Here is a 144,179-nt window from a genome sequence, read left to right on the forward strand (position 1 = left end):
CACTAGTGATGTATCGCAAACGGGACTGCGGCCTCCTGGAAGGCGCTTGTTGTCCGCAGCGCTGGGCCCAGCTGTCAGCCAGCGCCCTCCTGTGGAGGCACCAACCGCCACCGCCGGGCGCCTGGCGCGCGTGGAGCAGCCGGGCCCAAGGGCCCTGAACTGGGGCTTGGGGGGCAAGGAGGTCCTCGGAAACGGATCTTTTTTGGCTGCCAAATCTCCCGGACTTACCTTTAGCCAAGACATGAGGATAGGGTAGTACATTCACTTAAAATCTCCTATTTGTGGGAAGAAAAACAGTTTGACAAACAACAATTTACATCAAGGTGATTGACAATAAAAAATCTTCTTTAGTTATTAAGATCTGTTCATAGCTGCCTCATTTTCCTTTTGGGCTCTTCTACAATGTGCTCAGCCCAAGAGGGTGCTTCACCTGCTCCAAGAGCTGCGAGGGGATCATCCCCTAGAGCCCAAGGTAGGATGTTTTTCAGTTGCTTTCTGTAAGGAAGTCAGCGACAAATCATGTTATTTCTTAATAGAAAAGATAATGCCATGCCACAAAAACAAATCACAACTCTATGCTGCTTTCTGCAGATGTGGGCCTCTCCAAAAGGGTGGATTTAACAAGGTGGCTGCTCAAAACACGAAGTGGTGAAGACAGCAGCAAACTGCTAAGCACCGCTCTGTTGTTGTCCCACTCCCGGCTTTGCCTGAATTAGCTAGAGCTGGTAACTCACAACAAGAGCATCTATAAAGATGCAAGCTGAGTGACTTTCCTTCCCAGCAGAGAAATGAATAGATCAGCTGTTTTTTGTTTGTTTGCTTTTTCATCCAGAAATGCAAAGGCTAAAGATTACTTCCTAAAAAAAAAAAAAAAAAAAAAAAAAAAAAAAAAAAAAAACTTTGTCATGTGAGGGAGTGTGAGGGGTGATGAGTTTTTTTAAAACTCTCAGACTGAGTTAGAGGGAATGCTGAGCTTGTTGTGGTCACCGGGCAAGGATTTCAGCTGGTGAGTGTCCCAGAGTATGCCCAAAGACAGATTCATGTGAAGAAATAGAAGGAAACAAGTCAGTTTTTGCTTAGATCCAGATTGTCAGAAGCTGCATGTTTCCTAAGCACCCTACACCAACAAAAGAATAAATTGGGATGGTCAAGTGCTGGTCAGGTCAGAAAACAGAGGCAAGAGTTGAATCTCCTATTAGTCAGTATCAGAGACGCTGCTAAGGATGAACCTTTCCCAGCCCATATGCTTCCTGGCAGAGACCTTACACACTTGGCGTGTACATAAGCAAGGAATTCTTTTAGGGAGGTCAAAATGACCTTCAAATAAGCAAGCCATCAGTGTTTCTTTAAACTGGATCCAAGATGGCTTTCTGTGTCAGAATGCGTTACTGAGACCAGCACAGCACCCACCCCCATTCAAGCTGGCAGCTGGTGGTCTGCCTCATCACTGGGGATCAATCTGAAGATATAAACCAAGGAAAATTAATGATTATGTTTCATAAAGCGTCAAAGAAAGGTCTGAAGGCCCACAAAGGAACCCAAATTTGCAACATGACTTTGGCAGGATTTCGTTTAGTTAACCAGAGAATGAACTGGGATTAAAGAATTTATATTAAAAAAATAATAAAATCCTAAATGTTTTCTGCTTTCCAGGGACACTCCAACATGCTGCCTCTGAGCACAATATGCACTGGGATGAGGAGAAGTAATTCCCAATTCATCTTCTCTTTCCACAAACATGAAAGCATTAACAATCTCTCTCTCATGTCAGGTGTAATTGCAGGCCCAGGTTATCATCCCATTTAGCAAGGAGCCAGCCCTGTGTGACACTTTCAGCATAAGTCATTTTTGCAGTGCCCAAACACATTTGTGATGCCTTGTGTTAGGCTGGTTTAACAGAAAAACAGCAAATTCTTGGAGCCAGTGGACTCTGTTACATTTTAACATTTCCTATAAAGTACTAATAGCCTTGGAGACGAAAATCAGAGACAAGACATGAAAAGAAGAATGGGTTCATATGCCTTTATACATATATGTATATATATTTGTATAATATTATAAAATACATTAAATATTTAAACTGTAATTAATCTTTCTGTGTGCCAGTTCAATGAAGAGGAAACAGTCCTCTGAGGGCCCTCCTCCATCAGGGGACCCCAACCATCGTGTCAAGCACTTGCCCTTCTCCTTAAACCTTTTTCACTCTCACCCCCAGGTCTCGTTCACATTTCTTCCTCCCACCCAAAACTCTGCATCGAGTCACCAATCTCAGTCTGCTTGCCTACATTTTAGTATCAGACCTGTATTTATCCCAATTTTCTTTATTCTATACTCTGTTTTATTTGTTAATACCACTGCTATCGTGTTGATGCTGGTCTTTTGGTGCTGCCACCTCATGTATATGGATATGTTTCCTAGAACATTTATTTTAGCAATTTTTCACTTGGCCGGAACAAAACTTTCCTCTGCCTATTGAGGAAGCAGCCAACAGATGAAGAAAATTCCACGTGACTGAAGTTCAGGGAAGTGGGATTGCTGAAAGTGAAGAGCTGGACTTGCTGCACTGGCCTCTGCCATAACACAAGAGCAGCGTTTCCTTCTGAAATTCATCCCATAAAATTCCCTTGGAAGCAGCAATTGCTTCTGTGCCTGATCCCCAGGCAACAAGGTCTCCTTCTAGGCCACCAGTCAATCTCCATCCACAGTCCAAACTCTGTTTTCCCCAAGGGAAAAACCAGGAATGACCCCACACAGCCTTTACCTCAGCACATTCCTTTCCATTGAGTTTTGCAGCAAGCGCAGCGAAACCTGAAGACCAGGGTTAATTCCTGCTGCTGGGGATGGGGTCTGAGCCGCCCTGGGAGAGCACAGACGTGGTCCCATAGACATCAGCTGAGCGTCTTCTGGAAGTGCATGTGCCCCATCCGTGTAAAAGGGGAGGCAGAGGGAGGGAGTTGGCAGAAGACCAGATGGCAGCACAGGAGTGTAGCCTTTGAGGAGCAATTTTTTTCTTGCATTTAGATGTTTTCTGACTTTCTTGCCAAACAACTAAGAAAATGAATGAATGCATCTGTCTTTCGGGAATATAGGGGTAAAAACCAGAATCTCAGGTGTGGGTAGGAGGTGAATTATAGTAGGAGGTAAAAATGGCAAGAAACCAGGAGGCATTTGTTTTCAGAAATAAACAAAAAAAGAGAGAAATAAGTGGCTCTGCAGACACAAGCAGACTGCCTGGGAAATAGCACAAGAATAGGCCAGCACACAGTGATGCTTCCCTTGCTAAGGCCTCCCAATTTCTAGCAGATGTACGTTAGAGATATGGTTGTATTTGCTTCTTTGTGCAGATACGCTTCTTTATTTTCTCCTTCTCTATTTTCCTCTTTCAGAATCCATTTATACTTTTGGGTTTACCATCATCTACAAAGTTGGTATGTACTGCAGTGATGCATTTTTGCAACACATCAATGCAATCACCACAAACCCCAAGACTGATATTTTACTTTAATCCAAAAACATTTCTAGAATAACAGCTTTCCTTAAACTAGGTAGTTTTCCATTCTGTTCAGTTCAAACATACGTAAGACCTACCACATTCTGCAGCTCTTATCTCAGCTTAAGCACAAAGATTTATTCTCTAAAGCTAAGGGAACACAAACCAACAAAACAAAGTAAACACCAGTGAAATGCTTGAGGGGAAATCTCTCTTCCATCAGCTCTTAAAAGTTTCCACGCTAAAAAGAGAAGGCAGCAAAATGGTAAGTTCAGAATAAATACCAGGCTATAAAAGGAACACTTTACAGTAAGGGGATTTCACATCCAATCTGTCTTTAATCAACGAGGATAGAGAATAAATGAGCTGACTTTCCCTTTTAATCACTTCCTTTGCCTGATTAACTTAAAATCCATCCCAGTGCCTCTGCGCAGAGCCTGCACATTTCATCTGGACTGAAATGAGGTGATGGAAGGGAGCAAGTCCTGCCACCACTAGCATGGAGCTGCTTTCTACTCTCATTACACCTCAGTTTCACCAAAGAGGGCAAATGTGCAACAGATGTTTCTATGAGGTTAAATAGATACTTTTACCTTGAAGAAAATGCTGTAAGGCAGCTTAGTTTTACAGGCACATATATACCCATATACTCCCATGCTATTAATCATTGGTCCCACGTGGCACCTATCCGCCTACTTTGAGTGTTTAATACCTAAAACATATGTTCTCTTAGAAAATTCCTTCTGCCAAAAATGGCATGGAGTTCAGCTTTTGCAAGTTAAGTGATATGCAAGCAGGAGAAAGGGACTGGGGCTGGGAAGGGACTATCCCGGGGTGTGAGCAGCTCCTTGGCTCTCGGCCTGGCCAGGCAGTGGGACTGGGTGCTCTGTCTCTCTTCCCTGAAGAGGAACCACGACAGGTCACCCTGTGGACGCTCACCAAGGGAAGAGGAGCTGCTTCGCTTCGGGAGGTTGGTGACGTCCCTCTGTTAAAGGGCAGAGATTGGATGCAAAAGAGGCCTCTTGTGAACGGCTTTAGTGGTGAGACTGAGTTTGTTAAATTGCCCTTCATTCAAACATTTTCTTCTTAATCACACTGGTAAATCTTTCCATTTTTCAAATCAGAGCCAGACCACTGACACAACTTACCAAATAAACAGAGGCCAGTGCTAGCTCACTAAGCCAAAATGCCTCCTCTCAAGATGCAAGAGATGCTTAGGATGGTGGCGGCCACTCAGGCCTTGGCAATACCTTCTCTGTTCCTCTCAATCAAGTTCACAATCAATTACCAGCACCGAGGAAACGCAACTATTTGATACATGCGAAGTGCAGCAGATAAGAAGCTTGTCTGCAGACGTGTTTGTTCTTGATTAACTCCATGTGTGGCCTTACACAAAATGGGAACATGACAGCTTCCCGAAACAGGAGCAGGCATAGAAGAGGACTACTCAGAAATAACTACTGAGTTTCCAATTCATATCCTTCTCTAAACCACATTAGCATTCAGTTGCCGACAAGGCATTTTCCAGGAAACAAAGAAGGAGGCACCTATCAGCCATCACCAGGAAAAGACACTTTAAAACAGAAATGCACTTCAACTAAAGCATTACACATTTTCACACATCGCATATTATAGCATACTCTAAGGTTATATTAAAAAAAAAAAAAAAAAAAAAACACCTCTGAACTGTCTCAGAGCAAATCTAGAACAAAATAATGGCTGAAATCAGCAGGACAATTCTCAGTGGTATCAGAGCATTCCCAGCCATGACCTGTTGGCAGAAGAAGTGCATTCATATCATCCCAGGAACATTAATGGTGGGGGATTTTGTACCACTACTCTTATCTTCCTGTTAAAACTGCAGTGTATCAAAGTGAACGAACTGCAGCTAAATATTGCTGCTGATGATTTTAAGGTGACCTTTCCACTTGTGTATCTTTTTGGCCCACCAAAGCAAGCATCTAAATCAAGAAATAAGGATTTATCCATATGCTCAGACTGAACCACTCCCTGGAGAAGCAAAACCTAGATTCTCGCTTCAGATTGCTCTCTGAAGCCTCTTACTATCCAATATAGTGGGGTCTGATCTGCCAGGCTGGGCAAAGGGCTGCCTCAAGTTGAGTCATGCAGATAAACCCCTCAAACACAGAGCACAAAGCAAAACTGCTCTCCGGACCGGATCCTTCCCCACTGCACCTCCCACCACATGCTCTCCACTAAAAAAATAAAATCAGCAGATTGAGTGAAACATCAGCTAAATAGGAATTTGCAGCCTATTTGCCTTGAATTAAAAAAAAAATCTGCTGTGCTCAATCACTTATGGTCTGCATTCATGCTCTTTCTGCATACTTGAGGGAGAACCTATTTAAAAAAATTAAAAGTACATCTTTAGAGATATCCTGTCACTTTAAGGATTATTTCCTCCTAATCTTGTGAAGTACAGATCATTCCTAGACTGAATTTAGAGACTTTTTTTTTCTTTCCACTACTTTGGAGGTTAGCACTGAACTGTGGTTTATATAAAAAGGATGCCCTGTGCATTAGAGCACAGTTCTGCAGGCTGCAAAGCCACCATGTAACTTGAGACACAGTACTGATTCAACAACAAAACAAAACCAAGACATAACTCTTCCTCCTACCTACACTCTTTTTTTTAATTAAAAAACTTACCATATTGATTTAGGAAAAAAGAAAAATCAGGTGGTGGGTTATTGTTATGATAACTAAAATAGATAGAAATAATTTGGCGCAAAAGATGTCTACATAAAAACCTGAATCTCTCTGCCCTGGAAATGCTCAAATTTTATCTTGCAATATTTCACTTGACAGGTTTGAGGCCCAGGAGCCCATCACCAGCAGGAAATGAGTATACACGGTAAAAATGTTCTGAAAATGAGGTTTTGAAATGCAAGGCACTTTGACTAGATCCTGGCACGGAGCCGTGGGGACAGCAGTGCCCTCCCCTGCCCGCAGACCCGGCGGCACGTCCAGCTCTTCCCGTCCTCCGACCAGCGGCAGCTCCTTGCTGTGCTTGAAGTCCTCTTCAAGAGGGGACGGAAAACACCACACGGAGGGGAAAAGCAACACCAGGAAGGCCTGACGTGCTACGCGTGTACCTGTGGCCCCAGAGCAGCCCCGTTAATGTGCGATGCAGGGGCGGGAAGGGCAAGCGGCACCTCCACGGACACGGAGGACGACAGCACGATCCTTCAGCAAAGGCAGGACGAACCAGAAAGGTCCTGACAGCATCCGGGGAGAGGATGGAGGCTCTATGGCAGCAGTGGGACTTCCCCGAGATGGACATAGGCCTCGAACGCTAAACCAAGAAAATTAACAGAATTGGAGGAGAAGCAAAGGAGCGCCAGTGCAGCAGAGGAGGCTGAGAAGAAATGAATAAAGAGCTGGCCCAGGAGGGCTGGTTTGTGTTAACAAACCAGAAGCAAAGCAACTGCTTTTTTCCTGTGTTCTGCTCTTTGTTAAAGATGTTTGCAGGTATGAACTATTTAAAACTATCTCCAACGCAAAGAATAACAAGTACCCTGGTAAAAATTAGAACCAAAAACAAGAAACAAAACAAAACAAAAAACCCACACAGCCCCCTCCTAAGCCCCAGTACTCCCCCCTCAGAAAGAACAAACAAACAAACAAAATGAATAAACAAAAAAGCAGATAACCAACAAGGCCACCAGGGCTTCGTTTCATCACTGTGTAACAAGCATTGAGGGTCAAGCAGCATGTCCCGACGGCATGCATACATATCACACACCTCAGCATTTCTTCTCACATTTTCATCATCGGGGCTTGTCAAACACAACCCACATCCATCCCAAAGGGCTGCCCTGGCACCAGCAGCGCAGGGCAAGTGGCGGAGCCAGCGCAGGCCCATGCAGCTGCATCGCCGCGAGCTGCAGGGGGAACGACTGCACACCAATGCCTGGGCAGCTGCAACTGCCCTTTATTCAGGTATTTCTGCAAGCAACTGTCACTTTTATGCCAGTATCTTAGTTAGCGTGTGCAAAACCATATGGTGCTTGTGACTGTTTTCAAGGGACTGCAGTTTCCGGAGGATTATGTTTTCCGTCTGTCTGAGCATTTTCCCTACAACATCAACTGCATTGACGAGTAGAATACACAATTACATTTCTTTACCAACAAATTCCTCTCCTCACTACACAGGAATAAGTAAACAAAAAGATACAAATTGAAACCGTTATTGTCACTGTTCCTTTTGCACCAACTCGCTAACAACTTGCCAGAATTTCCACTGCAAGTCACCGTTCCGGAGTAGTTGCTGTGGATACCTTCAAAAACAACAGGAATAGCCTTTTTTAAAAAAAAAAAAAAAAAAAAAAAACGGACTTAAAAGCGAGCTTAGAGGCGCTGGGGCGCTGCGCAGCCCGCAGGGTGCTGTGCTGGCAGGGCAGGATGTTCTGCTCAGCTTCACCCTGCACCGCGCGCCGACAGCGGCTGCACAGACCAGCTCTCACAGAGCAGAGTTTACCCAGCCCCTCACAGCAGCTGAGTTCAGTTAGCACCTCCATGGAAGGGGGTTTAATCGCAGCCAGGGAGTAGCCAGGCTCATTTCGGAGGCCACAAAATACTGGGCACCATAACAAGCCTTTTCTGTTCCCCAAACTATGAGGAGTTTGCAAGCTTGGGTTTATGTGGGTTTCATTCAGCTTTTGTAACTGTGGATTCAAACCCAGCATGTTTTGGTTTTGCCCGAAGTCAAAAGTCAGAACAAACTGAAAAGAAAAGCATTTCATTCTGTTCAGTGAATTACATGGAAGCAATAGTTTGGTTTTATCCAGTTTTGCAGAACTTCGGAAGTATCTCGAGGCCTACTGTTGTTAAAAGCTTCATTAGGGCACCAAACCAAAACCATCAGAACGCGGGTGCACCTCCCCAGCCTGCACGCACTGCTGCGCTTCCACCTGCGTGAGTAAACCAGCACTCAATCACACCAGCAAAAATACACAGTCTCACTAAAACCAGCCATGCTCTCATTCAGCAACCTGGGAGAGAGAGAAGGGCTTATGCATCAAGAAAACAGAACACATTCTAGGTAATACAAACATGCTGTAGTGAGTGGTAGCTAAAATTAGCAAGAGAAATTAAGAAGACAACTCAAAGGCATAACAGAAGTCTTTCGTGGGCAAAATGACGTATTTGGCCCCCGTTTTGCCCTTTTACACCAACAGGAATCTTCCTACCGAGAGGGTGAGTGCTGCTATTTTGCCCCCTCTGCCCAGGGCTCCTTGCGCTCGCACAAGCATCGCGGAGGCTTTGCCAGCACCGCAGGCATCGCCCAGGAGCTCGTCTTTAATCTGTCGCATGTGTCAACCCAATATGCACATTTTATGCCAATAGACGCCTTTTACCACTCCCCACGCAGTACTAGTTTTCCAAAAATACGGAAAGAAGCAAAATCCCTAGCGCGGCCCTTTCCAGACGCTGCTCCTCTCACCCTGACCGCGTCGCGGTGCACGTCACCCTTTTCCCTCTGCAGATACGGAGCGCTACGAGTTCCAGCGCACGGCAAACAGGGCCATACCAATGCTTAGCCCACAACACTTACTACTGTACAAGCATTTGGATGTCCATTTCTATAAAGAGAGCGCGCTCCAAAAACTAGGTGTCAGTGCAGTTATTTCCTTAGCAGTAGTTTGCATTACACTGAAATCGATTATTCTCCTGTCCTGAGGATACCCAACAGCTCTCCGTACGATACTGGAGAAAAAAAATAAATCAGCGTTTCCCACTGCAGTTAAACACCATCCCCATCCCTTTGCCATTCCAGGCACTGGGACATGTCTGTCCCAGATTGATTGACTTTTTGTCCTGGTGAGAAAACGCTCTGAACCAGCTGTACTTACCCATCTGTAGCACACAAGAGGTGCAACATCTACTCATTTTGTACGGAACTGAAAGGAAAAATTCACACTAGCTTCCTTTTAGATGAGGAAAGTGCTTTCCCCTCATGAGGGAACAGCCCTACAGAAACCAGAGTAGAATTGATTCAGCTGCACCATGTAAGGCACTAACTTATGGATACCCAAAGTAAGCTCTATTTATTTATTGTTTTAAGAGAAAACTTTAACCTCATAGGACAATTTTGGACAGAAATCAAGGGAAGCTTGAGAAAACAGGTTGATTCAATGGCTCAATACATTATTTACAAAGTCAGTGCATTAGTTAATTTTAAAAGTGGCTTTTTCAAACACATTGTGTTTTTCTGATCGACCAGAAATAGATTTAAAGTTTGAGAGTCTTCATGCATCGCTATTAGCACCAGATTAAAAGAAAAAGATACACTGGCTCCTATCATGGAGTCTACTTTTCCAGTTCTATAGAAAACACGATTTTGTCCAAAACCACACATTTTTGCTATTTAACAGAAGTCTATAGCTACACTTGTAAAATACCAAGATAGTTGGAAATCACTTTCTCAAAGGAAGCATATCCCTACATTTGCCTGTAACCATTTTTAAGCCACATTTACTTTGATTCAAGTTTATAAAAACAATAATAAGATCACTACATCAGTTCAGAAGCAGCAGCTGAGGGTTATTGGATCTGCCATTCCTCTGCAGCACCATGTACTCCCAATTTAATCACCATGTTGTATTCTGGCTGCTTTACAAACTAGCTGAAGTATCTGAAGCTCTAACAGAATTCTGCACAATGGGAAAAATTAGTATTTTTTCCTTTTCAGAACTATAGCTTTATACACCACTAATTTTATGCAAATAGTTTTTTCCTTAATTATAACTGTGGATGGGACAAAGCCATGAAGTTGAGGCCTAAGTGGCTCCATGATTCAGCATGTTAAAATGTGTTTTTGATACATTGCAGATCTTGCTGTTGAAGTTAAGATCCACATTAGAAAACTAAGTTTGAAGGTATATTATAACATTTTTCAACTCTTAGCAACTTTTAATGGTTCTCATTTTGCTATTCATTATGATATCTGTTACCAGTAAGAAGAGAAGAGCAGCTTTTTAAGATTTGCTTAGTCAAATGTAGGAGGGAAATGTAATCAGAAACAGCTCAAGAGTTTTGGCTTTCCCAAGGAAATTTGCCTAGGGATAAAAATCTGATTTTCCATTTACAAACTCTACATCATACTTACTACTATGAAAAAAAATTGTTTTATCTGAATAAATTTTATTAAAATTTATCAAAATTCCACACTTCTCAGGTTTATACTGAGAAACGTAGCCTAGGCTGTATGCAAAGGTAAACCCCAAGGGCAGGTGGGAAGCTTCATCAAACACACGTTCAATGACAGTCTCTAGGGGAAGATTCACATGTACATATGAGTCAAAACTAGCCAGCTAGCAAGGAGATACATAAATTATTTTTAGAAGCTTTTGAAAACTATCCCATGTTCCTGTGAGCTTTTGTACTTTTTATGCCTTGCATTTATTTACTGCTTTGAATAGGTTTTTAAATTTATTTATCTATTTTTACAGTTTTGCCGCAGTACCTTCTTTCCTGTCTCAACTTTTGCCTGCTCCTAGTTAAGTAACTCTTGGTTTTTTGTTTTTTCATTCTTTCACACTTCATTTTTTTTTTTGCTCTCTTCTGCTCTTGGTCATTACGTCATCAAATCGAGAGGAGAGGAAAAAGATAACTGACATTGGACTGTGTTTCCATGAGGCTTTTGTTAGACCCTTGGAAAGGGTATTTTGGGAAGTACACAGAGCAGTCCGAAACTGCCTTCTCCTCAAGGCCTGAAGGTGATTTGTTCTGTATTTTGTATCAAGCTACCCCTCCAAAATGAGTTACATTTGCCGCGTTAGCAGGCCCTACACACCCGTCCTCCCTCCACAGACGTTTCTGAAGTCTTTCACGGCAAACCTTGAGGCCGCAAGATGTTACAGATAGCGTTGCCGAGCAGGCGGGCAGCTTTGCAGCCACCGTTCGCACGCAGCAGCGCGGTTCTGACCGCCGCTGTGCGCAGCGCGCTGCGGTCCGGCCGCGGCAGCCACCTGCGGCTCCGCGGGGCTGCGGCAGAGCGGAGCAGCGTGTGGGGCGGCCCCACAGCGCCTGCGCCGCTGCCCCACAGCGCCCGCGCAGCGGGAACCTCCACCAAGGGGCCCGGGGCGTCTCCAGCCCTTACAGCTCCCTGCAACGCCACTTTCTGAATAAGGTTACAGTGCTTTGACCCAACAGGCGTGCCGAAGTAACTACTGGATTTTTTTTTTTTAAATTCCAGAAGAGAGTTTTGTTTTTTTAAAGAGCAGTTTTTGCACACCTAGTTTTCTAGACTTTTCTACTGACAAACGCTGTCACACCCTCCTCCAACACCCTCATTTGTGGCACTGTATCTGAAATTCGTGCATGTAATCTTGCAGAGGGAGGGCACACCAGCATGTTTGCTCTGGAAACCACTTAACACACATTAAGGAGTAGCACAGAGCAAGTATTTGCTCTTGGCTGCTGCAGCTTCAGTGAAATCTATCACACTGCACCGGGGCTGAGTCTGCCCCAGCATGTGTTCATACTGCATGCCTCATTTCTAGTCTTGGGCAGTCTTCTGAGACATGTATATTCCTGGGATTGGTCTGGATAACAAGCTAAAGGTGGGAATGAAGCCCAAGCGGCCCTACTTGTGCCACCTGTGCCCCAGCACAGTTAGTAAGCGGTAGAAGTGGTGCCAGGGGGTTTACCCCAATGAGCAGCCAGCCCAATCTCCCCAGGCCCTAGCTATGGCCCTGCATTTTCCTTTCTGCTGCCACCTGTAGTAACAAGAGGAAAGGCTGAGATGGAAGTCTCACGTATCGGTCTTGTAGCCCCGTGAACATGGTGCTTCACAAATAAACCTTAAGTGATAAGGATTAGTTGCTCTTCTTGAGGCTCGTACTATGAAGATAGGTATCTCTTGGGTTTTTTTTTTTTCCCCAAAGCTTTTAGCTTGGATCTCTGTCAGGTATCCGTTATGCAGGCTACAGGTATCCCAGCTATCCCCAACAGAACAGGATATCCTGGTTCAGCACATAAGATTATACAGAAAATAACTGACAGACATTGTTGTTTTAACATGATGTTTGCTAAAACAGCTATTTTTTTCACTTTAAAAATATTAGCTAGCCTGAAAAAAAAGAAATAAAGGAAGAGTATTTTTAGTTTCTTTCCGATCCACTAGAATCTCACTTGCAGAAAGAAACTGGAAAACTTGCACACTTAGAGCTGGCTTCACACACACACAGACTTCCAAATTCTTCAGCACACTTGCCAAAAAGAACTACCTTCCATTTCCGTAGAGGAATTCATTAAGCCCATAAACTGTATTTTTCAGCTTCAGAAAGAAATATCCAGCATTTATCCTATCCAAGAAATCCTTACAAATACCGTTTTTTTCCCAAGATCATTGGCCCTTCTCTTACTAGCACGCACAATTCAAGCTGAATTTAGTACAGCCCTGCTAATGGATATTTTCCACAGCAGCTACCAATATGCTGCCATTTTACAACTCACAAACTGCCTAAAGAGTCACCACCTTAACGTGTACAAAGACCCAAGTGCTTGGCATGATGAGAGCTGCATAGAGACACTGCAAAAACTGCAAGCGTCACTGCTCGACACAATACCAGGCAGCTCCAAAATTCATGGGCAATCCCTGGCATTTTTTTTTTTTTTTTTTTTTTTTTTTTAAGATATAGGCCCAATTTAAAGGTCAGGACTTGCATTTAAAAGTCTGCTGCAAGTTAACCCAAGATGGAAGCATGTGGATTTATTTAAATAAAGTCTCTTTGGAACAGTAATGTATTAGACTTGAGCGTATGCTAAAACGCATCCAGGACACCAAAGTTTTTTTAAACAGCTTTTAAAATGCTTTTGTTTTTTTAAACTTCTGCAAGGTCCTGAGGCTCTAGTGCCACCAGTGGTTGCACTGCAGCCCCACGGTGGCCCACACACCACAGGCTGCTATCGACGAGGCTACAGGACCACGGTAAAGGTGTGCAGCAGGAGCGCCCCGCGCGCAGCCCCAGAGCAGAGCACGCGGTTCAGCCCCACGCTGCCTTACCTGCAGGCGCAGAGCGTCGCTCCCAGCCCGGCCGTGCTCTCCACGCAGCCTGCGGTGCCCTAACGCCGGGCGCGGGACGGCAGGAGCTACAACAGAAGCAGGTCATGCCGAACTTTGTGCATTTTACAGTGCTATCTATCACCATGTATTTCCTGCTGACACAACAGTGTCAGGCAAGTATTTTGAGGCAAGTATCTCCAAAACATCGTGCAAGTATTGCCTTCTGAAAAAGAAATCATAGTCATGAAAATATGTCATCAGCTCTGCCCCAAATGTCTTCTGACATCTGCTTTTCTAAGCTGATTTCAGACTGAATTTAACGGTGATGTCAGTATCCTCTCTGTTGAGCCTTCCCTACCATCCTGTTCACAACACCACCCAGCTGATGGCTCAAAAGCTGCATATAACTAACTCACTCCATAATGCACTTGCATCAATGTGGCCCAGACTCTGGAAAGGGCTTTCACTCAGATGGGAAGTAACATAAGAGTTTAATCAGCTTTGCAGAGCATGCTGCAAGCACTTCTGCTTTCCTTGGCCTTTAAGGAAGAAGCTGAACTGCTGGCACTCACAGGGGAACTTTATGGATACATGAACAAACAATGTTAAGCAAAAGGAGGGAACTTATCAAAAATTATCAAATCAAGACTTTCCAATTCTCTGCTGGTGACTCAGAACCACAGCTGAAGCCCTTCGTTCAGCCACAGCTCTCGAAAACAGAAAGACCTTGGGCCAGTGCCTGACCATCTCATACCCCAGCACCCAACTCCGAGGAGAAAAGGCACAGAGCGGGGCAGTCTCACATTTCAGATGAAAGAAAGCTCATAGATGAGGCACAACTAGAGCCCTAAAAATTCTCCAGCCCGGTTGAGGACAGCGTGGAGATGTCCCCTTAGCAGCCTCGCAAGAGAGCTGGAAGGCTGGTTCACTGCAGCGATACTGGCTGTTCTAGAAGCTGTAAAATCACAAAGTCTCTTCTGCCTCCAGCCATCACCTGCGAAAAACAACAAAGCCAAGCCCAGACAAGGAGGAAGGGAAGAGAGAAATGCCTCTTCAATTTTAATTGTAACACATGCCAGCACTCAAAACTACTGACTAGTTCATTTCTTCTTCCATTACACCATGAAAGAAGCTGCAGTAGGGAAAAGTGGAGAAAACAGTCAAAAAAAAAAAAAAAGGATTTCACACTATACACTGCAAACTGAAATTACAATAAAACAAGTACACGCAGCTACTGACAAACATAAATCTCTTATCACCCTTTTACTTTATGATACAAAGAACAGGGGAGCTCCTAAAGAGAGACCTCAAGACTGAAAGAATAAGGTTCAGGTTTTGTGATTTTTTTTCCTTTTTTTTCTTTTTTTTTTTTTCCCAGACAAGACAGATGTGAGAGTATGTGCCAAACAGCAACAAGGTTACTGCAGTTCTGCTAAACGCTGCCTACCAGTTATGCTGAAAGATAAATCTTTAAAACAGGCACAATCATCTAGGAAAAACATTTATTCCACTAATTTACAGAGGAAGCCAATTAAGGCAAAATATATTACTTGGAGATAGACAGACTTTCACTAAATACAAATACAGGCTGGCTTACAGTATATCGTATACAAAAGGATCCTTTGAAAGCATGTAAGAAAGGTAAAGGCAGAACAATATAAGCGGAAAAGTTTTCATTTTCTAAGGCAAAAAGATTATTTGCTCTTTGTTTTTAAAAAAGTATTTTTAACAAAATATTTTCTCAGAATTACTTCTGTATTTCTCAATAAAGATTTAAGATTGTGTGAGCACAGATAAAGGACATTCATAGCTATGAAAAACAGACACCAATCAAGACTTACATGAAAAACAATTCAGCAATGACATCAAGACACACATTTAAGATTTATAAATGTTTTAGAAAATTTAGGATAGCAAAGCAAGTGGTATAAATGTCAACACTTTCCACATTAACTTGCTGATATCCCCAACTTGATAAAAGAAATTACATAATTCTATATAAAATATAAAGTTTGGAAATACAGGAGTAAATTATGTTGCTGGAACTGCAAAGCTGAGATAACTTCTTGTGTATGTGGTATCTGTTCTAAAACTCACTGAAACAACTTGAAATTTTTCTAGTGTTTTAAAATGAGATGAATTTCATCTCTGCTCCAGGAGAGCTATATATATATACACACACTAGAAAGATGCAATGTGGAAAAACACACACACATGCAGCATGGAAATTAAAAATTCAGAATTATTTGCCCAGACTTTAACCATCTGAGCATGGATTTGTGCTCCTCCTAAGCAGCTCACCATTAGATGTTTTAAAATATCCCCAGCATCAGTCCTGAGAACTTAAATACAGACACCAAACCTGTCAGGTGTGAAGTACCACCTAAACACACACCAAAAGAAAATACCTAACACACAAGGTAGTCTCTCTGCATTCAAACACATATAGAAGATATGTTATGCCACCAACGTGTTTATATTACTAATATAATAGTAAAAGCTAAACAAGAGACTTCCCCTTTAAAAGCATAATGAGTAAATAAAACATTTAATATCTCAGCAAATGCTTATTAAGGTGTCAAACAATAGCACATCCCATTTTACGAATTGTAGTGCTATTTGTCCCAGTTATAAATACATCTGTTCCAATTTCCTCTTTTCTGAATCATATCGGAAATCACCTGGTTATTAAAAAAACGGAATTGTTCATTCCCACTACTGTAAAGTACCTTGAATTCTTAAAAAGTAAAATGCAGTTACAGGCAGATTACAAATCTGTGTTATACCCACTGAGGATTAGAACATGCAGCTTTGATTTCGACTCCAGAAACAAAACCAGGGTTCCTCAAGTGTGACAGCGCAAGCTTCTTTCAAACGGTCCTGGGTGGCAAGCGTTGCTTGTACATCCCTGCCAGCGCCTTGGCCGCACTGTAGATCATCTGTCGGCGGGACATGCCAGTGAACACCAGGTGCCAATCAGTCCTGTTGACGTTGGGTAGATTCTTCTCAAGCACTTCGCCCACCGTCACCAACAGGCCTGACCACCTGAGGTTGTAGTCCTGAGGAGTGAGACTCTGAGCCTGGGTAACATTTTGAGAAGAGATTGTTAAGTGGCAAATAAACAAACAGGTTTGTTTCTAAGCTCATCGCTAATGAGTTTCATCTGTAATCATACTTGTATCAGTGGTACGACATAAATTAAGAGGGTACTGGAATGCAAATGATTTTAGCCCCATAACTTGGGTAGCCAACACAGCTTTTTGGATTTACATGTAATAAAATTCAAATGACATCTGAACAGTTTAAAACTGAAATGCAATACTTGAAGTAAAGCCATTCTGTCTTTATCAGAACATAGTCTTCAATCTTAAAGCGCCCAACAGCTGGAATTGATATTGATACATATTTGTACAATGACTCTCACCTTCCAAAGGCTTTAAAAAACAGTTAAAATGTCCCTGAGAAGACAAATAACCAATGGCAACAAGAAACCTGAATTTGGTAGGGGAGGAGACCAAGCTATTTGCATGAGATCACAGAGGAAACACAGACTGAAGTGGTTCATAATTCGACAGAGGACTGGAGTTGGAAGGGGGACAGTGGGGAAGTATCATGGCATTTGTCTGTTCTCATGCTCATCCGAGCCATCCATCTCCGATCACACTGTGTACAGGAAAGGGCTTGATGACTTTCAGCCTCGGAATCATGGCTCTTAGTACTGCGCAGGTTTTCACAGCAGTTCAGAAAAGATGAAATTCAAACGGATTTCATTTTGACAAAAATCTTAGTCTCTTTCTAGCGTGCATGCAGCAGGCCAAGGTTCAATAGTGTGTTCCAGCCTCGCTAAAGGCTACTGTTTCGTAGCAATGACAGCACATAGCATGCACACATCCTATGCCAATGCTGGAGTTCTTTTGTTATCAACAGGATGTGCATAAGGGGCTGACTTCCTAAGCAAGAGGAGGGGAAGTTTCTCACTACTCAGAATGTACCAGCAGTAAGATGCAGATGATAGAGTGCAACTAACTGCACTCTAGGAAGAAACTGATAATATTTATAAGTCCCCATTATGATCCACAATTGCAAAAAACTTCATAGATGAGATTTCTTTTACTGCTAAAAATCAAATAAACTTCACATAGAAGAATACTGTAGCAGTTTCTCATCATAGTTGCAACCTCTGGATCAGCAAAGATGATACCAGATCTCTTAACGTAAAAGAGTTCTCAACATAAGCCCTGAAATATACCTTTGAAAGCAAATCTTTGAATATCTGATGTTCAAATACCTGTACTACCCTGAAGAGCATGTAGCAAAAGCTATATTGTTGTATTAACCCACTTACAAAAATATTAACTATTCTATTCTACACAGGTACTTTTGCCATTATTTCCAATGCATAAAGCAGCAAAACATGTAGCTAGCAGGAATTTCTACAAAAATAATGGATTCTTGTTTGCATTATAGAAGACTTAATATAGGCAACATAACAAAACATTGGATGCCCAATACAAATTTACTCTGTTCTTTGTCCAACATGTGAGAAACTGTCCAATTATTGGCAATTCACCTGTAGCAATCTGAATTTTGCTTAAAGACACTGAACGAGATTTAAGGAAATTAATATTTCTTGCACATTCTTAAGAGTCTATAAGGATTCTAGAAGGGACAGAGCAGTAACAAAGGTAACAGAGGACTTGATGACTGTATGATTCACCACTAGATTATGCACAGATCCACTGACACATAACATCGAGACTAGAATACTTAACTCTGAAAGACAAAACAAAGCTAATTTTCACTTGACAAAACAGTGATACTTGCAGCTATTAATTGAATCAATTCCTGCAGCTTATCTTTTCTACACTTTCTGCAAATATTTTGGATGACAAAGCAGTATTTTCTCTTTTTGCCACTCAACAGTTTTCAAAGTAGTAAGAGTTCTGAAAAATAACTAATAGCAATCCCTCAAATATTCACTCTATTAGAATTGATATTAAAAAATACTACTTGTTTTGTCAAAACCAGCCCCTGAGGAAGAAACCCTAAGCAGTTTTTGTTCTGAAATTCTTAAAAAAAAAACCCCACACATTTTAAAAGAGATTTTAATCCAGAGTTAATTAGCGTATGACTCATATCTGCTGTCAGACAACATGCAGCAGCTGGACTTGGGAGCCATTTGCAGCACATGTCCAATAAATCTCAACCATCTTAAGAGAAAAAAATTCTACTGGCTGTATTTAAGAAGTGCTCAGTACTGAGCAATTTTCAATGGGATGAACTATGACCAAAATCAAGATTTAATCAATTTCAGAAACTCTAAGTCTTTGTCAGAATAGCAGAATCAGAGGAGGAAACATGTTTTGTCTTTTACGTCAGAGGCCATGTGTTTGTGCTGAATAAAGTGCACAGAGTTTTTGAGAAAAGGTAGCTGCTCTTTGTGAGGAATGAGTTTTAGTTACAGTAACAAATACAGCATGCTATCTGCTTGCTTGTAAGTAACAACACAAACACCTAGGTTTTATAAGCATTATTAAAAACTCAGTGTCGAGACCTCAATTTGTAAGCTTGTGCCTAAACAAAACATAAGCTACTTCCCAGAATGATTACTACATTCATGCTCACACACACACACACCACTAGTATGGAGTTTTGTTGACCTCAGCTGACACTCAGTGCACATGAGAAGTCAGCCAAGGAAAGGCAAAGAAGCCTCCACTCACATGTGAGCACCTTCTGCACTTAGTTCATACTCTGCTAAGATTTCTTCACCTGAAAATGAGCATTCATAATTTTTAAGAATGGTATTTACATCCTTTATGAAGGATATAAATAGTTTTCCAACTACCACACACCTACAACTCCTCAGGATACTTTACATATTTTAAATTAGAAAATTTAAAAGAATACTATAATAACTGTTTTCTTGAGAAATTGGTTAATAGGAGTTAAAAGCAGTTAATAACTACTTTTCATAGTTACTGTCAGGTAACTGAAGTATCCCCATTTTTCCCCCATTTCATAAGTTTAAAAAATTCAGGTTGGATCAAAAGCATTACCAACAAGAACTGACATCATAAACAACATTAAAATCTACACATTAGGCCTCAACCAGTAACCTTATACTGGGAAGAAATAAGGAAACTCACCTGCTGAACATATTGCAAAGGCACTGGCGTTGCTTGGGTAAAAGCTTCCAGATGAATTCCATGAACTGGATCCTCAATAATCAGACAACCTATGTCAAACCACCTGCAAGGACATGCAAGTTACTTCTGAAACATACTGAGTCTTGCCTGATTGAAGAAGGGCACATTACAGGTTGAATTCTGACTTGTCCATTTTATCAAATTTCAATGGGAAATCCAAATAAATGTAGCTATATGGAACAATGAGCTTCATAAACGTGTTCTGATACTTTTTCAGCTAGTATAAAAGAATATTGCAACATACATATGGTTTATTTAGAACTCATATGGATTAAAAGGAAGCCAGGGGATGCTGGTGCGAGTAGGTGCAGATACATTCTTTCATTCTACATTCATTCTACATTCTTTCATTCTATGGTTAAAGATAACTTGTTTTGAATTAATAAAGGAATTAGAGTCTAAAAGGAAGCATGCACACAAAAGACTTTGCAACCTTCTCCGCAAATAGTACTTGGGATATGAAATTGAAAGGGGAAGCAACATCTTTCAGATAGCTGACTAAGTTCAGCTGCGAGCAGTGACTGATGTGCCAAGTGTCAGGCAAGGAGGCTCGTGGGAGTGCAATGGTTACCCAGAAATTGCTCTTTCCACCAAGCACGCCCAAGTATAGCCAGGACCATCGAAAAACCTAGACTGGATCCCCACTGTTAAAACTCTAACACCACAACACTCATTTCAGAACCTCTATAAATCATCTACTAGCACCATGACCTATCATTTCATTGCAGAAGCAAAGGGTGGGAAACACTTCAACCGTTTTTCATAACGCCATGCAAGGAAATTTTCAGTATCTCCTATTGTATGAAAATTAAAGCATGCATTGAGCTATTCTTTGTTTCTGCTCTAATTACTATCAAAGTTTAGAGCATTCCTGGGGGACTGTTATCTGTGGACAGAAGAGCTAGCATTCCTTCCAAAAAGAAGGAAGTCCAGGGTCAGCTCCTCCATTTTGAATACTTTTAAATTTTCTTTTTAAATCTGAAAATGTTGTCAAAGGAAACATTGAAACATTTGAAACAGAGCTCTTGTTGTCATAGTTACTCCTTTGTGGAAATGGGACAAATCATCTAAATCAGAATGGAACATGGGGATACTAAATGTACCTTTAAAAAAGGAGCAGAGTAAGGGCTAACAAAGACATCGACAAAGATGCAGAGATGAATAATAACTTCAAAGTTTGTCTTTTAAAGAAATGGTATTAAGATAAACATGACATCGTCCTTAATGTGTTGGTAATTGGTTACAAAACTTAAAAAACTGTTTGTCAAAAAACATGTTAAGAAATCAGGTTGTATTATGATATCTGACGAAACAATTATGTTTGCAGAAAAATGAAAAAGCACATACTTGGTGAAAGGAAAATGGCTCATACATTATCTCATTAAACCATATCACTACAAATGCCAGAACAACTCCCAATATACTTCTTGAATTGAATACATTTTGACAGTGTGTGAAAGAGTGAGCTGCTAACCAATTTTTAATTTTTGCATAGAATCATAATGGTTGGAAAAGCCTTCAAGAGCATAAAGTCCAATCATAAGCCCTTTAACACCATGCCTGCTAAACCATGTCCTTAAGCGCCTCAATATTCTTACCTTTGTCAGTTACAAATAACTTCACCATATTTTCTTACTGTGGATCTTGATAGACCTGACAGAATTTTGTCTATTACACTGTAAAGACTCTCTGGACAAATAGCTGAACAGCACTACCAAAATCAAGTCTGACAAAGCAATAGTGTAGACACACTGTTTCTCTCCTTCTGCCCAAAGTGATACTTCTAACAGACCTCTTCATAGGTGCCCTTTAGTCAAAAAAAAAAATTCCTTTTTCTTCCCACCCAAGAAAATATTCAAGGTTCTTACTTGTCAGGAAGCAATTCCTCAATGAAGTTTTCTACAGATACTGCAGGCTGTTTTTCATGTATTACTCCAGTCCGACGCAAGCTGTCTATCCTTTCTTGGGCTCCCTAAACGATAATGTAAGCTTTTAGACAACATTCTCCTTTAAATCCAATGCAGTACAACAAAGAAAAATAAACACAACTTTAGAGCAATGTACTTTTCACACTAAGCAGAATATACATATATATATATACACACACAGACGCACGTAAAAATCAGAGATTTGAAAAAATGACTCTTATTTTGAAGTAAAACAAACAAAAACCAACCCAAGCTCATTCTGGAATGATACATACAAAAAATACAATAAAATGAAAAAAGAAAACTAATTAAGTGTTTGTATCTATTTGTAGCTTGTTATTTTTTCCATGACAGAGACTTAGATTAGCATGCAAAAAAATTCCAACATGTTCCAAGTTTCACTATCAGTTGAAGTGCCAGGATACGTTTCTGTTAGAAATCTTGCCTGTTTTAAGTCCTTTATGATGCCCAGGCTTTAGATCAACTTTGTAGCCTCACAGGACAGAATCTCCCTGTCTGTCCAAGTAAATTTAGGAATCATTTAGCCCAGCTTGCTATCAACTGGTAACAGCAATACAACTACGGCAAAGAAGTGGCCAAACTGGTCTGGAAATGTATACATTATTCTACTTTACCTGATCATAAATTTGTTGTCAGCTAATGCATCAGCTGGTATAGGCTTACCTCTGTGAACACTGCCCCAGCTATCAGGGGAGCTATCATGAGTATATGCAATTTGCTTGCATTTAAGAATCAGGATACTAAGTAGCTTTTGCAGGTTTTTTTCTAGCTATTTACCAGGAGGCCGTTGCACCTAATCACACCCAAGGAACATTAACTGCAGAAGGCAACAAAAAGTAGGAAAAAGCAGTCAAAAAAACGTAAAAAGCTTCAGCTTTGTCACTAAAAGACATTGTTCGAGTCACTGTTGGACATGCTTGTTGCTGGATTAAGATCTTGCTCAGAGGAAGCAAAACTCAGGACATGGACCAGATCTACTACAAAAACGGTGTATGCATTGCAACAGCTTTTTTTCTTCCTTCCTCTGTATATCTATTTTTGAACCTAATAATTTTGAAAAACTTGTGCTATATTTACATTACATTAGATTTCACCTGCACCCTAACACATGTGTAAAGATTAAAAGGAAATCAGGGTGACCAGCAGAACACAAGTATTCAACCCTCATTAATCATTCTATAAAACATGGACTTCCAAAACATCAGGGTCACCACTCTGATACGTTGACTAAACTGTGTCAGGTCTGCAGAATTAGCATGGAGAAAGCCTCCTTAGGGTCTCCTCACATTTCTAGTATTCACAACATGTTGTGCTGGCAATAGAGTGGAAAAAGTCTAATGCACTATGAAACTACAGTATTATTAAAAAAGCATGCTACATGGAGCGGCAATTGATTACAGTATTAACAAAAAAAAAAAAAAAAAAGGACATATTTCTACACTTCATTTGCTGTGAATGAGTTTGCACAAATAAATAAACCATTCCCCAAAGGCAGCTTCAAAGAGTTGCAGTGATTCAGATGGCACAAAAAGGAAAGATTTACTACTCCTCTAAACTGATCTTTCTTTTATGGAAAATATGATTCCTCAGGGTAAACACTTCCTTGCTCTTTGCATTGGAAACAATCTCTTTTCAATGCCTTTAGAGTCACTATATATCTACTTACTTTTAATCCAGCAGCATAGCCCACAGGCTGTGGTGCAATGTTAGACTGTGCAGCCTCTCCAGTAACAACAGCCATTCCAAAGACTTCTTGAAAGGCATCTCTAACTGCTGCTACTTTTACTTCTTTATTAGAAGTAACGACTATGTCTAGTTCTCCCCCAGTTCCTGTAAAAAGAAAGTAAAAAAATCACTTACTAGAACTGAATTTTCAAGCAAAGCATTTCATTAAGGACTTCCCGCTTTAGATAATGCTATTCAAACTGATGAATATTGTGTCAAACTACCCAAAGATCCCTCATCGCATCGTGAAAAATCTTACTTCAAAAAAACACTGTTAAGGCAAAAGTTAACTACAGTTCCCTGAGCTGTGCATATTCAACATTTACTGTAGCTTTACATTGTTCCCAGCTCCCTCTGCCTGCAAATCTTTCTCAGTGATTTCACATCTGTCTCTCCATTAGTGGGCTGCTGGGATGTTTTCACTTAAATTTAAGAGAATTAATTACTATTCAGTAATTAGGTCACCTTCCCCTTTTATTCTACGTTGTGTGCTGTATTAGTACAACAATGCAGCCACATGGTTAGCTGGATCACAGAATAGATCCAACTGAAGAACTGCCCAGAAAAACAAACAAAAAATAAAAAATGCTATAGTTACTTCTCAGCCAGATGAGTTTCCTGATCTGCTTCACTTACATCCGGACAAGAAGCTGTACTGGCACACAAAGAAGGAGGGCTCCTTGTGCCAGTACTACAGGCTAGAGACTATAGGTTTGGTCAAATTATGTCTTTACTTACTTCCATGTATTAAGGATCTCAGATCACTTCTAAAGGGACATGTTGCACATGCACACACACCCAAAACAACCAAACAAAACAACCAAACTTATATCACACAAGATTCTCCCTCTCGGAAATTTTCAAGCTGCAATGGAAATGCAGTGTTTTTCCCCCCTAGATTCTATGCTCAGCAATCCTCCAAACTTCCCTACACTATTTTAAAATTTAAACTATCCAGCTAACTGAATCAGGAACTATTTCAGACTTGCCAAGTTTCCTATTATTATTAATACTATTAGACTAAAAAATGTGGAGCAGCTGCAGGACAGATGCAAGCCTCAAAAGCAAGATAAATACCCTGGCTCTATGCCTCTCTGAGCTCACCTACTGCCTTCTGAATTCTTCTAATCTGAATGTGGTGACCTACACAATAATATTCATGCATGTCATTCATCTGACAAGATTGGCAGAAATGGTGTATTTTAAAACCCTGCATGTGCAGGGGGTTGGACTAGATGATCCCTAGAGGTCCCGTCCAACCTTAAGGATTCTATGATTCTATGATGACAGCAAACTCAAATAGGGAAGCTGAGAAACTGTGGAAAAAAGGTAAGATTTGCATTTGACACTCAATCATCTTTCACAAATACATACTGATATATGGAGCCATGCCAGGATCCAGCGTTGTGATCATGGTCTCTACTGAATGCTTGGTTTTATCAAGAACAGACTTCACCATGGGATTTCCAGCTACACCCTAAATTTAACAAACGAATTTGCATATTTAATCTTCTGTCTTTTTCCCCAGAAGCCCAAAGATATTACCACCAAAAACACCCACCCCCACTTCTCAAACATCAAATTTCTTTGGCTTTTCCTCACATGTGCACTCAGCAGCACCTACTGCACAGCACTCCTCAACACATGTTCCAGAAGGGGGCTATCACTCTGCATGACTCTTAAATTACAACTTATAGTTCAAACACCACCTTTATCATTACCGCGTGTATTAACACATTAGTTAAGGGATTAAGAACATCCCTGTTAATGCCATACCACAATATATCCAATCACATTCTGGGACCAAAAGCCTTGAGCACATAATTGTAGGTTCCTGAAACTAACTATAGATTTGGATCGTGCTAACTTAAGTTGAAGAATCTTTTTTCTAACCTTTTTAAAGACAATAGGATCTATTTTTGAATGGCCCATTACTAACAAATACTTCTGGAGCAACAGAGCTGAAAGTTCTCAATTTATAAATAGATTCTAAACAATACTGGAAACACGTTCTACACTCTCCAGCCAAATCATAGGTGGAGCTGCTGACAGACTTAAAAGTTCATTAAATACGAATACAAACACTGTCCTGTCTCTTGCAAATAATCCAGATAAATACCTGCATCTCTTCACAACAGTTTACAGAAACTCAGATAAGATCACTGGGTGAAAGAAAAAAAGACACTAACAGTGAATCACTGAGAGATAAGGCTGTTTTGCAGAAAACTTCATATAATTTCTTTAACAATATTAAAGCGGTCTATTTGCAACTGCACACACTCATGTTTGCTTCAGCAGAGGGCAGATATTACACAGGAGAGCACCATACACATCCATTTTCCTGCAGTGTACTTGGTTAGTATACCTACACAATATTTCAGAGAAATGCAGAATTAGAAAAGCTATTTTGAGATAACCAAAACTGATGCTCGGCAAAGCTTTTCCGCTGTAACTATGAATGTTTTCTATTTCTTTGTTGCAAGTTTAGTCAACACCAAATTACACATTCACTAGAGCAATGAGACACTGTAAAGCTGGTAATAAGTATTATTATATCTCACACCTCATACTCAAATATTTTGCTACTGGGTCTAGGTATCCTCAGTGTTGTGTAAAGCACTAACCTTGAGGACATAATCTGGTAGAGAAAACTAAACAATTACTGCTTAGCCATCTTTGACAGATACAAGGAACTAGGTCTGCCCCATTCAATTCTAGTCCATTAATTGTCAATTTGTGCCTTTCACAGCCTTGGATATTACCTAGGTTAAAGGAAATCTGTAAGAAAGATTTATAATTTCCTAAGATGATGAGGGGAGGAGCTGTTCAGACTATGTCAGGACTAGAAACAAGGCTAACTATGCTAAAAACTTAAATATGCAAGTTAATGAGGAGTTCAGGATGAATTCTACACTGAATGCCAGCTGTTTCCTAGATTGTGGCAGATCTTTGGAAGAGTGCACAGTGATAGGTACTGATTACAGACATCAAGAACCTAACGCTTTCAGCATAGCTAGCAATTCCTCATTCTCTCAACTTGGAAATTCTCAAAAAGAGATAAGAGCACTCCAAAAGTACAATGCTTAATAATTAACCCTAAATCCAGTTTTTAGTATTCATGTTCAAGATAAGCACTTTCTTCGAGAGTAAAGACAAGATACCTTTTGAATTACAAACCACAACTCCATGGATGGAATTGACTTGTCAACTAATTTTCAATTGTTAAGACTAGTATTTCAACAGAGCAACAGAATCACATCACACAAACTGTGCTCCCTGGGGAATGTCAACATTTGCTGTAAGCATCAAGGACATGATGATGAAGAAAAATCTTTTCTATTAGCACTAACTATAAATTTCAATTATTATTTGAAAGGAAGAACACATATTTCAATATCATGAGAAGACATCTTTCCCTGAAAAGTGCAGTGTAACAACTGTGCTCTCAATGCCTTGATGAAAGACTGATTTATCTCTTAAGACTGCTTTACTATCAAGTGAAACTGTTGAAGTCAGGGCTAGCAGTTTGCCATATGAAAAAAACATTTTTACTCTCAGTTTTGAATGTACTAAAGGTCTAGAAAGTTTCCCCAAGACTTTCACTCCTGTAGAGACACCAATCTTTATGCTCCCTTCACATTTAATTTCAGTTAGTACAGAAAATGCTGTTGCTCTTGAACACAAGTCAGTGTTCTTTTGCCCCACTCTTCATGATGCGGTTTATAGGTGACATTTGTCACAGCTCCAAATAGGTAAGGCTGCTAGAACTCTACTAGAAAATGTTGCTGCTTGTTTCCTTGTGATGACTGCACTGCTCAGATATATCTACTTTGTACTATATAACTCACACTTGCTAGTAGAAATACAAAGTATCTTAAGGCACTTTTCAGGTAAACTTTCCTTTGATAGATTTTTTTTTTTGTCTCATTTAAGAGATTGATCTGTTACAGAATAGGAAGGACTTGCATTCCATGGAAATAAACCTGGTAAGTATGCATATCCTCCCATCACAAGCACTAAAATGAACCTGGAACATCTATTCGTGCTGCCTGCCTTCTTTCATATAAAGGAAAGTCAAAAGCACAGCAAAGTAGCAAACACTATTTTTAAAAAACAGCCACTTTGCCTACAGGGCACAAGAAAAAATAGGATATTATGAACAGTTACATTTAAAAACTACCTTTATAAATCCCCACAGTCCTCCACCAGGAGCTCCACTCTGGGCTGTAGATATTCTGGGGTCTTCATGCTCCTCAGGAAAAGTGATTGCAGAGCCACCTGCAGTTCCAGGAACCAAAGGTGATGAGAAAGTTGCTTGTTGAGTAACAGGATCTGCCAAAACACCTAGTAAGAGAGGAAAAAAGAAAAAAAATAGTGTTCATTTATTTTACTGAATTTAATTTCTTAAGAAAATGAGCAGGAAGAACAAAAGAATACTGGGTTGACTCATTTTCATTTCTTGAAGGACTCAGAACAATTAAGCATGTTAAAGATTAGCAGATTTAACTACTATAAATAAGCTAGACAATATCTACTAATAGAACTGAAACTGCCCTGCCTGCACATTATGTATAAATTTAAATATTGATTTCCTTAGCAGGTTAGTTTAACAGTAGTGCTTCTTACTGTATTCATATTTAAGGAAAAGTACAGAAAGGTTCTCATGTACAACAAGAAAAAAATACAAATAGGAAATCTGTTAAAGCTGAGTGCTGGAAATCAGGAAAGAAAAAGAAAAAAGGAGCAAATAAAAATATTTAATTGTTTAAAAGGAAACAAAAGAAACTCAAACATATGAGCCTTTACCCCATTACTCAGCCCTATTTGAATAACTTCCCAATACTAGCCTTAAGTGGCAGTTATTTTTATTTTACACTGAACAACCAATAGGTCTTTTCAAACACCTTCCTAACAGACCACTTCAAAAAAGGATCATTAACAACTGAATCCCAATCACAATTGAATGGCAAAGTTTCCATCCCATTAGCAAAAACAGCATCAAATCAGCAAGTACAGCACCTGCTTGCATGGAAGGCATGCAGCCTTTTAGCAGTCTAAAAGCAATTTAGTGGCTGAAACAAAATAAAAAGGAAATAAAAGCTTGTGTCATGTGACAAGCATTGGCTATAAACACAAAAAAGTGAAAATTATGAGATTATGACAATTTCAAATTACAGAAATACAATGGCTGAACTCTACTCTCTGGTCTAAATGAATGACATATACATACGTACAGTTGGGCTTTCCTGGTTAAGGTAATCAAAAATACAGGCACAGGGATACTTCTGCAAGCCCTGACACTGAGAGAACTCTCTTAAAGGAGAACCTCTGTCCTACATCATGACTATACTTTAAAGACTAGTCTCACCTAGCCTGTGTGCAGTTACCTTAACCAGATGTACCTGGAAAGCAGTTGAACATGCAGGAGCGTAGTAGAGCTGCAGAATTGGCTGCCCAGAATATCCATTATCCTCACACAAACATGAAGAAGCACGAACAAAAGATTACCTGTGACTGGAGGTGCTGAAAACGATGGCATCAGTGGGCTCTGTGGTGCCCGACCAGCATGACCTCTGGTAATGTCATAGGTTGAAGTCATGGAAAATCCTGAAATGGGGGGACCAGTGGGTGGTGCAGGAAGACCAGGGCCAGGAGTAGAGCTTGATGGAGGAGGTGTAGAGAACTGAGGCATGGAGGTACTGAAAGGTGAAGATGCAGCAGGAGCTGGGGCAGGAGTCAGAGAGGAAGCAATAGTAGAAACATTTGCAGAAGGCACAAATGGAAGAGGAGCTGAAGTCATCACAGGAGGAACTGAAGACACTGCAGCCGGTAAGGGTGGAGAATATGCAGAAGACGATGACATGCTTGGTGTAGTAGCAAGGGGACTGGACAAAGCTGGCAAAAAGAAAAAAAAAACTTTAGAAAGACAGAGCTTTCATCTCAGAAACCCATGTATTTCTAAAATATCTCAATAAATATGACTGCTTTGCTCTGTCTGCTTCTCCCCACTCCTCAAAATGAATTTCAGTTCTGCTTAGCTGCACACAACATTGATACCGTTCAATTTTTGGTGACAGTATCTTGTAAACCATATGCCTCTTTCTTGCTTATTTATTATAATCTAAAAAAGAACAATGAATCAACATTTATCTACTGAATTCATGGCATCTGAAATCTGCCTAGAACTTTCTGGTTAGTCACTGATGAATAAATAGGCATTAGGATGAAGGAGGAAGTAGCCATCCATCATAAGAATGTTACAACTTACTTTTGCAATAGCGCTGATGTGGAGTAGTCAAGAAATCTGACTTAAAGAGAAGCTACCTGAATTTCATTTAAGCTTACAAGTATAATACATACTGCTGTATGTTCTGTCCTGGACTTCTAGAGTATTGCCATAAAGTTAATTGCTACCACGTAAGTGACTGTTTTATTTCCATTCTGCAGAATAACTCCCTTCATACGAATGCCATAAGAATATACAGAATAATAAAAAGAGTAAAAAAAAAAAGTCACTGAATCTCCTACAGTTTAAAAATAGTTGGAACAATTGCTGTTGAGATAACAGAAGATTTAATTGGCAAAAGGTAGTGTTGTGCAAGAGCTCATAATTCTGCCCAGTATCATGAACTCTGCCTCTATACTCAACTACAGTTTCTACGCTTTTTTCAGATATAATTTCACTTTCCCCTCCACAAGTAAAGATATGTGAAGAAAATCTAGTACTTTAATGAGACTGAATGATGGAGGAGTGTTATAATTTGAACACTTCCACAATTAATAAACAATTTAAATTTTCAATTAGCCTGGAGAACGGCACTATGATTGTACCAACTGAAACATTTTGGGGATGAATTGCTGCACTTCCGTACACATGAACAAATGCAACCAAGCTGATGTGCAAGTTCCTGTACCTGGTGATACAGGTGTAGCAGAGGCAGCAGCCCCTCCTGTGCTTGGCGGGGGTGTGCCAGGTGGAGTTGTCTCTATTCCACTTTCTTCCATCATTTTCCTTCAGCTACAAAAAACTGCAAGAAAAAAAAAAGAAAAAAGCCTATTTTGAGAAACAAAATATTGTTAACTAAAACATGAAGGTTACATGGTACGATGATCCTTATTGTCTCCTGGTCACACAAGTCACCAGGACTAGTGATTCAAATACCAACCATATGAGGTTTAAAAGAGAGAGATCTGAGTGGCCTGAAGCATGATATGTCTCAGTTCCACTGTATCTTCCCTCTTTCCTTCACTTTTAGCACTACGATAATATTTCAAATTCCAAGCCTCCTTTTAAAAATTCTACTGCACACACTCAGTTACTAATATATTTTGATACTTAGATGAGCACACTAGAGAAGTAAATAAAACTTATTAAATCCATTGCACTTTAAGGAAAAAAAATCTAATAACCAGGTAGTATTTTGTTGCAGTAGTGAACTATAGCAACGTGATTGCTGATTATATTTTTGGAGCCAAGGTGTGAAAGCATACAAGTGTGACAACAGGCAAGAAGGACCAGAGCCGCCCCCTCCTGGCATCAGGGAGCCACAGCATCAGCTCTGCTATCCAGGAAGCCGCAGACTTCTAAGGCTCTACCGTTTCACCAGACGCGCCGGGATATCGCACCTTCGACCTGAGCACCTCACCCAGTATCACAAATAGTCCCAGCAGCACAGCTGGGAACCACTCCAGGCATCCCGACTCTGACCTCACCTTTAACTATGACCTTGCCTATCCAAAAGAAGCAGCACTTTTAGGCCTACTATAGCAATTCCCAGAAATGTCACAATAAAAACAACTGAAATTAAAGTTGCACTGAAACTTGTTTAACATAAAGGACTAAGAATATCACATGGAGCGAATTAAGCTTGTTCAAATCTTCCATAAAGACAAAACCTATAAAACCCAAATAGCTTCCTAGCCTGGTGACAGTCTAAGTATTAAACCAAATTAAAAATTCAGGTTTTATCTTGCAGGCCACATTACAGTAGCAGTATCCTAACATCTAAGAGAAAACCTTAAAAACCTACCGGTTCTAAATACGTAAGGGTATATGATCATTAAATAAATGTATATATTTATAAAGATGTGGGTGAAAAAAAAGGGGGGGAAAAATGAAGTATTTCTCTCATGAACACCTGGAGATTTTTATTCTTAAATGTAGAGGCAGCAAACAAAAAACATCCTGCCTTCTCCCAAAACTCATAAACAGGACAGCAGTGAGGTAGACTCTGCTCTGAAGTAACAATTCTTCATGGCATTCTAGTAAAACACAACATAAAATAATTACATGTACAAAAAACAGAAAGGCTCAATAAACATTTCCCACAATATCCATTATGTCAGCTTATTCCTTTAACAATTCAAAGAGGAAAAGGCTTATCTAATGTTCTGGGTAAAAATACCCATGTGCATATAAAAAAATCCACCACTTACAAAATTACAGTGTTTTTCCTTTCTGATAAAAATAATCATGACCAAGGCTTCTGTTGTTGCTGTTGTTCTAATGCATTTAGAACGTGCATTAGAACAAACACACGTACAATTTAAGTTTAATCTGGTGGGGAGGGAAGGGAGAATTCATACTGTTGTTACTACACGGAAAGAGGCAAACAGTAGGATGTCACTATTAATTACATTTAGTAAATTGTTTAGTTACAAAACTTCTCAGCAAAACCACATAGAATGAAATTCTAATCCCTATGGCAAGCATAATTTGTAGAAATGATTCAAAATAAAGTGTTTGAGTCCAGCCCCATGAAGATGCAGTTTATGTGCTGTACCTTTCCTGGAAGCTCTACAACAGCTCTATGACAGATTTTAGGTTGCGAGAACCTCTTAAATTCAATTTAAGTTTCCCTTCAAACAGGATGGAAGGAAGGGTCAGTAATTACCTCAGAGGGAATGGATTGTCCTTTCAGGGTTTGCACATCAGTCTTATTTTCCGCTAGAAATGAACTGCACTTAGTTTTCTGTTAAACTTTACTAAGCGGAAGAATTTGTAATGATAAGATTGTCTTTTTAAATTAAATTAAATTACATGAGTTTACATTCCCCTATAAAAGCATTTCTAAAGTCATTTTTCTTCAAACTGTACACTGCAAAGCAGGAAAGAATTTTCCATTGTGCAACTGAAGTCATCAGCGACCAAAAACCGCTAGGAACATTTTATTTTATTGAGGCTCTGTAATCTGTTGCTTGACTTCAGCTAATGCGATGATTAAAAGCTGCTGATGGGTGCTTGCTTGTTAAAATAAATACTGCGTCCACGTGGAATGGCCAAAAAGGCTCCGAGGAACTGCTTTCCAAAAATTCCATAGAGTTTTTTTTTCAAAGTTTCCTAAAGCAATTAGAAGTTGTGGCCTGCTTCTACACCAAGCATGCTGTCCTCCCCACTCCCACAATACATCTGGAAAAGCATGGGCAAGTAGAAGTGCTGCTAGACTTTGCAGTTCCTTTTCTCATTTGCCTTTAACAGAAGAATATTAAGTAGATACAGCACCACCAAACCAACTTTGCAAAACTCTGAGATCCTAAAATGCCCTCTCATTTGCAAGCTTCTATGGGAAAGCAACCATCTCCACCATCTGCGAGTGCAGACCGCCCAGGATGTGGCAGTTCGAGAGGGGAATCCCGGCCACTGCAGCGCCTATTTCCGTTCTCTTGGACTCGCAGCTCTGGGTACGTGGCAGTGCTGCCCAGGAAGCTGGGAACATTCAGAATGGTGCCCAGTCCAAAGGGCATGTGGTCTTGCTGCTGTCTTTCATTTAGCCATTTAACCCTAACACACCACTTTCCCTTTCACAAACTGTCCAACATTTGCTTTTCCCCACAAGCTAGGGAAAGGAAGACCTCTTCCTACCCTTCACGTAGAACTGCTCACAGATTCCTTTTCTCTCTAAATACGAACATATGATGACACAAGTCTGTGATATTTTCCTCCCTTTCTCAGCCTTCTTCCATCCCCAAAGAGGGTGTTCTCACATTTTTGATGAGCTCCTATTCCTGCATTCCCTCCTACCCCAGGATGCTCTTTTGCACCTCTTTAAGCAGTTTTGATAAAACAAACAAACAATACACTAGGCATAGCAAATTACAGATACAGAAAAAAAAAATTTGAGAAACTTCAGACACCAAACACCCTGGAAAGTTATGAGATGGCAGGAACCAGCATTGACCCCATGGTAATAACAGGTTTCTAAATACAGAATTCTCTAAACAAGAAATCTGCAGTTTGCATGTTCTGCATGATCAGAAAAGCATGTCTAAAAACTTAAGGAGAAAGACAAGGCATGGGAGAGGGAAACACAGGCAAGTAAAGCCAAGAGTACAATTAATTTGGTTGAAAGCTAAGAGCCTTACCATATCAAAATAAGTCAACATTATATACCATTAAAGCTAGTTCTGCAGCTACATGGGTTAGCACTTAAACCTGAGTGAGCTACCCAACTCCAGTTATATGTGAGATATTGGGGAGCATAAATGTGGGAAAAACCAGGATGAGAGCAAGCAAACCTTAGAACTACCCTGCCCACAACAAAGTTTCCAATGAGGATCCTTAGAGAAGGACTTATTGCAGGGGAGGAATATCTCAATTAAAATCACCCTCCAAATCCTTACTGCATGCTTGAAGTTGGCCTGTCTTTTTAATGACTGCATCCTACAGAGTTTATTGTTCTTACTACGGGAGCCACAAACACATAATTAGTAGCCACTAGACACTGAAAATTAAACTTCACTCTTAAATCCTGGAATTCCTTAAGTTCTTATAGAAAGGTAAAATAAGAGTTTCTGCTTTTATATAAAACAGGGGTTTTGTTGCTTCTAACTTACTGCAAAACACTGTTCAGTACTGCAAGCCATGCTACAAATCTGCTACATAAAAAAAAAAAATCTTGTTAATGTGAAACATTCCAAATCCTTAGTTATTTCCTCCCCTTTTCATCTAATTATGCATGTGACTTCATGTTCACAAGATTTTCAAACAAATACTGCCATTTAATGTAATAGATTCAGCTGTAAAACTGACTTACACACAGACACACACAAAACAAACAAACAAAAAACAAGAAAACCACAGTCTCTCGTCACCACCTAGAAAAACCTCAACTAAATAAACTTAAAAGGACTGAAAATGTGAGGTAAAAACAAGCATGTACAATTAGATGAAAAATAGAGCAGTACTGCCATCTTCTGATTTGTGATCAGAAATTCACTTCATGGGTTTTAAAGAAATCTCACAGAAAATCTTATTTTATGCTTAGATTAAGGGGTATGGTATACAGAATAAAAGAAAAAGCACATTCCAAACAATTTTTCACCTTTAAAATAATCCTTTAAGGATGAGAAAAATGAATTCTGCCAGCCTCCCATAAGTTAGCTGGCAAAAAATCTACATCAGTACTAACGCAGATGCACTAGGAATCATGTTTTACCCTCCGATTAACTAAGAAATATGCCCTATGCACAAAGCTGCACTGGTAACTATGTTTTAACAATTCTCATCAGTCAAATTTCGCTCACAATTCTACCTCCCAAAAGTGGAACCTGTGTATGCCCAAAGAGAAAAACAGGCTAACGCTCAAACTGGAAAATTTTAAACAGAGAGTGCGGAAAAAGCAAAAAAAGATAATTTGATTTAGAGACTAAATGGCTGAACTGGCAATTCTTCATCTTTTCAGCTTAATGTGATTAAAATTGCTCTAATAGTTTGCAATAATCTCAATGCTATAACCATACTTTAAAAGCATTCTTCAGGTTATTACTCTAAAATATAGAAATTGACAGTTAACAAGAAGCTTACAAATGAAGAACAGCAAATTTCAAAGTAATTCCTCTTAATAAAAACTCATGATAAACTTAGGAGCCCTGAAGAGCAGCAAAGATGATTAAGGGGGTGGAGCACCTATCATATGAGGAAAGACTAAGTGAACTGGGCCTGTTTAGCCTAGAGAAGGCTGAGAGGATCTGATTAATACACGTAAATACCCGAGCGGAGAATGCAAAGAAGATGGGGACAAACTCTTCTTGGTGGTGGCCAGTGACAAGAGGTCACAGGTATAAACTGAAACACAGGAAGTTCCATTTCCATTTGAGGAATAATTTATCTCCTCTGTGGGTGACAGAGCCCTGGAACAGGCTGCCCAGAGAGGCTGTGGAGTCTCCTTCTCTGGAGATGTGACCCTGTGCCACGTGCTCTAGGTGTCCCTGCTGGAAAAGTGGGGCTGGACCTCTAGAGGTCCCTTCCAACCTCCACCGTTTTGTGATTCTGTGAAAGAGGAAAAATTGTTGTTCGAACAGAAAGAGAAGGAAATGGACAGGACAGAGTGAAAATAAAAATAAATAAAGTGCTGTTAAACTTCTTATTTTTCATCATAACAGGCATAACTAAATTAAACAGAAGCACAAAAGAAAGCACTGCTTACACACTCTGGTAATGACTAAACACAAGCTGGGAGCTTGCCAGACCAAACAGCAATCATGTATTTATTTACCAGAACAAACCAACTGTCAGGAACCATTCCCAAAGTGGCACCCACTCCAAATGAAACGTAGTATCCTAGGTCACAGTAACTCTGAGATAGATCCATAGTCACAAACTTCTTGGAAGTGACCAGGAGATAAGTCAGAGAGAAAATGAATGCCCAGTAATAAGAGGCCCTTAGGAGAGGCTTAAAAGACAAGTTTCAACTGAAAAAATCCCCAAGTGGGTTTGCTCCACTTTAGAACAACAGAGAGCAAAATGGAGGATAAAAGTTTTTTCAGTTTGTTGACTGTTAAATGTAGAGACATCCCACACAGCCTCACTGAAGCCAAAGAACATACACACATCACTGGTTTCATCACCTGGCGACTTGTTCCGAAGTCCAAAGCCTTAAAGAGGAGTAAAATAAAGTGAGAGCTCTATTTTCATAGCACAACTGATGTTAGTTGAAGTTGACAACACAACTTTTTAAAGGTATTTCTACCAGCTTGGCCTCAGATCAATGACAGTACCAGGAAAGGCCAAAAAACAGTCTTATCAGCAAGAGGTACTCTTTTCTCGAAGGAGGGCAATCAGAGATATTATAGCTTAGAGATAACACGCACAGAGAGAAATTAGTATTTTAAGGGATATACAAATTAGTCACTTTCACATTTCTAAAAGCTTCCTAGTCTGGGAAGTATTTTGTTTCCAATATTTTTTTTTCCTGGTACCACAGCCAAGCCTCGGGACTTGCTCAGCTGTTCCCAACCCTTTACTGGGCAGCACCAGAAAGGTGAGCGGGCTCCATGGACCTCTTTGTCCCAGTCGCCTCACGACCACAGTGAAGGGACCACTGCTTCAGCGCACAGCTAACACCACCTATGAAGCAGCACCGCACACACCCTACAGGCAGCAACAGCTAAACCACTGCAAGTGACGAAACGGCCAACAGCTTCGGCACCTCCAGGTTTTCTTCCTCCTCTCCTCCTCTTCCCTGCCCTTCCCCCCCTCCCGAAAAAAATCAGTTGGAATAATTTGGTTAAATTTCTATAAATCAAGGGCCAACCACTCCCGTAACGCCCCGATGGTCCGTAAGGACCCGGGGAGGCCTCGCGCCCGCAGGCCCCGGGTGCCGCCGCGGCCAGGCCGGCGCCACGCGGGACCCACGAGCGCGGCGGGGTCCCGGCCAGGCGCCGCGTGCGAGGGGCGCCCGCGCGGGGCCCACGAGCCGGCGCCGCGGCCCCACTGCCGCTCTGGGCTCCGCTGTCCCCCCGGACACAACGCAGCCCGGCCTCAACGGCCAACAACGCTCAAGCAACGGCCCCGCCGGCGCCCGGCGCGGCCCCCAACCGCCGCCTCCCGCCGAGCCCCGTCCCCCCGCCGGCCGCGCTCGCCTGGCCGCGGAGCCGCTCCCGGCGCTCCGCCGCGATGAATGAGGCGCCGGGCGGACTACGGCTCCCAGCGGCCGCAGCGGCGCCGCGCGCTGCCACGTCTGCCGCCCGCCCCACCGCGCCGCGCCGCGCACCTGCGGCCGCGGGGCCCCGGGGCGGCGCGGGAAGGGGCGGGAGGCGCCGCGTGGCGCCTCGCTGCCTGCCCCCAAGATGGCGGCGGCGCGCGGGGCGCCCCCAGTGCCACGTTCGCGGGCGGCCCCGGCGGGCGGGGCGGCCCCGGCGGGCGGGGCGGCGGGTTCCGCCCCGTTCCCGCCCCCTGCCCGTCCCGCGTCCCGGGGCTTTGGGAACGCCTCGACATGGCGGCCGGGGCGCTGGGCCTGCCGCGGCCCCGAGCTGCGCATGAGCGGGCCCCGGCAGCGGTGCCGGGGTGGGTGCTGTAGCGTTCGCTTGTACACAGCGCAGAAAAACGTCGGTTTTAGTCAGCTTTTAGTGCAATAGGGAGGTTCCTCAATGAATAATAATAATAAAAAAATTACTGAACTGCCAGCGGCAAAAACTCCGAGGAACCCGGAACCCCTGAACCAAATGAAACTCTCGTCTTGCGATGCTTTTTGTTTCTGTAGCAGTCACTGTTACTTGCTCCATCTTGGTTCAGTAATGAAAAACTAGCAACTTCCATCAGTGGAACTAAGTTTTACTTACTTCTTTAATAATTACCCTCCCCCTCCCGCCCCCCCTTTTTTTTGGTGTGAGTGGCTGTCAAGCGGAGCAGAGGATGCAGCAAAGAGGTCTTTGTTACGCATTCTACACGGAAATTCCTGTAGCAAACGCAGAGATCCAAGAGTCACTTTTCTGCCCCTCAGTTCAAAGCCTGACCTCACGTTTCACTCTGCTCCTGAGAACTGGCTCTCCTTTTTGATCTGAGGAATTAACTATTGGCACTTTTGTTACCACCTCATGTGTCCAAGCTGCTTTTCTTGTTGTCTCCCTTGCCCCCGCACTCCCTTGGCAGAAGGCCAGTCCATCAAGAGCCACGGAGTTGAATTCGCCCTTGTCTTTGGCTGAAACTTGCCAGTATTTTAGCTAATCGCTAAATAAAAGACCATTTAATTATTCCCTCCTTTAGCCTAAATGGAAGAGATGCCCATCATTTTTCAACATGTTTTGTGATTGCTCTAAGGTTAGGTATAAACTGACCAAAAACTTGCCTGAATTCATCATGCCACCAATGAGATGAATGAAGAAAATGATTTTGTAAATCAAGACTTTGCACAGTACGTTCTTCACAAAACATTCCTATTTTTTTATTGCCCTAAATGTGTTGTTGTGCCAGCTCTTCGGTGACCAGCTTCATTAACAGCATGTCCTTGAAGCAATTTCTGGCATTTAAGAATATAACTCTCAAATTCGCTTCATTCATTTTTTTTTTTGGGGGGGGGGGGGTTTACTCCCATGCTTGGGAACTTATCTTCATAAGTCTTGTCATTTCCATTATAAAATTATGTCATGAACACAAGAAAAAATGGTTTTGATTAACTCTATAAAGCATGTAACACAAACCCTACCCAAGGACAACTACCAATTAAATGGTTCAGGAAACATCTTTTCCCCTCCACCTCTTCAATAAATCATTCTTTTTCTTTGATTTGCTCCAAAGGCAATGCTTTGGTATGGTCCAGGTATTTTATGGGAAACAGAAAATTCAAAAGGTAAGTGCCACTCTGGATGAAGTGCTCAGAGAGATAACGGTGCTGGTCAGAAAAGCAGATACACCGCTGAAGGAATGACCGAAGCACTACCACGCTCCGTCCCGCGTGGCCTCCCATTTCTCCATGTAGGATGCCAGGGTTTCCTGCTGTCCTCCCAGTGAGCAGGCAGGGTGTGCCTGGTCCCGTCCCCATATCCAGAGCAGGAGGAGGAGAGGAGCTGGGATACCTTTGACAACCCACCTCCCAGCACATCTGGGAGAGACTGAGGCATCGCCTTACCTCCCAAAGCAAGAAGATGAAGGGAGCCAGAAGAGCACTTGACTGATGGTTGTGTTGTCTGCCTTGGTTTTGTGCGGTAGACTGTCACTGCAGACTGCTGGGGGGTTGACATTATTTCCTTCACTCCCGGTGTCAAATGGCTCCCATCCTCATTGGCTTGGAACAGTGATGCTCCTTGTGGAGTTCCCACTGGACTGATCAGTGTATTTTATAAAGTTTGGTTAACAAGTCTTTCGTTGGAGGTCAGATCATCAAGGATCAGCCAAGAGTAGCCTGACAGACCTGGGTCATCACTTAAGATGCATATCATACTATTCTTAGAGCATTTGTGGTAGTGGAGACTTGTAATCAAAAAATAATGATGTTCTAGATTTCTTTAAGAGTGCCTTATTAAAATAAAGCACAAAGGCCAAAGAAACTGACGATTTCTACAACAAGCAACTGGAAAGATAGTGTAAATAAAATATCTATAAGTTTGTAACATCAAAATATATGAAATAAGGCAATGAGGTTTGTTGAAACCTAAACTATCCTGCTAACCTCCCTCAGTAGCTCCCTCAGTTTGTTCATTTCCCTTCATAGGCAGACTGTAATGTAAGCTGTACGTAATTACTCACACCCCTAGGACATGCTTCTTAGACTGTATGTCATGCTAACTAGGCTACTACTTCTGTGCTTAAGGGCATAAAGTAATTAATTAAGTCCCAAGGAATCCTTTGTGGGATGTAGCAGACTTTGTTAGTACTTTATGCCAAATCTCTCACTCCTCAGCAAATTGCAATAGTAAAGAATGGTTTCCCACACCATTTATCTATAGCAAGTGCTTCAGGTCCGTATGAGATGTGTCAAACTGACAGAACAGAAATGACTATATATTATCTGCTTTTTCCTCCATGTTTGTACTTTTTTTTTCTTTTTTTTTTTTTTTTAAACTAGCTTTTTAATGGTCAGTCCAATGCTGCTGTTATCCCACAAAAAAAAAAAAAAAAAAAAAAAGAGAGAAATGCCTTGCTTTTGAAAACTCAGCTCCCCATCTTTCTCAGGAGTGCAGCCATGAACTCTCAAAAATTCTTTTTCACTATTTTCTGACAGGAATTTCCCAGACTAAGGAACTAAATGCTGCTGGACCTGACAGTAGTCAAAAGCTCAGCAGATGCCAATCCAAAATGAGCTTTAATTTTTCAGAGGTTACCTCAAAGTTCTTACTTTTTAGAAAAAGGAAAGTAACATACATTACTTCCTAGTACAGTGTTTGTGCAAAGAAAACACTCTTTATATTTCCAATGCATCCTGAGAGAATGGAGGAAAAAAAAAAAAAAGAAAAGCATCTTCCATCTTTCATTAGAAAGTTTATTACATTAACCTACAAGTATGTGAAGTGAAATAAATGGTAGTGAAGGTCAAGATGATGTACATCAGTCATCTTTGGAAAACAAAAATATTTTAACAACAAAACACTTCTTTGTTACAACTAAGAAAAAAAAGTCAGACATACCTGGTAGGTTTCCTTTTAAAAATATATTACAATTCAATCATATCAAAGTGAGGTTTCGTGGGCTAGAAAACTGAAAATATAAGAGTTAGGTCCAGTGCTCTAGCACTAGTGTAAATGTACCAAACATGGCAAGATTCCCTGTAATTAATAAACACACACCCATTCACTTTCAATCATTTAAACTACTATATATATACGTACATTCTTTAATATAAAGCATTTTTGTCAAAATTAGCTCTGTATTCTTCAGTCAGGATTTTACCACTGCAGTGTTGGGATTGTTTTCTGGAAACGTATCTAATCAAGAATCCAATTTTAGTCACAGTCCTTTGAAAATCCAAGCATTTTAAGTAACACATTCCCCAATTTTGATTTTTTTTTAAATTCTAACGTTACTTCGGTATTAACTTGACTTTGCAGATTGTCTCAGCAGAAAACTCGAGCAAGAGCACAACAAAATCTGCTTCCCTCCTGTAGCCTGCAGGCACATCTACAATTCAGATTAATGGCACATAAAGATGTGGACAAATTTTAGGTGTAGCAGTGTCTTGTGATTAAAACCAAATCTTTGATAAAGAGCCTTGAGGTTCATTATGCTTCTAAGCGATGAGAATTAATATGCCTATGTTATTTATAAGTTCAAACATTTAAAAGTTCAGGGTTTATGCTCCCTACATAAAGTCAGCGATTGACTTTATGCTGATTTTTTCCTTGCATTTTACTAAACTGTTATTTTGTTAGGGGATAGCTATCTCAGTTTTAAATGCTGTATTCCTCACTATTGTTAATTGAACATAAAGAGACATAAGGAGTCTCTTTCCAATCATAGCAGTGATAAAAACAATTCTCTGTGTAGGTGATGATTACTGAATTACTACATTGGTTATTTATTAAGTTGGTACCAGAAAGTACTGTGCATGTTGGGAAGTGCCTTAGTTCTTTGAAGAGCCTGCTAGGGTTTGCAAAAAGGACTACGTGATGGTCATGAGGTCTGAGTTGTGAGTCTCTGCTGAGGTGACAGCGGAGTTTATTCCAAAAGAAGCCACCCTACGGCCCCCACAGGATAGAGGAATGTCTAACTCAAGGCCCATGTGCTTTCTTCCTCTCTCAAATGATGCAAAGACACCATTCAACAAGACTCTACTATCCCGGCAGGGAATTATTTTCTGTGAGCATCTATCAGTGATCATCCACAAAGTAAATTCACACATCTTTTACTGTACCTAGATGTCCTGCAAATACAGCACTGATATATGCTGACATTCCTTATGCTGACTACACAGCAGGAGTTGTACCCATGTATAGAGGGCAGAATTTGGTTGTGTATTTATTCAAATGTATGTACTAGGTGAAATTATGAGAAACTTACTTGTTCTCATAAATATATCACTTGAGGATGTGACCTACTGGAAATTTTCAAACAAATTAAAGATCATTTATTCAGCTCTTCACTGATGTGTATACATATTAAAACAAAAGAAAGCAAAAAAATGTTTATTATGTAGAATACTTGACCTAGTCATCTCCAAATTATTGGAAATTTTTTCTGGAGAGCAAGATTTTTAGATTTTTTTTTTTTTTTTTTGGTGAGTCCACAATTGCTAAGTAGAGAAGTAGAGCATTTTCTCTTCACGGCATCAGAGAAGAAAGGTTTTATTTCAAAGTCCATCTCACACAGTACAAACACATGTATATATCAGTAGCACTACATGTACCTATGTGCACACAAACCCAGTCCATACTTTGTCTTAAGGAGGGATTAAATGGCGGTTGCTTTTTGAAAACTTAGGTAATTTCTGTAATTGCAAGTCCAAAGCTGATCAAACAGCTACCTATGGATGTGCAAGGATTGCCCAAGGAATTGTAAAGCATTCACTGCTCATGTTCTTCAGGAACAAAAAACATTAAGGGGCACTTCATACAGCCACATATGTTTTCAGCCTTGAGCATACCCACAACAACGTCTTCAGATGCAGCACTCTCATTTCTAACCACTTTAATGACATAAAATGAATGCAAAGTACACTGTATTTCCATTTCAGCCCTGTGATCCTTTTTCAAATGAGAAGGGTTTGGGTTTTAAGGTTTTCTCATAGTTGATTCTCTGTGCTGCAGTTAGTATGCCAAAGGTTGAACTGGGTCTCATCTTCCCAGGAATATATCAATACCATCACAACAACAGCGATAATCCTTTGTCTCAGACTGTACTGCAATCCAGACTTTCAGATAAAAGAACTGTTGTGGAACTCCCTGTACTGAGCTGGAGAGCTCGTGCACCAGATGTTGACATATGGCCTGCCCTTTGCATTATACAGTACCTCCCAGTTTTGATATGCAACCCCAGGGCACACTGAGAGAAGGACTAACAGGGCTTTATGCTTCCCGCTATATCCCATACAATGCAATTTCCCACATCCTTTCCCCATCAGTCAGGGATGCACCAGGCCTTGGGATAACCTCCTATGGCAAGCAGCAGGGTTGCTCCTGGGCAAGGTGGAAAAGGCTGCGGAGTTGTGCGACAAGTGTGGTGGCAGACAGGATCATGTCCTTACAGCTGTGGAACCCACGCTGCCACAGCTTAGGCTATCCTTCTTAAGTTTCTAAAGGTAATCTCCCACTGAAAGAGAACGGCCATTATTCAGGGGCTGCTATTTTTTGGTGCACAATTTTGTGTCAAGAGATGAATTCCTTGGCAAATTTCATTTCCTCTGAATTGCACAGGTCTCAACTGACTCCATAGGAAATAAAGGAGCCTCTTGGAAGGATCAGCTCCATCAACAGAATGAGCTAAACTTTAAAGAGGGAGTCTGCTCTTTCCTTTCCTTTTGCTCCTCAGTTGTTATCCTCAACAAAAGCACCTTGCATTTTTTTTCCCAATTAATTCACTAATATAAGCTATTATGTATTAGCTAACCACCTCTGACAGACGTTAGTATTACATTATGCCTTACTTAAATCTTCCCCCTCTCTTGTCAGAGGGCTCCTTAACCAGACAAAATAAAGCCCAGCTGGCAAAATAAGAAAACAAACAAACAAGAAAAGGTAAAAAAAAAAAAAAAAAGACACATAGTAAAATATTTTGCTGTTATAAGCTAGATCACTAGAAACATAGATGCACAGTTTAAAAATGGAGATACAAGTTAATGAAGAATGGGGTACATGTGTCACATTATTAGCAATGCAAAAGACCAGCTTAAGCATACTTTTTCCCTACATTAACTATAAAAAAAATAAAAGGTGCAATTTTAGCAAATATGCACAGAGATTGCTTAGTTGTTTCTAAGGAAGAAAAAAAAGACATTTTACTACTTTTACCCTATGTTACAGTCTGTACTACTACCTGTTTCTAAAATTTAAATCTTTCCTTGCACTTCAGATTTACAGTATTCATCATCTTTGTCTTTCACACTCAGTCCATGTTGACAAAAATAAACAGATTTATTTTACATATTTTATGAAGTAGTTACTGATATGTTACGGATTATTAGTTGTGTATGGCAGAAGTAGTGGTCAGAACTGCAACATATGAGTTGAAATGTAGCAAATGATTTGCTGAGGACTGGTGCTGAGCCTGGAGTACCCAGTCTGGAAGCATCATGTAATTCTGAAGTATACGATGCTTTCAGCATCTTCGAATCTACCTAAGAAAGGTATCCCCATAACTAGTGACAGACAAAAATCTGATGATGGATTTCCCAAACAGCAGCAGTGCTGGGCTTTGCTATGCTCCATCAGATCTTTTTGCTTAATGTCTCAGCTAAAGATAAGAATAGAAGGTAATGTTTGACAATAGTTTTTCTTCTACATATCAGTAAGTCATATCCCCTTTATGAAGTGGCATTTGGTAAACTGCACTGTCCTGGGACTTCTACCCTAACAAAGTAAAATACAAACATGGAGTCCATATTTAAAGTAGCTGAAATGGGAGTTTCTATTGCCAGAACTGATCTACAAACTAATATTTTTAAGCCAACATATTACAGTGTAAATGTGTTGCATACCTGTCTCTATAAAATTAAGTGCCACAAAAAAAAGCTAATCAGAATATCCCCAATGTGACGTCTGTCCATCTGTCACTTGTTTATACAATACAAACCTCATCTTGAGATTCCTGGTTAATGTACAGCAATTTTTTACTGGACAGACTAGGAGCCAAATAAGAAGGTACATTAGAGGAAGGGGCATGAACCACGCCGCTGTCCTCCTCGAGAGTCCCGCTGCTGGAGTCATTCGCTGCCGACCTCCTTCGTAGAGGACGTAGGGCTATCTCGAACCGGTAGCAAGTCATAGTGACACGGAATGTGGCTGTTTTTTGGAAGATCGTAAGGGTCCTGGCCGAAATGTCCGCTGTTTCCGAAGGCTCCTGGGACAACGCTCACCGTAGGTTCTGCGGCAAAAGAGAAAACATGCACTGAGCACAAGAAAAGGCAAACAGAACGGAAGCAGAGCATTTCGGGTCAGTTTGTGTTGCAAAATAATTCTCTCCCTGCTGCTTAAAAATATTAAGACTCTTTGCCATGCTGAGTCCTGAAATGGAACAAAAGTTCATCTTCAAGTATCTTGGCTTTATTCCAAATAACACCTGTGAGCTTGCATCAAGGCACTGCCTCGAGTGTATTTAATGACAGAACCAAGCAGAGTAGCATCTGTTCTTGTGTGCAAACAAACTAAAAAGGCCATAATTTTGCCTACACTGCCCAAATTTTGGGCTTTTAATCAAGATCTTACAAAAAAAATCCACAACAGCACAATGGGGATCATCAGGGATTCCAGAGGCATCTCTTCACTGAGAATAGAAACAGGAAATGATACACCATAACATATGTGACAGGCACATTATTTGAGTCTAGAGATCATTAGATTCATTACCATCCAATAGAAATCCCAAAGGTTTCTCAAAAATGCAGTGCTACACAGCATCCACATCAGTAAAATCACCTTTGCGGATGATGATATTCTTTTATTTTCTGATCAAGGAGAGTAAACAGAGCTCTTCTATCCGTTGTGTACACCTACTTCAGATGTATTCCCTATGTCACAGCCTAATCCGGAGATGAATTATATTGCACTTTTATCCTGAGTGTATCTTCTGCTCTTGTTTAGAGAAAGGCTTTCAAACCAGGAAAATTTAGAGGTGCCCTTTGGTTACAGAACAGAACTGAAAGCATTTCAAGCTATCTTGTGAATTACACCACTTTATCTCAAAAGAATGGGTTGAGCTGCTCTGAGCAGGAGACAGAGTCTGAAAGCAACAGCATTTTTTTCAGTGATTTTCGATGTGTTTTGACTAAACTACTTCAGAAGAAAGATCTTGTACTCTTTGTCCTCAAACTTCACAATCTACAAATGCAGTTTGTACTTACCAACTTCATAAACATTTTTATTGGCTGAAGCAGAGTTGGCAATTTCAGCATATGGGGAGTCCCTGCGTGCCGGTGACTTCATTTCAACATATCCACATTCAGAATTTTTTGGTAAAAGAGCTGGCGGGTCTTTTATAGTGGCATACGGGTTTTCAGAACTACTTAATGAGCAATTACTTAAATTGTATTCTGAGTTCTTCACTAGATCTGAAAGAGGAAAAACACACTACTCATTCAAATGTGCTATGCAAATATGAACGTTACTACTGAACAGAACAAAATGCATTTTAATTTCTGAAAAACTCTGCAGTTATACAGTCCTCCTGTTATTTGGAGTTCTACAAAGTCGCTCATAAGTGAGTACTTAAAAAAAAACTACTCACAACACTTCAAAAATTGTCTTACACAGCAATTAACAAAGGCACCTCTACCTCTCTGCGCTTTTATGAGCCTGATCTTGCCATAGGCAAATTCTTGTTGCAAAGTATGAGCACCTTCAATTTCCATTAAATACAGGTTATTTGCAGAGTGAGGTTTTAATGGATGGCACTTCAAAATATTTTTTTGCAAGTGCTAGGGGCAGGACACTATTAAAATATTCTCATTTTGGGATTTGACTGAAAAACAGAGATAACTGTGGTTTGAGAGATACTTTTTCATGCTAGGAAGAGATTTTAGAGTATCCTATGTTGTTTTGTATTCTATGTTGCAGTATACTATGTTATTTCGGTTTTATGGCTGGGACTTTCTCAGCTAGTTCCTGCTTCTGAATATCCAGTTCAAGACTTGACTTTGAGGAACTGGTCAGTAAATGTTTGCTTATAACTTTTTGACACCTTTAAGGTATTTGAAATTAAGCTTTCCCTAATCCCCCTAAACCAGGGAATGTCAGGTAGCAGATGCTACATATTTAACTGGTTATTCTTTTTGATTTAGCTGCACTTTTTCTCCCACTGTTTGGATATCTAGACATTCTAGTCACCTTGGCTTATCACCTTGGCATACCTAAGTTATGTAACAAGAACAGGTACACACACCAGTACACCCCAGTATGAAGTCTCATGAGAAATCATATAATGAGAAAGGTAAAAATATCATTGCTTTCCTGAATTTCCCAAGCCTTTCACTCCTCTCCATACATTCGTGCTTTGGTAAACCTTCCCAAAGCCCACAGTGAGCTCCACAAAGCTCTGGGTGCTCATGGTGGCCCAGTCAGCTGCAAGAGGAATCGCTCGCCCCTAAAGCCCCTCATCAGAGGCTGCCTGAATGCCCACCCAGCTGGTCAAAATACAGTTATTTGATGATTCAGGTAGTACATGAATGGTTTGCATATGGAGAATGAAGGGCTTAGAAAATCACGTTTTTTTAAAGGAAAAAAAAAAAAAAACACCACCAAGAAAAAAGCCTCTCCACTCAAAACAAAGCAAACTTCCCCCTCAGATAATCCTTTATGTTTTGACTCACTAAGTACAATTTACTCCAAAATTATTGTAAATTCTTTCACACAGAAATGAAATATGATTGAAACTAAATAACTGTTTAATTTCACTTATATGCATCAGGAAATGCACTCACCTTTCAGAGATTTCCCCAAATATCCTCTATCAAGTCCAAAGGCACCTGGAAAAATATCAAAATGAGCAATTTTAAAATTGAAAATGTAAAATGAGTAGATAAGAGCTTTGAACACTTTAAAAATTGCTTTGTCGTTCATTTCTACCCAGAGAGATGCTCTAAGCACCATGCTACCCTATATAGGGTTACAAAATTATTGGTACTTTGAGCTTGCATGCTTTCAGTTGGTAGCTCCCTGTGCAAGGAAGGTGGTTAAGGTCGTAAGGGACTATTAAATTATCTACTTTGACCTCACATATGTCACAGGCCATTACATTTCACCCAGTTACTCTTGAATGAGCCCAATAACTGCTTTTTGATTACAGCATATTTTTTGTCTGAATAAACTATCTACTAGAAAGAGCTCCATCTCGACCTGAAAATCTCAGCGTATGGCAAATTCACTGCAATTCTTGCTCCCAAGGTTAATTACTCTTGCTGTATTTTTCAGGGTCACTTCTTTTCAGCCCTTTGGCTTAAAGAAATGGCCTAAAACTCTTTATGCCAAAGTCTACTGCTTTGCAATTGTCTGTTATTAACAGATTTCTCTCAGTGCAAACCCCAGTATAAGCATAGAATAAGCAGTGACTGAAAAGCAGTGAATGTAAAGCAGTGAATGTATTGTGATACTATGTTAGAACCCTTACAAAAGCTTAAGATTATTGTTGATCTAGTATTTAATACAACTTTTTTTTTCATCAAAACTCATAGTGACCCAAAACAAAATTATTTGAGAACACCTATTTTCAATTAAACAACAGACATGAATTGTATTCCAGTCCCATACAACTTTATGAATTAGATGCCGGGTCAACTGTTCTGTTTTTGCCTGGACCAATGCCATGGTCACCCCGTCAGAGCTACCCAAATCATCCCATATGCTCTTTTAGAAAACCAGCACGTCATCAGCATTCATCCACTCCCCTGGAATCTGCCTGTTTGATTTATTGCAAGGGGTTAAAAGCAGCCAATATCTCTTAGGAGTTCTGAGTACTGGGATAAATAGTCTAAGGAAATGCAGAGCTGACTCTCATTACCACAACTTTGGGAAATTTCTCATTGTAAGAAAAGTGTTCTGTCTTTTGGCAAACAGAGGCTTGAAAGAGGTTTTTAAAACTTATACCTAAAGCAGATGAGAAGCTATTTTTTAATGATGAGAAGCTATTTTTTTAAAGCATCAGTTCTATATGGTAGACACTAAAACCAGAAAAAAAAAGGAAAAAGCCCATAAAGCTTTGTAATCTCACATTGATTTCATAAGAATCTTTCCAAATTTGCTAAAGTAGATCCTTCTTGCAAAATACCCATGATCTTATAAAACTACTTAACAAGCAAAATAATCTCTTCCTTTCCCTTTTCTCTTTTTTCTTTTCTTTTCTTTTCTTTTCTTTTCTTTTCTTTTCTTTTCTTTTCTTTTCTTTTCTTTTCTTTTCTTTTCTTTTCTTTTCTTTTCTTTTCTTTTCTTTTCTTTTTCATATTGCATCTGCACTGGGCATCAGGCTGGATCACTGGTCCTCTCAGGCAGTCACATTTTGTGTTTGAGGCTACTGCCCTGCAGGAAGGTTGAACCTATAACCCTAGTCCTTACTGCCTGGCAAACTAGTTATTGCATTCTGTGACACAGTGTCACAGAATAACCACTTTGATACCACCTCGCTGGAAAACTAACTCTATACTGGAAAATAAACCTCTGCTTTCCAGTCCATCACAACCACCGTGAATAACATCCGCTTTTTCCTGCTTTTTTTCTTCTCTCTTACCAAGCTCATTGAGGTAACCACCGTGCTTCCAGTCTGCAGGCAGCGTTCCTGTGTAGTCCATGACAGTGCCTCGCTTTCCAGGTTCCACATTTTTAAGATTCACAAACAGCTGGTTGTTTTTTGACTATTTCAGAGAAAAATAGATAACAGAAATCGAAAACATTAAGTGGCTGCTGAATTTCTACAAGGTGATAATCAGTGAAAGTAAAAAATAAATTCAAGATGAGGCATTAGAGAAGAAAGTAAAAGAAATCTGATGCTCATTTGCACAGAAACATTTAGATTTTTAAGTTTTACCTTTGCCAGGGTCAGCCTGTCCATGTTGTTCACATGTGGTGGGGTGGTACACTGTGTTAGAGTATGATAACTAGGGTTGGAGAAGTAGTGACTGTTAGCATTTCCACCGTTACCATGAGGGATGGTTTCTGAAAAGAAAAAGATGGGAAAATGAACCACTAGAAATAATGTGCTGTGTCCTTTTTTAAGATATTTCTTGATAGTGTTGCATTAATTTCAGCATTTGCTCCAGAACTTCTTGAAAACTAAAATAGCATTCTCAAGCACTACTGGCTTGCCATCATTTCTGCTGTGACCCATTGCTCTCTTTTGCCACCAGTGTCTGTAGCTGTGGTGTTATCCTAATTGTAGAAACTTCTATCTGCAAGGCTACACAACACTTGCTGGCGCTCCTACTGCACCACCTCTGCTGCTGTTTTCAAAAGATGTCTTTCCCTGTTCCGACAACAGCTTCTGCTGGCTTCTTTACCTGCCCTCTTCCTTGATAGCTGGCTGCAATTGACAGCACTGCCTGAAGGTTCAACTAACTCTCTCATCCCAATTCATATGCACCTTCATAGGCTGAAAAATTCTGTCCTGTTTCAGCAGTGTAGCTCCTTATCTTCACAGGTTTCAAACTCTCTTCTACAGAATCTTAACATAGTTAATGTGAAACTTTCATTTTCTATAGCTATAGCAGTCTTGCTGTACTCAAGTTATTAGCACTGAATTTAAAATTTCATTAGAAAGCATGTTTTGACACACTTTCCAGTTCTGTTTTAAAACAGGCCTGGAGAAATAGAAAGATACACAATTCCACTGCTTAATGCAGTGAAACAATTGGGGGTGCAAAACATTACACAGTAGAGCATGGTGTATATAAGGTTGTCTTATTCCTTTACTCAGCAGGGAATATATTTTACCTGTCTAAGCTAGCTTTATAACATTAAATGCGGAGATTAGAAGACTGATGGAGAACCCCCCTAAATGGCTGTAGGTGCTGGGCCAGCCTTGTTCTGCAGCCGGTGAGCCAGCCCTGCCGTCTGGGAGGCAGGCACACAGGCCTGCTGGGCCAGCAGGGATCAGGCAGTGGCTGCTCTCCTGGAAAGGGGCTCCGGCAGGGCCACTGAACGTGTCTCAGCCTTCCTCTCTTCTTCAGGAGGAAAGTCTTCTCTGCCTCTCTTTCCAGGGAGGCTTTCAGATGCTTTCTCTGGAATCAAATATGCTCCTGCTCACAGCAGCTCTCGCTAACGCAAAGAGGTTCAGTGTGCACACTTAGGGCTGGATGTGAATCTCCATCACATGCACGAAGTCAGGAAGGAGAGGAAAAAGAAACCCTCTAAAATCCTGCGCAGATTGGCGCTTACCTGCAATGTTGTAATCTGCATTAATGACCCTCATAGCAGGGGTATAGGTCACTGCAGGCATGTGCGTTTCTTTCCCTTTCTGTTTGTGTCTGTAAATGATGAACAGCACTAGCAGGAAAAGCACAACGAGGACAAGAATGATGATGCCTGCTATAGCCCCTATCTGGTAAGAATCAGCAGGCATGGCAGTGCTGGTACGGCTTAAACTGTTCAAGTTTCCCACTATAATCACACCAGCTGAAATACAAAAAGAAATAAAATATACAGATTAAACACATGTAAGGTTCCTGTGTCAGGAGTACAGGATACTATTTCACCTCTAAATCTTTCTGCTAGTTCTAACTGTATTTAATAATGCAGAAACAGAAGCATGTCAGAAACCACTGGCCTTAAGGAAGAGCATTTGTCTTCTTTATAGAAAGAAGTATTTCATGGATTTGAAAAAAGTAAGACCATTCCGTAAGCAAAAAATACAGATCAGATGCAGCACATGCTCTACCAACAGCTTTAGATAGCACTGCGCTCTAAAAGATTTCATGCAATCCTGAGTGTTAACTCCAATAAACTATCACCAAGGCAACTAATATTTAAAAACCTACAGAGCTCATATAACTTGATAAAATAGACTACTTAAGCACACATAACTTATTGATGGATACAGACACGACATCTAATAGATGGGTGCTGTTTTAGAGAACCCAATCACAGTAATTTTTTTGTGCCTAGGCTTTTACCTTGATCACACCTGGCTCCCTTCCAGCCTGGGCTGCAGTAACACGTCCCCGTGATGTGGTCACACGTTGAGTTGTTCAGACAGTCACATAACTGCCGGCATCCATATCCATAGGTACCGTGGGGGCATTCTGCACAAAATAAGATGAAGATGTAAGTTAGTGTTTCTGAAAAGTTTTGGTATTACAGAACTATAGCATCTTATATGCCAGCACTTGACCTTGTCAACCTAGGTATGTTTTTGTAAGTGGCCACCAGATGGCATTATGTTATTACTAGTAGATCTCTATTTTCATAAAGTAAGGCAGGGGGTGTGTGTGTGCATGCACACATATGAAGAGGAAAAGGGGCAATGATATTCAGAATTGATTTTCCATCATCCATATTCTTGGTGCCCCCAAAGTTGTGAATATGGAATCAGAAAGGCGCAGATTAACATGGGAGAAGACACTGGGAAAAACGGACAAAATTGGACTAAAGGGGTAGTTTTACAACATGATGTCAGGTTTCCCAAGTCACTCAAACCCAGTGCTCTAAACATCATGTAATGATATAAGTGGTGCCAGATACATAGCTAGTGTCATTGCATATGACAGATGTGCTAATGTAGTAAGAGTAGGAGATAAGAACCAGAAGAATGAGTTTAACATGCACCATGTATTTATAAAAAAAAGAAAATGATGCATTAACATATTTTGACACCTTAAGGAGAAACTATTACAGAGGAAAATATGAAAAACTTATGAGAAATAAGCCTAACTAACTGAAGAGTTTTTACAGAAACATGTCTCTTCCAAAATGATTTGCATTAGAATAATCAATTACTGATCAAAGCATCTGCTTCACTGTGCAACTAGTATAGCAGAGAATTATCCTACACTGATAACAACGACTCCTTTGTATCACCACCTCTGTTAACATGTGGCATGTTGCATTGCTCTACTACAGATGGGTTGAAGAAGTGTAGTGTTTCTTCTCCTGAGACTCAATCTTCTCAGTCTCTTTGTGGTTTTGTAATTTGATTGCTTTTCTTTTTTTTAAAAAAGAAACAATCTAACTCCTCTTTTATGTTTTCCTACATTAGAATGATTTACAAGATAATGCGACACAATAGTTGCTAGAGAAACTTTTTTGCAGCCTCGATAAAATGAAATACAGTGCAATTTCATGCTTATCCTTCTCTTAGTTTCATTCAGTAAAAGATTAGCACTACTGAATGGCTAGCATGACTAGCCAAAGAACACTGTTCCATGGCATACTTTTGCATTTTGAAACCTGAATTGGAATGAAAAGACTTTTTAAGCTGAAATTCCAATTCAGAAATATCAGAACATTTTAATACAGTTGAATCTTTCTCAGATCATAGGATAAAATACCAAACATGTGAAATATAATAATGAATGTAGCTTTGCCAAAATAGTCAAATAAATACTTAGATTTGACAACATCAAAAAAGATATTGCAAAAAAGTTCACCTAAATATTATTGCTCTTTGAAAGTTAAACATTTTGAAATATGAGTGGAATAAGAAACTGCAACATGTTAATAACTTTTATTTAATTGAAATGAATATATTCCTCTAAAATGTTCTAATTTTGTTGTAATTGTATTTTTAAGGGGAAAAAAACACTTTTTTTTTAGAATTTCTAACATAGATGCTTGTTAGTCTTAGAAAATCAGTATGTGTTGCAGCTGGGTCTAGACTCACTGCAGAGGGAATAAAACACGCCTACAGGACAGAAGTTTAGTATATGGTAATACTGTTTAGTATATGGCAGGGCCCCCAGCTCCTTCTATTCCAGGGCTGCCAAACGTGGTGCCTGCTGCCCCCATCACTATGCAGCCCTTCGGACCAGACACGGCTGTATCAGCCCTGCCTGTAGGTGATGGGGACTGAGCTCCACTCTGCCCCGTGCAGACTGCTCATACCAAAGACCCATTTAAGCCTCCAAAATCATAATTAAGTACATTTATCTGGGGCACGTTTGCCTTGTGTTGAACAGATTGCTTTGCAGTGCAATGTAATGCACGAAGCATGGGAGTATCAGCCTGTAACCTTAAGAAAAGCAGGACGCTCTGGATTCTCTGCCTAGGATCCTTTTATAGTGTTTTACAACATTATGCCATCATTGATTTCAGTGGCGTTACTCTTGATTTACTGGTATAAAACTGTTAAAAGAATCACCCATGTAGAAAAAAAATTCTATTTACTGCCCTGTTATAATCCAATTGTATTGTAAAACACATCGCAAAAAATATTATCCACTAGGACTGATGTGATACATCTAATCTTCAGTTTTCTATTAATGTTCATTGTGGTTTATGCTAATGGCAATTACTTGGATTCATTTGTTACTTTTACACGTCTGGGTTGCTTAAGCTTTTTCAGCATTATGCCCATAGAAGATAGAATGTAGTGCAAATGTCTTTCAATTTATAGCTACATTTAAAAAGAACAGCTGTCACAATCATAATCTGTCTCAATAATTAATTCTCTGGGTTTTTATGTTCGGGGAAAAATGCAGACCAATTCCTGAAACTCTTGCTCAGCCAAAATTCCCACTCAAGCCAAGAGGCTGTACGAGAATGCAGACCAAAGCAGCAGAGGCTCGGCTCAAGGGTTTAGTGTTTGTTATGGAGCACGACCAGCTCCTGCTCGTACTTACTCTGCTCGCAGTGTTTCCCCATGAAGCCCGTGCGGCAGGTGCACTGCCCCGTTATGTGGTCGCAGTCAGCTCCGTTCTGACACTGGCAGATCAAGGCACAATCCTTCCCGTAAAACCCCAGGGGACATCCTGCAGCGCAAGGAGCGGGAGGGAAAACAGAGTGAAAAAATGCTCTAGAAACAACACCCAAATATTACTACTCATTACGTTACTGCAATGTCACTTCTGTAGCCCCGCTACACAACATGGCATTTTACAACCACAACAGACCGAGGCCTGACCTGTTGTAAGGGGGTTAAAGTATACATCAGCCAAACAACTATAAGCAGGAATTTATGGGGACAGCAAATGAAGGCACCAAGAAGGGCTGCTTGAAGAAACAAATTTTATGGAGATATCTGAAAGGAGTAGAAAGAGGGCACTTTGCAAACCAGTACAGGGAATCTGTCTAGTGATAAATAGACCTTTGAACATATTTTCAGTGCAGTTGATGCTGAAGTATAAAGAGTAAAAATATTATCTTATTGTATCTCCATTCCTCACAGAGATGCCATTTCAGTATGAAGAAGACGTATCACTGCACAGAGATCATTATTCACCAGCAGAAAGCAAAATAATCACAATAGCTGACAGCTAACCACTATAGTGAATGTCTTCCAGAGCTGCATCCACATGGCCCTGTAATATATGTGTTATTTCCTGCCACTGTGACATCGTTCAGTTGAAAAAGGAGAGTTGCAACTTGGTGAAAACTTTATTTAAACAGTGAATGCAAAGCAGTTAGCTATTTTTTGAGTTCAAAGATAATACTTGTGCCTGGATTGCAAACAGTGGGGATGAAGATAAGCCAAATAGCAGCCATAAATATAACTATGATAAAGATAATAAGAAAACAACTTTTTCTCTATCCATATCTATCTCTAACACATATTTCTCTCTGAAACTTTGTATGAACTGTTACCCAGCATAAAATGAATGCCATATACCTATTCCCAGTCACTGCATACCAGCAAAATACCAGCATAAAATGGGTGCCATATATCTATTCCCAGTCACTGCACTGTTGATCATATTATAAAGAAAAGGTTTTAGAAATGTCCATGATCTAATGCATTAATTACACAAAGCAAATTCCAAAAGAAATGATGAAATAAGATCCTCAGGAAGTTTGGCTTCTAAATTGCAGATGAAGTAGCTTCTATATCAGTATTTGAATTCTATGTGTTGACCGAGAGCTGTTGCTGCAGTCGTTTCTGGGATGTAACAATTATAGATAAGGGATGGACAATAAGATCACTTTGCAGCACTGGCAGGGATTCTGCCACAGGAGATCACAACCCCAGCTTAGGCGCAAGTTATTCTCACAGCCTCAGTGAGCTGTGTGTCATGATGTTATAAACTTGGTTACTGCATCCCAGTGCTGCAGTATTTCAGAGAGGGAAGGAACTGCACCACAGCAGCACGCTGGTGTCTGTGCTGTACCTGGGGCTACAACCGCACACACGTAGTGGTGACACCTGCCAACACCCGGACAAAAGCTGCCTTCCTCTGCAGGAAGGCCAGCGAGGAGCCTGAACACGTACGGGCGAAGCTTGGCTGCTTACAGGGGTAGCACCCCAGGGACCACAGAGGCAACACAGTACCCGCCTCAGTGTGAAAGGGGCAAGAAATCAGTCAATAAAGTAGTTAAAATACCAAAGGAAAATTCTGCCACTGACTTGCAGACGAGCATGAGTGGAGGACAAGGATCACTTACGTTGAGTACAGTAAAGGCCAGTCCACCCGGGGGTACACTTGCACTCCCCATCGTAGGCACTGCAGTAAGCTCCGTTGTGACAGTTGCACGTGTGGATGCAGTTGGGTCCCCAGTGAGAAGGTGGGCAAGCTGAAATAAGAAATCAACTACTTAATCTCAAATGGCAAGGACCCTTACTGCTCATTAACAAAACACACCTAATGAGTCATTTTACTACAGATAAATAGTTCTGAAAAAGATTTAACATCTGAAATAAACCCATTGCACATGTTTGATAGGAGGTAACTAGGACACCCTTATCTTATACCAGCTTTCTCCCAGATCAGATGAGGGAGAAACAATTTTTAATTTGAAGTCCATTTGACAGCACACCACCAAGGGCTTAAGCATTTTAAGCTTCAGATGTGAAGCAGAACAGACAGAGAAGGCTGAAACTTATCTTGTAGCTTGACACTGTGTTTTCACTGTTAGAGTCTGTATTATTGCCCAAGTGTGGCACATATAACTTGATTAAGGCAGCTTCTTGACCTAATAAGGCTTCTGATTTACTCTTTTGTTTCCATAGGTCTGCCAATCAATGTATTTCTAAGAAGCAACCAATCATAAATGCAGAAGGAGATTTTTTTTTTCCACTCATAATCGCATCCAAAAATGTTATAAGGTACAATTTTAGTGATTAGTTTGAAAATGTCATGGTGAACAAATCTGACACTGAATGCTAACACTTAAATAGTGAAGCAAATCCCCAAATGGCAATTATTATTCAGAGACAGCAACAGAAAATTCTATGTCAGAATATCCTTAAGTGTATACAGTACTCGAAGAATAGTTCCTTTATTTGAAAATTTAGGAGTTACATATTAAGTTTTTTTGTTTCTTTAGTACACACTTGTGTACTGAAAAAACTATTTTTTTTAAGCACAAAGAAAGTATTTTATTGGAGAGGAGAAAGAGGCTAGGTGATAAAGTCTGATCTTTACTTCTGTATTAATATCAAAAGACTGGTATCTCCTCAAAACTGCAGCCTGGTTGTCCAGGGACCTGTCTGGGGAACAAGAGAAAGTTTTTGATCCTTTAAATGTTTGCATAAGCAAAATGATTCATATATGTGTGATCTGCACTTTTGCGAAATGGTATTCTTGCCTAAAATTCACTCCATCAAGAAGAATATTGCATTTTATTGACTAATTTAATATTGACATTTTTAATTGACATTTTTAATTGACATTAATATTGACATTTTTAATAAGTTTATTGTTGTTTCAATTCCCATTGTGATTTACAAATATTTTTATTACTGTTATTTGTTGTATGATATTAGTGGTTAGTCAAGAAAGTCACAAGTTAGGTGTTTTAAAAAGGTCAGTCAAAACAAATTAATGGAATCATTATTTCCCGTGGGATCAAAAGCCTGTTATATAAAGCAGACAAACGTCCTCTCCTATGGTCCATGAACACAGCTCCAGAAGAACCCTCCATTCATGCTTCTGGCACCATTTTCTTGTATTGATTCAGTGGTTAAATCCCTCCTCTTCCCAAATACTCCTATACTCTTCCAACAACCTAATTTCACCATAAAAGTACGGACCCAGCACCTACATTGCTACTGGCTTCCACAGGCACAGACCCCAAGTTTATTTTGATCTCATACAGAGTTGTGGATGCTGATCACTTCTTAAAATTTAGCCAGCCAAGAAGGTTTTCTTTTCTAAATTGATCAGATGTTACATTGCTCTGCTACAGAGCTAGTTAACCCAGTCCAGCCAAACAATGAATAACAGAAACCAATGAGGCATGTTATTAGGAAATGCACCTCCATGGAAACCCTGACACACTGATGGATCAAAATTCAAAAGATATTGTACTAGGGTCTCCTATAGCCACATTTATTCATAAAAACAGGTTGACTAAAGTTTTTGCACACACTGCAGGACTCTGAGCATTTTAGTACTTTATAAAATTGGTTATGCTTCCTTTGAGAATTTTCTTTCAGGTGTTTATTTCATGTTGTGATTAATTTGGATTGATCTAGCAATGTATCAGGAGAACATCTGATTATTTAATAAAATAACTCTGTGAAACAGAAGAAAATTAGGGCTAAGCTCTTCACCTTTTCAAATCAGGAACAGACTTCACATGTTTTAGCATAGCAAGACCATATGTAAATCAAGTGGATTACAATAACACTAAAAATGTGCATCTCTGAAAATTATTTTAAAATGAAGGAGAAAATCTTCTAAAAAGTGGTAAGTAATGATAAAATGTCATAATGTAATGAATTCTTAACAAAAACCCTCAAATGTTTAACAAGAAAAAATACGGTCCTGCACCTTGGGTCTTAGAAAATCCTGGCTCTGTGTGGTATGTGACTGCAGTGAAAACAACCCAATATTTCAGTGCCTCAGGAAGTCATTTGTAAAATATGTCTGTCATTCATAAGCTCTGTCATACTTGTGAATACAAGCCATGCCATGTTCATAACATTGTTGTTATGGGACTAGCAACTAGTCTCAAGCCACTATGCAAAGAAAGACTGACAGCATCATGGGAAGTGACTTCTGGTGTCCAGCAACCAGTCTAGTGTCCTGTCCAAAGGATGAAGATTCTTCAGTTTCTCCAAGGACAGAGATTTCAACCTCTCTAAGTGGCCTGTTCCAGTGCTTGACCACTCTCAGAATAAAACTATTTTTTTTCTTTTGTCTAATTAGAGTTGCCCTTGTTGCAACCTGTGAGCATCATCTCTTGGCCTTTCACTGTGCAATTCTGAGAAATGTCTGGATCCATCTTGTCGTAATTCTTCTTTGGCTACGGGAAGACTGCAAATAGATCCCCTCTTAGTCCCCTTTTGAGAGTCCTATGCTTCAGACCCCTAACCTTCTTAGAAAATTCACATGTTAATGAGTGTGTAATAGTGCAAATGAAACACAAAAAAAAAGGTGAATCTCTCTTCATTATACACAATTAAACCACCACTTCTCACTTAGAAAGTATTTTTTCACTAATACACAGAGAAAACAATTAGTCAGGGTTCAGCTATTGAAAAACAATGGAAAAAATGTGTTGACACTTACGCTGGGAGCAGTCACTGCCAATCCAGCCAGGGTAGCACTGACAAGACCGGTCGATAGGATTACATGTGCCGTTGTTGGTGCATGTGCAGATTCCAATGCAGTTCTTGCCAAATCTGCCACTGGGACACACTGAGAACAGGATAGCAGTATTAGATTTTATTTTTTTAGCACATGGATCATGTTTTCTTTATTTTAAGAAAAAAGAAACATAAATATTTTTGGTCTTATAGGCTTACAATAGATAAAATGAAAATTATTGGTGTCTACCAAGCATCACAGTAATTAGAGGAGTATTAATTAGAGCTTGTACCTTCATTACAAAGGGCTCCTGTAAATCCAGGTAAGCAGTCACATAATCCAGTAATGTGATGGCAGGGACCACTGCTGTGCACGCACTGGGGGCATGTCTGGCTGCAACGGTGTCCATAAAACCCAGGGGAACAAACTGGAAGTGGAAAGAACAAACTGTCACCATCGCTTGCACAGTCTATACAGTCATGAACTACTATTTAGTGGATTCACTGTTAACTTTGATTAGCTCTACTTCCTATATGCACAAGGACCATAATGTGGTGGTGACTAGTCATAAAGTTCCAATAAACATAGAATACTTTAAACATGTATAAAGTAGATTTGTATCTCTTCCTTGAGGGTTATCTATACTCTATTTAGTAACTGGTTAGTTCACATTCTATTATTCATCAAGCCAAATACAGTGTTACTTAAAACAAGGAACACAGAAACATTGTACTTGTTTTATTTTTGAAATATATAGACACTCTACCTATTTACATACTATACTTATTTGCTTATATACTGCACATCTTCTACCTCATAAACATCTTTTAAAAGATCTCATATTTGAAGAAAATTACTTGAAAAAAACACAGTGATAATTTTATCTGTTGCTGAGTAGAGTTACCGTAGACTTCAGCTTTGTAATGTCTCTTGTAACTCAGAATAAAAATCTAGACCATTTTAGCCATTACTTCACTGAAAAATGATGTATTAATGTTTTCAAGCCATCCTTTCAGCTAAGTATTCACTGTACTTATTACATGAGACAGTTAATTACACATCACCTCCCTATTTTTTCAGAACTTGAGATCAGAAAAATAGTCCTCCACTTAATGACTGTGCCAAAGGCACTAGTCCCTTTTATGCAGAACACCACAATCAGGCAAATAGACAGGAGAAGAAAAAAAGTAAAAAAGGTTGTTGCATGAAATCTCTTTGTTTCTCTAATCCCTCTGGGCACTCTTTATTTTTTCCTGATAAATTGGCATATTAGGCAATGCTTCAAGTGAAATATCTGTTGCAAAGCAAAGCAGCTATTAGCACTTAGAAAAACTAACTTGTTATCTTTTTAATATTTTAAATTTCATTTAAGTTTCAGCTTTTCAGTTATATGCTGTCAGATCTCCCTCGATATCTTACCTTACCCAAATGAAACAGTGCCTTAAGATCTTCCTGTTTACTGGAAAGGAATTTTCTGATTGGGATCCAAATTATTTGCATGACCTCCTGGCCTCAGGACCATGCATGAGAGACTGGCTCTGAGAGACATCGGAGGGGAAGCCACTTGTGTTCGTCACACACATTAGTTCCAAGGCACAAGGATGTTTTACATTTAGTCTACCTTTGGATTAACTGATTAACTGTAAAGCCTTCTGAGATTAGGTAGTGAGAATAATTACTGTACTTAGAAATGCTTAAGTGAAACTAATGCTACAGTAATGTATTTAGCAGTACCAAAGGCAACCACACTCTTCACCCCGAAACGCTGCTGTGCCTGGCTTCCTCTGGTTCTCCTTCATCTTCTCGGCAACCCTTTGCTGGGTCCTTCTTTCTTCCTGCCTCTTTTGGAGGGCAGTAGCCTCCTGTAGCCTCTCTGCTTGGCCTATTCCACCTGCTTCTTGATTCTGTTTCTGCGAGATCTCTGAAAACAGGGCCAGTCTCCCAGTGTGAAGAAGTCGGCATTGCTCTGTTCTGACCACCTTTCCCTCTCCCAGTGTGAACCAAGGACAACCAGGCAAGCTGTGACAAATCCCCTTGGATGGGTGGACATTTTGCACATCATCTTATTTTTGCCTCGCTGCTTCTGACACAATTTGCCTCAGTTCATGACTCTTCTCCTGCTAATGTTACACTTTACAGAGAAGAATTTTTAAAACAAAAGTATGTGTACCTATGATGCCTTTTACTTGCAGGGAGGCCTGATCCGATTGGCCATTCTTCACTGTTTCAGAAGAAATGTTAAATAAAAGCAATAATAAAGCTAATGATGGCTTCCAAACTCAAGGGGAAGCGAAGGATTTTAACTTTTGAAACTCAGGCACACATTATTTAGCTACCAGAATATGCCTTAAAAAAAATCAGTGTTGGTTAACCACTTTTGGAAATGTTAGCCTTAGAATGGACTCCCCTACCGTATTTATTTCTTATAAAGTCATATGCACAACAGAGTCACTGTACAAATAGTATATAAAAGTAAGGTTATACAGCAGCTAGAGGAAGACAGTTGAAAATACTGTTAACTTAAGTAGCATCCGTTTATCTACACTCACACCTTCTGTCAATTAAAATGTCCAAAAGAGGACTGTTTCACCAGTTTACACAGCAGTACAGAATTATATCAAACACATTCCAAGCAGGAGAGAAAGAAATGAGAGATTTCAAGGCATTTATTCCGTGCTTACTTCTCTGACACGTGGTGCCTCTGTAGCCTGGCGCACACTCGCAGATGCCATCATCGGGAGAGCACGAGGCTCCGTTTTTGCAGTAACAAGACAAGGAGCAGTTAGGGCCCCACTGTCCCTCCGCACACACACTGTCGCAGTGTATACCTGCAAATGCAGAGAGGGAGAATGGTCATCACTGGTACATTGAGAGCTCTTAGCCAGTCACAACTCGTACAATTAGTTTAAACTTTTGCTTTGTACAAGGACTGACACTTAAAACTCTGCTAACAAAAACTATTTATTAATACGCCACTAACAGCAGGAGAATAAAATAAGCTAAACCTGTATCTCTGCTCCTGCCTTCCCTGCATCCCCAAGCAGTGGATTTTTTAGATTCCTGTTTTGAGGAGAGGTGCATAAGGACTGATCCTAAGCTCTGCAACAGGAAAGTATTTCTGTAGCCAATTCACTTGAAAAATAAGAGCTCCATGGGATGCTACCTCCAGGCTTCTTGCCTGCTGATGCTTTAAGATCTACAAAGATGAATGCAAAACTCTCTATTACAAATATCTCCATCATTTTCCAAGACTTATATATATATATATGCATAAATATATATCTCCTTTTATTCATCTCACTTTCACTATTGACATATGCTATTTAACAACTAAAAACAGAAATGAAAAGCAGAAAGTAATTCAAACACAGCAAAAGAATGGCTTTCGCTTCCTCCACAGAGGCTGCTTCGAAACAGCAAAAGCGTATTCTCAACTTTGCTGTGTGGGAAATACATGACAAAAGGTACTGCAGAAACTTTTCTTTTTGAATGTAAGAATTCTTGAGGTCTGAGATAATTTAACGTAATAATGGGGAGCAGAATGCAGAATGACTTCTAATTAGCAGTGAGCTGATTACCGCTAAGCCTCATACCAAATGGAAAAATGTGGAAGGCACAAAAGGCTTCAGACCCGCCATGTGAGCATTCCAAAAGGCTGAGCCGCCACGGCGTTAGCGATGCTGGTCAGCCACTGTTTTGTCTAACCGCTTTTGGCACAAAATTGATTATCAGATCCCCATGACCTCAACCCCTATACATCAATCATAATGCAAACAGTGGATTGGAAACATGCAATTGTGGACTGTTTTATCTTTTTTTTTCTTTGCAAGACAGCAGCAGTAAACATACCCTTCTCGTTTGCTTTTTTTCCAATAGCCACATCTTTAAAAGTCCGGTGCATGTTCAGTGCCAGCAGGCACCACTGCAGCTCTCAGACTGTATTGTGTCTACACTACTTTGCATTAAAAATTAAGCATTATCGTGGTGCCTCTACTGAATGAAGAACTTCGCTAAGGGAAAAGTGGACTGAATCCAACCACAAGTATTTCTTGTTTTGTAAGTATTTGCAGCAAAATATGCCACAGGTTCACTGGCTGCCAGAGTCTTAAAAAAGCAACAGTTTCACATGTGACAAGAAAAAAAAACCTTTCAGCTTTGAAGAGCAAAACTCAGTGTTCGTACGCAACACTGAAAAATAAATCATCCCCATTTATTCATAGAGCCCACTCAGAGATAATTCCCCAGCCTCCAGGGCCTTATAAAGCAGTCTATAGCCAAGATCGAGTCTTTAATTAGAGAAAAGGTGAAATTCTGGACTCAAAATTGTGTGTTTCTTTGCAAGACAATCAACAGCTTGAATCACTGAACAAATACTTGATTCAACAGACTGCACCAAATAATCCTAGCGACAGAGAAAACATTTGGTTTTCAGAAGCCACATATTGAGTGGCAGACGACAATACATAGGTCAACCAGCAGCCCTGGGGTGACATTGATTATTTGATTAATATTGACCTGAAATTAATTTATTGCCAAAAACTGAGAATCGTAGGTATTTAAGTAAGTCCCTATTTGTGCATAAATAAATAAATAAATAAATAAATGGTGGTCTGAGAGATGCTGGTGAAGCACATGAACAAGATGAGCTCATTGCATTTTTTAAAACTTATTTCAGATGCTTAAAATTGCTCTGCTTGAGGTTCCCAAGTTTGGAAACTTGTGTTTTTAAATCGGTGAAGAAAACAAGCTCACACATTCAAGGGATGTCAGAACTAAACCTGACACTCCATTCGCCTGAGTATTATTTGTTATATCATACCCAGTGTCACTCAGTGAACCCTGCTAGAGAAAAGCCATTCTTTGCCGGGTTTTAATGGGTTTCTGTGGCGCTTGATACACAATGGTCACTATTAACAAGTCAGCAGTTGCCAAGAGTTACCATAGTGCATTATCTGAGATTATGTAGAGCAGTGACATACAATAACACCAGGCTCAATTATATCGTCTTGATCTGTGCACAGAGGATGCTTTATGACAGTGCCGTGTCAAAGGGTGATACTGGGTGCACTGGCATAGAAAAGACAACGAGCCCCATGCAACTTAGGACCACGATGCTTGAAAGAGCCAATCACACCATTAAACCCTCCCCCCCCCCCAAAAAAAAAGGAGCAAGCCCCTCCGGTAACCATCAGGGAAAATTCTCCATAGAGGAAAATGAAAAAAAAAAAAAAAGAGATAATCTTTTCTTTACTTCCACACCTCATGAGGTAGTCAGGTGAAGAATGGTATTTCCCCATTTACAGAAAAGAAAGTGCATCCTAAATACCACTGCATAATTATTATGACGATCTAATGTACTCAAGCTGTGCTGAATATTACATCATTTTCACTGTAGGACGTTTTTTATTAAATCTGCTATTGATCACTACCAGTTTGAACCTGTGTGCATGAGTGTGACAAAGAACAACTGCAATAAAGCTGGAAGACAAGACTGGTTCAGTGGCACTGAGTATCTTTATACAAATAGTTCTAAATTTTGTTTACCCACTTTTATTTAGATAAGCCCAAAATCACTTATAAAGAGAAAACTCACATTTTATAGCTGTAAAAAAATAAATATGTATGCCAGATACATAAGTATGATGTAAAGTCAGATGCTTTATATGAAATTTCAGCAGGGAAAGCTATGCTTTTATAAAATAGTCAGAAATCATAAAAATATATTTTTTATGTATATACATATATATCTTTTTACAGAAACCTGGAAGGGAAGATTTGACTTGGCTTTACCATAATGTCACCAATGGCGCACTGCCATATCATTGCCACCATTTAAAGACAGCACTAATTTCTTATGTGATAAAACTGCTTTTGGAAAGTTTGCGTGTTGATTTTGATACTGATAAGGGGATGGTGAGGAAGTGTTTTTGCCAGAGCCAGGGACAAAGAGCTCTTTGACGGCCTTGGAGTTGCTAGGCAATCGCTGAATGGGCATGATAAACTTCAGCTAAGCTGCTCTGGAGAAACGCTCATGCATTTAATGCCCAGTGCTTTATGCCAAGGGCCTTGCATCTAAATCAGCATTCCCCCAGCATCCGTAATTGCATGAATGAAGCAAAATAATTCTTGAGGGATACCAGTGTTTCTACCCACGCTTGGAGAGTGTTTACGTACTTCCTACGCTGTATATTTAATATGTTGTGACTCAAAGATCTGTCCAAGTCACTTCAACAGAGAGCTGATTTGCTCTACCACTTAAAAGGGGGAAAATCTACAAATTATTTCTTATGATCTTAAAAGACAAATTTATTATTGGATTAAGCACCATTTTTTCACTATTATGCTTCCATTAGAAGGATAGGAAGTTATGCAAACTTTAAAGACTAATGATTTAATATATCTTGTAAAGAACATGTATTTGTTATATAATTTGTCTTCATGGCACATGGAACTTTCCAGTACAGTCTCAGAATTACAGCCTGTTTTTATATGGCTGTACTTCTCATGTAGCAGCATAAACCAGAGGAGAATCTGGCCCTCAAAACTTGGAGAAATCTTGATCTCATTAAAATCAAGGATAAAATTCCATTACGCTCCAAGTTCTTTCCTTTTAAATTTAACTACTTGAGGAAAGCTGTGGTAAACACCAGAATGTTTCTGCTGAAGGAAGCTAGGACTGCTGATAGGGGAAGGCTTGGTGAAGGTGAGTGAGGCAGCTTGGGAAAGAGGTGCAAAACTTCAGAGGCATTATTTAGAAATGCTCTCATTGCCTTAAGGGAAGAAGAGGCCTCACTCTTAAGCTGAAGAGTGCTGGAAGAATAGATATAAATGTCTCAAATTAAGTTGCTAATGAAAAGATCCATGATTTTTCTCCAGAAGTTCAGACTGTTGCTTCTTCACTGCCGCAGGACTAGAGCAGAAGAGCTTCTGCCTGGGAGCTTTTGTAGGAAGCCGGCTACAAAAAAACTCCCATACAAAAACTGCGTTGTGTCAGAGTTTGAAGAAACTGCAGTATCTATAATTTCTAGTAGAAAAATCACTTGTGAGATAATCCTGTTCTCTTCCCAAAGATCGTATCCAAAGTGGTATTGCTGTTGCACACTATTATCCAGTTCAGTGATACTTTTTTTCTCACCTAGTACCTTTCAGGTAACCACAAGAAAATAATATTCTCCTTTTCTTGCCTTCTTGGCAGGTAAAGAACAAATGTATTCAATTTACCAATTTAGAATTGTCCTTAAAAATATTTCCTTCCCCATCATGAAGACTCATCACAATGCATAGCAATAGAACAGACACAATGAAGTCCTATCTTAGGACAGGCCAGCACCCTTACTAAATAATACAGAACCTGTCTCCCTCATTTTGGGAAGTAAATATGCATTTTCTCACGCCACCGGGTCCACATGTGATTTCACTCTGTGCCATTCTGAACATTCATGCTCCCAAGGCAGAAATCAGCAGCAGTAGAGGGAAACCTCGGATCCCAGCAGCCAGCCTAGGACAGCAAGGGGATCGGCTCAGGTGCACTGGGCATTAGCACCCTATGTGCTGTTCAGAGGCAGATCATTTGTCAGCATTAAGCTGAGGAAGACCTTTTATATCTTTTTTTCTTGTACACAGCATGAAAACTGCCCCCCATATTCACATTAAAAGCTAGACTTCTTGTCCACGCTCCCTAGGGAACCAACATATTTACACGGGCAAGGCGGGGGCAAGTCTCTCGGTGGGCAATCCAGCAGCAAAGGTGCTTTTTGGATATCATGTCAGGAGCATGTGGGATGGCACAGCAGTTCCTTGAAGGAACAATGCATCCAGGGCCGGACAGCGTGACCAGCGCCAGCAGGTGGCCAGCTCAGCGAAAAGCCACCAACACCCAATCTGTGTTGGACACATGGAGCCGCTCTGTGCGCTGGGGTTACGCAGGCTCATGCTACTGCATCTGTCTTTTCCATAAAACAAAGCTGTTGTTTTGGTACAGACAGCAGACCGGTGGTATTTTGTAATCTCCGGCATCATATAACCTCTCAATTGATATTTAAAGTTACAATCAGTGTGACATGGCATTTCTGCAAGAACTGAAAGATCCAAGAAAACCATGTCCAACAAAGCACAGGAGTAATGTTTTACCACTAATAAGCCAAGCATCCGAAGGAAAACCTTGGCTCTTCTTACAGTGACTTAATGGGAAATCTTGGTTTGCGAGGATATAAATTCTCTAATTTTTTAGGCATCTCTCAATTACAGTATAAACTACTAGGAGAGATTTAACTATCATTAAAGAGACTTAACTATCTAGGAGGAGAAAAAAGTTTATTACACCGTTCTTCTGCTTTATGACTCTCTAATGCTTCTTCCTCTTTTCCACTGTTCAACTATTGCAAGTATACCAAATTAAGAGAAGTTAATTAAAATTACAGTTAAAATGATAAAGGATGTTTTGGGGCAAACATCACCCTCAGTGTGGGCGGACTTTCCTCATTTGTACCATCATGTCATGCAGCTCCTGGAACATGTTTGAATTGTGAGACTGCCAGGAAAAGCCAACAGTGTTAACTCTCACTTTTCGAAGAAAAATTAAAAACTGCTCTGTAATGAGCACTGTTGGTAAAAATCACAGAGAAATCTTCAATGGGAGTCCTACAAGCAAAACAACTTTGGGTTTTTTTTTTTGAGTGAAAGATGCAAGTATGCTCTTAGGTAACAGTAGAGAACAGAACAACAGTGTAATTTTTTAAAGGATTAATTCTAATTACTTATTGAGTTTTATGATCACGCATGACATAATAGAATTTGCAGTTTTGTTTATAAACGAAGAGCAAAAATTAACATGCATATTCAAAAAGAAGGAAAGAATTATTTCAAAAACTAAACTATATGGCATCTTATTTGTGTCTTAATGCTCAATGCAGCTGAATCTTTACACCAAATCAAAGGGTAGTCTGTCAGTTAGGCTGCCTTAAGCTACTCAGCTATAACTCTTTTGCCAGCTTAAGAATCACAGAATCACAGAGTGGTTGAGATTGGAAGGGACCTCTAGAGATCACCTAGTCCAACCCCCCTGCTCCAGCAGGGACACCTAAAGCACAGGGACACCACGTGGCACAGGGTGGCATCCAGGCAGGTTTGGAAGATCTCCAGAGGAGGAGACTCCACAGCCTCTCTGGGCAGCCTGTTCCAGGGCTCTCTCACCCTCACAGTCAAGAGTTCTTCCTCATATGGAGATTAAATTTCCTACGTTTCAACTTGCACTCATTACCCCTCATCCTGTCACCGGCCACCACGAAGAACAGCCTGGCCCCATCCTCCCTACAATCACCCCTCAGGTACTTGAACATGTTGATCAAATCTTCTCTCAGCCTTCTTTTCTCCAGACTAAACAGGCCCAGCTCACTTAGTCTTTCCTCATACGATAGCTGCTCCAGTCCCTTAATCATCTTTGTTGCTCTCTGCTGAACCCTCTCCAGCAGCTCCACATCCCTCTTGTGCTGGGTAGCCCAGAACTGCCCCCAATACTCCAGGTGCGGCCTCACCATTGCTGAGCAGAGGGGCAGGATCCCCTCCCTCCACCTGCTGGCAACGCTCCTCCTGATGCAGGATCCAGGATCCCATTGGCCTCCCTGGCCACGAGGGCACATTGCTGCCTCATGGGTAACTTGTTGTCAACCAGGACTCACAAATCCCTCTCTGTGGAGCTGCTTTCCAGCAGGTCAACCCCTCATCTGTCCTGGTGCCTGGGGTTATTCCTCCCCAGGTGCAGGACCCTGCACTTGCCCTTGTTGAACCCCCTGAGGTTCCTCTCTGCCCAACTCTCCAACCTGTCTAGGTCTCTCTGAATGGCAGCACAGAAGCCTTAAGCCTCTTCTTTACTTCCAGGACGAGTGTGCACTGTACCAGGTTAGGGTCCCATGCAGTGTGTTCCTTGTCTCCCTCCCTCCACCAAATTATGGCACAACTGTGTCGTCCCGCACAGGAAAAATTGCCACCTACAATTTATTTCTGCAAAGTTATATACCAAAGCCCTTCATGAAATTCCCTGGGGAAAGTGCAAGCTGCTAGATCTAAAGAAAATACTACACTCAAAGTATCCTTTTAGAAAATATATATAACTTCGGTGCATCAAAACATTTGGGGAAATTCATAATGGATTCATCACCTCATTCATGTCAAAAAAGAAGAGAGACTCACGGTTTACATTCTTAAGCTTCCTCAAATGTACCCCTCTAAATGTTCATTAGAAATCCTTAATTTGGGTCAGATTAGCATTGGAGTGACCCAAGGGCATGTATTTTTATTCATTTTATTTTGGTAAGTACTATTAACCACCAAAGCCAAGCAAGTCAGATAACTACTTTAACAAATCTAATCTAACATCACTTATTATACGGTAATACTTTATTTTCACAAATTCCCCACCTGCTTAACCTATTGTGCATACAAATATGTATACAATAAGCCTTCTTAATCCTACAGTCTAATGCTATCTTTGCAATGTAATGTTACAGTACAGCTATTTGAGAACCTGTTTCTAGAGGTTTTTTTTACTTTTAAACCCTTCCAAATATAAGTCACTACATAAGTAAAGACAGATTCCTGGTGGGTCAGATTACTCTGACATATGAAGTGTGGGAGGAGGATTTTTCCAGACATTGGGTACAAAGTTAACTATCCTGTTTATGTCTTATTGTGTGTCTAGGCATCTAGACACCAACGTGTTGAAACTAGTCTCTGATATGTTTACCGTTCTGATGACACCGTCCGGAGACGAATAACTCAAGCTTATCAATAATCATGCATTGTCTCTTTACTGAAATGTTTTTCCTTTTTAAATATGAAGAAAAGAACGAGTCTTCATTAAAGTCAAGAATACTCCTTCCATTTCATTACCTCAGTTGAATTAAAGTGTAGTCAAGATAAATAGTATTATTTAAAGTCCTCAGTCACATCTTTGGTTAGATACACTACACTGCCTGGGTCATAGTTGTTTTATTCTGCTTTAAGAAGTTTATTTACATACAATTGGTCATTCTGATTATTTGTCTCACTGCTGGAAGACAAGACTTATTTTGAACAGTATTCAGAGAACTTGCGAACACCTGACTCTATGCACCAAAGCTATTCAAGCAACTCTTCACATGCTTTTACATGGTTATTTTTATTCAGTAAGTTTACTAGCTTAGGAAATTTTATTTTGATTAGATTCAAACAGAAGTTGTAGCAAGTATGTTCACACATGTAAACACACTCACAGAATGGTTGATGCTGAAAGGGTCATCTGGAGATCACCTAGCCCAGTCCCACTGCTCTAGCAAGGTCACCCACAGCATGTTGCCCATTGATGGCTTCTGAATGTCTCTAAGGAAGGAGACTCTCCAAACCTTCTGGACAACCTGTGGCAGTGCTCTGTCATCCTCATGGTAAAAAAGATTTTTCTCATCTTCAGACAGAACTTCCTGTATTTCAGTTTTTGCCCACTGCATCCCATTGCCTCTCATCCTATTTTTGGGCAACACTGAGAAGAGTCTGACCTTCCCTGCAGATATATATTGGTAAGATCCCCCCTTTCAACCTTCTTTTATGGAGACCGAAGAGTCCCAGCTCTCTCTGACTTTCCTCATGAGAGATGTTTCAGTCCCTTAAACATCTTATTAGTAGCCCTTCTGAGACTACCTGAGAATGAGGGAAACAGTTATAAAGGCAGTAAACTCTGTAACAAGATAACATAAAAAGGCAAAGTAGTGTCTCTAGAAACAATACTAGATGCGATAATGCAAATAGTATTTTTTTTCAGAATTCACTCAGATGCCTTTTATTTATATTTGCACTCTTGTGTCCCCCATTTCCCAGGGACATTTGAATGCCTGAGTTTCAGTCATGCTGCACCTTGCGGGAAGAGAATAAAATCAACAAATATCTAGCTCAGTTAGGTGACTGCATTCAGTGGAAGCCCTCTTTCACACTGAATAGGGTCACAACAGGGAGACAGGCTGCTTCAAAGAACCTAACAAAAGCTGAATATACAACAAATTACACAGGCGAGAAATGGTGGTTGTGTTCCAAGGCAAAGCAGGAAACTTTCCTGCCTATGTTCGTATCCTCCTCAGATTTTTCCCACACTCATAATCATAAAAGTCACGTTCACCCAAACAGGCAGTAGAAATAACACCATGTGAGCTGTGACCAATTACATTCAATCAACCTGAAATTTAAATACTTGGAGCAAAATGTCTCTGACCAGACATTACAAAACTTTAAAATATATATATACTTAAAGGAAATCAAATCTTAGGGAAAAAATCAACAGGGATTATATCTGAGGACCTTGGCGAACTTTTTGTGAGCACAATACTTCACTAAATTTGTCGAATTAATCACTTGCTATAGATTACTCACTTTCATCTAATATGCCTGGAAGCACCAGAGGGAAAAACAAAACAAAACAAACAAAAAAAACTTATTTCATGGACGGTAAGTCAATTCTGAAAATGTTAGCTTATAAATGAGTGAGATGATAAATACTGCTGGACTGTAACTGAAATAACAAAACAAACTCCTTTCCTACCACAGCAGGCACATATTTGCTTCACCTAAAGTGTGCTTCTTCATGCTGACTTTTCCCTACCAAACAGAATCATTCCATAAATACTGGGGACATGAAACCATACCCTAGCCATAATATAGTACGGTAGTGAGATACAAAGTGCAGAATAGACCAAAAAATAAACTTACAAGATGAAGTAAGGACAGTTATTGAAGATGGAAATGTTTTTCTAGTAGTTCGAGCTTAGAGATCCATGTGGGAAGAAAAACTACCTTCTACAGGTAAAGGGGGCATTATCTTAATAGCCTGCCCTTCTTCTTAGCTTAACTGTGTTGTTCTCTTTCTTAAATCTTGTTTTCCCCCAACGAGATCATTCAAAAGCAGCATCAAACACAATTTTGATGAACATGTTACATATGTCAGAGAAGCTACGTGAAAAAAAATGTTTTTCATACAGAACAAAATATGCGCAGAGCAAATTTTTTTTGCGAAAGTTTCTGAGAAACTAAACTTACAACTTCTGCAGGAGTTAGTGTCTTTTTGCTGCCTAATCAAAGCTTTCCAGGTTCCTGAAAGAGATACTTTCCTTACCAAGGCTGCCAGCACGACCCTGCATATCTGCAGTTATTTCCCATTTTCATTAAGAACCATCTCGTGGAGGTGCCTGAGTTTTAAGACTCTCAGACCCCAACAAGAATTGCGGTGCCCATGATCCCAGGAAGGGATGCAAGAACCCACAGAACAGCTGCCTTTCTCCTTCCAACCCCACTTACCCCTCTTAGACCCAACAAATGAAAGTTAACAACTGTTCCCATCATACTGGAAATCTCTCATCAACCTTCTCAACAATCTCTTTTGTACCTGACCATCCTGGTAGGCAGCGGCAGTAACCAGTGGTTGGATGACATCCATCTGCGTGGCTGCAGTCACAGCGCTCAGCACAGCCCATGCCATACGTACCATCCTGGGGACCAAAAATGCCGAAATGAGAAATTGAGATTTGAAGTCCTGCCTCACAAACCGACTGTCAATCTCTCCTGAATCCATAACCAGCTTACTTTCAGCAAAACAATTCTGGCTTCTAGTAAATTATAATAGTCTACATTTTCTTTCATTCACTCAAATATATCTAAATATTTGAATCTTACTTCTGTACTTCTTAGTAAGTTGTCACATACATTTTAGGAGCAATACTGTATGAAATGAATCCAAGAACCTGGTCTGTACAGAGTATGAATTTAAAACTGTTCTCTCAAAAGAAGACAAAGTGCAACACTAACGTGAAATTATAGCAAGCTTGTCAGAGCTAAAAGAAAATCTTGGGAACACCAGACCTGGGAATATGATCATGTTTTGGAGACTACTTATACCAAAGAAAACAGAAGAAAGCACATAAGGTTTAAAACCTGACATAGCCAAATCATTTAAATTCAAGGGTAAAAAATAGTCACAGTCATGTTAAAAATTGGAATAAAACCTGTATCAAAATTCATCTGCTGTTCTTTGAGGTTCATGCCTACATTTCTACAGAGTTCCTCAGAATTTTGCTATTCAAATCACACTTTTTCAAGTCTTAAGAGAACAAAATCATACACTGCTCAAGAACAAGGAGCGTTCTGCTGGTCTCAATAATCCACTAAACACCAAAAAAAAAAAATACATCAGATCAGATACACCAGATCAGATTTTGAAATACAAGAAATCCTTAAATATAATACTGAAAAGAGATAATTATAGTCTGCTGTACATTTTGTCCAACGGATTGGGCAGTAATAGACTATTAACATTAATAACATATTAAAGTGATTGGGCAGTAATATTAATTTTCTAAGTGTACTGAAACAAATTGAAATATGCTGATTAAATAAATTGCCAGCAACTGTGGTTCAATGAAGAAAAAAATGCAGATGTCATAGAACATATCTCAAGTACTTCTCTGTTTGCTGCTCTGGAATTTTGTGGCAAAAAATGTGTTGAAAATACATAAAACCTTTTGGTTATTGTTTGATAGAGAGAGAAAGAGAGAGAGAGGGGGGACACACATGCAAGAAGAAGCACACTGAGGTATTTGATATGGAAATGTACTATAAGCATTGTTTTCCTAGAATTGAAAGAGTGAGACAAATGCCATGAAACAATACCTTGCTCTTTTACTATGCCAGTTCTGGAAGAGCTAATGGATTAGAAAATTTCATCATCTGAAGATCTTATCAGAATCAGGCACTAAGTGGTAAACAAACCTGCCTAAAAAATATGATTTCTGTTGAAGATGCACTCATGCTTTTGTTGGAAAAACTGTATAAATAGGGAGTGATAGTATTCTTACTGGCTTTCCAGAATGATTTGACACATTTTCTGTATCAGTGAATATAGTACCATAACTAAAAACTGAAAGCATAACACCCTGGAAAAGATTGCTTCTGAATATTCTGAGAGCAGTGCAAAACATCAGACTTCCATTCAAAACAAAGGTGTGGCCTTCAATCCTATGCTGTAATTTGGCTGCTCCTACCATGTCATTGCTCAACAATGTTTGTTAAAAGCTTGTATATGACATGGGTGAGGAATTACAGTCTCCCTGTTCAGTTCAGGTAATCCATTTGGGTTAATTGTGTTAGACCAATAACTACTGTATGGATAGTTTTGCAAATGTGAAAGGAAGAAATAGAGAGGAAAAGGGCCAGGGAGAAGGAATAAGTTTTTTAAAATATGAAGTTTGTTAAAATATTTCCAGAAAATTCAAGTCATTGTGGGAAGAAATGGGTGCTGGAAGGCCCCAGTTTCACACAGAATATTTCATTTTTTGTTTATGAAATATATTCCAAAGAAAACAATTACATAATTATGCAAATTATTTTTCAATTATACTTTTTTTACATTTTGAAATTATGTGTTTTTAATGGCTTCTCTAAACTACATATTACAAAATGGAGCTGAACTAATTAGAAGCATGTCTTTGCCTGTGCAGTGATTTCTAATCTATGTGTTTCTCAAAGTCTGAGAAATAAGAGAAGCCAAAATCCTAACACAAGGCAACACTCTGAAACAGGATCAGGTGATAAGGGGGCCTACATATCCAACCAAAAAGGAAAGTTTGTCATTCATGCTTTGCTGCAGATATAAATTTATTAGAATCATTTTGCTAGATGTGGAATATTTTTCTTACATTTTTCACCCATGTGTTCCATCTAAAGTAGCTTCATGGGAGCAATTTGGATAGCATTTTATTTCTGATTAGCAGCTGAAAGAGAGGGAAAAACCTGGTAATAAGTTTTTCAACACATTCTAAAGCAGCTGGTGAAATGTTCAAGGTCAGGCTTTTGAGGGTAAAAGCACAAAAAATACTCATCTTTGAAACTTATTTTTGTGTAGGCATTTCTTGGATGGTCATCTTGCCTACATTCACACAGTGGAACTCTTCCAGAAAATTTCTTGAGGCATGTCACAGATCTTGAACGCCAACTGAGAGCGGACACCAACCAGAGGAAAAGCTCCTTAGGAGACTTTGCCTCATGAACCCAGAAGAACCGCACGAGCTTCTCTTTGCCCCATACCCTGTACGTGATGCTCAGTGAAACATATGAAATTACCTGGCAAGGGAGTTCACATTTTTCTCCTCTCCACCCAGGGGCACAGGTACAGGTTCCGTCCAGAGCATTGCAAGCCCCTCCATTGAGGCACTGGCAAGTCAAGTTGCAGCCAAGTCCCCAGGTACCGCTGGGACAATTTATCGAGCAGTCTACACCATGCCAACCTGCCAAAAATAACAATTAAAGTGACAAATTAATCAACTCCTCCACCATTCTTCACTACAGACAGGTTTTCTTCTACCTCCCATTTAAAATCTTGCAGAGATTCACAATAATATCAGGCTAACATTAACTACAGGACACTACTATCCTCCACAGATGAAGGCTTGTCTGAATTCACACAAAGGTGCCCTTGAGCATCTTGTAACAGCTGTGCACAGCACACACATTGCAAATAGCTGCCAACGTTTGAAAGCAATTGATGGGAAACCTGAAAGGAAAACATAGACACCTTGAAACTTCACTAGGAAGCAGTTAACTATCCTGAAAGTTTTAAGGGACAGCCTGAAAAAAATAGGGGTGTTTTCCCTATGCTTGTGCTGCTGCTTTCACAATTCTTCCATCAGTATTTAGTGCTGACAAGTCAGTGGTATGGTTGTAACTGAAATTTCAGCGAAAAATAATAGAGGAAAAGAAAGACGGAAAGACGGAAAGACGGAAAGACGGAAAGAAAGAAAGGAAGAAAGAAAGAAAGAAAGAAAGAAAGAAAGAAAGAAAGAAAGAAAGAAAGAAAGAAAGAAAGAAAGAAAGAAAGAAAGAAAGAAAGAAAGAAAGAAAGAAAGAAAGAAAGAAAGAAAGAAAGAAAGAAAGAAAGAAAGAAAGAAAGAAAGAAAGAAAGAAAGAAAGAAAGAAAGAAAGAAAGAAAGAAAGAAAGAAAGAAAGAAAGAAAGAAAGAAAGAAAGAAAGAGAGAAAGAAAGAAAGAAAGAAAGAAAGAAAGAAAGAAAGAAAGAAAGAAAGAAAGAAAGAAAGAGGAAGGAAGGGAAAGAAAGGAAGAAAGGAAGAAAGGAAGGAAGGAAGGAAGGAAGGAAGGAAGGAAGGAAGGAAGGAAGGAAGGAAGGAAGGAAGGAAGGAAGGGAAAGAAAGGAAGAAAGGAAGAAAGGAAGAAAGGAAGAAAGGAAGAAAGAAAGAAAGGAAGAAAGGAAGAAAGGAAGAAAGGAAGAAAGAAAGAAAGAAAGAAGCATAAGGAAAACATAATGCTGAAATAGTGCATAAGCTAGATTTCTACAAGGACCCAGAAATCTTTTAGACTGTTTCTGTTCTCCTTTGCAAATCCAAAAAAAAAAAAAAAAAAGTAATGGAAAATGTTTTCAAAAGCTGCATTCACCACTATGACTGATAGAAATGATTCACAGCCTGAGCACTAGATAGACAGAAATGTAAATAGGTTTTCAAACATTTGATCATCTATTGGGCTTGAGAGAAACCAAGTGAATGAGTCATATGTTATCATCAACAATGACAAAAGCCAAGTTTCTAATTTTGTACTCTGTTTACAGTTAAGTGAGGGGAAAAATAATTCTGCGCTGAGCCTAATCAATAGGCTATCCAAAACACATGCAGTGAAATGAATCTGCCTCATGCCCTGGATTGATAAATTCAGAATTTAGAGGTCACTTCAGGAAAAAAACACTACACTTCCGTAGGTAGAAAAATGAAATATTTTCTCAGATTTATAAGTTTCCATCTATCTCTCCTTGAATAGTTTCCCATAATATAAGCATCACAAAAAGAGGCAATTCCACAAAGGATAACAAGATTTGGAATGTGCCTATGACAGATGGGGTATATTCTCTTACCATGCACTAACCCACCCACACAAACATGTTTTCTTCAGAGCTAGAGCTTGTTCCTAATGCATCAGGAAGACTGAACAGTAATATGATTATTAATTCAAAATGAAGAAGTAGGGTTTTCTGAAGGAGGAAGTGAAGCAGGGAAGACATATAGTTATATGAAACAGATGAAAACAAAAGGAATCCTCATTTCATTTAAACTAATGAGATTTTTCTCACTGGCTCAGTGGTGTCCAATCAGCCTTTAAAATGCTGGACATCTGAGATATTTTCCATATGCAGGTAATATCCCTATCTCTTCAGGGAGACCTTATGTCATTGCTTTTGATTTAGTGGCTGGATCCAACAGTAATTTTTATATGACGAGTGTTTGATTTTAGCCTAATAAATCCATTTTTCTATTTGCAGTCCCTTTTCATCTTAGTATGATTAAAATCTGCATCACGTACAAGCAGATAGGGTTATGCACAGCTCAGGAGAACAGTTTTTCTCCTCCCAGTCTAGCTACTGAGCAAAGACACTCAACAGAGTTACATCTGCTCTGTTGCAGCTGATGGGAGGAGAAGCTGCAAACCCTGCAGAGTTGCTACCAGACTGATTTAACAGTATCAATCCCTGGCTTATTCAGTGCCCATTTGCCTAGGTAACTCGACCACTTCTCTGTCACACTCAGCCTTCCTGTATTTTCATTAAATGTATTTTGGAGGGCGTGAAGGGGGTGTTTGTAACACAGTGTAGGCATGGGATTCACTCAGGAATGTTCGCTGCCCTCTCTCTTCTCAGCAATCCAGCATCACAGCTGAGAGATGCTTTTGACCTTTCCCACAGAGAGGAAGAAACAAGAGAACAACAGGTTCTCAATCTTTATATTTCAAGAGTGTAACTCTCCATGGAACTTGGTATTATAGTCTAGGTTGAATGGGCTGCACATGGACTTGTAGATCTTTACATGGAAAAGCATCTTGGCAGAACCTGTGCTGCAGGGTGGCTAAGCTAGTGCAGCTTCTGCCAACACCTTAACTGGCACTTGCTTCCAAAAGGTATACAGGGACATATAGGTTCAGGTGGAGCATATACCAACCATCTAGTGGTGAGTAGAGAGCAGTAGGCAGAAGAGCTGAGGAGGCTGAGTTCATCTGCACTAAGACCGGAAGATGCAGAAATTTTCTGAAGGAGACATGGGATGGCCCTGTGGATGGTGATGGCACAAAGACCCACGAGGTTGGGAAGGCAGGCATGCAAGTTTGTCATAGAATCATTAAGGAAAAGTGTATTCTATTGAAAACCATATAGGTATCAACACAAGTATTAAACTGGCAGGTAGAAAACTGCATCTCTGCAATGCTGAAGCAGGCGAGGATGGCAGAAGAAGGACTGAGAGTCCGACTGTTTTGCGGACTGAGAGGCAGCAAGGCAGTGTTTTCACTGGGAAGGCTGCCATCAAATCCATTGCACATCAGTAGCCACTTTACCAGCTCCTGGCACTTCCACAAGAACAAAGTCTGTCTGATAGACAAGTCTGGCAAAGTCTGGCATCCTGTCTGAAGGTAAATATTCGTAATCCACCCAGCCATGGCATCCATCTTATTGTGAAGTGCACAGAGCAAACACGAGGTACATGTGCTCTTCCCTGAGCAGATGTTTTCCCATTTGTCACCTCCCTGAGCAGCAGAAGTAGGAAGTAGCTACTGGCATGGCTTGCAAGGTTGTCTGGTTTTTACTAAGTTTCTTTTCTCTACTACAAACTTGCTTTGCCTTTATGATTATAGAAATTTCAGAGTTAATCTGAAAATATTCTTACCTGCTTTGCAGGTACAAGAACCATCCACTGGTGAACAGATGGCTTCATTTTTGCAGTTGCACACAGAAGAACAATTTACTCCATATGTTCCCGGAAGACAAGGAGTACCACAGTCAGCACCCTGAATTATACAAAATTAGATTTGCAAAGCTATTTTAGGAGGTTCCGACAATAAAACAATAACTGACAAATGACTTGCATCTAAGATTGACTGACTGTGAAGACTGACTTAGGAGGTCTGACTTCTAGGCTGGGGACCAGAAAGTCCACAGTGCAAAACTGTTTTAAGTTGCCATCAAATCATCCTGAATTTAAGGGAAAGCTTTTTGCAGAGCTCTTCATGCTCTTTAAGATTACAGTAAGCATTAGTTTTAGCCTAGTTGCTAGGAAAGCGCATGTCACATATCTAACAGCACTTGGTTAGCCCAAGGGTGAGAATTTTAACTAATGAAGAAGCGATTTATGACAGCAAAATCTAATATAAAGTACCAATTCAATGGAAAATAACAGTCAGGGATTTTTTTTAAAACATAACATGGTAGAAGTTTGCACAGCACTTACCACTTAAAGAGGAGTAATATTAAAAATATTTTCTACAATATGTTATTAGCATCCAATGTGTAGGTAACAGCAAAGGTGTGTAAAAAACAATTAAAAGTGTGAACTAAATTATAAAAAACATCATCTTGTCTAAGGCATCTCTGGATGGAGCATAAGGAATTGATGCAATAATAACCGAAACCTACACACAAGTTTCCTAGTTCCTCATCTTATTCACATCATTATTGCATATGCTAGGTTATGCTAGGTCTTACTATTCCCTTATAAAGTATTAAAAAAGGAAAAAAAAAAAAAAAGAATACAGACTTTAATAGTTTTATTCCAGGACTGAAAGTTAATCACACATATTGCCTTTTTCTGATCCTTATGCTACAGTACACCAAGTGGATGTTGTCTACCTTGACTTTAGCAAGGTTTTCGATACAGTCTCCAATAACATCCTCATTAGGAAGCTCAGGAAGTGTGGACTGGATGAGGGGGTAGTGAAGTGGATTGAGGACTGGCTGGATGGCAGAGCACAAAGGTTGGTGATAAATGGGGCTGAGTCTGGTTGGAGGCCTGTGCCCAGTGCTGTCTCCCACAGATCAGTGCTGGGCCCAAGCTGTTCAACTTGTTCATCAATGACTTGAACAAGGGCAGAGAGTGCCCAAATTGCAAATTTGCAGATGAGTGGCTGACACTCCCAAGGGCTGTGCTGCCATTCAGAGAGACCTGGACAGGATGGAGAGCTGGGCCAGAGAGGAACCTCATGAGGTTCAACAAGGACAAGTGCAGGGTCCTGCACCTGGGGAGGAATAACCACAGGCACCAGGACAGATTATGGGTTGCCCTGCTCAAAGCAGCTCCGTGGAGAGGGATTTGGGAGCCCTGGTTGACAAGAAGTTAACCATGAGGCAGCAGTGTGCCTTGGTGGCCAAGAAGGCCAATGGGATCCTGGCCTGCATCAGGAGGAGCGTTGCCAGCAGGTGGAGGGAGGGGATCCTGCCCTCAGCTCCCTCAGCTCTCCTCAGCTGAGATCCCTCAGCTTTGGTGAGGCTGCACCTGGAGTATTGGGGGCAGTTCTGGGCTCCCCAGTACAAGAGGGACGTGGAGCTTCTAGAGAGGGTCCAACAAAAAGCAACAAATATAAAAAGGGGCTTGAACATCTATCTTATGAGGAAAGACTAAGCGAGCTGGGCCTGTTTAGCCTGGAGAAGAGAAGATTGAGAGGGAATCTTATCAACATGTACAAATATCTAAAGGAGAATGTAGAGAGGGGCCAGGCTCTTCTTGGTGGTGGCCAGTGACAGGACAACGAGTAACGGGTACAAATTGAAACACAGGAAGTTCCATTTTCATTTGAGGAAGAACTTCTTTATTGGGAGGGTGACAGAGCTCTGGAACAGGCTGCCCAGAGAGGTTGTGGAGTCTCCTTCTCTGGAGATCATCAAAACCTGCCTGGACACCCCTGTGCCATGTGTTCTAGGTGTCCCTGCTGGAGCAGGGAGGTTGGACTAGATGATCGCTAGAGGCCCCTTCCAGCCTTAACCATTCTGTGATTCTGTGACCCTGTGAAGTGGGACCTGCATTTCCTCACTGTCCTTCACTTAAGTAGAGAAAGGACACACAGCATCTTGAAGAACTTTGCACTTAGTTAGAGGCAGGGGAGTCAGAAAAAAAAAGAAAGAGAAAGGATGGTTAAAGTGAGATTCATTTACCTTAAATCCAGGGGCACAGATGCATTTTCCAGTCACACTGTCGCAGTCGGCACCATTTTGGCAGCTGCAAATCTGCTGACAAGACTCGCCATAAAATCCTGGTGAACACGTCTCGTTGCAGTAGAGCCCAGACCAGCCTCGCTTGCAGGAGCATTCCCCAGACATTGGGTGACAGCTGCCAAGACGGGATGAAAAGATAAGTAATTCAAGACAAAATACGACACCAAAACTTTTTTTCTTTTTTTTGTCCAGAGAACAAAATGCTGTTATAGATAGGCTGCAAAAAGTGTCTAGCATATAATGTACAGAAATATTTTCCTTTCCTCAGAACACAAAACATAGGACTATACATATATACCTATACCAATTAATATGAGAAAGAGTAGAAGCATACAAAACAAAATCTTCTGGTGGGAAATGTAGTACTTTGGCTAGATTCAAACAAACAAACAAGCAAGCAAACTAAAGCAAGCAATCCTATCTGTAAGATAGTTCTAGTGACTGTAAAATGAATAATAATTATACTTAGCAAATGATGAAAATTTAAATTCTCAAAATATCTCTCTTTTTGCACACCAATGAAGTAAAGCCATGTATTGCCCTGGGCACACACTTTGCTAAAATGACAGCACAACATTCAGTGATGCACATGCTCTTTCCATGAAAACTTTGGCTGAATAAAGGTCCACCTGGCACCTCTCCAGGAACATCACCGCATCAGTTGCGTGGGGAGGAAGTCAGGCACACACCGCGAGGCCCAGCAACCTTTCGGAGAGCATCTCCCCTGTGCTGGCCATACCTGGGGCAGCCCAGCTGTCCCTACCTGGAACAGCAGCCGCATTGAGCGCCCAGCCGGCCAGCTGTTGCCTCGTAACAAATGGACATCATCAGCTGCGCAAAGATGTATGTGCTGGAAAAGCGGACACAATGGGCTACTCTGTAGCCCTCTGGCAGACAAAGCACTTGCTTAATTCTCACCAAAGGAAGGTCTTAATATCCAAATCCAATATATCTACAATGGGAAGACTGTTTAAAGATCGTCTCCTGCCACTGATTGAAGTGCAGTTCCTTTAAGCGTGCTGGAAAAAATGTGCCTTTGTCCAGACGCATTAAATGACCCATGACAACACGCTAATTTTGCAAGATTTGCTGACTCTTTCTGGGGGTCTGTTTATGAAATCAAGTGCTTTTCTAACCATTTCAAAGTTCCAAAAAGCTCTTATTGCACTTTTAGGTGCATAAGGAATAATGATACTCTTGGAAATAGTTCCAGCACAACAACAGAATGCAACATTAACTGCAACTGCTCCTGGACGCCAGGGCTGCTCTTGTCAAATTAAGAATTTCTTACTGCCAAATACAACCAACCAACAATGTACTGCTGATCAAGGAGAACTTTATTTAGAAAGATACAGAATCTCCTTTTTTTTTTTTCTTTTTTTTTTACTTTTTGCTGTCTATATATCATTCCACACACTGCAACATGACAAGAATTTGAAAACCCTTTTTTTTAATGTATTAAAAACTGTTTTTAATGGTCCTGTGCTGGTTTATATAAAACTGACAGGAAAAGTCTTAATCTTTTCAACTAAACAGCAACAGAGACAGTTTGGAATGCATAGGTGGAAAACATTCCAAATACACAGTGCTCATAACTGTGTTGTTTATTCTTACATAAAGTACATGCTACATTAAGAAAGCACATTATGAGAATTAGATTTGCCCTCTGTTCCTAATTTCTTCCTGTACATATCCAAAGGCATTTGACGTCCAACTCCTATGTTTTCTATCAATGGAATGACTCAGGGAATATGAAAAGACTTTTCAATCCACAACAGAGTAGTCACTAGAATCTGAATGGGAAGATATCTTAAAATAAAATTATTAATAGTGTTGTTTTAAGAAATAAATCCAGGGGTTGTTTTTATTTTTTTATTTATTATAAGAAGAAGGGAAGACCATGTGCACGAACAAGCCTTGCTTATGAGGCAGAGGCATTGATATTCTGTGCCCCCCAGTGAGTGTTACTAAGGCATACTTGCACATTTATTGATTGACACCAAAATTAGTATTCACTGATTTGCAATTAGAGGTAGGAAGCTGGAGCACTTCTGAAGCTTTTTTGATGGGTCCTCATGCAGTTAGCTTAATTGGCAATAGGATTTATATATTAAGATAGGGAAGTAAAGAGAAGTTGAGAGATTTTGCTGGTACATCTGCTTTTAATCCTTGCCTTTTGTTCACATTACCTTACAATATAGACTTACTTCATATAGAGAAAAAGATTATTTGTGAGAAGTGGACAATATATATTAGGAAGATTTAGATGGACTACATAATTTCAGAAGATTTACATAGGCATTAAAACAACCACATAATTTCTGTAGCACTTCATCCAATATAAAGTTGCCATGAAAAAGGGAAATTTTGGAAAAATCCAAAATGATGTTGTGCTTTAATTTTAGCTTTAACAAAAAGAATGACATCTTGAATTTATCTCAGAAATTAACCTGAAACTGCTGCACTTGCAGAAACACAGAGGTAATGCACACCCTTCTTAGTGCTTCTGGCTAAATACACAGGAACAGCCTGCTCTTTCTATATTTCCCAGTTTATAATTATTAGGTGTTGCTTGAATAAAGGAATGATGAAACCAGGAATCACTGATGCTTAAGAAAATTCTTGTATGGAAAGAACAGGGCAATGCTGACAGAGATAGATACAGAAGTCTTTTTTGCTCACTCCTGCAAACTGGATCTTCAAAATGCGCAGTTCCCTAAAGCATGGATCTATGTGACAAAGGTACACGGATCTGCTCAGCAAACAGTCTTCACACCAGCTCACCAGTGCTACCTGCTCCTCATTGAGGAAAACACTGCTTCTCCTATGGGCTCTTGGCCTCAGCCAGCAAACACTCACTCCGGTTTTATTCTTGACAAGTTTTCAAACAAAGGGAAATACTGGTTGAGTCACCTGGTCACAGAGAACAAAGAACTGTGTTGTTTTGCACTCTACCTCAAGTCCTCTTATGTACAGAAAAGGAAGATGTATGTATGTTAGAAGATGCAGCGGAGAATAAATGTTTGCAAAAAGAACACTTGGCACCAGAGGGTTGTTACCTACTGCTGCCCACTGGACCCTTAAAAAAGTGCAAAACCTCTCCAGTAGCTCTGTATCTAACCCTTGACAGAGCCTTCACCAAAGGCTGCTGATCTAGCGATGAACGATGATGAGCAGGCCTTTTATTCCCAACAGATGCCATCAACCAGCAACAACAGCGAAATACATGTAACTGAACCTACCATAAATGCAAATTGATAGAAGCTTGAAAATCATGAGTTATTGTCAAAGCTCTCTTGTTATATTTTTCTCAATTGCAATATAATAATAAAAAGACACAACTTCTTAAAAAAACTATAGCATATTGTAATAATGTTTCATCTTTAGGCATTAGAAGAAAAATAGCTAGACACACTCTTGTATAGTGCAATTTAGGTATTCCTTGTTTACCTCACTATTTTTTACTGGCAAATATTAATTTTTAACTAACCTTTAGTTCATCATTATTTCTATGATTGCCAAGAAAATACATTAAAACCTAAGTACTCTGGTATTGCCAGAGGTATTGTCCTCTTTGAGGACACTAAAGCTCTAAAGCAGTGGACAAGCCCAGGTGAAACATGACTTTATGATAATTATTTGCTAGAAGTCCTAGCAGAATCCCGGACCTGTGGACACTTACAGTTGATCCCAAGCAGGGAACACATCCCCTTTTCAGTGTCCTGGTTGTTATGCTGCCAAAGGGGTTAACAAGGTGAAGATCTCTTAGGCCAAATATTACGGCAAATGAGCATTTCCTGATAATGAGTATTTACGGCAAGAGTATTTCCTGGTATGTCTCCTGTCTGACTGACATTTAATCACAGCTGAAGACACCCAGACACAAGTAGATTGTCAAAAGCATAAAGGAAGATGTCTGCAGAGGAGATCTCTCTTCTACATTATTACCCAGATACTATTTGATTTCTATTATTTGGTGGTCTCAGTCATTTTCTGACACCATGTATGAAAAATATACTTGTGAAGTCCTGAAAATTTTTGTTTTCTGCTCACATTACCATGTATTTAAAGATAAACATTCTCCCACACTACCTAAAATGTTCTTAAATCCCTTGTGATTTGTCATGCAGAGGAGAAAACGTTCAGAAAAAGACCAACCATATGCTGCTGTTTACATGCGAACATTTGTGATCTAATTTGACCACAAGCTGTCTTCCAGCGGTATAAATGAAGGAACAGCTGTGTTGAACATGAATCAGAAGTAATCCCTGAAATATCAGAAATACTATACCACGTAATATATTTATGTCAAACAAAGCTTCCACAACAGTCTGCAGACAAATTTGCAGGAAAGCAGCTAAACCATTATTCATAATACAATAGTACTTGGACTACACGAATAATTTGAGAGTTAGGCTGGGATTATCATTCCATTTATTTTTGAATGTTCTGCCCAAAGAATAAAGTGCTTGATTTTATGTCAAAAAATAAAACAGTATTTTTTTCAGAACATATTTCAAGTAAATGGAATAAACAGAAGTGCAAACACATGACAGCCAGAACATTTGAATGGAAAGCGAAAAAAAACCACTTCACTTCCACATGGTTTGTCAATGAAAGATATGTTGAACAATCCAGATAATCCACAAAGATATTTTCATGGACGCCTGAGGTCTGAAATATTTGCATACACATGGCTGAGCACTATAACATCTCTTTTAAATTCTGATTCAAGGCTTCTGTTTAACCTATGAGGAAAAGCACACCTTAGATACAATGTACAACAGTACTCTGTAATACTAAATAGTTTCTTTGAGTTTGTGACAGAGAAATATTTGGACTAAGCTCACAAAACTCATCTAACCAAACTATGAATAACAGAATCATATGCAAGCAAATGCACAAAGACTGAAATATTTCACAAAAAACTATGCTCAGAGATAAGAAAAAGGTGGCAATGAGAACTGTTCACTTGTCTTAACTGATCTCCTGCTCCATAGCCAAAAATCACCTCAGAATAGCTGCTTTTTGGATTTTTGTGACAACACAGTAAAATGTAATGAAATCTATAAAGGCATAGAAAACCCCAAAAATATGTCTTGTCATTGCCTAAATAAAGAGAGAGTAAAAGGAAGACAAGTTAGAAAACTATTTTAATTCTATTTTTAACCACCAGATTTTATCTGCTTTCTGTAATACTGTTTAAATGACAATGAAATTTACAGTTATAACTGGGAATTCCTCAGAAATTTTGTATTAAAACAATTACATACTCCAATTCTTTTAAGCATATACAGAGAAAGAGAAATCAATCCTCTTCTGATACCAGGCTCATAAGAAGATATATCCACTGACTTCAAATTCAATTACTTCTGATTCACAGTACCCCAGAATACAAGAGGAGGATATAAGGTCTCCTGACTTAATCTGATGCATAATATAGACACTTATTCATATGATAAACATAGACAAAGGCCTTTGTCTTATTAAGTTCTTTTGGATTGATACTTTCTTGCTTGCTGTAGGTATAAAATACTAAAAACTCTTTGTCAATCTTTAACTGCTGTAGTTTGCAAGGTTGTCCTTGGAAGCAATGGGAATTATTTCTTTTCAGGATTCTATGATGGTTGCAATATCCCACATAGAAAGACTGTGCTAAAGAGTATAAAACTCACCTGAAGGTATTTGGCAAGTGACAAGGACACTTTTTGTCGCACTTGAGACCATAAATTCCCTCAGGGCAGAGCCTTGTTTCACAGTGCTCTCCTGTATATCCTGGTTCACAGAGACATGCACCACTAATATGGTAGCATTTCCCACCATTCATACACCGGCAGGTCTCAGCACACTGTACTCCAAATGTCCCCACGGGGCACTCGTCCTGACATCTGTGAGAAAAGCAAAAAGAAAAGAAAAAAGTTCACTTTCCATGAACTAGAATTTACAGTTTATGAAGAACCTCTGATACAGCTCTACAGCTCTTGAAGTACAGGCATTTGTATTTATGTAAATCTATATTTAAAACCGTCTGTCATTTGGCTTTTATGGTTTATCACAGAGGACAGGTTAGAAACTCTGATTCCGCAAATTCTTCTTGAAAAAGTTCTCTCTTCTTGAAAAAGTTCTCTTTTTCTCCTAAAGGAAGACAACTACTACCCAGACCATTTTCATTCAAGTGGTCTTATTTCTTACAAAAGAAAAAGATCAAAATGAAACCCTCTTAATCAGATCTTAAGTATGAGAAGAAGCAAAGAAGTTTCAAAAGCCATCCAATCTGTACCTTCTTGTTGTTAGTGTTAAAGCAGTGTGTTTCCAAACATATGTTTCCAAAATACCTTCACCACCCTACCCTTCTCACCTCCCCAAATTTTATTTTATCAATCAGGAAAAACTCCTGTATTTTTTAATATAAGCATTCTATAAACTATGAAATACATTCAGCAGTTCATATAAATGGCAAGACAAAACAGCTGAATGCCAAACCCTCTACCCAGGACATGCTGACACGGAAGTCCTGAGGCCATCAGGAAACATATAACACACTACATCCTCTGCAACTTGGATATCTGGAAGTTTCTCAAGGCAGCACCAAATGTAACACGATTTAACAGAAAATGTGTAAAACGTTCATATTTCATGCTTCTGTAGCATCCACCTCGACCGGACCCTGTTATCCAGAAGTTTCAAGGTATCTGCAATGTTGTTCTCACTGAAACCATCAGTAAAATCTCTTCTTGCTTGAGAGTGGCAGCATTATAATGCAGCAAATAGATAAAGCGAAATATTTCCTAATGCGGTTACACAAAGAAAGCCGAGAATTAAATTTCCCCAAATGAAAATCAGAATTTCATTAGATGAAATTTAACTTTGCAGAACTCTGTCCTCATCAACATGTTAAGAATCCTCTCAATTTTGCAATGAAGATGAGTATCAATCAAGAAGTATTTGGTATAACAATTAGCATAGTAATTCAAACCAGATTACCCTGCATTAACTTAAATCACGCAGAAACACAGCTACATGCCTTAGCAGTGCTTTTTCTTTCTGTAAGACTGAATACCTGAAGTCACTACCGCACCAAAATCTAAGACAAATGCTGTTGAAATTACAAACATAAGTGGAGAGTAGTTAACATCTTTATACACCATCCTTTTTTTGCTGCTGATCCACATATATTATCTCACACATAGCTTTTCTTGTAATATTACCCTCTCTTGCCAGTCACCTGATGTGAAATAAGAAATGTGTGTCTCCCACCTTGCTTATGACCCATTCCTGACCTTAGCAATAGCTTGGAAAACACACGAGTTGCAAATATAGTCCATTATGCAGCAAAAAGGAATCTTAGACTTGGTAAAGGGATCAAAATGCTGCAGCTTGCAAGGCATTTCAGATTAGAGTTAAGATTTAAATTCCAAGACAAAAAAATGTTAATAGCTTTTACAAACGCCAGAGTGTAGTCTGCAGATTTGTGTACAGATATTCCTTCAATTTTCCTTTCATTTTTTTTTTTAATGTATCTACCATTTTCTGCAGTGTTTCTTCACAGAGGCAAGCATTTAATTTTGCAATCAAATGGCTCCGGACTGATTGTTTTGCTTTTTCTTCATGGTTTTTTTCTCCTACGTGCTGGCCAGTTCTCCCCAGATCCTGTGAACGCTCGCGTGGGAAGTGCATACGGTTATAATACCTACTACTGTTGGCAGAGATCCCCTGGATTGACCCCAGTGATTAAGCTGCTGCTGACTTCAGCAAATGTGTTGCTGTACTGCTTAAAATATAGGCAGCAAAGCACTTCTATCATCACTTTACACTGCCCTCAGAAAGGTAACTCTTGCTATCCATTTTTTTTCTCTGAAGAAGATTTTTAACGGCAAAGTCAGAAAATAAAAATACTCTGTTTCGTCATTTCAGTGAAATGCTTCCGGGAAGAACCCACTTTGAAGAACAGAATGAGCCTCCCTTGCCAGTCCATCTGTCAAACATCTGTGGAAAACCAAGAGCTTCCTCTCTTGCTGCCTTGCCATGCCTCAAACTGCGTCATTCTGCACACCACCCAAACGGAGACCACAAGGCACTGGCAGCGCACGGCCCCAGCACAAAAATCCCCAGACCAAACAGATTTTCACAGAACATCTTCCATTTCTGCACCTTTAGCATACGATTTAGCGTCAGCTAAGTGACACAGCAAACATTTCACACAGTTCCTTTAAGCATATCACCAACACCCTCATTCGGCTTTCTACCCCTTCTTAATTTTCTCTATTGCAGTAGACCCTCTGCAGGTTCCATGGGCTTTCCTTACCGTTCGCCTGTGTAGCCTGGGCTGCAATGGCATTGACCTGTCGCTGAGTCACAGGTCCCTCCATTGTGGCACTGACACTCTTGGGAACAGTTTTTTCCATAACGACCCTCAGGACAAGGCTGACCACAGACTGTGCCCTGTGTGTGCAAAGAAATCTGAACATCAGTCTCCAGACTGCAGCCAAAACAGCAGAGAAGTAAGATTTGTAATGAAGGGGAGCAAGGAGATCATGCAACCTGCATCTAGCATTCATCTTGGACATGCTACACTCTTCTCCAATTTTACACAGAGGTATGTCTCAGCACTGGGGGGATAATCCAGGATTTCCATTCTGGAAGCCAAAGCTAATGGAAAACATCACCTCTAAGCAACAGTGAACACTTAGACATTTAAGACTAATTGACATCAAGTTCTTCACAATTTCTTTATCAGGAGTAGAATTTATCAAGACATCCGGAAATGCCTTCCGGTGAATACTGGTGTAGAAAGCAGTAATTGCTGTAATGCAGCAATTACACTACTCCATGATCAGCTGGGTTACAGAAAAAAAATAGCACTTTATAATCTCATTGAAAAGCAACACGTCTTAAAAGCTTATGGAATGATTTGCGCTTCCCTTACGAACGCCTCAAATTTCTTCAATGCTATTTACCTCCTTGGAATTAATTATACCTCTGTAATAAGAGGAAAATAAGATCTTAAGAAGTCAAATCAAGAGGAACACACTTAAAGGCATTTCATCAGAACTAATGTAAAACATTACTATACTTTATGCCTGGCTATTTTATACCAACCTTACATGAGAAGCAAAAAGGTTACGCAGATAAAATTGCAGTTTATATAATGGCAAAAAATAAAACTAACGAAGAGTAATGACTAAATAACCACTTGGAATGGAAAATTAGTCAAGGAGCTAATTAGAAATATATTAGTTAACACACATTATTATAAAATTTTCATCACATGTAAACATGCAATATCATTTTTCACTATCTGTACTTAGGCCAATAAAGAGAATCAAGAATTCATATAAACACTTGTATTTTATCACCATTAATTTATGTTTTTCTACTGTTTAGTAAGAATTGCCATAATGTCAGTTAGGTACCTAAGTGAGTGGTGATATGTAAACATAAAAAAGATTCGATCCATTTGTAACTATGCTCTCCAGTTGGTGAAAACCTCTACTACAGAATTACTTCTATATGCGAGCTAATCAAAAAGTCAAGCACATTTTCATCCCAATAGAAATCATTTTGCTATTAATGAATAATATCTAAAAATATTAGAATGCTACTTAGGTTTTGATCACTTTCCAGTGCAAGTGGAAATTCTCCTCCTGTGAGGGAAGACTATCCTCACAGGAGGGAAGGCATTTCATTTACAGCTCAGAGGTCAATTCTTCCCATACTCACTGACAAAAGGATAAAAAGTCTGAAGAGATTGTCAAAATCATAGTGTCCTGTTTCCATCACTACCACCACCCCAAAATATATAACGGTGGTACTTTCCTATCTAGACAGGTTTAGAGGATGTGGTGTTTTCACAGCACGAATCAATTTCTTTGTCTCCCAGAATCTGACATGGTTAAAAAAAAAAAAAAGCAGTACACGTCTCAGGGATATTCAATAACAGATGGTTTTGCAAGTATTTTATTCCAGTCCATTGTATGTTAAAAAAACATCTCCTATTATTCCTGGCTGCCGGCAGACCGCCTTTGCTATCCTAATTCGCTACTCATTTCTAACACCGCCCAAAGTGTACAAACGTGGATCCTTTTGGGCGCTGCTTGTGGGGAGCGTTTTTACCATCCATCCGGGCGGGCAGGCACACTCCCCCGTGACGTGGTGGCACACGCCTCCGTTCTGGCAGGGACACCTCTCCTCGCACTGCCGCCCGTGCTTCCCCGGCGGGCAGAGGTCCTCACAGCTGCAGGGGTGGGAAGACACAGCCGTCACTTGGGCATCTCTGCGTTAAATGTTCTATTAAACGTTCTAGTTAGTTTTCCAGAAAGGAAGTATGAAACAAAAGGGCAGTACAAACTAACAGAGAAGCAAACTGAACAGTATGTAGTATCCATGCAGCAAATATAAGGAAGCAAATCCAGCAGTCTGGGAATTTTGTAAACAGATATTTTCTTATTGGAAGACATCTCTGTCTTCACTAATTCAGCTTGGTAGTGGCTCATAGTTACTGACACATCTCAAAAATATATCTAGAATGAGGAATCCAAACAGCCGTATGTTTCAGTGCTATTTTCCAAATTTTCAGCCAAATAACACTCACATGGGCCATAAAGAAGGTCCTCTGACTCCTTTTGTAGCTTTTATTAAGCAGTCTAGATTGAGGGGACTTCATTTTGACTGCACTTCTGCAAATGCATGCAAAGAAGGCTTGCCCAGTTCTTCTTACTCAGTTGTGCTCCTCTGTTACACACAATAGCATTTTTTTTTCTGAATTTCTGTTCATAATACTAGCCAAATCCCCAAACTCCCCCCAACAAATAACACACGCTCTGCTTACAAGGCACCAGTGTATCCAGGAGGACATCTGCACTCTCCAGTCACATGGTTGCAGGTGGCTCCATTTTGACACTGACATTTTTGATGGCAGTCGTTCCCATATGTCCCTTGGTCACAACGTTCCTCGCAGCGCCAGCCTTTGAAACCTGATGCACAGTGGCAGGCTCCAGTGATGGGGTTGCATAAGGCTTCGTTTTTGCACTGGCAACGGCTGCTGCAGTGAGGTCCCCAGTGGTCACTGTCACATGCTGAAGGGGTAGGAGGAAAAGTTTACAACAGATTTATAACAGCTCATATTACAGCACTGAAGATATTGTGTGTCAGCTGTGGAAAAAAAAAAGGAAAAAAAAAAAAGGAAAAGAACTGGAAAACTTATGCAGTGCCCAGTAGATAGGAGAGACATCCTCATCTCTCCCTTGTCCTCAAGGATCTTGAAAAACAGACAAAATTTAATTTGTGCCCAATTTTCTTCTGTGCATAAAGGAAAACACACTGAAATAGGAAGCTGCAAAAAAATGCACGTTACAATCTCTGTCATTGTAAAACTCCTCATTATGACTTTCACTGTCAAGTAAAAGTTGTTTTTATAGAGAGTTCTCATTTACAGAAACAGGTCTTGATGACTTAAAAAATAAAAATTGTAGTCTAGATCCATAGTCATCTGAAATCCAAAAAGGCATTACAAACCTTACTTATCGTAAGGTTAACAAACACACTACAAGAGTTCCTTTTCAATCTTGTAATGTGATGATAGTACAAAGCACTAGATAATAAATAATACTTCATCAAACAATAAAAACTATACTATATATAGTATATATATAACTATAACTATATAGTTAAATATTATCTGGATGTTACTATTACTCTTTGTAAGGGTGTCCTTTTACATTCATTCAAGCATATCTTTTCTTTGTCTACCCCAAGTCAGTCCATTAAAACCCTATAAGCAAAAGCACTCAAAGAGCATTTCACTGTCAAAAGCAAAACCTTACTGTTTAGGAAGAATTTTTCTTAAGTGAGAAACATGGAAGTTCTGTAGAGAGATGGAAGATTTAGGTCACCTAGAGTTCAACAGGAATGTGCTCATCTTATGGTCAAATGATCTGCTTTATATTTTTATGTTGTTGATAACAACAGCACAACAACAAAACCTCAGCTGCAATAGCTGGATCTGTGTCTCTACCCTTAGTGACTGATAAACATTGTTCTCTCGGTCTTCTCCTGGGGCAAAAAAGCCAGGCAGAGAACAGACATTTTCTTAGAGTACAACAAAATAATTCAAGATATCTCCTCAGGGCAAGAATTATTTTATGATAGAAACTGATTACTCAGGCTGCACAAAGGAAAAAAGGATGAGGGTCTTTTAAGAACTTTTTGTTTAAGATGGTTTTTTCCATAAAGGTCACTGGAACACACATCTGTAATGTAGACACTCTGTCCATCTCACACAATACAGTAACAAAAGATGTACTCTAAACACCTAATACCACCAAATGAACTGGCAGAAATACTGCCCATTTTGTCACTGCCTTCTCTCTTCCCCATTTATGCATTTGAAGACACGTATTTTCTGTTCTGGGCTATATGGGTAGCTCACTACTGTCCATGCCACACTGTGTCTCTCTCATAAGATGCCTTCCTCCATGATAACTATATGTTTCTTTTTAACACATCTGTGTGCAACAGAGTTTATCTTCAATTTTATGTCCCCAATTTCTCCTGAGGAAACTAGCTATTTTCAATGTAAAAGAGAGGTGGACTTCTTAGACAGTCACATTTCCTCTCAGGACTCTGCCGCTTCTTTTTTAAGTCTGCTTAATACCTCAGTCTGGATTTAGATAACAGTCTTTTTTCTGCTTCCAGATTAAAAAAAAAAAAAGTTTTTCTGCTTCCAGATTAAAAAAAAAAAAAGTTCAGCCATTCCCCATGGAAGAGCTTAAAAAAAAAGATGCCCTGGGTTGTCTGATGAAGAGAAGTATTCAAACTGTCCACCAGACCACAACTCTTTCCAGCACACAACTCGGACAACAATGAACCTGGCCGGAGCCCACTTCAGACATAAAGACATGACACACAAGAGAGGACTCATTCTTAGCTGATAATTTCCAGCTCATATGCTTTTACCTGGAACATCTGACGGGGTCCAAAAACACTCACATAGCTGTCTGGAGAAGCCGGGTAACGAGTCTCAGGGCCATATAGATCTAATCCTCCTACCCTCACGTACCTGCCACCCCAGTGGGCACCCAGACCGCCTCGCCAGAAGCAGTGGAAGCCTCGTACTCCATCGGCTCTTCTCAAAAACCCTGTCTCCAGCCTGCTCCCCTCTCGCTTACTGCTGTCTCTTGGAGATTTACTGACGTCAGAAGTGATCACGCTCCATCTCTGAACTTGAACCTTTCTAGACTATTTTACTGCAAGAGCATGATGTACCGCATGGTACATGGTAATTTATTAGTTTCCTGGCACAATCCTCTCATTATGTGTGCAGGAAATCATTAAAATAAAAAGCATCGTATGTCTGCTAATAGGATTTCCAGCCTCCTGATCAGCCTCTTGGCACTGGCCAGGTGGGTAACAAATATTGACTACATCATTATTTCCCTCCAGCGCAATGCCAAAGCACTCTACCAGAACAAGCCTGGCTCTTTGAGAGCCTGGCTGTACCATAGTCCATTACACAGCCTACTATCTAACTGTGAGTTATGGGCAGAGCTGTGGGGAAATTTGCAGGATTAATGGGAATAAATAATATTTCTGAACAAGATGGATAAATCCCATATTTTGCTTCTTTGCCTTTTGACTGCTAATCAATAATGTGCCCATAGGAAATTAAAGTGATTTGTCAGAAACTGATACCTAGATTATTGCTAAGAAAGGGGCCAAGGGGTAGCAATGTTCTGTGGCAAGTTCTGTTTATTTTTTAATTAGTTTTGGAGGCTAAATTTACCAACTATTACATCAGACTATTTCTGCTCCTTCCTAGTATTCAGAAAGCCAAGCTGGAAGTTGCACAGCTGCTAATGTGGTGGAATGGATAGTATTGGAGTTAATGACTGTTGTCGGGTTACAGACTGTCAGCTGGAGTTTAATCAGAATAGCTGCTCCGACTGCCCCGACTGCACCAAGGTCACGTACACGTGCGCCTACACAAACACAGACACACGCACGTGTGTCAGCTACTGAGGCTGTAAATCATCTGCCTCAATGCAAGGGATATATGAAAGGGAACCAGAAAAAAAAAAAGACAAAAAGACAAAAAGAAGAGGGTCCTATGTACCAGCAATGGATAGCATAACACAGCCCCACTAATTCTTGGGAAGAGACTGAATGATGCAACAGAACCCATAACCCAGCAGCTAATTTGCTATATTCATCATATAGAATTGGCTGATGCAGCTTTGTTTCATGCAGAGTAGCTTTCTTCCAAAAGTTGCTCTCTCCCTTTTCACATACACAATATTCACCTCCACATTTTACCTATTTAAATTGCAGAATGAGCAATTTATATACTGCTCACTACCAGCTTTTGCAGGAAACTCACTGCGCTCTTTCTGCTTCCATCTTAGACTGCAGAGAAAAAGGAGAAAGAAAAAGAAAAAAAGAAAAATGTTTAACACTGTGTGGTACTGATGTCATTTTTCTTTTTATAAGTTCTGTACCTCCGGGAATATCTTTTTAGCCATGGCAGTACATAGTGTGCACAGGACACAATGCTACACATATGAGGCAGAAATTTGTCTCTCAAAAAACCACTCAGTGACAGCGAAGGCTTGCCTGTAGGAATAAGTGCATTACACTGTACAAACTCTCATCTAAAATAAGTAAGTACTTCAAAAAACTCTAAGACAATAGCTGTCTACCAACAGACAAACAGATTAGAAATCTTCCCTAGAGCTCAGGGCCAAATGACAAATTTAGAAACAGACAGACCCATGGATTCAAGTGTAAAATAAACACGTACAAGAAGCAAAAGGAGAAATGAAAATCACTGATGCAAATTGGTCTCATTCTTGGGCCTTCTGTAAAATCTTTGATGATTTAAACTTGTGCATTTGCTATTATAATAAGTTTAATGCACATTGTTACTATGCTAGGCTGGTCTCATTTTTATGCACATGGTTTCTGTGAGTTCCTGGAGATTTTAAAATTGGGATGCAGGGAGCGCTGATATTTTACACTGTAAGGCACAAATTTGTATAATAATTTAGAGACATATTTGAAGAGTTTTTTAACTTCTTTCTTGCTCCTTATATGTAAACAAAAGCATTTTAAACAAAATGTCAAGTTTTTGTTCTTTTTTTTTTAAAATCAGTTTCATTGAAAGGACACAAAGAGGGAAGTGTAAATGAGTAAGTTTATTCCTGATGAATCCACCCTAATCACTTACAATTCTGTACTTCTCAAAAGAAGGCATATAATGGGAACAAAATAAGGCTATCAAATCAAGCAAAAGACTATTTCAGAAGAAGCTCTGACTTACAACTGTCCATTAGATATGCAGCAGTTGCCTTTATAACATGATACTCAAGGTAGAAAATGTTTATTGCATTTTTTAAAAATCTTTATTCTCTTTTTGTCTTTTTTTTGTTTTGCTAATGAAGAGGTAAATGGGAAGAAGTCCAGGAACTTTTCTTAATATGTTTTTCGGAGCTGTCCTACATGCAGCACCAAGACAAGAGAATGAGATTTTATTCTGGCTTACAGATCTTTTTTGTTATACAGCAAAACACTGATGTGTTCTTGTGAAAATACATGCCACTGTTGTGAAGCAGGGAAGACAGTTAACAGAACATTAGGCTAATGTAGTTTCATGAGCTTTTAAAACTGAAGAAAAATCCTTTTTTTTTCTCACTACCACAAATAGCAGAAACAGAGTGAACCACAAAAAGCAGAAACTGAGTGAGCTAACTGCCCCCTCACTTGGAATGCAATATTGTCAAGCACTTCAGTAAAACAGTGGCAAACATGCAGAATTCCTATCCCCCTGTCTCCTCAAAACTCCAGTACAACTTCTTTAGATGGGTTCAAGGGTGTAACAATGTCTAACAAGTAAAAGTTCATCTTCCTTGTTCAGGCATGTAAAACAAACTGAAACTGCCCATAACTTCAACCTCATCTTTGACTGACCTCTCCTTGCTTTGTAGGTTGTCACATCAAGGACAAGACTAAATCTTCACGCTGCCCTCTGCATCCCTCCTTTGACTCTCACATCTCTCTTGTCTTGTCCTTACTTTCATGGCCTTTATGGTCTATTGCTCATCTATCATTTCTCATTCAGTATCCAAGTTCAGCCTCCACATTTAAACTGCCCATGACATCCGTCCCCCTGTTAAATTTTCCTACCATCAGCTTCTCTGCCTCTCCTCAGGCTGCCACTAACACTTGGCACATGCTTTCCACAGCCTACCCATAAACCTGCCATGCTGCTCTCCACATCCCTATGCTCCTCTTTGCTGTGCAGTCCACAGAAAGCTGGTTCTGGGTAAGCAGGAGGTATGCTGAAATCACTACCTGCCATACTGATTATTATGGTTTGTTTCCTTCCTCAATCCGTATATGTTTCAAATTCAGTGTGCATCTCCTCCCTTTTCCTTCTACTGCAAGCTCTTTGCAGCAGAGGCAACTCTCTGTTCCAAAACTTTTTTTAACAGAATGAGACAGTGAATCTCTGGCAGAGAGAGCAATGAGGCCCACGTTTGCTTCACTCATCACCATCATCTACAGCTAAAATAGATAATATGCTTTGTTAAAATTTGGTCAAGCGTTTATGGGACAGAGAATATAAATAAGAAGAAAATAAGGTTTCTAGAGGGTTCTTTCGTGATTTGCAATATCAGGGATCAAAAAGAAAAAAAAATAGACAGCATAAGTGAAATAGGCCAATACTGAGTAAACTTTGATTTATCCAAAGGAGTAGCCCATTGACAGGTTTGTTGTTATAAATTCTCCTAAAATTGTCAAAATACCCTGCTTCATCTTCTGAAACAAGAAACCTGTTTGTCCTAATATAAACACATATTTCTGGAACTAATATTTTAGGTATCCAAGCGGCAATAGGTAGAGCCTGCTGAATCTTAATAACACATTCACAACAAAACGTTAAGACATTTTTGAAGGCCATATTTCAATTCACAGATGAACTCAGTCACCACATCTATTATTCCGAGGACCTGCATGAGAAAATACACCCAGGTGAACCCTTAACATTTCCTCCATAAATTACAGATGTCCCGACCTAACTTTCACGTGTCAACAGGAGAAGTTCAATTCTAATTCATGTACTAGATATTATTGTATTTTGCGTGCATGAAAAGGTTTTTGCCCAATATATGCCCAGTTATCTACAATGTGAAGGTTTGGGAAGATATGCTTTATTTCATACTCTAGATTAAAAATTTGTCAGAAATCAGCATCAATGTTCAGGTCTGGAAGGAAGGTTTTCACCACTAACAACAGTTCCATGGGTCATATATTATGTTAATGTACTATGTGTCTTTCATCTCCACACAACTAACCTGCCAAAGTATTTTATTACTTTATCAACCACTGGTGTGTCCTCAGTACATATCAGTATGCTCAATTAGCTGATGTGGAATTCTTAAGCATAGAGTGAAATATCAAGATCTTAGCCAGATAGTAGTCCTTTTAATGATCTCAACTTCAACTAATGGTCAGAACAACATTCATCAATTCACAATGTGAAAATCATAACAAATAGATGAATGTAACCACTAATCTAAATCCAGACTATCCTTATTGAAAAGTTTACAGAATATTCTTGTAATTATTCTCTGATCCTATGGCTTGATTGCAGATTTAAATTGATGTCATTCTTTTCCTGCAGCATACATTTGCAGAACAGAATAATTATTCTTCCGACTTGAATTTAAACCAAATAAAAGTCAAGCTATGCTGATTTTAAAACCTATTGAACTCAAAACACTCAAGTGTGTTCAAAAATTGACAAGACGCATTAAGCCACTGGTGACATCAACAAGGACGTCAGCTGGGGATACAAGAATGTAAATTTGGAACATGGCAAAAAAATTTCTCAGAGGAGTTTAAAAGCCTGAAAAACAAAGCCAGCCATACTGAATCCTCTACTAGAAACTTATTTAGAAAAGCTTAAATGTTTGATTTAATAACATGTGATTGTTCCCCATATATTTGTGCATATCCTCTGTTCTGGTCACCTCGGGATGTTATGCCAATTATATGCACATAAACATCACAAATATATCTTTTCCTGATGAGAATAATTTTATTACTAAATGTCTTTTAGCAAAATACTTATTTTATCGACATCCCAGACACAGAAATGCATACTGCATTTTTTTTTGCAGAACACACTTTCTATTAAATCTGGATTTGCTTTCAATCTTTTGTTTCTATCTGATTTCATCTGTTACATTGTAGGCTTTTTACCCTGTGGCATATTTTTCATTCTCTTATTGTTTTGTATAAAAGAAAGTACTTTTATTCAAGATGCAAAGCTTTAATTCCCCCCCCCCCCTTTTTTTTTTACTTTGTAAGAGCCTTTTGGTCCGTGAAGTGGAAGAACAATGAAAATGTATTTTTCAGATCCTACAAAAGATACCTTTCATATGCCATATTTTCCAAAAAGCTCTTAAAGTGCTTTGGACATCAGAACCAAGGTTGGAAAATCGTTAAGGAAAACAAACAGATGGTTTTTTGTGTTTTATTTATCTATTTATGAGATAAACCTGTTAAAATAATATAGTTATAATAATAGGAACCCGTACTGTATAAAGCAAAGTGTTGCCCATAATCCTGAATTTGCACATATCTCACTGAAAGACCCTAAATTAGCCTTTTCCCTTTTTTTCCAACCATTTGAAGGTTAACTCAATTTTTATACTAATAAAAAATGTTATTCTTCATATCCCTCAAACTTAAAGAAGCCAGTATTGAAAAGATAAAGCAGAATAAAATCAAAACCTAAAAAAAAACACGAGTGCATGACAAATGTATATAAGATATGTATATAATAGAAAAATTAAAAATAATAACTCTAGGATTCATTTTTATGACTTGTTGTCAGCTTTTGTTAACTGCAAATATTTGCCTCTGTGGACAGTTGGAAGGCTGGAAGAAGGGAGTTTTACATTTATTTGAATAAGCTATTTCTTTGCATTGTCCATAAAGCAAGTAGTTTTGCATCTGATCTTTCATGAGTACATTTACCAGTTAAAGTTCTGTAAATTAAGCATTTAAATTAAGCATTTTTGGTTTGAGTATGTGGTTGCAACAATCATCTACTCCTATAATGGCTTTTCTTTTAAAACTTGATGATCAGCAAGCCAAGATACCTTGCAAGCTCTGTAAATGATTACAGTGCTCTGTAAAAGCTTAGGAAGCTTTTGGAAACAAGCAAACAAACAAACAAAAAAAAAACCAAACAGAAAGCAAGGCCTTAATTGAAGAGATTCACAAGCTTCAGAATTAGTAAGCCCTTCCCATGCTCACTGCCTGTTACCGGAGCTTATAGGGCTATCTCTGCTCTCACTGCAAAAATACATGAGGTGGTGGCAGAAAACATGCCCAGCTCCACTTCGTCAGGGTTAATGGGCACTACATGCTTCACTGAGAAACTGTGTTTGTAATTCACATGAGTGTCTCACAGGAAGTATGCCAAGGGATCCAGTTTCTGCCATCAACTATCTCTGCCAAGTCCCATGAAGAAAACAGGGAGATTTCCATGGAATTTACAAACTTTACAAGCACCCAGGCAGTAAAGGAAATTGGACAGTAGCAGAGCTACCATGTCCTGAAAGTTTCCTTAAAAAGTACATTTAAAGGTTGAAAAGTACTTTTTTTCTGAAATTCTAGCTTTAAACACCCAACCTGCAATATTATAGAAAGCAGCCAGGCTGTTTTTTCTGATGGTTTATAAAATCCTGGAACCAAATCATACCTTAGTTGCACCTGTTCCAGCCCTATGCATCAGACTACTGTCCCAAAGAAACTCTTGTAATCACCAGTGGAATTAAATTACATATGAAAATACAGTCATTTAAACAAGTTTGAGATTACTTAAATACAATAAAACAGAAAAAGCCTATTCATATTTCCACAGCCAATCCTAACATACTTGTTATGGCCCAAAAGAGAAATACATGTCATTCCCTGTTTGCCTTACTGCTCTGGCCAGCTGGGGATCAAAAAGGCTATAACCTTTTCAGAGGAGCCAGTGTAAAATTGATTTTGGCATTTTGCCTCTGCTCCAGTTTATACAGAAGCTGTCCTATTGATTCTGAAGGAATTATTTGTGGACTACTAGGCACAAGAAGAAAAACAAAGTGAATGTCCTGATTTCTTGTTAAGAGTCCACACCAGGCTGCTTGTGTATCTAACTTTCACATGTATTCAAAACAGAACATCAAGTTTATATATTATGTATTACTGCTGTTCCAACAATGAGACAGAAAACGAGCAGAAACTTGAATCTACAAAGGGGAAACATGCTTTGATCAATTCTATGCTTGTAGAGAGCCAACTGTGATTATAGGTAGCAACTTTTACAGTAGATTTGTTATACAAAATCTGCAGTCAAGTATGCTTCTATAATACATTGAAATCCAATCTGACATATCTGAATTAAAAAATAATCCAATTTTGTAGACAAATGCTTCCTTTTTTTTTTTTTCTTCAATCCAATCTATTTGGATGTTTTGGTGTTGTATCTACAAATATATGCATATTTATCACTGTTTCATTTTCTAAATTTTGTTCTTGCCTCCAGTCTAGAAGTGATAAAATTATATTCCTGAAGTGTTGGGTACATCCAGTAGACTTCTTCAAAGTGGTTATGACAGCATGGTGTCCGATTCACTCACCTGAAGGGATGGATTCAAAGTATCTTCTGTCCACTCATTTGTCATTGATCTATGTATCATATTCAGTCAGTAAATCTATGTTAGAATAACTTATTCCGCCTGAATTCCACCCCTTCCACTAGAACAGAAATGTTTTGTAAATGAATGACACCTCACTCCAAGCAGTACTTTTTTTGTGTCAGCATCTCCTTCATCACGTCCCACTGAATTTCACTGCAGGAAAACACTATTTAATACAGTATTATTCCTTTGCTCAAAAAGGAAAAAAACCATGGTGAAAAAACACATTTCCTACAGAAAATATTCTCCAAAGTAATACTATACCACTCAAGTTTTACTCACATAAAAACACATTCATTTGTATTTTCACCTTGGGTAGGAGGTAAGGTTTTCAAAAAGGCAGAACATGACAGGGGATAAAGGGTTATGAGTTAGCCTAGAAATAAGCAGCGAATGAGGACAGCCTCTGAGGCACTGATACAGTACTCAAATGTTTATCCTTGTCTCTAAATTGAAAGCAGCCACTGACCTAGACTGTTAGGAACAGGATAAAACTCATCACACAAAGGAGGTAATGGTTGCCACAAAGGAAATAAATGAAAGTCTTGCAAAAAGTTTAGTCCCCAGAAAGACCATTAGACCATATCACACTGTGGTAACACTGGCAAAGATAAGGAAGAAAGCTGTTTGTGCAGCTTTTACTGTACAATACACCATTTTAGTCCATGCAACTACTCTGTCATTTCTAGAAAGAACATCACAGCGCTTCTGAAGTGCTTGTAGTGCTTGTCTGCAATTACCACCCAGAAAGCCACTGTGATACAGAGGTCATGGTATATGGTTAAAAAAAATCTGTTAAACAAAGCGGCAAAGAGAATTAAGAAACAATAGCTAAAATCAAGCTCAGGTTGTAGGATTTGGCAGATGGATCAATGCATATAATAGGTTTAATTTGCTCACAAATACTTGTAGATGAAATTCTTACACATGGGCAACAATCAATCCTGGTTGAGAAAGGATAGTATCTGGGGAGGGTACATTCAGTACTGCAACTTCACTAAAAGTTTAGTGCTTAATGTAGCAGAGTTGCTTCCAACATTGAGGCCATGAAAATTAACTAGCTTTAAACCAGAGAGTTCGCCTAATACCTCTAACACTTACAGGAGAATCTCTTCCTTTCAGTGCCAGTGTTTTATTTGCTCATCAGTAACCACTAAGTGCCTTATGAAGACACTGGCTTGTAGTGTCTTGCAAAGAAAGAATCTTTGTTCTTTTTCTATTTTTGAATTAGGCAATGAAGTATTTATATGTTACATATCATTAGAGTATGACAGTTTTCATGGATTTTTGTAGAATGAATAATTTGCTAGATCAACAAAACTGCTCTTAAAAATTAAAAAAAAAAGTAATTTTTGTCTCAATGAACTATTCTCTTTACAAAATTAAATCAAGTGGTGAATGCGGAAAATATAACTAAAGAAAAGCAGGGAAAGACTTTATCTCCTATGTAGGGCAAGCAGTGATAAAAGTCAGCTCTAGAGTAAAGCTATCCCTCCTTCTTTTCAATATTTTCCCCTGCTTTCTGATTTCATTGCCACTGTAGTTCTCATGCACATGGGAGAAAAATGACACGTAGAGGCAACAAAGAGCAGCAAATTCCCCAAATTTAGCAATGCAGCAAAAGTAACATCTTACTCAAGTTTTGCCTACGTGAAAGTGAGACAAATTCTGAAATTAATCCCACTATAATGTCTGAATGAAAATACTCTTTTCCTCATCAGTTTGTCCCCCTTCTCCTCAGACTACACCAACAATCTATAACAACTTTCTGCAGTTTAAGGTAGCTCTAATGTCATGCAGAACCTTTTAGAGGGCCACAAAATTCCCAAGAGATGATGCTGTTCAAAGGCACACGAACAAAGGCTCTTTCAGTTTAGGGCTGTTGTGTATACACATCAGAAAGTATTTTTGCTATTGAGGCTGCTGGGACAAGCAGACAAAGGCAGTGAACTGGGGAAGAAGCACAGGAAAAGTGCTGCCCATCTGTTTGAAATGATCTATAACACATAGGTGAGGGAAATGGACTCTAGAAAATCCTGTGAGAGGAAGGTTTATTCCCAAAGAAAGGAGATTCCTGCCCTATTTAAAATGCCCTTTCAAGGAGCTCAGAATTTGAAGATCTCAATAAATAACAATATCTCCTCATTCTATGCTGCACAATAAAACACCTTTCTTCTAAATATTTGGATGATAATCTGTCTTTGCAAGATACCAGCTCTGTCCTACAAAGTGACCTTTATATGGTCTGTGAAATATAATCTTAACACTGTTTTTAATCACTGGTTAAAATGAATCCCTTTCAAATACATAGTCACCAGCAGTAACCTAATTTCTACATAATCGTAATGACAAATATGTCTGCAATGTTAGCCTGAAGATGACAGTTCCAAAGACAGCGCATATAGGAGCAGAAAGATGGAATAACTAAAGCATTATAATGAAAAAAAATATATATATTATCATTACAACTCTTATTTCAGGACTTCACTTTTCACTGTTCTGCATTGTTCCTGTATCCTATATGCAATGCCTCAGTCTTCATAGTTTTTTTAAGCCTGATCATTGACTGACTTGTGAGCAACTAGAGACTTAGGCCAAGCATGGAAGACACCAACCCAACCCTCCCTACCATCCCATGTGGTTATGAGGAAACCTTTGATTTTATTTTTTAAACATAATCTTTCACCATCATCACAGAAGAAAAAACAGAGAAAATTTTACAGTTCCAATGTATGTTTTCCAGACACTAAGTTCTGGACTATCAGGCATGTTTCAAAGCACAGTAAGAAGTCTCAATTTTTAGCATTGGCACATGATGTGGTTTTAAGCAAAGGAAGAAGAATCAGATGATGCAGAGTAATTTGATAACTCAGACCAAGCCCCTTGATTTGTAGCCTGAGCAAAGGATCGAAGGCAATCTGTCCAACAGGGAGAACAACACCAGAAAAGGAACACAAGATGGGCAGAAGCAGGTGAGAACTTACCACTGGAGCAGTTGGGTCCTCCCCACCCAGGCTCACACTGACAGGTGTTTGGAGCAATACAACGACCATGGACACATTTATCAGCACAGTGAGCTGTCAGAGACAGAAATAAAAATAATAAAATAAACTCCTCCTCCTAGGAAAAAACATGTCCAAGCCAACCTCTTCATACTATTGGCTCAAGTATTTTTCAAAAGCAAAACATACATATTAATGTTTGATGGCACTGCTTCAAAATACATCTGCTGACTTCCATGTCTTTCATTTTCCTAATTCTGAAGGTTCCAACTAAAATGATGTTGGGAAACTTACATACTTTTTTGCATTTAAACAATACATTCAAATAAATACATACATAAATGTATAACATTTATAACATACATTCAAAGAGAATATAACATACATTCAAAGTCAATAGTTGAGACACAAAATAATACAGGTTGGAAGAGAACTCTCATACAAAGCCAAAAAGAGATAGTTGTGTATCCAAAATCAACGGGTTCTCTCTCTCTCTCTGATTCACAGTACACCAGTGTTTTCATATTGATTTTTGTGAATGGTTGCCCAGTTCAGATAAACACAATGAAACAGTAATAATAATTAAGGTTAGGCATAGAATATAAAATTTATGAATCACTGCAGCCTTTATTCTAAGTGCTAAACTGTCTTAATTTTTCTAATGCGAATTTTTATTATTATTTTCAAGCATATGTTTTTTCATTATTGAGCTTATTTTAAAATAAGACGTGTTTCAAACTCCAAGGAAAATAACAAATGGCTTCTTCTGTACCCAGTATACAGCTGTAACTAAATCAGAATGCAATACACTGACACAGAAAAATTCACAACTAGTAACACAGGTTGTTGACATCACATTCATCAGTAAATTGCCATAAATTTGCAAAACATATCGTACTAATATTTTTTATCAAATTCAAAGAACAATAATGCTTTAAAAATATGCCCAGGACAAGCATATTCTAAGGAAAAAAAAAAAAAAACTGTGACAAGAACCTGATCAGTATGCCAAAGAATGGGAGGTCAATAATGCTAAAAAACAGAAGGCTGGTCTGCAAAAGAAATATAATGGGGTTAAATATGTTTTGTTTTGTGTTATTCTGGATCTATTGAAAATACCCTACAGTAATTAGGACAAACATTTGCAATGACTTTTTTCTAATTACACACACTGAGTCAGGATGGATGTCTTTATATATTATGTGGCCCAGAAAAATGAAAGCCTCACAGAGATCAACCATATGTATTGGTAAAATCTTCAGTTACTTTGGATCCAGACTGATAACCACATGTTGTTACACCCTTAAATTTTCCTTCTCAATTTTTACTTGTAATAACCTATATTTCAGCGGTACATTAAAGTTATCTTTGTCTGAAATCAACAGTGAGAATATTTATTTTAAATAGCACGCAATATAAAATACTAATGTGAAACTATTTCATTGTCCTCTTTATTTATTATGAAAAGAATTAATTTAAATAATGCAGCACAATTTTCCATTAGCGCTGCAAATAGACATGAATTATTTGCATCTTTAAAAAATCTTGCCTAATAAATACCACCTTGGGCACTGAAATGTCCCCCAAACCAATGTCTTGTAAAATCTTTCCTGTAATGTGTAAGATAGCACAAGGTAGCAGTGCACACATGTGTCTTTGCGCATATACATGTGTAAATAACTTAGTGAATACCAACAGAGTGGATTCAAATTCTTGAGCATGGAAACTAAACACAGAAAAGCTATACCCCATAGCACATTTTGTGACACAGGAAAAGAGGAAATACAAAAGTGAAAATCTGTAAAACCATAGCAGGCTGTTTCCTAGATGGTTTTAGCTCTGTAAGCCTGTACACAAACAACACTTGAGAAAAGGAACTTGAACAAAAAAGAAGAAATGTGAAATAGATGAAATTCAGGGACAGCATGTTTGCAGTGTTTTAAATCATAGATATATTCTTAGCTCAGAGACAGCAAGTTAAATTAACATGAGCTTCACTTAAGTCAATTAAGTAGTGTTTCAGTTTCCACTATAGTACAACTTGGATCAAATATAACTCTTCAGAACATGATTCTCACTACTAGCTCTCTGCATTTACTCTATGTAGAATGATCTTGGGTTTTTTGACATCAAAACTCAGCTGCCTCTAACAATGTAAGAAATACATGATCAGATCTACTGAAGGATGTGTTACCACAGAAATATTACTGCTTCAAAAATCTTCAATCAAACATGTTAAAAAGATAAATATGTATTATATACAAACATTTCCATCTTGAAGAAGAATTCTTTACTTTGATGAAAGAAAACTAAAGTATGTTTCAAAAAATGCACAATTTACATAAAATATTTAGTATTTCTTTTTTAGACTTTCTCAATACCCCAAAATGCATCTGATCAAAGATTGCCTGGACATTGGACATAAGTGAAAACCTATTTTGAAATAATAATAAATAAATAAATAAATAAATAAATAAATAAATATTTGTAGACATTTTCTGGGGCTAACTGTGAGATATCTGGCAACTGAACCCAAGTGAACATCTTACATCAAGAAAATCAGAATTTTGCTACAAAAAAACTATAAAACCTAAAAAATGTGTAAGATGAAAGACATGTGGAAAGTAACATGCTGAAAAGCCATGAAAATCCTTCGGGGATAGAGAACCTACCTTAGCTGGGTTTCCGACACAACTATAAGACACAAAATATCTATGGGCAAGAGCAGGTGGCACAAAGTCTCTCTGGCACTCAGCAGTGTAAAGAAGCACCAAAAATTCACTGACACCAGTAAATTGCATAAATCATATCTTCTTCCTTTGTCAAGAAAATCAATTACCATATGAAAAGAAATCTAAGCTTAACTGTTGCATATGTGCTTTTACAACCTATTTTCTTTTTATTGTGTATCTTATCACTTACATCAAAACCTTCTCTAAAATTTTGCCTCATCAAACTTGCAGGCTGATATTTTAGTGGATCACATCTTTTCCTTTTTAAAAATCAAGAGGTATATTTGCTATCCTTTGCTTACAGAGCACCCGGGAACTGACATATCGTCTGCCAGTACATATCCCTGTTCCAGCCCTTTTGGCATAGGGTGGAGGGTCTCCAGTCCTCAACTGAGGTGCAAGACTCCCCAGGAACTGTGTCTATCCCAGCTGCAGTAATTGGTGTTTTGTAGCCAACCAAAGGAAAGTGCCCTGCTAATGCACATTTCGCACCCAAAACATCGGCACCATTGCAAGAGCTTACGAGGAGTACTGCAGTGTAAGATCTCCACGAGATCCATCCCTTCAGACAGGCAGCTCATACCAAAGGGATTAAGCTAGAAGCGTAATGCACGTTAAGAGCTTTAGGTCTAGTTGTCATTTTCAGGCACGAGTCTCATGGCTTGTACTGGTTTCCAACAATGGAAAGGAGCTCAGGAAAGACTGCAACTGAACTGCCTACTTAGAAATTTCTGAATGTCATTTTATGAATCTGAGCTCTGTGATTATGAAAGTGATATGGAGTTGCTTAATCACAAGCCACTACAAAAGACATCTAGACAATTGTGCATAATGTATCTCAGGTTGAAAGGAGATACGGAAGAATCTGCAGTAGCAGATTTTGAAAAAGAATGAGATTTTTTATTTTCAATGAAAGCTTATGCATGCCTTCTTACAGCTTTTTCTTTTTCATTTTGAAGCCAGACAAAAAACAATTAACACAATTAAAAGCTTGAAATATTTTGCCCGTAATTATCCATGTGAGTAAATGACCAGGGAAATTAACTACATTTCCATAATTAGACTTTCTGCTGTAAGTAAACACATCACACCACTGAATGAGCTAAAACCTGAAATCCCCTATTAAATAATATTCTTATCAATTTTATAGAGAATTCTTATTAGAAAGAACTGAGTAACCAAGCCGGGTCTTCTTTTGGGTTGTACATAAATCTCCATTTTATTTCCTTAAGTTAAATGACTTCCAACAAACGAAATCACTCGGTGTGTATGACACACTCTGTGTGTTTTGTATTCCTCCTAATACTATACTACACTACTATTTTGATACTTACACTCTTCAAAAAGAGTAATTTGCAGAGGTTTACGACTGTGGGGAGGAAAAAAAACCTTCTATAACTTTAGAAATATTCCAAATTTTCTGAAGGAAATTTGAACGCATAAACCCTTTTAAAATAGGAATGGAAAAGATCTCACCTGCATATTCTACAAGAATTAACTTTAACTGCTAAAATAACTAAAATATGCACAAAATATTCATCACTTTTCATGCAAATTAAACTCTGCATATCTTTAAAACTCAAAAAGAATGTGTATTTTCACATATAAATAAATACATTTTCATTTTTGTATTTCATGTTAGATTGTATCTTTCTGTTAATCATTTTGTTCTATGTATGATGACTTATTTTAGAAAGTGGTATTCAGTCGTGCATTAGACAATAAAACAGTATTTTCCATTCTATGTTCAGGAACAATTCAACACACATTCCTGTACCATAGAAAAGGCTGCACATGAACAATAGGTGTAATACATCAATTTAAGGTATTCTTACGCAGCTTTCATTTAACTAAAGAAAGACATGAAGCAGGATCCTACAGCCCCATAAATATCTCAACCTAAATATAAGTTGTCGTATGATCTCTCTGCTGTTAGCATTATCGTTACCTGCTTCTGATACTGCTTATGCCATTGCTATTACTTGCCTGTCCATTTCTCAGGTAAAAGGTGTGAAGATTCATTTGAGGATATCAGTAATCATATTTGTACTTGAGAGGCTGGTTGTATGAAGTGTAGTGTTGTACTGTAGAGACCACAAGCTTATCAATGGCATTAGTTAAAGGATGAGAATGCTAAAATTCTGTATCAGAGTCTGGGCAGTTTACAGTACAACATTTCTCTTTTACTTAGAGTGAATGACAAGAAAGGCTTGTAGTACTCTTGCCATATAGAAGCTGACCTATCAAATCCATAGAGAAAATGCAAACAGAATTTTTGCCAAAAAGTGAAAACTGAATACTAGATTCAGCTGTCAAAGTCTTCAGGAGAAGCTGGAGTCAACAGAAACCTTTTGTCTTGACAGGAACTCAAAGTCATCTTTTCAAATTGAACTGAAAAAAAAAAAAAACCCTTAAATTCCGGGTGATATTTTTGTTTGTCTGTTGATCATTGATCATCCTTGTGAATACAATGCTTAGAGGCTTCAGCAAAATAAGGCTACCACATTCTTGCGATGCCTTCAGGTAGTGACACATAATTCTCTTCCCATCACAACCAGAGAAGTGGAGCTACCATTAGACAGTCCTACTTCTATGCAATTAGTTACTCATTACTATTTGTGCTACAGAGTCCTAACTCGTATTTCAATACGGAAATTACACATTTTCATTCACCATCACATGCTTTGAAGTCTCATGGCCCTCTAAAAACATTTGCCAATAGAAATTTCTAATTGAGCTTCCTAAATTTAGGTGCCAAATTAACATACAAATCAAATGCAAAACATCAACAGCACCACAAATGTTTTATGCTTTTTTCATACAAAAACATCCTACACAGTCTTTAAGAACTGAGGAATTCACATGGCAGGAAAAACAAAGCCACCTAATGGGAATCCTTCATATGTTGAGAAGCAGCAGTGTCAAAAAAGGTATCAAAAACACTTCAATTTGATTTTATTATCTTTCATCCTTCAGCATAAAAATGGGGTACATACATATGTACATTTTTCAATAGGATTCTCATTTTAAGAAATCTTTTGCGTTAGCTTTTTGCCAGTGATATTTCTGCTAAGATGATCTAGAAGAGTCCTTCTCATAATACTAAGCCTTACAGGTTGATCTCAGTTGATAGCAGCATGCCACTTATTTTCCATTTACATAAATTGCATGAACAATATCATCACAGTGTATGCTGGCATCATCTACTCTAGTATGCACAAATTCATTATGAAAAAAAAGCTGGTTGAAACAGTAAAAACGCTCAAGTATTTGCCTTACTGTATTAATTACAGAGTTCCTCCCATGCTGTGACTCTTCAGCATGAAGATTATGAGGGAAAAGGGCATCTCCTGGGTCACTGACATCTTTTTATGCAATATCAGTAAAATTTAATACATCCAGGTAATCTGAATTTATTATATTTTGGTGATTACTGTATTTATAAAAATACAATATTCATACAGACTATTGCATTATTTATAATACTCTGAATGTTACTCTATTTATACGGAATTAATGTACCACATGTTATATCTACATGTTTTATCTATGTAAAAGCTATACTCATGTAAGAGGCTCATAATCACAACATTTCTTATAAGATTAGTCACTGTTCTATAGTTTAATTAATAAAAATAATAAATCACGTGAGTATATAATTACCCTATTATATAATCTTATGTACTATGTAATAACCTCAATATAGCTAGAATTTTGTTCTTATGATTTTTATACATGCTAATAAAAAAGCTGCTAATCTTATTGTAGATCAACCCATTTAAAAACTGGGTTTTTTTTTAATCATGTGCAGAAATATACTTTAAATCAAAGATCTTATTTGAAATACCAGGAAGTGCTATATGATGAAAATATATATGAAGATCCTGTGACATCTTATGACATTCACAAGGCATAATCTTCCATGATGTAAATAAATCCTATAGGCCATTTCCAGAATGCACCTCACTACAACAGGAAAGCTACCTCTACACAAATTAATAAACTAATTTGTAATTTGTACTGAATAAGTGAACTTAATCTACCAACTGATGCTAATTTTCAGGCACCATTTGTTGGTAAAGACAGACAGAAGACTCATCTACTGCACTGTTTTCTCCTAAAACTGAGTTGCAAACTGCAGTGACAGTGATGCATCTTGTTATCCATTATTTTGCAAAACATTTCATTTCCAAAGTGTATCCATACATTCTGCACAACTATCATTGTAACGGTGGGGAACAAAATAAAGCAATGAATATATCTTTGTATTCTTATCCTTAATTCATAAAAAAAAAAAAGGGAGTAAGGTTTATAGAGTTAGGCTGAAAACGTGTTGTAGCAGCGGCCATGACATGAAGCAAAGCTTCTTGCAAGAGGAGCCAGCCCTGCTGCCAAATGAGGACACATGCTGTTGCTCTCCCCAAAAGCTGATCTCTTCATTTATTTCACCATGCCTGGCTTGATCAGGAAGTGTAACAAGTCCTGAGAACAGCCCCTTCAATCCAGAGACTCCTGCCCTCAGCATGCTGCTCTGCTAAGGCCCCACATTTTGAAGAAAATTCAATTACTCTCTCAGTTAATTTTCATAAAGGTTCTAACATTGTTTTTAAGTCTTGCAACTAGAACAGCTGAAGCAAAAAACATGAGAGGATACAGCTGTTTTCGACTGTAATGCATGTACATTCTGTCCGTGCAAATTAATAAAGCTATATGCACAGGTCAATATAGCAAATGACAGTTGCAGACATGAAACCGTCTCTGATGAGCCTAACTGTTCAAGAAGAAGACGGGGAGAGAGGCCTTGTGCACCGACTTCTGGAAAAGGGATAGCTGGAGTCCGCGCTGCACACATTTGCATTCGCAGGGACAAGGACACATTCAGGAATTTCAGATTCTAGTGAATGGATTTCATTCAAGGATAAACTGCACTGCACAACTGCTCACCTAGCAGCAGCTCCCTGCTGTCACCCCGGCCCACCTGAGCAACCAGCAAAAACCCCCCATTGTACAGCACTGAGCAGCCTTTCAGCGGGCCTACATTAAACCCTTTGTAACACACTTTCAGGCCTCTGAATTAACACATCCACTGTTTCCGTTGTGCCTTTCTCCTGCATTCTTGGATGAATATGATTTTAAGAACCAGACCTTTCTAGGCTGTGCGAGGCCATACGGAAGGGAGGAGAAGACCGAGCCCAGGTCATCACCCATCCTGGAGCACGGCTGTTCCCTCCTCCAGACTCCAGGAAGGCTGGACTCGGAGGGATCCACCACCAGTAAGGCAGCACTGCCTTCCAGCAACTCCTACAGCCACTGCACACACAGGACAGACTGAACAGGGGACTGACCTGGACCTCTGTGAGGAGAAAACTCTCCTATTTCCCTTTTGGTCTTGCACTTAATGCTTACTTATTGTGTTGGAAAATACACCAATACTTGTGCTGTCTGAGGTGAAACGCGCGATCTGATCATTAGCAAGAATCATGTCAAATTTAGTTACGTAGACATCTGAGGTCCAATTATCCTGTCATTTGCACGTGCACAACACCATTTGACTTCACTGAGCATTGCACGTGCACTACTGATGGGATAATTGATCCCCTGGTAACTCAGATCCCACAAGTCTTCCTCCAAAGAGGAGTCAAACCAGCATGGTGAAAAACATACAGAATTTCAAAGCAAAAAAAGAAACGGCACTTACGGACACACATTTCCCTGCTTTCATAAAACCCAGGACAGCACTGGGATTTACGTCTGTACATTGTTTTTTCGCCATGTCTGTAGGCAGTTCGGTAACTGATTCTGGAGGAAAAAGACAGAATGGTTGTTACATAATTTATACCGTTTGGAAAGTCAACAATTTATGTTTTTACACATTTTAGATGTCTATAAGTATCTTATATATTTTAAGTATTATTAAAAGGATAGCAAAACCCAAAAATCTTCAAGAAAACAAAGAGACCTTGATTTATCTATTGCTGAGATCAGTCTCAGTGGTTTCTTCTGGAAATTCTGCCTTACTGGCCCTATTTCCATGGGTGGTCAGACAGCAGTTAAAAAAAAAAAAAAGGTAAAAAAAAAATTGGGTACCAGTGTACTTAACCAGTACACAAAGCATTATTACATCACTAGCATTATCATTCCCCATGAAGCACCCCTCATGGGAGATTAAAGGCTGTCAGTACCAGTTAGTTTGCTAGATTATTACAGGTATCAATTAACGAAGAAACAACCTCCAGGAAGAGAAATCATCACATAAGAACAGCAAGGGTGTGCCCAAAGCATTGCTGCTTTCTGCTACAAGCAAACGTTACTAGAAGCAGGCTCTCCTCCGCACTGTCCCTCTCTGCTTTCACCACGACCTCAAATCCCTTCCCCAGTCTCTCCTGGCTGCTGAATACACACTACACACAGCAGTAAACACATCCTCTCAATACCTCAGCAAATTTGAACTCTCAGCAAAGAGCACCACACATCTAAGAGGAACCATATGCAAAAAAAAATAAAAATAAAAATAAAAAAAGAAATATAATCTCTCTTTGAACTCAGTATCTGCTTTTCACATTCTATCCACACTGAGCCGTTTCCTCTCAGCTGCTCTGCCCCAGGGAACCTTTCCCACTTCTGATCATTCACACTTATGGGCATATTCATCCCTGAGGAAAATGGCTTTTACAGCTGTCTAAGCCAGTTTTGAGTCATTCACTCCTTGCTTACCTTTCACAAGGCACAACAGGGAGTTTCCTTTAGTAAATCTATTTACTTCTCTAGCAAGTAGTGCATACTTTCCGCAGAACGTATAGTTCTGAGTGGCAGAGAGTTCTGAAGGCAGAGAGATGCCTCACACAATATTTCTGACCATGCACTCTTTGCCACATCTGGGGGGCATTTATTTTAGTATATTCCATTTTTTCCTAATCTGTCATTTTTCTACTAGCACTCCATAGGTTGATGAACCCTGACCTGCCAATAAAACATATGTGATACTGCTTGGTCTACACAAATGCATTTGCCAGTTATCGTAGAGCATAATAGTCAGATCAATTAGTCAATATAGCTAAAATATCCTATATATTTTACTTGATTTTAACATACAAAACCTCTACAAATGCCCACTGTATCAGTAGCTTGGCAGTATTAATGATTATACATCACCTGTGTCGTGTGCACTTAAACCAGTTTAGGATGTCAGTACAACTGGTGTAGTAAATTTGGTCAAAAGGATGTGGATATGACTCTTGCACTGTGACGGAGTAACTGGGGAGAGAAAGTAGACAGATTATTGAGTAATTTTTTTTTTCAGTACAGTCTGATTAGTCTTTTACAGAACCCTGGAAAGTAGCTGTAGTTAGAACTGATAACAAATCACATATTTAAGCATGTTTTTGCCAAGTCCACTGACACCTAGGAGTGCCCACATTAACAGTATGCATAATACCATACAACTAGTAGAGTCTTATAACAGAGACTCGATAAACTCTTAGTAGGGTCTCTAATAAAGATTTTTGCTTCCTAAGGTGAGGAGTCTGATAAAAATGTGATCCAGTGCTCACAAGCAAAACTGTATAAGCGCTTACAAATTACAAATGGCCTGCTGGAGTCTGTACTACTGAAGTACTAGTTAGGAGACACAGAAATAGTTTTTTTCTACTACTAATGTACAAAACTGAAAATTTTGGCTGGATTTTCTGAGAAATTTCTTCTAAAAACTCCACATCCACAGCAAAACCTCTCAGTTCTGGAAAACTGCGTCAATGTACTGAACTGAATGCTTAAAGAGAAATATATGTAAGTAATAATTCTTGAAACTAGAATTATGCCACATAGCAGTCTATTCAGCAATCAGAAATTATAAAGCATTGAATCTGTACTTTTTGTTTGGTTGGTTAGTTTTTAATAGAGATTTTTTTCCCACAATACTATACTGAACTAATACTACTTACTGCTAAGTTGCAAGCACAGTGTTTCAGAAATAGATAGTGCTCTGGAGCCTAAAGGCTGTGAAGTAATATGTGAGGCAAAAGGCACAGGGCTCCATTACAAAAGAGAAAAATATTGAATTATCCTAGAAAACTCTTAAGTAGACTGTTTGTGCTGGCAGTACTCAGGCCCTGATTGCATAATGGAGTTAGTTAGCAAATAGGGGAATGCATGGTATGTTTCTTCTCCAGCACTCATTCCCAGGACCAGTCAAAACACTTACTAATTATATACCCCACCTGGCTTTCGATTACAGCGTCTCTGACCTCTTAGCACCTATTACAGGGTAATAGCCACAACCTTGTCTTGCTACTGTCATCACCTACGCTGCGAGAAAACACGTCCAGGTTGGCCCCAAAACTTACTCTCTGTTTTCCCTGTGCCCATATAAAGGCAAGCAAGTCTGATCCACCAGCTGTCGGCCCGAGCCCAGCGAACGCTCGGGGGCTGGCGGTGCTTGCCGGGGCTCTGCGCTTTCCGTTTTTCCGAGGGCCTGCTCTTTCCTGTGCTGCGGTCACAGTTCATTCCTAAGGAGTGCTCTGTCAGTGGGTGGGCTAGTTTATTTATTGCCGCTTCACTCAAACATGCTTTTATATATAAGGACAGTAAACAGAAGGCATACAGATCTAGGAATAGCATTCAATAATATCCTGGACTATTGCATGAATATTACACACAGTATTAAGCAGGTAAAGATCAACGTATTTAGTAGGGTAGCTACTAGATACTCATGCTTTTGTATATGGCAAATTATAAACAAAGGTACGGGCAGAGACCCAAATGTTTTGTGTGAAACTCAGAGAGATTGCTGGGGAAAATCTTTTAAGTGTTCTTTTATGTATGTAGACTTCATGAAAAAAAAAATAATAATACAAAAAGGAGCTTCAACTTTCTTTGCAAAGATACAGCGACAACTGCAGTGGCTCAGGAGCACTCCCAGTGTTTAAGCACAAAATACAATTTACCCCAAATTCAGGAAACATATGCAAGTCCTCAAATGAGCAGTTAGCCTGTTTCAAAGACCAGCTGATCAGTTATGGTCATAATTAAGTAATAACGAGACCACAAAGTACAGTTCCATTATTATAATCTTTACACAAGAAAAGTAGTACAACAAATGCTTGTGGCTTAATCTTCCCTACCTATTGTGCACATTCGACTTGCAATTAATGTGAAATCAGGTGAAGGAACGGACTAACTAGACTGATGAATTTATAGCAGTACAGTATAAATTTCTGACCTCATCAAAAAATTAAACAACAAATCTTAATTTAGATTCAGGGAACGTTGAAAAGGAAAGAATCAGCATAATCAAATTTGGCCACATTCCAATATGACTAATTATATTCTGCATATATAAAAGCCTTCTCTTCATTTAAATTCGAAACTGTTATTTTTATTCACTTCTTTTCTCTGGACAGTTCTGCAATGCAATGTTGCTGGTGTCACCGCAAAGTTTTTTTGCATTGTACCCCTGCCATGAAGACGGGTGCATTTCAGCACTGGGTGAAACAGTCTTTTGAGCTTATTTTGCCAATGTGGTGATACAAAATATTATTCCCAATTCATCATTTAACTGCAAGCTTTAAATCATTTGAAATGCATTAACTGAAACAGAACAAGCTAATCAGACCTGTACCATCTATTCTCTAAAAGAAAGTATTACCTTTCCCAGTGGCTACACACATTTGGATCCTCAAGGTTCAGAGATAAAGTTGCTCCCATCCAATGGTATAGAAGCACAGCAGGGAAGCCAAAGAAGTAGCTCAAAGGAAGAACCATCTTTTCAAAAAGGTGATCTAGAAGAAAAATAATAATAATACATTACTGGTATCATACAAATGAAAAAGGAGCTGCAACTACCAGCCATTAAACCAGGAATCCTAGCTGAGATGATGTAAAGCAACGGGTACTTCACAAGTGCAGTGAGATTGGCTAGCAAAAACAGAATGATTTCCATGCCACAGGCAACTCAAATTTGGGTTTTTATTTTTCTTTTAAATGGCTAGGTAGTGAACAAGCAATGCTTCTGGAGACACTGCTCTCCCAATAAACTGTAAGTAGCAAGTCCACACGGCCATGGCTTGTCCATACTGAACAAGAGACTCCAGACTGCCTAAAATACAGGCTGGTGTTGGCTCCAGATGCTGGTGAGGCCTGCCCCGGCCCAGGTTGGATGCATAAAGGAATCAAGGTTGGGAGCAGACAGGCACAGGAAGAACAAAAAGTAATACACAAATGAGTCACAGGCAGAGTAACTATATTTGGTTTTTTAAGGAAGCTTATAACTGAAATCAGATAGACACATGAATACTCAGCCCTTTTGAGATACTGAACAGCACCTTCAGCAGGAGCGAAGTGTGCTCAAGACTTGCAAAAAGCAGTACAGAGCCTTTAAACAACTACCTTATAATTCTCATGCAAGCCAGTTTATCAGGGGAAGGATTGAAATGACTTTGCTTTAAAATTGCACTGCATTCAGCATTGTTCCTGCTCGTTTTAAGTTGAACTCCCAATAGTTTGCATAAATACCCCCTCCTGTGCCAGTTGTACAATTACCAAATAGAATAATCATTCTGCTCATCAGAACATTTATTATTATAGCATAAAACCCAAAAGGCTATCCTAATGCTTTGACTAGGTTTCTCTCTTTTTTTTTTAAACAAATGATTTTAATTTGCATACTGAAATGCTTTTAATCTAACCTGCGTCAATCCATTAAATGCCACCATGAACACTGGTAAAGGTTTTTTTTTTGTCACAACGTAAGCTATGCTAGTTTCCTCCCAATGAGTCTCTAACCCTATGTCTTCATTTTTACACAAACTTTATCACTACGCAGCTTCTGAGATAAAGAAAAAAATCTGGTATCGCTGAAATTAATTTGTAGTAAGTAATAAAATCAATTTCTAATCAAAGTGTTTAGTTTAAAATAAAACAAATATTTTCATGCATTATTCAGAAATACGAATTTCTTATTTGAAATGTTACAAAACAGAATAAAGCAAGATACATAAACAGCTTATTTTAAGAGAAGAAAGTTGACTGGATGATGAAAAAGGAGATTAAATAGTCTTACTTTTCAGTACCTTCTTAAGAAGTCAATATTTTAAAAAATCATAAAAAAAAATTAAAATAGCTGAGAAATGGTTAAGAAAACAGAGATGATCCCATTTTTCTAAATCCCTCTTGAAAAATCAGGGCTGCTGAAAAACATTTCATGCTCTGCAAGCATCGTAACTGTCTCTCTGCACGTACAGGACACAGAACAGTAGTCAAAGTGCAGTTGTTTAAAAAGGAATTAAAGCAGCTGTATTTTCAGTGAATAATTTGAGGAAAGTGATGATCTTCCTCATTGAAAGTAGCAATTTCGATTACATGCAGACAGTAAACTGTATTCCTCTATTTTATTTTAACTTTAGTAACTTTCCTTTTGGATATATTTAACAGAACTTAAAATGAAAAAAAAAAAGGATCATTTGCATGAACCCCCTAGTGTAAAACTTGATTGCATTCCAGATCTTTTGCTTAATTATTAAGGAAAATCAAAACAGAAAATCAGTACAACTGATTAGCATTGCTAAAGTGTTTATATTAGCAATAAAAAACATGGATGACTCATTTAACTCTTGCCTTCTACAGTTTGCACCAAAATACCCTGTTCAGAGATTCACTTATTATATCATATATTGCTTAAACTATTCCTCACAAAAATATACCATTATCTTCACTGTCTACACATACATAGTACATGCAGTTTCAGTACTGAAAATGCTCACACGGAGTATGCCTTTGCACGATTAAAAAAAAAAGGAAGTTTTTAGGAGACATAGGAGGGAGTAAATAGTCAAAGTTGGAACAGAAAGCTAATCTGACTTGCAAGATACGGTGTAATTTCTGTCTCCAATGCAGTGAACACACAAAGCTTTCTTCTGTGAATAGCACAATTCGCCCCAATGAAAGACAACTTCAAAGAGGCAAATGGGTCCCAAATGCTCTCTGCTACCCAGCAAGATGTCCACATATAAACATGACATGTTTCCTGCTGCCCTTAAAACAGCAAAATTGCAAAACTGCTGGATGAGATAGCAGTGACAAGACCTTGTTTAGGTTTAAAACATATTTTAAAATCACTCTGATTACTAACCAGTCTGTACAACTATTTCTGTGCAAGTGAAGCCTCTGAATAGGAGATGACCTTGAACCCAAAATTAATTTAACACATCCTAAGGCATTTTACTGCCAGGTCTGCTTTTTCTTCCACTAAACAAAATCAGTATGTCTTAGAAAAAGCTAAAATCTTATTGCCCCTTCACATGTCAGGTTGCTAGTATCAGAGGTAAAGACTTCAGGTTACCAAGGTGCCTGGTTCCCCACACTACAGCAGGACTCTTAAGGCAGGAAATGTGCAAAGTGAGGCCACAGTCTGCGTAACTCACAGACGTCTTCATTTCCATAGATTTTGAATTAGGCCCATGGTTTCAGGGAACATGTACCAGGAAAGTTGTGCAGCTGCATAGAGCAGCAGTAGATTACTCCCCTACATTTATGTAATCTAATTAAGGAAATTTAGTTCACGGTATGTTTATTAAATCAAATGGAGGTGTTAACAGTCATCAGTAACAGTCATATTAAGACATTCAGCTGACAACCCCAAGGCACGTTATAATTACTAACAAACATATATACTAACAAGTATAGCAGGTGCACAGGTATCCCCCAAACACTCCCAGAAATTACTGGTACTTCTCTAAATGATGGTAGCAAACACATGAACCACATTTTTCTCTCTGGGAAGTAGAGGAAGAGCCTGTAAGTGCACTATATAAATACAGACCTTTAGCATTAAACATTATCTGACATTTGCAGGTGTTTTCACCTATCAACAACGTTGATAGTTTTGGACGCTTCGTTTTGATGTATTTTCACAGAGGCCAGGATTCAAAGAAGGGAGAAAAAAAAAGAAGAGGAGGAAAAAAGAAGAAAGAAAACAGCCAGAACAAAAGCTTTTCCTCTACGTACTGGAGTACTGAAAACTGAGACACAACTTCAAATTAATCTTTCAGTACTTCCAGAACTGGGCCAGAAGCACAGCTTAGCACACAGAATTTCCCCTGTAGCTTATGTTCTCCCTTGGCAAAATGTAAATATTGGTGGAACTGGGGGAATGGGGAAGATAAAACAATGCAAAACATAAAAGTAAAGGTTGCTCAAGGCTGTGAAGAAATACTTTATGGTCAGCAAAAACCAAGTGCTGCTGGTGAATTAAGAGGATTAGACCTGCATGAGCAGCAGAGAATAGACACAGTTGCTAACATGACATAAAGGACCCAAGACTGAGGGAAATGCTGATGTAGCTTTTCCATTCCTGTTGCAAAAGCAGTTTTATCACTGCAACATAAAACATGCAGCAGAAACATGCTATTCAGTTAAAAGGGGAACTTCAGGTTTGCACAATATTTTTGTAGTCTGCCATTGTAACTCTTAGGTTTTACAACCCTCATTTTGGTCTTTCTGCAGTGACATGGCACAGGTATTTCAATTTGCTCTGGGCTGTAATGCCAGGGGTAGTTATTAAATACATTTACAGTGCATTATCCTGCCTATATGGCAAATGCTTTTTTTTCTCTTTTCTGCTTTTTTTTCTTTCGTTCTTTTTTTGAATCTTCCTTATCTTCATTATTTGTAAACTTTCAGACAGAATTTGGGAAGTAAGCAGTCGTTGCTGGAGCCCCTTGCAGGTCTCTTCTACCCTCATGACCTCCAAAGTAGGACACAGACAGCATAACAGACACAGTGACTGCTACCAGTCCAAGGACGTGACAGCTCCAGATGAGATACCAGCTTTTTGAACCGTGTAAGGATGTTCTCTTAAGGAATTCCCTGGTTCTTCTTTTCACTTCCTACTTAGTGTTTTTCAGAACATTATTCTGCTTTCACCTCTGAGGTAGAACTCCTTTAGCAGGGGCACAGTTTGTTTATAAAATCATCTTTTAAACTTCTCGTGCCAGACAAAAGCAAAATTTGAACCTGACCTAATCTTGTCAATGATGATTAGTCTCATGTTAACTTCTGACTATGAAAAAACAATTGCTTTTATTGATTTCATTAGAGAATTAATGGTGAAGAGCAGACGGGTTTTTTTCCTCTGGAAATTAGCAAGTCAGCTTGACACTATGTCACATGAATTCTCACTCACAAAACTCATAGGAATTAACCTGAATAGCAACATTAGCACACAGACCTTAGATGGGACAAAGAACTATAAACAAGGCAAATATAAATAACCACTAGTATGATTAAGTTAAAAGGCAGTCCTGCAGGAGGCCAAAAATCAGTCTAAGAGTCAGATTTATAGAACAGCTTTATCAGCAACCTGTAGAAAAAACATTAGCAGCATACCACCATTAAATGCCCAAATGATATTGAGCAGCACATCCGTTATTATTGGGAAATACAAAGGCAAAAAAACAACAAAACTATACACAAAGTGATTTTTTAGTGAAAGGTTAGAGAATAATCTAGAGCAGAGACATTTAACAGAGGAAAGCTATCTGGAAGGTAGCAATGTCTAGAGAGACCTAGCATGAAAATTGACTACAAATTACATATGCATCTGCAAAACAATCTAGCAGCTAAAACTCTTTCTTTACTTGAGCATAGAGGCATCCCACCACAGGACAAAGAAGTAATGGTACTTCTGGCTACAGCCTTTAAAACCCAAAATAAATACCATACTATGCATAGTGTCAGGAAGATGGGAGCAAATTGGTGGAACTTAAGAGAGACAGGCAGAATGGTTTTACTCCAGCAATAGGTAACCCATGGAACTATGAGCTATAAAAACAGGAGGAGAAACAGGGCATGTCCTGATAAGAGGTGCTACAGGGAGCCACCCCCCGGAAGAGGTGACTGGTCTTTTCCTGGGCCACTTAAATATATCACTTCAAAAGCATCTCCAGCTAAGGGCTCAAAACAGAGGAGTACAGGTCACTCGGAAAAACTGAGACACTTTGCTAGACAGAAAATGTCAAATCTAACCCTCTTAGATTGTGCTCTTTTACTTACAAACTTCACTGCTCATTGAAACACGCACTGACAGGCAATATACCTTTAGGAAATGACAACTTAACCTTGCTTGCTGAATTTGCTAAATAAATGACAAGCCATAAAACGTAGTAACCCAGTCAGAAAAACCTCCACCCCAAAACAGAGTAGTAATTTCCTGATTTCATACACTAGCACACAAAAGTAACAACTCTTCCAGGTTTCCTCTTCACTTACGTTCAGTCTTCTACCGAGCATTTTCAGATCGCAGATCTACCTGGATATGGCAGCCTATTATCCCAGTTGAAAAAAAAATAGGCCTGCAGGACAAGGCAGGTATCCTTTCTCAAATGCTAAAAGGTTTTTAATGGAAAATATTCTTTCTTTCAGCTGCTCATAAACGGTGATATCGCAAACTTGAGATCTTCATACAGTGTTACTTTTTTTTTCTTCCAAGCACTATGTTATTAAGAAACAGTAATGAGTTGTAGTTTTCCTCCAGCTTAAACAATGCAGATTTTTTTTTGTCTTTTTAATTAACATCACTTTCTAAGTAAACAAGGCTTATATAATCATAGCTCTTGTGTACGTACATATGAATCCTCACATCCACTAAGTTCCAAATCTATAGGATATTTCATATAAACTTGACAGAGGAATAAATTTTGAAATCATTAGATTCCAGAGAATCCACTGTTAGCTCACAAATCTGCAGGAGACCAGGCTTTATTGGTTACATAGCTCATGAAAATAGCAATTCTGGAAGCTATGACATCAAGGTATTTTAAGTAACGATACCATTTCACAGGTGGCATGTTTATGCCGTTCCTTCTAAAAATAAAAATAGTAATTATTATTTTATCCTAAGCATGATTTTATCCTTTAGTTCTACTTAAACATGAAAACTTTCTGGTGGCTGGTCCCCTGCATGCTGTGATGGAGACCAAAAACACAGTGCTGATCCAACACCACCACAAACTGGGTTAGTATCTTATACAGCATCTAGTCTTATTGCAAAAGATTGAATGAGAGTTTCCGTAAGATCTTCTGGCCTGCTGAGAAGTGAGGCTGTCTTTGGGCCACAAAATTCACTCGGTCCCATGCAATGCACTCTCTGTACAGCAAGAGTTTCCATAGGCGGTGAGCGAGCAAGGATGATGAACTCGTTTATCAATCCCCCTCTCCTCCCTCAGATCAGTATTAAAAGGAGAAGGAAGGCAAGTTCAGTGGGAGTCAAGCTTGAATGGGGCAGGGAGGCACGGCAAAGACAAACGCCAGCGTGCCAGGTCCTTTGCAGATGGACTCATTATTATTCCTCTGGGGCAGGCTGCCAAACATCGCAAGTATGGGGTCACTTCACTGCCCACTAAATCAGAGCTCTGTTCAGACACAAAGAGAAATTTGCAGGCAGACAAGAAGCAGTGGTCTTGAGAATACCAACTGCTGACAGCAGAAGCTACCTATAGTATGTGGAACGGTACACTTAAGGACTATTCACGTGGGAAGTCTACAGGATGAATGGTTAACAAATAAATCTTTTGCCCAATCTTGCTGTCCAGTTAGCTTCCACGCAGATGAAAAGTTACCAAATAAAGACAGTTAAAGCTGTCTAGAATCCAAACTAACTTATCTGAAAAGAACACTTTCAGAAGATGAAATGCCAGCTAGAATACAAGGTCTGATACATCTTCTTTAGCACAAGAAACATTAAGTGAACTGCATAAAATCATGTCAAGTAAATATATTTATTACCCATTTCTGATCTGGGGATTACAGAAAAAATAATCTGTTATTTGAACATTTGGCCCTCTGACCAAAAGCAAAGAAAATTCCTCAAGATGCTGAATGTTCCTTTACCCTGAGCTAAATAATGAACGAAGAGCATATGTGATTGTACAAACAAGTAACGTGTCATGAGGAGGAACAAACAAAAGAAAATAGTCCCTGAAAAGAATTTATAATTAACTGTTTTTGTAAATGCTGGATCACAGAAGAGATCACTGAAAACCTTCACAGGCTGTCTCAGGGTCAAATTCCTAGATAATGGCAGTCTGGAGCTTGACACTGACAGGAAAACTTGCAATCCAGAGTAGGTTCCTTCCTCCCCATATGGGTAAAAAGCATGTAGCAAAACTGGTTTTAGAAAGGCAGTCTTTAATAGTCATGTCTTACTTTTTGTAAAGTTTGGGCACATTTTCAGAGATCAAATTGCCTGTCTGACAGCAGAATAGTTTCACTTGCCCAAAGCAACTTTACTTTATATTTTTTATTTATTTATTTTGCACTTGCTAACAGCACGTTAACACACCATCTCTGCAGGCATGTGCTGCCTTGCCCACTGCGCAGGCCCCTGAGCTCTTCCTCCTCCCCGCGCCAGCCCAGATCTCCCTCCAGAGCTCCCTATGGCATATTCCCCTGCCGCAGTCCTGGGGCTGTGCAGCAGCCACGAGGACACTCCTGGCCCCATTTCTGGAAGAACGCTGAAAAGGGACATAGGGCAAGGTGTAGTTTGCGAAGAATTAGGGCTGGCTGGGACAAGACCACCGATGCCATGAGCTGCAGAGGCCGGGGGTGAGACAGCAGGCCCAAGCTCGCAGGGCTGCTACGCGCATGGCCGTGTGGACGGGCACCCAAGAGCTTCCAACCTGGGCACACACAGCACCTCTCAGCACAGGGCATCTTGTCCAGGGGTCCAGGCTCCTCCTCCTCCTCCATTTATACGCCAAATAACGCCTCTGTTGGTGTGTTTTGGATTTGTGCTAACATGGGAGGGCCTTGTGCAATGAATCATAGATGCTTTGAACCAGATTGCTGGAAGTAGAAAGAAAAGCTGATAAGTAACGCATTGAAATGCTCAGAGGCTGCTTAGATTGCCAGAATAAGATGGCAACAGAGTTAATTAACTTTTTTTTCCCCCTAATCTTTGAAAATTGAAGTCTGTAATAAAGCATAGTGCTCAGAATTTATAGGCAATGACCAGTCTCAATCATGAAACCGGGAGTGAACTGGAGTAACAACTTCTTGTTTATTTCCTTCCATGCAAATGGAAGTTCTTTGGATGATTTAGAAAGTTAAGTGTTCTGAAACACTGTTAGCAACAATTTGTTCACAAATTATAACAATTTATTAGCAATTAGAATGTATAAACAGCTGACAGTGTCATATGTGCTTTATTTATTTATTTATTTATTAAATGGTTGTCACAAGTGTGGGGAACTGCAAACTGATGGATTTTATCGGTTATAAGGGAACCTGGGCCTGTTAAGAGGAAGACTAATGTAAGATGGAAATATATGTGGGGAGAGAGATTGTGTGTGTGGTAGGGGAAGGAAAAAATAGAAGAGTATTTTTGAAAAGAATTAAGAACAAAAAAAAAAATAAAGGTGGGAGAACACATTTGAAATAGGTACAGAAATGAAGATGAAGCTAAAGGAATTGTCCAAGGCTTGTGATTATACTCCTCTGTACAATGGTATAAAGTTGGAAGTGATACATTGCATATGTAGCTGGTACTTGAGGTGACAGAAATAACATTCACAACAGCTACGGTCCAGAGAGGATAAAACCAGAAATGAATATTTCTGCAGAAATGCAAGGAAGGAATCTGCAGTTAGGCAGCCACAGGATTGTCCCAGGCAAATGGTCAGCAACCACGCAGTTTTCACAGTTGCATCTACAATATCTCTTTCTCATATTTGCTTTTGTAAAGGGTATCTTCAGATCTCTGTTTCTTTTAATTTGATTAAAGAGTTGTGCTAAAAAATGGATACGGCATTTTTTAAACTTGTTTTTCTGTAATAAAGCTTTTCCTACACTAGTAACATCTACTATGATTAATAACTTAATAACTTTCCTTAAGGGTATACATCTGGCCAAGCATATACATCTGGCCATTTTTTATCCCCAGTGATCTGTCACTTCATCTGTCCATGGCAGGTACCATTAAAATGTCTCTAGGCTTAATAAACAGGCAGAGGGGCTGGTAGGAAATAAATAGGGAATCCAGAAATGTTTTCATCCACCTGATAATCATTAATTTCTTCCATCTTCTATAATAGCATTTGCCAAGGTTAGATGGGTAGCATTCCTTTGTTCCTCCTCAAAGAGGAAAAAGTCTAGAATGCGAAACCAAAGAGCATGGTTAATTTTCATTTTTAGAACAAAACCACAGTTAAAGGGACACACTCTGTTCCCTTTAAAGTCAAAGGGAATTCTGGACAGCTTGCAGTGAGACTACTCATTGAACTGGTAAGGCCATCGTAGAGAATGGGCAATGCACAGGACAGTGATATTTCATAGTCAAGTGGCTGAACGACATTGGGAGCTCCCTTCAGTGCATCTTTTGAGGCTTGCTTCATGCTGGAGTAAATGCAAGGTGCTCTCTAGGCCATAACATGCTACATCAAACCCATTTTCCCAACTACACATTTTATTTCCCACCCAGTTTCCTCTCTCTTCTTACCACACTTACTATGCTACTGCTAAAAGCCCCGGTAAGATGCCATCAAGTGAACTCATTGTGTGCATTTTCAGTGATGGCTGTTTTATCTCGCTTTCTCCCCCAAGGGGTTTGAGGGAAGACTTTGTCTTAGTCTGATTGTATACCATTCATAATGCTTATAACCATCTGCAGTTCTGATAGCAATGCTTATATCTGCAAGCCCCTCTCTCTACAAGCCTTGACCTTTTCTTACCACCTTGATTTGCATGCTTCCTTGATATTACAGGGTGATAACATGAATTGGTCTCATTTTCCTCTAATGCCCTCTAATACCTGCAGACAAATAACAGGGTGAACAGCTGCTTAGGGAGTAGCTGAACACTTAAGATATCTACACTGAACACTTTTTATCCTCTTTAAAAAATCCAGGAAGTCATAAATCTTTGCTTGTAGGTATGTGATTTTAATTCTTGGTCTCCTTGTCTAGACAGTAGAGACATGAATTCAGCTAGCCAGGGATCTGGGACAATCCTTTGCACATTTACATGTGTATATATGTGCTTGCCTGTGCACAGGCACACAGACTCACTATACTCTTAGCTAAGTAGTTGAAGTTGGAGAAAAGACATGGTGCTTTAGTGAATAAATATAAAACTCTACAAAATAAAACTCTTGACAATACTAGTGATTGGTAGTTAAAAAGTACGTTTTCTTTCCAGCGATGACAACATAAACAACTTTGCATTTTATTCATAGTAACATTCACTACATATAGAAGTTTCCAGATGTGATTTATATTAGTCTCAGTGTTCTCTTACCACAATTCCTTAAGACGTCACAAATCCTTAGATGCTTAATTTCTTTTAATGATGAACCAGGCTTTTTAAAAGAGTGCCTGGTTCATCATTAAAAGAAACTAATGAAGGCAATTGCCTTAGAAACTGTAGCAATCAAAAGAAGACCTTTCTGGTTGTAATTAATATTTTTTTCAAGATAATTTCTCCTATTAAAGTATGTTAATTTACTTTGGTTCCAGGTTATCTGAAACCTTCCTAAAAGTGGTGCGTGGTGCTAATTTCTGCTGTAAGCGGTGTAACTTGAAATCAGAAGAATCAAGCCTGCATTTTTGTTAACTTGAACACAGGTCCCTAAACCCCCAAATTATGATCCTTCAGGACACATGTGGCATTCTTTAAATCTGTATCTCTGCGGCATGGGATGTAAAGGAGCAGCAGCAGCATGAGCACATATCAGTTATTACAGAAACAGTCTATTCATAGCATTGTCTGATAAAGCACCTTTAGTAACAAGGCACCCTATTCAGGGCTCTACTTTTTACAGACACTTGTGTGCCAAATTAAAAAAATCTCTATGATGGTGGATTTAATGAGGTACTTTGTTATTCTCTGTAATAAAAATTAAAGGAGGAGACAGAGTTCTTCAGCTTAATTGCCACATCTGTTATTAGGCACTTTAGTGTGATTGACTGGAGAGTGTGTATCAGAGACTGTGCCAAAAAAATAGGCAAACTTTCTAAGTAGACTTATAACTTATATCCGAACTGGTATTAGGAGCATCTTTGTTACAAGTTCTAATGCTGCTTAGTTAAAACTGCAGAAACATTGGCTTAGGTTTAATCATTCATTAAAAAAAAAAAAAAAAAAGTATTGTGAGCAGTGTATAATTTTTTAAAAAACACTGACTACTTTCAAAAGGAAACAAAATGGTCATGTGAATGCACATGTAGACACTTCCTAACTAATAAGGGATCTAAGCAATCTACTGTGCCAGCCAAGTCAAAAATTTACATTCAGCAATACATCAATGAACGCACAACTGAGAGGAGAGTGAAAAACAGTGTAATATTTGTCAAGGGATTAAATAAAGGTAAAGAAGCTGCTGAGAAGAATGAAAATTTCTGAAAAGCAGAGTGGCCCAATAGCACTTGGGCCGCCCTAGCGTGCCTGGTCACCTTGGTTGGCAGCAGGCACGGACATCCTCCCAGGCAGCACCACTGGACACCAGGTGAAGAACAAGAAAAGCAGACAGCAGCGGAGGTCAGTGTAAATGGATAGGGAATGCAAAGTCCAGGCAAAAGGGAGTAATTCGAGAAGCCACCCTGAGGATTGCCGCATTGCCTGATGCCAAGATGAAGCGAAGACTTCCTCTGGTCTGTCATGGTAGGCTGGGTAGTACTGACAGTTGGCTGCTGAGATTCATGATCATGGCACCTGGTGAAAACTGGTGCAGCCAGGCTGGGCTGCAACCACTGTTATATTCTTTTCACTACCAGCTGATCTTCTTTTGGCTCTGAAAACCAAGCTGTTAACATCTACCAGTCCTGACATAGCAAAACGACTCAGCTTATTCAGGCATTCTTTCTTGACTAACAACTTCTTCCAATTTCACGCAGCCTTTTTGCTAAATGCATGGAAATGTATGTTGCTATTGTTAGCAAGAAGATGGACAGGCCAGCTGCCATTTTGCTTAAAACTACATCTTTTCATCCAGTAAAGAGCAAGGGATTATTTCACCCTCCTTACTAATTTTCTGCATTACTCTAGAGAGCAAGAAGAAAGGTAGGAATGCAAAAAAGAGCAACAGAAATGGTATCTATATCCATTGCATCCGCTCTTTAAAGGCGGAAGGATGCCCTCCTGTTGAAAGCCAAAAGGAAATCCATCTACTACTGCCCGGGGAAAAAGACGGATGCTTCATCCAACCCAACTTGCAAATATCTGTTGAGCTAGTTCATGAATAAATCTTTCTTCTCTCTAGAGGGTAGACTGGGACACTAATTCACTTCCTGCAGCAGGACAAAGTGATGATTTTCTGGGAAGAGTCTTCCTCGCTAGGTGAGATAAGGTAGGGCACATGCTTCTCTGACCCTCTCTGAAGGTGTCTGTTTTGTACCTGGGAAATTCAAGGCTGGTCCAAATTGCAGAGAATTCTGCAAGTCTATGTGTGACTCTGTCTTGGAGGTCTCTTCCTTCTCATGTCCTTTACAAGTACCTGATCTCCCTAAATCTCTTTTTAATTTAGCAGGAGATGTGTTTTGCTTAAAGAAGTGCTTACACACTTTTAGGCATACATTTTTTAACAATCTCACATACCATATTTCATCAGAGACCTACAGCACCTTTCCTAAGGCTATTTGCTGTGATGGCCATTCTGCATAGATAAGGAATCTAAATATTTGAATTCTGTTTCCAACTCTGCAAATAATTCGTTTTATGAATTTAAAATTTCCTAATCTCCATTTGCAAACTACCTGTAGGCCTCATGACTCCAGTTTTGCCACTGTGGCAATAATCATGTGGATGGTTGGATACCATGGGTGTAACATCATTATTCGAATTAAAGGTAGGTCTAGGGATTCATTTACAATGAATAGCCACACAATGTCACTAATAACTTTTAACAGATTTGGGCAATCTCTGAAGAGGCCAGTAGTGCCCTCCTATTTGTCTGCTTTTTCATTTCTTTATTTTTTCCATTGGTACTCTTGCTGCAAACTGCATGGAATGAAAATACATATACAAGAGAAGACCTGGATGTACTAAACTTTAGTAGTTCCCTGGAGATAGACAGTACACAGAAAGAAGGTTAATTTTTGGAAGCATACTACGAGACTCCCGCAGGAGGTGAAGAGGAAGCTTCAAGTACATTCCAGGATGCAGTCTCTGGAGATGTCTCTGAATGCCACTAGACATTTTTAGAGTGACTGCAGTGCATTTCTACTTCACTCCGAAATACTCCTACGAAGAACGAGAGGAGAAAAGCTAAGACTGTTTTGTGTCTTCTCTCCGAGGAAAAAGAGCATTTCCTCTGCATCTCAGCACTACGTTTTAAAACCAAACTTCTCCTCACAACCCCTCCTGCCCCCCCCCCCAAAAAAAACAAGCAAACCAAAAAAAACACCCAAAACGATCCTACAGTGCTAATTTCTGAAGTTAATGCACTGCCAAAAGAGAACTGGAATTGAAACAGGGTGCGATATGCTAAAAAAGGCTGACAGTCTGCAAACGCACAAAATATTTAAGATTTTTTTTTTTTTTTGGTGCAGGCCAAAACCTTGAATTAGATGTCTATCCAAGTCACTGCATCCTTTGAGGATGCACTCATCATAAACATGCACTCATCATAAACATGCATTAAACATGCATCATAAACATGTTGTTGTTTGCAGACATAATGTGAATTGACAAGAACTGCTGTTGAGCAGGAAAGAAAGGAACATATCTTAAAGTTCATTAAAGTTGCAGAGGAGTAATATTATTTCAGTGTGGAGATGAAGTCTCCTGACTCTCTGAAGTGGGTTCCAGGGATGTAAAAATCCACTGACAACAGAGGGGATGCTTGAAGTAAGAAGTATCTCTCTTGCTGTGGTTTTGTTTTGTTTTTTAGTAACTCCTCACTAAGTTTTCTTACACAGTAATTAATAATACACTCTTGGCGGGTGCATTTAATCCAAAATAACACTAAAGCATAAAGGGCACTAATGCTGCTGTGTATTTTCAGCAGGATTCATTACAGAGTTTGAAATTCAGCTTTTTTTCTTTTGCAATCTGTTAAAAGAGACCAGTTGCTTTGGAGGAAACTTTGGCATATCCTCATGACAGTTGCATGGTGCGTTTGTGCACCTAATCCTGCTTTTTCCATAACTCCACTGATTTTGCTGAAGTTATTCCTGGTTTGCTCAATGCAAGTCAGAAAGCTAGGCCCCCAGAATCTGTTCTTATCCCTTTTAATTTATTTTAAATTAAAGAAACAAGAATAAAAGCGCACCATCTCAGAACACAAGCGTAAATCATTGCCCTCAATTTAAAATACACATTTCAATCTCACTGACAGGTATCCTTCAGAAACAGTTGTTATTTACAATAACTGTCTGGAAAGGAGAAAAAAAAAAAGAAGAAGAAAAGATTAAAAGATCAAGTTACTCTTCACTTCCAAACAAGCCCGGCCACAGCTGTACGTCAGATTTGGAGCAACTGTTCCGCATGCACACAACAAGGCTCTGTCTTCCCACAGGGTTTGCTCAGGTCATCCGCATGTGGCGCGGATTAAAGGAGCACTAAAGCTTCATTATAAAGCAGGCTAAATGGCGAGTTAATGCACCAAACTTTGGTGCCACTGGTAAATTCCTCCATCTGACACTGTCTTGCGAGACGTCTCCCTGGCTGCACGGGGCAGCAGCGCCCCATGGCTCCTCCCTGACGCCCCTAGAGAAGAGAAGCAGGAATGAATTTTCATCCTTCACGTTTGTACTTGTCTAAACAAAAGAATTAGGAGGGAAGTCTAGCAAGAGGTGGGGGATTTTTTGGAGGGCGAGAGGAAGGAATACTTAAGAACACCTACAGCATAGTCTATGATCATTACATTGAGTAACAGAACTTGTACAAGTTACAAAATTTTCTTTAGAAATACTGTCCTCTAAATTGAAAAGATAGTGGGAGATATAGTCTCCTCCCGGAAAGCTGTGCAAGTCAGCCCAGCAGCCCCTCTTACAGCGACATTTCTGAACTTCCCCAGGCGGGCAGTGCTCCTGCTTCCACAGGGGCCAGCCGGTGCCTCGCAGCCAGAGTTGCCCACACGTTCCAGGACTCTTTTTTTGCAGATGGTCCATGTACCTGCCAAGGACCAACAACCTCCTGCCTCATCCCTGCTCCCAGTGCCCTGCTCCTGATGGACGGACCACAGAGAGGCCCATGACTGAAGCGCAAGGCAAAGGAAAATGATGCTGAAGGTGCTGTGAACAGGACAGTTGAGACTTGCCAGCCCCACTGCACTTAGCAGGCCATTAGCTGCACGCAACAGATACTCAAGCCTCCTGGAGAGCATCGAAACTCCATGTTCCTGGCTAGAGAGCCAGGGATGGCAGGACCAGGGAGCAAATGGTACTCCCAGACCTCTCATTCATAAACAAAACCTTGAGAAATTGCAGAACGTTAAACATTTTGTGTGTCTCACACATCCTGCGCAGAAGCCAACCTCATGCCCATGGCAGCAGCAGCCTAGCCACACGTGCTTAGTGCTGGCAGGTAGGTCAGTATTTGAACAGAATTTGATTATCCAAAATTCTTATGCATACACAGCAATTACCAAAAAAAAAAAAAAAGAAACACCCAAAAACAAAATAAAACCACAACATAAGCTGCTACGGTAATAATTGTGTCTTGCAGCCTATGAAACACTCTTCAGGCACTGTATCACAAAACTTGCTCCAAAGGACAAAGGAATGACAGCAGTGGTCACTCATTCCACCTCTCTCCACAGTCCCCAACCAGCACAGAGTCAAGCTTGGAAAGGTATTAATGACTTCTTGCAAATATCACTTGCTCCAGTTCTAGCTCTGTCAAGGAGAGGGGACTGGGAAGAAGCAGTAGGGGATCCATCAGAGAACTGTGCAAGAGTCTTCCAGGGCTTATGGATACTCACTTAAAAATGCAAGGCACATGAGAGAGGACTCTGGAAGTTAACATCGCAAGATTTGGGGCAAATGGGAAGATGGAACCTTACTAGAAATGAGAAAATGGGACTCCCATTTTAGAGCCTACAAAAACTCTGTTTAGGCTTAGGTGTCTGTTTATTCGTATTACACTTAAGCAGATTTTCCAGTAAGAGTTTCTCTAGAGAGGATAGAGACTGACACTATCACTGCACCCTAGCAGCAGAATTGTTGAACACAATAGATTCAATGCTTCAAAAAGATTTCACGGAAAGATGGGAAGGAGCTCAGCTCTCCGAGAGTCTCCTAGCTGCAACATAAAAATTAAAATTTCAAGAGTTTCAAAGTTCCCTGCATTTTTGATATCACACAATAAAGCAATTTAGACACCTTCAGCATGACAGAAAAAAAAAAAAAAAAAAAAAAGACCTGACATCAGAAGATCAAACAGGACTGTGGGAGCTCATGTCAAGGTAGCTAGTCCATACCGAACTGCAAACAACAAGCAAGAACTACATAGCACCACCTCAACATTATACCCTACCCATCAATTTAAAAACACATAGCCAACTGTCCTCATCTCTTGTGGTGGCAATGACAAACATGGTACAAGCAGACGTGATCTGAACAGTAAAACATGCTTTGGATGTTAGCTCATTTGTCCAAATCTGAACACAACTATTTGGAAATAACTTCTTCAGCTGAGTAAAAAGGGCACATAAGAAACTGGATTTCAGAATCCAGAGGATGTTTGCTTTGTTATCCTTAGGGGAAGGGCAATTTCCTGTTTCATATGACATTGATCTTTTAAAACATTGGTCATGGCATTATAATTGAAGGGGTTCTTATGCACAAAAAAAGTAATTATATGGGTATTTAAAATCCATTGCAGTAATAAGGCCATGCTGTAACCTACAAACTCTTCTAACTCTTCTAACACAATTAGGAAAAATAAAATACTGATCTTTCTCTTGAGGGCTGTTTGAAAGAAAACAGTCTGTCTAAAGCAGCTCTGCCCTTGGGAAGCATTTATTCACCTAACTTACTTGGCTGCGCTGTGCTAGCGTGACTGCGCTTCCCAGAAGGCTTCTCTAATCAACGGGACGAATTTCTTTTATCAACGGTTGGGTATCTGTCCGACGCCAGCTGGGCAGAGCCCTCACTGTTTTCTCTCCATTAAGAAGATTTACCAAAACATACAATTTAAAACTTGGAGGAAGGAGCTGGTCAAGAGTCAAGTTATGCCAGGCTCAGCCCCCAAAGCCAAACAGAGGCAAAAGCACCATCTCAAGCATCAGACCAAAACTGTTTGGGATTTCTACTGTCAGGAAGGCTTCAGACAAAATCATTACGCTAATTAATTTTGCCTCTCAATCATAACTTGGCATAAAGAGCAACTTGCAAGCGTAAGTGCCGAGTCCATACAGGTCCTGCCCTGACTCCGTGACTCCAGAGTCAGCGAAGGGCTTGCTGCTGGGAGCATACAATGTTTTCTAAGGTATCATTTTTACAACTAATGCACAATACAGCCTAATGTTCTTCAGCTTAATTTTTGCTAGCACTAAACTCTTAATATAGGCTAAGTAACTTTGGTGACTGCCTCTCCAAAGTTATAGACACATAAGCAAGCCTAATGAGAGAGGACTGAAGAATAACAAGATGAATTATTTAATATAATTCTTTTACCAGTTGCAAAGAAACGCTTTCTGATTTCTCTTACCACTTCAAAAGCTTCACTAAAGTAAATTAGTCACTGGGAAAGTGTAAACAAAGAGGAAGAAAATGTGTAGCTATAAAAAAAAAGCGCTGAAGACTATGAAGTAACTTTGTGTTTTGAGTTTCTATATTACGAAAGTATGGCAACAAAAGTATAGTGACAGCAAAATGAAAAAGCCTATTTGGACTGTTAGCGATGTTAAAGGAATTTAACTCACTGTGCCTTGACTTTATACTAGTACAGCATGTCAAGAAAAACACACAGGCAAAGATCTCTATAAATCACCCATGTTTAGGAGCAAGCGCCACTCAAAAGCAGAGACTAGGTAAGAGTCCTCAATTAGAAATTAGAATTAAAAAAAAAAAAAAGAGAGATAGATAGATAAGGAAAGGCAGTGGTTATAGAAATGAGATGCCCTGCCCCCAGTGTCTTGTCATCCAAATGGCTCTGGTAGGCACCAGGTATCCAGCCTCCAGGGCAGCAAAAGGAAAACAGTTGTTTTTAGACAGATACATTTCTAATTGAAGAGATTTCCACTACAGCTGATTTTTAAATAGATTTACAACGGGTGACGCAAGCACACTGCTTTTGCAGCCAAGCCTGCCACAGGCTGCAGGTTGTGAGGGGCTTTTCCTCATGTATCAAGTGCTGAGTTTCTTGCGTTGTTGTCCTGAACCCTTTCAAGAAGTTTTTTTTTTTTTTTTTTTTTTTTAATCATCAAAAACAAACAAACAAAAATCCCCACTAATTTACATAAGGACAATCTGTGTTTAAGTTTTATCATGGCAAGTATGTTTTAAGAGGCAAATGTGTTCCAAAATTTGGTGAACACTTTAGCGGAAACTGCAGCTCAATTATGCAGGCTCAAAAGCCTGTTTCCCATAGGAAACAATCCTGTAGTTGGAGGCAAAGGACCCAAAAGACCTACTTGGTCTCTTATTTTTACTGTGTTTACTCTCAATTCTACATTACCTAGTATGTCCTTAACCCTGAGAGCAGCCTTTTAAAAAGAAAATAAAGTATATGCACAAACTTATTCTATCATTTTGCAGCTACACCACAGCTCACCCAAAGGCAGGCATATACACCCACACATACATTTATTTTTCAACATGGAGCTGCCTCCAGAGCAGCCGCTTTCTCGGGGCTACCACGCTCAGTTTGGCTATTGGCTTTGGGAGGATCTGACGCCAGCCAGCCAGGCATAATGGCCTCTTTGTCCGGCTGTCACATGAACAGTGTTGTGTTACAATTATTGTCACTTCAGGCTTAAACTGCAAGGCATGCTTTCACACAAAACAGTCGCTCTTGGGGCTCTTCTTGGCAGAACCCTGCGATCAAAACTGCTTTGCTCCTTTTTAGGCAACTCTGAAACTTTAAAAATTAAGTTTGCAAAATCTCACATCCAAACGAACTGGCTCTAAAACCTAAGGCTGCACCGAGAAAGAGGCAAGGAACATAAAAGAGCCACACTTCAAATCACTATGCGTGAATCAAAACCAAATGCAAATGTTGAGCCACATGGTTAATAAAAATAGACTGCCATGGTACAAAAGGCCTGAATGAGTCCCCCCAAAAAAACAACAACAACAAAAAAAAAAAAACCAAAAAAACAACAAAAAAGCATAGAAATAGAAATAAGTTAGATGGCCATGCTTGGTTCACCTTTCACAGGATGTGTGGTCATAAATATACCACCACGGTGGTAAGATGTCCCTAAGAAGAACCCGAGAGAGGACATTCTCTGCATCGCAGCTGCAAATTCCTCCTCCTTTGTTCACATAACTAACCTTACGGTTCTGGCTGCATCCATAATGCAAGGCAGATGCACCCTGCGGCCCCGATATTTAGATATGAATTATGACCGTGTCCCAATTGCATGTCAAAATGGGATCACATCGTGCAGCTTGCCCTGGCGCCCGCGGGCTCCCTGCAGAAGGAAACCCCAGAGAAGGAGCTGGGAAGCTTTAAAATAGGCTTGTGTGGGCAAACACAAGAGCAGAACTGCAGAATATACCTGCCACGCAGCATCGCCATACCCCCTGCATGCTGCAGCTGATAATCTCATTATTATTTTCCATAAGCCCTTTTCATAGAGAGGGATTTCATTCCAAATAGCAGTGGGGAACAAAACTAAGCAAAACTAAGTCAAAGTTACCGCCACCTTGAATATATAGCTCAGAAAAGTGTCTACAAGACAGAACTTTCACCAAAATATTTCTACAGAGTAATTTAAAAGATGACAAAACCATTTATTTCTGTTTAAATCCTTTAAACTCTGTGAGCTCCACTGCTACAGATTGCCAACTGGACTCTCTTACAAGAAAGTCCCCAAACTACATAAACAAGATTTCTGCAAAGAAGTTTCAAAATATCCTGTGAATGTACTGAACTCATTGAGACCTTTCACAGATGTGTTTGTTTCCATTCATGCAAAATCTTATGACTAAGAGCTACGTGAAGGACTACATACTATTGCCCTGTATCTCAAGTATGTTACACTGCACGTATTTCCCTTGTGCAGATACTTAGGAACAAAGTGCCAGTAGCTTTGGAGGAGTAACAGAAACTGACCCAAAAGCAGCAAGGGTGACTTGCTTATATCTGCCATGTATGCAGAAGTTTAAGACAACAAGGTCTTCTTCCAGAAAAGAAACAAAACACCATCGTAAGTTTAAAAAAAAAAAAAAAAAACTTTTATTCTTCCCTGTCCAGTTCAGTTTTCTTTCCATTGCAGTACCCTATGAAAGCAACATCTAAGCTCTTCTGCTGAACTCAGATTCAATATCCATCCTGCTATTGCTCAGTGACCTGTCAGTTGCCTTAAACACAATCTGTCACCCTCTGCATTTTGATCATGTTTTCTTTCCTTACCTGCCATGACCCCTCTGTTCTTTACTTACCTCTTCTGAAACTCTTTCAAGCACCTCCTCCCAAAAGTGCTCCTGATGCAACACTCAGGCTGGTGGTGCTTGACACTGCTTTGGGGAATTGGCCTCTTGCCTCTCACCTGGGCAATCCCACCCACAAGTGCCACCCCTTAGTGGGGTTTGTATCCCTCTGTATTCCTCTACAGTGCCATATTATTCTATTTACCTCTCCATGGAACATGAGTTTTCAGCTCATTGCATCCCTACTACTCCCCTTCCCTCCGTGGGCCTTCCCTGTCAGCATGGACTGCCATCCTTTTAGTCATTCAGGCCCGTAAGAGCTGAACCGTCGCTGGCTTTCACTCAGAGAGGGGGCTAAGAGAGTGAGTATTCATTCAAACTTCAGATCTTCTGAATACTTCCTGCAAATATTCAAATTACAGCCTTATATCCAGATACATAGAACTCTTACCTCTTCTGTCACCCATTTGGCTACTGCGGCTTCTTTCTTCACTATCAGTAACTTGCCCAATGCTTTTTCCTGCACTTAAAGCACTGTCCCACAAATACTACCTTATTTCCATGTGACAGCATGTCAGTTATTTCACTGGCCATGCGATCTCAATTGCTTCCTGTTTACAAATACCATGTCTTTCATGGCACTTTCCCATAACCCTCTTGTTTTTCATACTCTCGACTCTTTCTTTCACAGGACCATGATACCAGCCCTCATTGATAACATACTAATTTTTCAAATAAATGGTTGGTGCTGACTCCTGTTTGAAGCCTTCTGTTCAGCAGACAGAGCAATTGACAGAACAATCTGCCAATACCTAAAAAGCCCCTTTAACATTTTAAATTCTATGATTTTTATGAATAGTAATACAATAGTAGCTTGACAGCTGATTTCATGATTTCATTGTCCTTATTTTTTTTTCCTTAAGTTTTAGACTATAAAGCCCTTAGGGCAGGATCACTGTTGAGCTTGAGCTTGGTTTTGGCTATTTGTTCAACTCCTGTAATTGGAGTAGTGGGACACTACAGCAGTACCACAGCTGTTAGCAGTCCTACTGTTTCTACTGTAAACGGAACATATGTTAATATAAAGTCTTCACAGCCAAACCACTTTGCAAGAGCTAACTTGCATTTCTGAGTTCGGTAAAAAGAAATCAGTAGCATTAGAAAAAATGATTAATTTTTGTTTTTTATCGCTGTAAAAGAGTTTTTTTGAGATCACATAGGGAGCTAGGGTCAAAGTTACAATTTTACTTTCTGATTCCCAGATCCATACTCTCTGCCTTGCACATGAAAAGGGCTCAGAATCAGTACATCAGTGCTGCCTGTGGACTAATTTCTTTGACAATCAGATACAAAACACAGATAAAATGTGAAGAGCTCCCTGCCTACATTTTAATGTAAACCTAATATGCACATCCAAAAGAATGAACCTTTTGCCTTACACAGGCAAAACATCAATTAGAGACCAGACAGCCTGAATGAGTTAATTAACAGGAATGCTGACACAATCAATAAAACTGTTCTAGTAAAGCCAATCAGCCCTCCCCCCTCCCAAATACTCCCTGTTTTTCTGACAGGTGGCTTAGTTGATACATACTCATTTAATCAGAAAAACAGAAGAGTCTGTCTCTTGATACTCTCATAGTTGAAAAAAATAATGTAGCTATATTTAAGCATATGATGTCCCAATTCTAATACATATTTCAAAAATTTCAAAGACAGTCATAAGAAGCATACTGAGAGACTAATCTTTTAAAAATATTAAAAATCAGGGTCAAATGCTATTAGACTCGCTGACAATGAGTCAGTAACAGCTAACAAAGAGTGCAATCTAGTGCCACTGGGAACATTTATTCAGTAAGGAACTCCTTAACAGGAATAAGGACATAAAAACCTTGTCCATAATTCCATTACTCCAATTCATTCCAAGCCTAAAGAGGAAAGAAAAAGGCACTTTATAAAGGATTTTTATCACAAAATAGTGTATTTCATTTCAAAACAAGTAATCACATCACATCAAAATCACATCATTATGGTATTTTCTACAGATAAACATCAATCTAGTCAGTTTTGGACTAAAATTGTAGCACATATGCAAAAAAGCTGTTCCCCCCTCCTCCCCGCCCCCTTCTCAAAAGCTACTTGCTTTCCCTAATGAAAAGAAGTGCAAATGCCTAGACAACAAAAAGGTATGTAGAAGCAAAGGGGCAAAACTCCTGCCAAGTAATCTGAATATAAATTCAAGAAACCCTTACCAGCTGCAGTCAAAAGCCCACTCCAAACTCTGCTAGATGTTAATCAAACTTAAATATGTTAATGCATGGTGCCTGTGTTCCGTGCATAGCTAAGTTAACTGCTTTTGTTAAAGTGTGTTTGCTTCCCTAGACAGATGCCCTCATTTATTAGAATAGGTCCTTTTGGGGAAAGCATGCTTAAGAAAGTTCCTGACAAACCACTCAATAGGCCAAACTTTTCTGTTTACCTGCAAGTCAGGAACAGCTCCTTCACTGCTCCTTGCTCTGCGCTCCCTCCTCCCAGTGTTGGTGCTCTGAGGAAATGATCCCACACTCCTAATTACATTTTAACTGCAGGCATCAGCTGTGCACATCTTAGCTAGAGCGGCTCCAGCAGGGAAGCAACGGGGAAGGGAACCTGCGGAAGGGGCAGCACGAGGACGTTCTGGCAGCAAAGGTGGCTCCGTTTCTGTCCCTGGTGTTGCCTGTGGCAAGTGAGAGCCAGGAGGGACACGGCAAAGGCCCTGCAAGAATGGGGCAGACTTCATCACCTGACACGCAGCACATTCCAGCTCCAGGGAGCCATTTCAAGGGGAATTACACAGAGGCACCCAGCTCGCTTAGCACAGGTCAGTGAGCAGCCAGGAGGTGAGAATTTTTTGCAAGATACAGATTTGTACCAGTGAACTAGAGGTAGAAAGCTCAAATCCTACCAATCCTGTGCTCAGCTTGCACCTGAGATCTACTTCAACTGTAAAGCTTCACTCTTATAATTGCACCTTTAAAGAAGGGGAATTCAATACCCTGCTCTCTCCAGAGCGTTGCTGTCAACCAGTACTACCACAATACAACTAATCCACCTCTTGTTGTGTAATCACATGTAAATGCAGGCTGTCCGCACAAGAACATGTAGTGCTTACAGTTGTCTTTGTACAAAAGATGAAGTAAATTTTACTAGATAAGGTCCCACATTTTGAAGCTGTGCACGAGCATGAGTTCTATGAACAAATACATAGAAATCTGGGTGTAAATTACATTGTTTGCCAAGCTTGTTAATAAATTTTGCCACACATCTGCCTAGCTGGTATTTCTGACCCAAGAAGGAAAACAAAAACAGGCTTCCTAAGTCTGTTCCATTTGGGATGCCATTGAGTAGCAAGGATAATCTGCCCACCCAGGCTGCTCCTTCCCTAAATCCCGTTTCCAGCACAGAGCTGCGCACCGCACTGCCCTGCTGGAGGAAAGCACATAGCCGATTACATACGCTCTCCTCCCACTGTTGTGTCGGGGCCACAAGGGCCATTTAGGGGTGCTGACCAAAGCCAGATTGCAGTTTCGGTCTCACATCAGACACGCTGCTCCATCAAGGCATCTAAAACTTTTCAGCTTGGGTCGGTGGCTGGAAGCAAATTTCACTCTCCAGGCTTTTTTTTTTTTTTTTTTTTTTTTTTTTTGCTGCTGTTGCTGTTGTTTTCCCAAGTTGCCAGACACTAACATTTTTCTTAAACAAAGTCCTCGTGTTAGTCTGCCTTCCAAACTGCATCTGCCAAAGTTGAGTTAAAAAACCCAAGGAAACACACTGCCAAAGCTGAGCTAAAACCCCAAAGAAAGACACTATCAAATGTCTTCAGAACTGATGGCATATTCCAAACTGAGGTTTTAAACAGCCCCTACAGCCAAAAGTACATACCCGATGAAAAAGCTGTAAGTGACACCCAAATTAGACTTCTCCTTTGAATATATGGAAGCACTCAATGATTGGCAAGCAACATATATGCAATTTGTGAGCTTACAAGTTAAACTGCATTTCCAGCTCATTCAAGGAAAGGCAGTTGCAGTTTTTTCCCCTAACTTTTCTCCAGTTTGAGCCTACTGCTTGGCCAAAACAAGTATAGGAAATATTTACACTGCAACCATCATGGCCAGGAGAGAAAATCCGTACAGGCTACAGCCACATACTACCGCACCACTGAGAACGCTCCTAGGCAGCTTGTGCCAAACGGCAAAGAACAAGTAACCAAAGGGCTGCGCCGCGCCCGCCCGTGCAGCCGCAGGCACAAACACCGCGCTCGCTATATGTCTATATCTACCTTTCCTTGGGTCCGCTCTGCCTTCAGGACGCGCCAAGGCTCCCCGTGCAAACGCGCAGCGCCCTTGGCGGGGAAACGCGCATCCTCCACGCGCTGCCGCGGGGGGAGCGCGGGGTCCCGAGCGGCGCCGGGGAAGGGGCCGCCGGTTCCGGCCCGGTTCCGGCCCGGTTCCGGCCCGGCTCCCGCTCGCCCTGGTCGCGGCCGAAGCTGAGGGGCCCCCGGTGCGAGGCGGCTGCGCCGCGTGCGCGAGTCCCGCGCGGCGGGAGGGGATGCTCGGAGCCCGCCGGCCGGGAGAGCTGCTGGAGCCCCGCGATGCGAAATTAAACCGGGCTCTTGCCACGGAAAAGGCTCCCCGGGGAACTTAAATGCTGCTGCTAAACGCCGCGCCGCCCTCGCCCCCAGCAGAGCTGCTGCAGAGCAGACGTTAATGCACTTGTAGTGGGAACAGCAAGGAGGGACGGCGAGGAGAGCGGGCAACTTACCCGCTTAGCTGCTGCAAGGGGAAGCCCTCCGCCCCGCACGGCCGGCGAGGACCATGTCGCGGCCCACGTGCAGCCCGGGCCGGCCGAGGGGCGGGCGCGTTTCGTCGGCGGGGCCCGCGCGGGGCGGGCGGCGGCGGGGCCGGGGGGCCGCGGGCGCAGTGACCCCTGCTGTCCCCTGCTGTCCCCGCGAGCGCCCTGGCGAGGCCCGGGAGGCAGCCCCGCTTCCCTGCGCACCAAAAGGAACGGTTTCCTGCCGCCCGCGTCCCCGTTCCCTGCACCGCATCCCTGCAGACCGCGGCGCAGTCCGGCCCCGACTGCAGCTCCGAATGACTAGGCGTGCTGGGGAGTAAGAGCGGAGTGGTAAACAGCGGGAAATAAGTGAAGATTGTCCAGCCGATGCAACTGTTATGGACATATCTTCCAAAAACAAAACTGGAACTGTGTTAGCCCGTAATCTCAATAATCACCCGCACACTCAACCTGGTGGGTTGAAAAGCAAGCTTTTAGTAGCCGGCCGGCAGCGGACCTCTTACAGTTTGCCTGAGATCCATGCCGTCTTAGGAAAAAGTCCATGTTTTTATAGACAGCTGCAACTCCTTCATACGTTATTTGCAGTTACCAGTTCTTCACGGCTGATATCTCATGGCTGTAGCAAGAGCGAGGGGGCTCTTCTTATATGGCCCTTCTTTGCACAGCGTCCTACAACTGTATGCCCAAACAACTGATCTAACCAGCTACAGAAAATCGCTAGTGCCTGGGGTATGCATATGGCTTAAATTTGATTAGCTTCAAGGGAGAATTTACCTGTGTATTTCTTACAAGTGTGTCACCTTTAGTGCTCTTCTCACTGAAGAAACAGTGAAGAGCAAGAGTGCATTTTCATCTCCATCATCCTAACCAGATCTTCTAAAGCAAAGATTACAACATTGTTCAGGGAATACGCTCTAAATCAATC

General features: G+C 39.7%; 2 protein-coding genes across 2 annotated transcripts; both read right to left on the bottom strand.

Moving 5' to 3' along the window:
- Positions 1-16,067: 16,067 nt before the first annotated feature.
- Positions 16,068-30,445, bottom strand: PRRC1 (proline rich coiled-coil 1). Its single transcript, XM_088523956.1, has 8 exons — positions 30,321-30,445; positions 28,915-29,301; positions 27,587-27,750; positions 24,781-24,883; positions 23,348-23,511; positions 21,601-21,704; positions 19,673-19,775; positions 16,068-16,603 (listed from the first exon to the last, which is right to left on the bottom strand). The coding sequence occupies exons 1-8, from the start codon at positions 30,412-30,414 to the stop codon at positions 16,394-16,396; spliced, it is 1,329 nt and encodes a 442-aa protein (XP_088380082.1). The 5' UTR covers positions 30,415-30,445; the 3' UTR covers positions 16,068-16,393.
- A 13,378-nt stretch (positions 30,446-43,823) lies between these two features.
- Positions 43,824-117,667, bottom strand: MEGF10 (multiple EGF like domains 10). Its single transcript, XM_010222928.2, has 24 exons — positions 117,541-117,667; positions 115,050-115,151; positions 113,596-113,696; positions 105,148-105,240; positions 92,242-92,488; positions 91,527-91,647; positions 89,719-89,855; positions 87,089-87,301; positions 81,354-81,528; positions 79,096-79,216; positions 75,501-75,664; positions 72,772-72,874; positions 62,051-62,197; positions 59,662-59,796; positions 59,352-59,480; positions 56,281-56,409; positions 54,525-54,653; positions 51,861-51,989; positions 51,127-51,363; positions 49,781-49,908; positions 49,484-49,607; positions 47,685-47,729; positions 46,110-46,316; positions 43,824-45,133 (listed from the first exon to the last, which is right to left on the bottom strand). The coding sequence occupies exons 1-24, from the start codon at positions 117,654-117,656 to the stop codon at positions 44,973-44,975; spliced, it is 3,393 nt and encodes a 1,130-aa protein (XP_010221230.2). The 5' UTR covers positions 117,657-117,667; the 3' UTR covers positions 43,824-44,972.
- Positions 117,668-144,179: the final 26,512 nt, after the last annotated feature.

The sequence above is a fragment of the Tinamus guttatus genome, unplaced genomic scaffold (assembly GCF_059628265.1).
Source record: "Tinamus guttatus ecotype Peru unplaced genomic scaffold, ASM5962826v1 Tinamus_guttatus_pri_ptg000199l, whole genome shotgun sequence".
In the NCBI taxonomy this organism is placed as follows: domain Eukaryota; kingdom Metazoa; phylum Chordata; class Aves; order Tinamiformes; family Tinamidae; genus Tinamus; species Tinamus guttatus.

What these genes read in the sequence shown, in the direction of transcription:
- PRRC1 (XM_088523956.1), bottom strand. Translation starts at nt 30,414, where the DNA reads ATGATGGAAGAAAGTGGAATAGAGACAACTCCACCTGGCACACCCCCG. An exon ending in TGCTACACCTGTATCACCAG is followed by an intron (nt 29,302 to 30,320) that starts GTACAGGAACTT and finishes TCTTTTTGCCAG; the next exon opens with CTTTGTCCAGTCCCCTTGCT. An exon ending in GACTGTGGGGATTTATAAAG is followed by an intron (nt 24,884 to 27,586) that starts GTAGTTTTTAAA and finishes TGTTAAATTTAG; the next exon opens with GGTGTAGCTGGAAATCCCAT.
- MEGF10 (XM_010222928.2), bottom strand. Translation starts at nt 117,656, where the DNA reads ATGGTTCTTCCTTTGAGCTACTTCTTTGGCTTCCCTGCTGTGCTTCTA. An exon ending in AGGAGCCCTTTGTAATGAAG is followed by an intron (nt 59,481 to 59,661) that starts GTACAAGCTCTA and finishes TCCTGTTCTCAG; the next exon opens with TGTGTCCCAGTGGCAGATTT. An exon ending in TGCAGATTACAACATTGCAG is followed by an intron (nt 49,909 to 51,126) that starts GTAAGCGCCAAT and finishes TTTTCTTTTCAG; the next exon opens with AAACCATCCCTCATGGTAAC.